Source organism: Amblyomma mixtum, chromosome 2, assembly GCF_055824585.1.
Source record: "Amblyomma mixtum isolate Tamu chromosome 2, ASM5582458v1, whole genome shotgun sequence".
Taxonomy (NCBI): Eukaryota; Metazoa; Arthropoda; class Arachnida; order Ixodida; family Ixodidae; genus Amblyomma; species Amblyomma mixtum.
The window spans coordinates 7,994,276-8,137,771 of NC_143013.1; the positions used below are offsets into that span (position 1 = coordinate 7,994,276).

Consider the following 143,496-nt stretch of genomic DNA (forward strand, 5'->3'; position numbering starts at 1 on the left):
TAAAATTCTATGTTTTGGGCATAGGAACGTTTCTTTCCGCTTGGTAAGCGGCTTTGGGCAGAGTTTCGTGAGAATAGTATGGCAACACTGGGATAGCAGACGGCGAGTACGTCTCACGAAACTCTGCCGCGGCTTTTGTGGAAACCCTCGCACATTGACTTACATTAGAGGAGTGAAGACTGTCACCAGCGCTGAAATCACATACACAGCCAGTTTAAACCACTAGAGTGGTTTATCACTGAAACAATGTTATTTATTTCTGTCACCAATATCGGCAACTGTTATTTTGCTGGTCCTGGACTAGGGTGACTCGTATCCCCATCGAGGCGCCCAGTTGTGGACGTGATGTCACTGCGTTGTTACCGTGGTGGCAGTCTTAACTTTAAAAAAAATATATCTAGAAAATCAGAGCTAAATATAACGATTTACTTGTAGTGGCAAACAAAAAAGTCAGTGGTGGGAATGATGCGGCGATTGCGCAAACTTGCGCCTTTATATTAAATCTGATACATGCTGCTACAAAGTGCCGAGGGGCTGCACATGCGCGGGAAGGCTTAGCGCGGTTTACGTGTCCGCTGTTTGGAACGCCTTTGTCGGTGACTGCTTTGCACCCGCCGCGGTGACTCAATTGTTAGGCGCTCGGCTACTGTGCCGCAGTACCTGGGTGCGAACCCGACCGCGGCGGCCGCGTCTCAATGGAGGCGAAATGCGGAAGGCGCCCGTATTCTGCGATGTTATTGCATGTTAAAAATCCTCAGGTGGTCGAAATTATTCCGGAGACCTCCACTGCGGCACCGCGGGTGCACAGTACCATGTAGTAACTGAGCTGACGTCGCATGAACAGAGGCTTCGGACGACGTAGGCGGGACTCGTCTCAGGATATTAGGGACGGAAACTACCTCGACCGGGTAGTTTTGCCGGTAGAAATCCGTCAATGCATTAGAGTCGGAGCGCTCCCTACCCAATGGGCATTGGAAGTCCCATGGATGTCCTGCGGATGTTTAGGATGTCTGCAGGACGTCCATGGGAGGTTCAGTGCCCATCGGGTAAGAATGTGCTGGTGGGTCGTCACGATGGATGGAGAGGGCCAAGGCGCAGCTCCTTAGAGAAAAATACTCGGGGGATGGAAGCACCGTGGAGTCTCCGCTGGGAGCATTTCCCGCCTCGGCAGTTACGCGAGCAGAGTTGGGATGGCTGAAGAGGATACTACAACGCTAGGAATTACTCAGGAAGGCGCCAGCACCATTCTTTGCGATTACAAGACGGTCCTCCGCAACATTGCGCGAGGGCGAATCTCCGCCACCGAGTACCACGATGCCAAAAGGCAGGAAAGTTATTGGCCTGGTTTGGGTCCCGGCTCATGAAGGGGCCGCTCACCAGTACGCTCGAGGTTTTATCAGCCGTGCTGGTGAGGAAGACTCCGACGCGGGGACCTTGCGAATTGAGACGCTGGACAGCTGCCAGGCCATTGCGAGTTATTACAGAGATCTTAGGGGCGAGTCTGCCTCCCCCGAATACGTCGCTGAGCCGAGATCAAGCCACCACGGGGAGGCGACTGCAGACACGGTCGCTGCCAAATTCATGGATCAGTGCGAATATATTTCTGATCTAGTAAATCCTTACTGCCAGCGTTGCGGTGAACTAGCAACGCTGGATCACATAATTTGGGATTGCGCGGAGGATCTGTCTCCAGCAGGCCTGGTTATAGCTCCCTCAAAAGCATGGGAAGCGTACAGTCCAAGGCCGTGGCAAGAGTGCAAGAGGTAGCCAGAAATATTTTTCGAGGGTGTCATTCGCCGCCGGTAGAAAAGTAAAAGAAAGCCTGCGCCCAAACAGTATCGTAGTCCATAGAGTTAAAATACTTTTAATTGCTTTCATAAAGCCGAAGGGTCCGTCGTTTCGTTCACTCTAATCTCTACATAAAATACTTGTGCACACAGGATTGCGTGAACTTGATTCGCAGAGAACATACGTAAAAAACGAAAAGTCGCGGCAGTTTCAACTATTTTCATGTGATTTACAACAACACAAGAGCTTCTGCTCAATAGCAAAGTCAGCAACTGCGAACGAATGGTATTTGTCAAAATTTATACTTCATGCATGTAAACCTGCGCCCGGCCGCAGAGGCGCTTAAAAAAAGCACTTTTTATTTTCGTAATAGTTTATGATCATTTGAGGACAACGCAAAGGATGAAAAAGTAGGCTGACGTGAAAAGGTATGTTTAATCGGGTGAACTGTGCCTACTGTTAAAAGGAGTGCCATACTTCGTGCGGTAGCGAAGAGGTGTGATTCTTCTCAGCAATAAGTTCCGCTTCCTATTCTAGAGCCACGACAACGTAGTACATACATCAATCTTTTCAGGAATAAACCAACACTCTTCTTATTTTTGCTTTTACATTTTAATATATCTCGATGCGGTGTGTAAATAGCATCGGCGAAATAAAAAGGCCGAAAGGTGTGTGAGAGAGAGGAGATGCGGCACTCAGAAAATTTCGGGGGGGAGGGGGGGGGAAGGGGTGCTCTGGCACTGACCCCGCAATGCGCAATATTCGCAACATTCGCAACATTCGCAACATTCGCAATATCCGCAATATTCGCAATGTGCTTTCCCTCACTGTTTATGCTCTAGTGATATAATGGTAACGTTCCAAGGCGCCCGTTCAAGTGAGCGCGGTTTCATCGATAACCTGCCTTATTCCGTTGCCGTCTCTCCTATCGGGGTGAATAGGTGACGTTGCACTTGCATGAAGCAGCCTGAAAAAAGTCAGTCGAGCGCGGTAGGGCGAGAGCCTAAAACTTAGGTGAAACAATGCGATCGCCGCCTAAAAAAAAAAAAAGAAACAAAGGTTTTTGCTGTAGCCTCAGATGGAACACGTGCGAAGTAAGGCAAAAGATAAGGTCACACCCGCTTGTTCTCGGCACGGCGGGCGAGAATTCGCGAGATTAGGCCTAAGTCTACCGGGCAGTAGCGATGCGGCGGCAGCATGGCCGCGCCTTTTCAGTGGTGCTCGGGTGTAATTATCTTAATTATTGGTGACGTTGTTGGAAACTGACCTTGACTGAGTGAACTAATGAAACCCTTCCTGCCTCGCTCATCGAACTGTGATGTCTCCTGAAGCCCTGCATTAATTGGGGCCTTGAAACTATTGTCAAGTTAGAGTCGGACCAGAATTGAAGAACCCAGCTATTACCGCGGCGCCTGACAACGTCGTGTTTGTGCCACCTGTTCGCCTGTCCATCGCTAAACACGGCGGATAACCTCTTCAATCACGAAACAACGAACTTCTGCAAAGGTACCACTGCTGCCAGCCTGTCAACGAAGTGCGGTGTTTTCGGCGTCGCCCCTTCAAAGGGGGAACTCGGCTTGCATGGACGATGCCTTCCCAAAGCTTCATCCGCGGCAGCAAGAACGGTAAGTGCGATTACAATCGGTCCGTTCTGCTACTCGCACTGCTGGATTCGCGAGTTTTGCAATACTCGAGCTTCTGTTAGCGTAGAAAATGCGCTGAACGCACTTACGAAGATAGCGTAACAACTTTTATCCGGAGTGATTTCTGGCGCCAGTCGCAGAAGCACAGCTAGCTGTAAGCAGGGATAGGCAACATGCGATCATGTGTAGCTGAGGGGTGATCGCGTGTCTGTTGTTGGTCTAGAAGTTAGGGCACAGCTGCAAGCAACGATAGGCAGCACGCAGTGATGTGTAGCTGAGAGGTGATCGCTGATCTAGAAGTCAAAGGCACGCCCTGATACGAGCGTCTCTTCTAGAAAGCTGGGAGGGAAGTAAGCACCGAAGTTGTCGCTCAGCGATTACTGCAGATTAAGGAATTAGAAGCACTGTTTTTCCCGGTACCGCAGGGATGGAACTTTCGTACCAGTGGGTTTAAGCATTCTCCTTTAGGAGAGAAAAGGAAATGTGGGGAGGTTAGCTGGAAGAGGACACCGGATCGATACCCTGCACTGGGGGAAATGGATGAGAGGATGTCAAGGTGCACGAGAAACGGTAAAGCGCTGTTCTCTAAAGAATGAAAGAGCCGTTCCACTTCGTAACACCTTAGAAGCCTTCATTTTTTAGGTGATAGAAAGGCACGAGATTGGCTAGCATCGGCCCGAATGCTCCGTCTTTTGCATCGATTGCACTGGCACGCATATATTGACGAGGGGGCCCGAAGTTTCGCCGAGACTTCAGCCCACTCAAGTTGCGCTACTATGAACTATGTCGAGGGCATTTTGTTGGCGCTGTGTGGAGGGGGGTGGGCATTTTGTTGAACTGCGTGGAGGGCATTGTGCTGCCGGCTGCCTGCCTCAGCTTGATGTGCCGCTCTGCGTTCGCACAACAGAGTACGCGGCCCTGTAATTAGCCACAATGTGTACGCAGAAGCAGAAAACCTTCGCAACGTTGTCGCAAAAAAGCCCTTGGCGTGAAATTCCTAACTATTCGGCTCCGGCATACATGATCGTATCGCACAGATCTTCATTAACTAGTCGCGTTCTTTTATTTTTGATACCTTTTGATCGGCCACAACAAGAAGTAGGACCAGATTCATGCCAAGCTGTCGCAGACACGATGCGCTGCCAAGTTCCAATGCTATCGGGATTTGTTCGCCTATCTACGTAGCGGTCTGTTGCGATTATCTTTACAGTCACCATTCAGGTTCATCACCGCCGACGCGCGGCCTTAGCAATCGTCTTTCGCCAGGACTCGCGTATGCGCGCCAGACGTGATTAGAAGGCTGGCGAAATATCGCAGTTTTGAAGCGAAAAGCTTCACTACCCGCACTACAGCCGCGCTTAGCGTGAGCCGTCGGAGCCAAGATTTGCCGCAGCTGCGCATGCGCGAAACCGAGCGACGTCACGCGCGGCGCAGGTGGCCGCAGCCGCCGCCGCGCCGACTCCGCCGCCTGACCGTTCGGCGCAGCCGCGCGCTACTGCGCATGTGCGCCGCCTCCTCACCGCCGCTTGTACTGCGCGCTCGCCTCCTCGACACCGTTTGACCTTTCGCTGCAGCCGCGTGTTTACCACAGTTACTACGTATGCGCAAGGAGGGCTATATAACGCGCTTGCCTACACCGTTATCGTGGTGCTCCCAGTGCATTGTGCGCGAACTGCGACAGCCATGACGTCAAGCAAAGCATAACTGCAGCTTTTCGCTTGTATATCCAGGCTTAACCAGAGCTAAGCCACTGCCATTTTTTTTCACTTATGATTTCGCAATGTTAGAAACTGTTCGCAGAGAAGTATGTATACGGGCTTTGCCAAAAACACCATATATGTTTCACCTAAGATGTTCAGCAATTTTTTAATATGGGCTTTTTCAGTTAGAAGAGTGCTTTTTATCTGCATAGCATTGTCAGCGGTATAGCTCATCAGAGTACTGCTAAAACATGCTAACTTGTAGGCTGGTTAACTAAACTTAGCAGTTGTTGCTCAGTTTTATTTAGTGAGATGCGTGAAATCCTTCGTGAGTAATATCCATGCCAGTTTTTAGAATTTCGAAAACGCATTTACTTTCGCCCCGCCACGGTGGCTCAGTGGTTACGGCGCTCGGCTGCTGACCCGAAAGACGCGGGTTCGATGCCGGCCGCGGAGGCCGAATTTCGATGAAGGCGAAATTCTAGAGGTCCGTGTGCTGTGCGATGTCAGTGCACGTTAAAGAACCCCAGGTGGTCGAAATTTCCGGAGCCCTTCACTAAGGCGTCCCTCATAGCCTAAGTTTCTTCGGGACGTTAAACCCCAATAAACCAAACCAAAAGCATTTACTTTCGGTGCCAACAATTTTGCCTACGTCGCGTCAAAATACACGCGCTCTCGAAAAGCTTGCAGGCGAAGCAACCCCTGCAGTGCTCGTCCAAATAGCCAAAATATGTTGGGCCATAGCGCGGAGAGCAGCTGCGTTTCAATTCTAAAAACTGATATTCATATTATTTGCGCTGGGCCACATGCCTATCAGTAAATAAGGAGACTAACAGTAATAATTAAAAGTTCACTATTTTATATCAGTTACCATCCTACTAGTTAGTAGTTCTTAAATGTATTCTGATGCGCTACACTGCGGACAGTGCTGTGCTGAAAAAGCGCTCGTGTAGCTCAAAAAGCCCATTTTCAAAACTCGCAGGTCTTCTTAAGTGAAAAACTCGGTATGTAGTACAGCCTGCCTAGTTCGAATTCGGGCCATGCACCGTGGCTCGCTTTGGCGGTCCAAATCTGTCGGCTGTGAGGCGAACTGTTGCTCACCTGTCCGGGACTTCCCAGAGTGCTATAGACAGCCCCAGTACATGACATATAAACAAACTTTTTTTGGCTGTTTTCCTACAGCGGTTGCATAGTCCAGCGCAACATGAAGGTTCACTGTCGCTTAGGCCGAAAGGCACCAACAACTTTTTACTGGTGTAAGGTTCGTTTACTCGCCAGCCAATAATAAAAATGGCGGTACAGTGTTGAGAAACCTAATGACTAGCTGTGCTGATGTGTGCTGTACTCAGCCTTCTTGAGGCATTGCACAGCGTTAGAGTACTTTATTTAAGGTGAATTAGGCCCGAAGTGATCGCCTGCAAATCGCCAGACTACGTATTATCGTGCTCAGCATGCAGTTCAGCGCCTGCATTCGACGTCGACCATGCAGCGGTATGCGCTACGCGGTCGCAAGGTTAGTTGGTGGAGCGTTGTCTAGGAAAAAGTAAATATAGCTGTAATTTAAACGTACACTGAATAGTAATCTGAACTCGTCTTTTTACCGCGGGAACTCGATCTACACGTTCTAGGAATTCTTAGTAATTTCGAATTATAGTCCTGTGCGACCGATTTCCTCAATTTAAATCGAATTAAACTTCCGTCTCCCGCCTTTTTTTGAACTCGCCGCAGACGGTAGGAGGAGTCAACCGATATTTCAACCAGTTCCGTGGCGGCTTGCCGCTCTGCCATCGGCGGAATGATACGTACCGGTCGGCGAAAGCAAAGAGTCCGCGCGTATTTTTATTTCTGTGGGCCTAATTTGCGGCTATGTAGCCTCTGGCTGGAGTAATTTATTCACGGCAACCTAAAAAACAAAATACAAGCGAAAGCGAAGCCGCCACACGACCGCCTGAAAGGCACTTCACGCGTTAGTTGACTCCTCCTACCGTCTGCGGCGAGTTCAAAAAAAGGTGGGAGCCGGGACGTTTAATCCGATTTAAATTACGGAAATCGGTCGCACAGGACAATAATTCGAAGTTTCCATGAATGCTCGGAACGTGTAGATCGAGTTCCCGCGCTAAAAAGACTAGCTTCGATTACTCTTCGGTGCACCTTTAACACACACCACACAGAAAGACTGACGGGACGGGACGGGCTCCGAACGACAGCGCCCGTCCTGTCCGCCTTTCTGTGTGCTGTGTGTTAAATTAGCCCTGTTTTTACCTTTTGTTAGATAGACACCGCTTGAATGTGTCGTGATGGACACTGCAGAAGACCATGCACTTTCTAGTACCAGCTGCGTGTATAACTTTCCGACACCGCCGGGCGACCGCTGCTTTGTGATTGGAGCTCCGCCTATAACTTGACTATTTCAAGACATAGTGAGCGCCATGGTGTCCGTTCATGGCGTCTGTGGCAACAGTGTTCAGAGTTTCGCTTGAACAGCGTGGGATCCCCACGACTGTATGGTACACGAGTCACTGTCGCTGCTATGTCGACTTTCTTTCGATGATCCCAGGCAAAAGTTAATTCACCCAAGAAATGGTTTGCTTTGGAAGTCACATTTACAGACCTGCCTGCATTTTGTAACCGTTACGTAACTCTATGCTGAGCCACGTTGCAAACTTTACTACGTTTTCTGGCGTGCAGGGGCTTGTCAGTTCTGGTGAATGACCGTGACGTTTTCTCTTTACCGCAAAGTCAGTTTTTTTTAGTGCTTCGGCAGTAGACGGATCAGTACCGAGGCACTTGATCGTCATTACCTATGGCGTCCTAAAAATCACCCTCAGTTCCCTCTGCCTGCCAGGTAGCACCGAAGCATTAGACCAATGTGACATTTTTCTTTTGGTCAAACGTTAAGTTTTCTTAATGACCTTTTTTAATAATTTCTTTACGTTACAGATGAACATCCTAGTAAACTTTTTCTAACATTAATTAAACATTATAACAACGTAAATGTAATATTGTCGAAAATAATGAAGCAACCCTGCACTAGTATGCAGGCCCACCATTGTGACAATTTAATCAACGCTTTGCAAGGACCAGCAACGAAGGCGACACTTCGTCTCCACAGTAGAGCACGACATGCGACTAGAATGTACTTACCTCCGAAAGCATGCAGTGGAGTCAAGCTTACACGCCCATTACTGAGAGGTGTCCCATGAGTGGTAGTAGCGAAAGGATAATAAGCAGTTTAACAAAATAATCTGCTTGAGCATGTTACCTATGGCGGGCACAATCTAAGAGATTTAGTTGCGCGAAGCACTGCTAGTTGAAAAACATGTTTACTGTAAAATTAGTGGAGAGTGTTCTGGGACTCGGTGCTAGAAATATATCTGCAGTGTTTTATAGTTATGATTCAAATATAATAATGTTTAATAAACAATAAGGAGACATTGCTGACTTGGAACGTTAAATATATGTTTATGCTGCAGCGTTTACCATCATTTGTTCATTTTTAACATTATAACAAGAGTTGAAAGCCAGGATTGGAATAATATTTATGTTCAGTGTTAAACTAATTTTTATGTGTAACATATAAACTTAAATATTAATTTCTAACAGTTAATGCAACGTTTCAATGTAACAATGTTACTGAACTTTCATAAATTTTTCATAAGATTGTTCTAATTTTCCGTGCTACCTGGGCGTGGCCAGCATATCGCCTTTGACACGTGTGGGGATGTGGGAGGGACAGCTTTATTTTAACAAAAAGGATCCTTTGTTCTTGACCAAGAGTCCAGGCGTCTGTGCTTCACTGAGAACTCTGTACACTTGCCATGATTGGCTAGCTGGTTGAGCAACTAGCAGAATGTCATTCCATGAGGAGGCGGACCGGTTGGGTATGGGGGACCTGCCATCGGTTGGGGGCATTCTCGCACCGTGTCCTGTGCGATGTCAGTGCGCGTTAAAGAACCCCAGGTGGTCGAAATTTCCGGAGCCCTCCACTACGGCGTCTCTCATAGCCTTAGTCGCTTTGGGACGTTAAACCCCCATAAAACGTCCCACAGGTTGTGTATGAGGGTGCCTTGGCCGCCCCACATGTTGAGCAGAGTAGGGAGGTCAAGGTGGGGTGGTGGCGATGAAGGAGGTGCGATGAATGTCTGCAGTTGCCGCCAGACTGCACTGTATTTTGAACTTCGTGTACGGTGAGGTGGTGGGAGGGTAAGCGCCTGTTTTTGTAATAAGTGGTTTTTTGATGGTATGTGAGAAGAGCCCGAGAGGATTCCTGCGTGGGTTTGGGTGTCCCATCTTCTTGGGGCCTGAAGGATAGTTCTCGAGTCAGCGTATGAACACGCTGGTTACCGGGGATCGATACTTACCCAGGAACCCACGTGAGGGTTATCTCTTGGGTAAGCGTATGTCCTGATGCGAGAATGCGTCGGGCGATTGACGTGATAACGCTTTGCTGAGTGACGGTACACAGCTTTGGAGACGGTGGAGATATCCGTGATGTTGGGATCTTGTGCATAGTGTATAAGCACCAAGCCCATGGCCGCGCCTTCAGCCTCCGTGGGGAAGGTGGCTGCGGCCCCGATAGTGCCATCCTCGATAGTAGGCGGGGACAGCGGCATAATAGCCCGGTAGGGTGCGTTGTGCCGCGTTTACATACATGTCGGGTCTGCCTCTGTAGTGCTTGTTGTAATACTAGGCTCGTGCCTGGCGTCTGGCCCCGTGTAGCTCGGGGCTCATATTTCTGGGTAGAGGTTTGATGCGCATTGGACCCTGGATGTCAGGTGCAATGATTTGATAGTTGGGGGCAAGTGAGCAGGTAGATTGGAGCCTGGCGAAGATGCCGTAAGAGATGTTGGCCGGTTTCTGTGCGGGTTAGTTGAAGTATCTGGTTGTCTCGTTTGGCTTCGTGGAGTTCCGAGATAGTTTTGTAGGTGCCCGTCGAGAGTAGTGATTTCTGCTAAGCGACTGTGGTAGGCGGAGCGTTGAGATTATTGCCTTTCTAATAAAAGCATCAGCTTTGTCTTGTGAGAAAGCGGTAAGGAACGTGAAAAGTCGTGTCTAGCAGGGAGGCAAAAGCAAATTGTACAAGAAATTGTTACAGAGCATTGAACAAATGCAGCTTACGTACATACATATGTTTAAAATTCATGCATGCAGCTATAAAAGCACTCCGAGATACATCTTCGTCAGATCTAAAATAGTCACAAATGCAAGTCTCAGAAGGGCATTTTGAGTGGTTAAAAGATATTGTAAGACAGGCCTTCGGCTCCCGAACCTTGGGCGGCTGGCGTAAGGAAGAAGAGGACGAAGACAACGGCGCCGATGCTCGTGCGTGTGCTCTGATCGCTGCCGCTGGGACTGATCGCTGCCTCAGGACTGAACCGAGGCGTACCGCTAGCCGTTCGCGACGCAGCGCCTTCGAAGACTACACTACACTACACTTGGTGGAGGTGCTGTCTGCTCTCCCCATCGGGATACGCCACGATGCCCAGGCTTCAAGGCTCTACCACGGTGCCCGACCCCCCGGCCCAACCTGCCCAGCCTGCTGGCCCTGCTGTCATCTGTTCTGGTGCCGTCCGTCAGCGCGACCCTACGATCTTCAGCGGCACGGATGACACCGATGTGGAGGACTGGTTGGCCTCCTATGAACGCGTAAGCGCTTATAACAAGTGGGACGACAGCGTCAAGCTTACCAACGTTATATTTTATTTGAGCGACGTTGCCAATCTATGGTTCCGCAACCACGAGGCGGACATCTCCAGCTGGGCGGATCTTAAAACTAGCCTCACGGAGGTCTTTGGCCGTCCCGCTGTGCGTAAGCTCCGTGCCGAGCAACGCTTGCGCAGCCGGGCACAACAAAGCGGCGAAAATTTTACAAGTTACATCGAAGATGTCGTCGACCTTTGTAAGCGCATCAACGCTTCCATGAGTGAGGCCGACAAGATAAAAAATATTATGAAAGGAATTGATGATGACGCCTTCCAGATGCTCGTGGCCAAAAATCCCCAATCTGTTTCCGACGTGATAGGCCACTGCCAAAGCTTCGATGAGCTGCGCAAACAGCGCCTTTCGACCCGCCGAGCCGGCTTTCAAGAGGCAAATATTTCCAGCTTGACTCTTCCCCAGGACGGTGCTCTGGACCATCAGTCGCTCCTCCAGCACATTAAGCAGTTCGTCCGTGAGGAAGTCGCCCGCCAGCTGTGCTTGTCGACCAGCCTACCTACTCCTGCGCCGCCGCTCACTCCCAACATCCAGCGTGTCATAAAGGAGCAGGTCGCCGAGGTACTGCCCTCTCCTCCTCCACCTCCTCAGCAGCCACTGATCACGGCTCCATTAACTTACGCGGATGCTGTGGCGCGACCGCGGCCTTCGCCTGCTGCGCCTGCCTACGGGCCTTCCCATCACCTGTTAGAGCCCCAGCGACGTGCACCAACCGCTTATCGTCCGGTTGCCCGCCCAAGACCACAGCCGCAGCCTCTCAACCCCTGGCGTACGCAAGACAACCGCCCTATTTGCTACGCCTGCGGAGTCGCTGGCCACGTGGCTCGCTTGTGCCGCAGTCGCGACTATCGTCCGTATATTTATAGGCGTGAGCCGACTTACGATCTATCCCAGACCTCCTCGCCTGTGTCACATGAGCCGCCTCCCGATCCGTCTTCGTCTAGCTACCGTTTCCGCTCTCACCGCTCGCCGTCCCCTGGCCGACGTTCCCGCTCTCCGATGCTCCGCCGCCCACCCGCTCCGCAAGCGGAAAACTAACGGCCGCAGTTCCGGAGGCAAGAACTGCGCCGCCAGCGACTCGCTCAAGACCTGTATCCGTGCCCGCCAACATCATCACCGTGTTCGTTGAGGGAGTCGCCGTCGAAGCACTTGTTGACACTGGCGCAGCCGTATCTGTTCTTAGCCACACCCTCTGTCGCAGACTCAAAAAAGTGACGACGCCTCTTCCTGCCGTTTCTCTCCGCACCGCCAGCGCTCAGGACATTCGACCATTAGCCGCTTGCACCGCCCGCCTGCTTATCGCGAACGTCCCCTATACAATCGAGTTCATCGTCCTCGCCCGCTCATCTCACGACGTCATCCTTGGTTGGGACTTCCTTTCCACACATCACGCTGTTATTGACTGCGCCCGTGCTCAAATTGAGTTATCGCCGTTCCGTGACGCTCCCTTAGACGTGCACGACGCTGCTGTCGCTACTGTGGTCGTCTCAGAGGACACTGACGTTCCGCCTTTTTCTTCAGTGCTCGTGCCTCTTTCTTGTGCTGCTCTCTCCGACGCAACTGTAACATATACGCCCTCTTTACGATGCGCTGACCAAAAATCTGTTTTGCTGCCTCATGCCGTGCTGACAATTATTTGTGGCTCAAGCGCTATTTATGTGTCCAACCCGTTCTCCTGTCCTACCACTTTGCTCCGGGGCCAATCGCTTGGCAGTGTTGCCGTGCTCGATCCCGCCTCAGCCTACCCCCTCGTCGATAGCACGGCCGGACTTCACGTGAGCGCCATTACGCCTGTTCCCATCGCCAATCCGTCCCCTCTCGATGTTTTTCACCGTTCCGTCGACGCCGCCCTGACGCCTACCCAACGGGCCCAACTTGTCGCCGTCCTGCACCGTTTTGCAGCTTCGTTTGACTACCAGAAAACTTCATTGGGCCGCGCAACCACAGTCTCCCACTGTATTGACACTGGCACCCATGCCCCTTTGCGCCAACGTCCGTACCGCGTGTCAGCCGCTGAGCGCCGCATCATTGACGAACAGGTGACCGACATGCTCAAGCACCACGTGATACAGCCGTCGCAAAGCCCGTGGGCATCGCCGGTGGTCCTTGTCAAGAAAAAAGACGGTTCCATCCGGTTCTGCGTCGACTACCGTCGTCTGAACAAGATTACACGCAAGGACGTTTACCCTCTCCCTCGTATCGACGACGCCCTCGACTGCCTGCAGGGCGCTGAGTTCTTCTCTTCATTGGACTTGCGCTCTGGTTACTGGCAGGTGCCGATGGCAGAGGCCGATCGCCCAAAAACTGCATTCGTTACACCTGACGGGCTCTATGAATTTAATGTCATGCCATTCGGCCTCTGCAATGCACCCGCCACATTCGAGCGCATGATGGACAACCTACTCCGCGGGCTTAAGTGGCACATATGCCTTTGTTACTTAGATGACGTTGTGATCTTTTCGCCGGATTTTTCGTCTCACCTCCAGCGCCTTGAGACTGTTCTTCGCTGCCTGACCGACGCTGGCCTCCAACTCAATTTAAAAAAGTGCCGCTTCGGAGCTCGGCAGCTCACCATTCTCGGACATGTCGTGTCCAAGGATGGCGTTCTCCCGGACCCGGCAAAGTTGCGGGCTGTAGCAGAATTTCCGAAACCGACTTCTGTAAAAGACCTCCGCAGCTTCGTGGGCCTCTGCTCCTATTTCCGCCGCTTTGTCCGCAACTTCGCCACTATCATCGACCCTCTGACGAAGCTCCTTTCCGGCCATGACCTTTCGGCCTGGTCGCCAGCCTGTGATGACGCTTTTCTGACACTCCGTCGCCTCTTGACCACTCCGCCAATTCTGCGTCATTTCGACCCTCGTTCTCCGACGGAACTCCACACCGATGCCAGCGGCGTCGGCCTCGGTGCAGTCCTCGCGCAGCGCAAGCCTGGCTTTGACGAATATGTTGTCGCTTACGCCAGCCGGACACTAACAAAAGCTGAAGCGAACTATTCTGTCACCGAGAAGGAGTGTTTAGCCATCCTGTGGGCGATCGTCAAATTCCGCCCTTACTTGTACGGGCGCCCTTTTGACGTTGTCACCGATCACCACGCCCTCTGCTGGCTGTCCTCTTTGAAAGATCCCTCTGGTCTACTGGCGCGCTGGGCTCTGCGACTTCAAGAGTACGACATCCGAGTTGTCTATCGTTCCGGCCGTAAACATTCCGATGCTGATGCCCTCTCACGTTCCCCTCTGCCGTCCGAGACAGCGCCTTCTATATCCGCCCTGCATTCTTTGACGCTCGACTCCGCTGACATGGCTTCTGAGCAACGCAGAGACCCGTGGATCGCTTGCCTCTTGGATTTCTTATCTGGCCAATCGTCTCGACCTCCTTCCCGTGCTCTGCGTCGTCAGTCCCACCATTTCGCCATCAGAGACGAGCTTCTTTACCGCCGGAACTACCTTCCGGATGGTCGCAAGTGGCTGCTTGTCATTCCGACCCATCTCCGCTCCTCCATTTGCTCTTCCTACCACGATGATCCCCAATGTGCCCATGCCGGCTTCTTGAAGACCTTCACCCGCCTACGACATCGGTACTACTGGCGTGGGATGTACCGTTATGTGCGCAAGTTCGTTCAGTCCTGCACCGCATGCCAGCGCCGAAAAAACCCACCTCGCCGACCCGCCGCTCCTTTGCAACCGCTGCCTTGCCCAGCACAGCCCTTCGAGCGTGTTGGCATCGACCTCTACGGCCCTCTCCCCAGCACATCGGCCGGCAACCGCTGGATCATCGTCGCCATCGATCATCTTACCCGCTACGCCGAAACGTCGCCTTTACCATCTGGTACCGCCCACGACATTGCATCTTTTATCCTCCATCGCATCATTCTTCGCCATGGTGCTCCCAAAGAGTTGCTGAGTGATAGAGGTCCGGCCTTTCTGTCTGAAGTTGTCGAAGCTCTCCTTCAGGAATGCAACATCGTTCACCGCACCACCTCTGCCTACCATCCGCAGACAAATGGCCTGGTTGAGCGTTTTAACCGCACTCTTGGCGACATGCTGGCCATGTATGTGGCTTCCGATCACTGCAACCGGGACCGCGTTCTACCCTTCGTCACCTATGCTTATAACTCCGCTGCTCAAGCCACCACCGGATTCTCTCCATACTTTCTCCTCTACGGCCGTGAGCCTTCTTGTACTATGGACACCATTTTCCCTTACCGCCCTGATGCTTCTGAATTTACGACTCTTTCTCAAGCCGCCACTTATGCCGAAGAATGCCGCCAGCTTGCCCGGTCTTTCACTTCACACGCCCAGCAGCTGCAGAAAAGCACCCGTGATCCCTCTGACCTTCTTCCAACTTATCTTCCTGACTCTTTGGTCTGGCTCTGGGTTCCTTCCTCAAGTCCCGGCCTTTCTTCCAAACTTCTCAGCAAGTACCAGGGCCCCTACCGCATTCTTAAGCAGACATCCCCCGTCAATTACCTCATCGAACCCCTTACACCGTCTACTGATCATCGTCGCCGAGGCCGTGAAATTGTCCACACCGACCGCCTCAAACCATACTACGACCCCGCCATCGTCACATCACCCTAGGCCGCCAGGATGGCGCCTTTTCGCCCGGGGGCAGTTGTAAGACAGGCCTTCGGCTCCCGAACCTTGGGCGGCTGGCGTAAGGAAGAAGAGGACGAAGACAACGGCGCCGATGCTCGTGCGTGTGCTCTGATCGCTGCCGCTGGGACTGATCGCTGCCTCAGGACTGAACCGAGGCGTACCGCTAGCCGTTCGCGGCGCAGCGCCTTCGAAGACTACACTACACTACAATATATATTGCTAATGATATTTCCCTCTTTGTCTCTTAGCGCATACATCTAGTATCTACCTATGAGTAGTTTTTTCTTCACTGCTTTTAGGCTACCTCCGTTCCACTCCTACCTTTATTCCTTCCTTTGCGGCGCTTTTCGGGTTGTCCACCGAGATGTGTGATGCAGTTACTGCATCATTTCCTTTCCTTAGAACCAATTCTCAAACTAATTTTGTTTTCTTAAGGGCTCGGCTTAAAACCTCGAAGTCCGTCTCAAATACAGGAAGCATCCAGTAGCAGCTGGCCTCAACACGATTGATTCCTTGTTGCGTGCTGCCCCTTTCCATGTTGATCGTATTATTAACTCTTCCTCAAAACACATTAAAAAAGTAATCAAATCAGTTCCAAAATACGATGCACAGAGCGATCTCCACAAAAGCGATTGGCTCTCCGAAGCGCGCGTCCCGCCCTACAACTTTGATAGGGCACACTACACTCTCTCTTAAAATTAAAAAGAAAACAAACTAAACTGACCCCGGAGTTGAGTTCTACACGGGTCTATCCGGCGCCTTCCTAGAACACATTCAATTATGACCTCCCGAGCGTTTCCCACGCTTAAGACGTTGCCGTAAACCGGAAGGGTCACTGTCGTGCGATCTCCCCTTCGGAGTGGGAGGGGGGGGGGGGGGGGGGGGGCGATTTGTAGTTGGCCGTTTGCGATCTGCTGTCGCTTGCCGTTCTGATCTTCTTTCTTAGAACTCTCCTATCTCCTACTCTCTTCTTGGTTTTTCCTTTTTTCCCGGCGGCGAGGGCTAACATTGTGTGGCGGACGACCCTGTTTCGCGCCATATTAGGTTACAGTGGTGGTGCGCAGTTGGCGTGCGTAGGGCTTTTTAAGGGCTCCTGTCCAGTCCCCATGTTGGGCTCCGCGGTGGGCGGCTGGCGCCTTTGTTGAACACCAAAACTTTTTTATGGCTTCTCATTTTTTAACGCCGATCTCCGCTGCAAAAAAAGGCGCACCGAGACAGCAAAATTCTTCCCAAATAACCAAAACAGCTTAGAACGGTTCCACGAAGTGCACTCTGAACACGCAGAGAAGAACGGCTAGATGCATTACACCATTTCTTGTCACCAGAACTTTCACAGATAGCATAGGCCAGGGCTATAAGATAAAAAAACCAGCAAACGGTGACCTCCTACTAGTAATCCTGTACAACCACCAGCACGAAAAGTAAGCAGAAGTCACCTCTTTTGGAGACACACCTGTGTTGGAGCGCTGGTGTTTTGTCCTTCTCTTGTGTCTCGTCTTTGATTGCGCTGTTTTTCCAATTCTTAAAACATGTACCAACCAGCCCGTATTTGCCCTCTTCTGTGACACTCAACCCACCCCGATCCTTGAACACAGTGCGAGGAGTTAACGCAGACGACGGCCTTAGGCATGTAACAGAAGTACTTCTTGAAGGACTAGAGGAACAAAACGTGACTAACGTGTAGAGAATAAAAATGAGGAGAGGCGACCAAGAAATAGCCACGAAACACATCATCCTGACTTTCGCATCAAGCATATACTCCCAGAATCCGTAGAAATCGGCTGTATGAAACTTCACTTCGGGCAGTACATACCAAACCCACGACGTTGCTTTCAGTGCCAACGGTATGGCGACAGCTCTCAGAGCTGCCGAAGCCAACTGACTTGCGCGAAGCATGCTTCACACGAACATGATTCTAATAACTGTACACTTGAACCACATCTGTGCGTAAATCGTGAGGGCAGCCATCCGACGTACTCATGTGCATGCCTAATAGCGATATGCGAAATACGCAGCGCCAACTCTCGCCGCTCCGAGAACCAAGTCCTCCGTGTTGGTTCCGTACAGAAAACGAAACCGCGGCCCAGCGTTTCGTTAAAACGGCTGCGCTTCGTTTGAAAAGTGAAATGCCGATGGGCTTTTACGCTACGGTGTCCACTATACAAAGAAACTACGATGCGTGCCAGAACCTGGTGTGTTCTAGCTTGTCGCTTTTCTATTTCTTTTACTCTGTCCCAACGTTCTCCAAATGCCATGCGATCGAGGTACAAACTTAGGCTCTAAGCACGAAAACATTCTAAAAAAACTATAATATCTTCCGCCGCAACCGAGAGCAGGTTAGCAGACGTTCGGATGGCGTTCCCATCATCGTTAAAAATGGAGTTGCATTTCGCGAACACAAGCTTAAAACTAGATTAGAAACTGTGGCAGCCATCCTACAAACATTTAAAACATTTACGGTATGCTACGTGTATCTGGAGCGACATGTTAATCTAAGCAATCATGAATTAAAAGACCTTTTGGAGCAGCACCCAGAGCCATATCTAATATCTGGAGATTTTAACGCGCACTCCAGCTTTCAGGGTACTGACAAAACTGACACTAGAGGACAATTCATTGAGGATGTTATACTGTGTAATGACCTCTATCTATTAAACACTGGAAAACCAACCTGTTGTTCTCCTAGCTCAGGACAAATGAGCTGTATAGATTTATCTTTTAGTTCGCCATCTATTTTTAGATACAAAATTTGATGACCTAGATAACCCACATCGAAGTGATCATCTGCCTATACTAATCAACATCTTCACTAGAAGTCACTCCATCAAAATCATGACGTTGGAAGCTGCATCTCGTCTACAGGGCACTGTTCCGAGAAAAGGCCAGCCTAGAAAAAAATAGTTACCGACAACCTCAGTTTTAGACAACCTTAACGAACTTTTCACGACGTGTACTATTACCGCTGCGCGCCTAGTCATCCCTCAGTCCTCTGGAGTAGTAAAACAGAGTAAAAAAGTATTGCATACAAGAACGTAGGGAAGCTAAAAAGATAGAAAAGAGTGCTTGGGGATTTTCCCGTAGGTATGCAACGCAGGATAATTGAACAAACTTTGGTTTGGTTTTTTTTATGGGGTTTAACGTCCCAAAGCGACTGAGGCTATGAGAGACGCCGTAGTGGAGGGCTCCGGAAATTGGGACCACCTGGGGTTCTTTAACGTGCACTGACATCGCACAGTACACGGGTCTGTTAAGAAGGCGAGAGCGAAAGACCGATGTATCCGTCACAGTGCCGCAAAAACTTCTCGGCAAAATTATGTGTCGTCATAAACAGCTCAACAACATTAAAACACATATGGGAGAAAGCTCTAAAGATAAATGGCAGCTATTCCCCATTCACAGTTCGCCTTCTGACAGCCCCTGCTGTACAGACAGATATAGAACAGGAAAGCATTTCGGGTGAATACTTTTCTGCAGTTTCCAGTTCGTCACAGTACACAGAAACAGTCCTAAAATACAAAAACACAGCTGAAAAACACACTGACAACAAGTGGCAGCACAAATGAACCTTGCAATAGTTCAATCACGCTTCAAGAAATCCATGAACTAATTTCCACTGATAAAAAGGCTGCACCCGACCCATATGAAGTACCGTCTTTGTCAAAAGAAACCAGGCTGGATGGTTTGCTTCTAGCTCGTGCAGTGGAGCCCTTACGGCTTCCCTGAAGCTGTAATGGTCGTTAAAGGTAAGGACTGGATGTCTTCTTACCTTCCAACCTCTTTTGATCTTTAGGAAAGCCCCATGGGCTCCACTATACAAGCTAGAAGCAAACCATGCAGCCTGGTTACTTTTGACAAAGACGGTACATTATCAAATGCTAGCCTATCTCTCCAGATATGTCGTAGATACACTTTGAAGACTTTTTTGTAACAAATTTTGGGCATTGGGGAAAGCACCCGAAGCCTGGAGAAAAACTATTATTGTGCAGTTTCTTAAACCAGGAAAGCCACCAACCTCTCCTAACAATTATAGACCCATAGCCCTTACCGGTTGCCTCTCAAAATACTTTGAAAGTGTCCTGAATATGAGATAAACTTTTGTCCTTCTATCCTCCGAACTTCTTGACATCCGTCAGTGTGGTTTTAAAAAGGGATGCTCCACTCCAGATCACCTAGTTCGTCTTGAAATGCTGTCCGGGAAGCTCTTGTACACAAACAACACTGCAGTCTCTTTTGATTTAGAGAAGGCATACGACACAACCTAGAGGTTCGGAATTATTCAAGACCTTGCCGAGCTTGGCATCCGAGGCAGAATGTTGACCTGCCTAAAAGACTTCTTATCTAACCGTTCATTCCATGTACGCCTAGGCTCAACCCTTTCGAGGAATTTCATTAAGTAAAATGGATTACCACAGGGGCGTATTTTAAGCGTAACACTTTTTGTTGTAAAGGAGAACTCTGTTATTAAAATAATTGCAAGGTGCATTATGTATTCACTCTATGTAGACGTTCTTCAGATGGGCTGCACATCGTCCAATGTGCCAACAAGTGAAATAAACTGACAACATGGACAGACAGAAATGGTTTCCGCTTTTCTTTAGAGAAAACAGTGCTCATTTTTTTTCTCTCTGAAACGAGGCTTAAAGGCAGATTCCACCCTGCACCTGAACGAAACTGAGCTACCCGTAAAAGATCGACATAAATTTCTAGGCATAACGTATGACATAAAGCTCCCTTGCCAGCCTCTCATAAACGCGCTGAATAAGAAAGCCTTCCGATCCTTGAGCATACACAAAGTACCTTCACGAAAACACTGGGGGGCAGATAGGACATGTCTTTTAGCAATATACCACTCTGTGGAACGCTCTGTCGTGGTTTGTGGATGTATATTGCATGGTCAGCGAGACCATCGTATCATAAACGAGTGGATCCATTACATAACTTTCCACTGGCGCCTACAGGTAGTTGCCCATAAATAGTCTTGATGTAGGAACTAACCAACCATCATTTACAGACAGAAGAACCATGCTTACGTGTTCATATATTCTAGAAATTCGTTCACAACCTAAACACGTCTGTCACCAAATAGTTACAATGTGCCCTTCTAGAATACTTTTTAACAATAAACCGCAAACTACCAGGCCACATGCTTTTGCGTTTTGAAGAGATGTGCCAAAACATCTTCGTAGAAGACACATTACCTGGCATTGATCGAAGACGAGATCCACTGCGGCCCTTGGTACAATTTTCGTGCAATCTGTGATTTCACTCTTGCAGAGTTCCGTAAAAAAACAAACCACAAAGCAACATGTAATAGAAGAACTTCTTGCGCTCGGGGAAAAGTACAGTACTTTCAGAGCTTTTTGTACAGATGGTTCAGAAACAGATGTTTACGTTGGAAGCACAGTGGCACAAGGGAATTTGAATGAAATAGTAAGGCTTCCGCAATGTGCTTCCATCTTCACTGCCGAATGTTACGCCATCTGTGCAGCCACTGAAAGAATACTAAACAAGAACCTCACAAATAGCATTATTTACACAGACTACATTAGCAGGGGGACGTAATTACGGCAGCTTTTAACACATACAGCCGTTCATTTAACAAAAAAAAAGAACGAAAAAGCAAGAGAATCGCAGGTTTTCAGGTATAATCGGAGTGCTTCCCTTCGAGTCGTGAACAATATTTCCGTGTATTCTCGTTCCATACATATAAATAGTAAATATAAATATAATGAACTCTTATCTCCACCCGCATAACCTAGTAGTAGTAGTAGTAGTACAAGACCTTTATTCGGCCAAAATTTACAGCCCGAGCATGTCGACCGCCTGGGCGACCAGGAGTCGCTGTTCTGCCTCCCCTTCAGCGCCAAGCCAGTCGAGCCAGGTGGTGATGGATAAAGAAGGTGGGGGGTAGGAACCCGACTGCTGAGCAGCCGGGCAATAGAAGGGCAATGAGCCAGGTCCACATAGATACAGGGGCAGTTGGGACAGGAAGGGTCTGATCGATAGCGATAGAGAAAGAGGCGAGACGGGGTGATAGCTGCATTCATTTGGATGTGCCGAAGAAGGCCAGCCTCCGGCACCGTGAGCGATGGATGAGGGGCCTCTCCCTTGTTCTGGCTCGTAATTCCGGGAAGCTATCTCATGAGACTAAAGATCTGATTAAGAAACGGCAAAGCATGAGGACGTCTAACTCCATAGATAGAATAGAACTAATAGAGCTGTCGAAGTTAATAAATAAGCGCAAGGTAGCCGACATCAGGAAGTTTAACATGGAGAAAATCGAGCATGCTCTGAAGAGCGGAGGTAGCCTAAAAGCAGTGAAGAGAAATTCTAGGCATAGGTAAAAACCAGATTTATGCGATAAGAGACAAAGAGGGCAATGTCATTAGCAATATGGATAAGATAGTTAAAGTAGCCAAACAGTTCTTCACAAATCTATACAGTAGCGATTGCAATCAGAATGTTACTGAGAGAGGCAGTAGAGCACACCAATGGGACATCCCATCAGTAATAAAGGAGGAAGTAGAAAGCCTTAGGAGCAATGCCAAGAGGAAAAGCAGCTGGTGAGGATCAGATAACAGCAGATTTGTTGAAGGATGGAGGAGAGATTGTGCTCGAAAAACTAGCCACCCAGTATACGCAATGCCTTGTGACTTCGAGCGTACCTAGAGCTTGGAAAAACGCTAACATTATCTTAATTAATAAGAAAGGAGACGTCAGGGACTTAAAGAATTACAGACCGATCTGCTTATTGTCGGTTGCCTGCAAGGTATTTACTAAGGTAATCGCTAATAGGGTCAGGACAACCTTAGTCTTCAATCAACCAAATGATCAGGCAGGCTTTCGTAAAGGATACTCGACAATAGACCATATTCACGCAATCAGTCAGGTGATAGATAAATGCGCAGAATATAATCAACCCTATATATAGCCTTCATTGATTAGGAGAAAGTATTCGACTCAGTAGAAACCTCAGTAATCATGCAGGCATTGTAGAATCAGGGTGTAGGAAAGTGTTGTGTGAAAATATTGGAAGATATTTATAACGATTGCACACCTACCATAGTTCTCCATAAGATCAGCAATGAAATTCTAATAAGGAAAGGTGTCAGGCAGCGAGATACGATCTCGCCAATGCTCTTCACTGCCTGCTTACAGGAGGTATTCCGGGGACTGGAATGAGAACAGTTGGGGAGAAGAGTTAATGGAGACTACCTGAGTAATCTGCGATTCACTGATGACATTGCCTTGCTCAGTCTCTCAAGAGATGAGCTGCAAAGCAGAACGGTAGGTCTTAAAATTAACATGCAGAAAACCAAAGTAATGTTCAACAGTCTGGCAAGGGAACAGCAGTTCGCAATTGGTAGCGAGGTGCTGGAAGTGGTAAGAGAATGGCTCTACTTAGGGCAGGTAGTGGCCGCTGATCCAGATCATGAGAGGGAAATAACTAGAAGAATAAGAATGGGGTGGAGCGCATATGGCACGTTCTCTCAGATCATGAATGGCAGTTTGCCGTTATCCCTCAAGAGAAATGTATATAACAGGTGTATCTTACCGGTACTCACCTATGGGGCAGAAACGTGGAGGCTAACAAAGAGACTTCAGCTTAAGTTAAGGACAACGCAGCGAGCTATGGAAAGAGAAATGATAGGTGTGACGTTAAGATAAGAGATTGGAAGCGGGCGCAGTGGGTGAGAGAAAAAACGGACCTTAATGATATCCTAGTTGCAATGAAGAGGAAGAAGTGGGCTTGGGAGGGCATGTAATGCGAAGGCAAGATAACCGCTGGTCCTTAAGGGTAACGGAGTGTATTCCAGGAGAAGACAAACGTAGCAGGGGGCGGCATAAAGTTAGGTGGGCGGGCATACGATGGCTGCAGCGGGCAAAGTACAGGGTTAATTGGAGAGACATGGGAGAGGCCTTTTCCCTGCAGTGGGCGCAGTCAGGCTGATGCTGATAGTGATGATAATGTCCCCGTGAATGTGTCCATAAAGTTGATTATTCATAGAAACGAATATCCGGGAAAAACAAGCCAATTTATTACGAAAAGAAGTTGGTGACGAGAGTTTGCCTCTGTGCATACCGAGGAGAGCATTATTATTCAATGCAGACAAAGCTGAGCTACGTGAAGGGCGTTCTCTCGGTCACCATTGTCCCAAAGATACTGAAGCGTTTTCTGTGGAGACCCAAGCCATGGCAGCACTCTTCGATGGCTAGATTTAATCCAAGTGTTTTTTGTTTTCTTCATAAGCGCACTAAATTCGCATGTGTACTCGCCACTCTTGCTCTTCATAGAAGCATTCAGTTCCATTCTTGATGACGACGATGAATTCTTATGGCGCAAGGCCATAAGAGGTCAAAGAGCGACACAGCACAAGGTTTTTTCGTTGCACAAGGTGGGGTCAAAGACCCATTTCCCAAGTATTTCACCCTAAAGAAGCCGAGCACCAGGCCAGGGGAATCTTGTGCCCATTGTATCGCCGGTGGGCATCCGGCGGCACTGGGGACATTCAGTTCCATTCTTCCGAACTTCATGCTGGCCATTGTAAGGCTTTCGACTGGCTTCGCATCGCCTTCACTAGACAGCTTCCAAAGAATTTTCTACATATTCATGAACAGCTTGCTTGGTTGAGATGTAGGATGTTCTGGCTGTTCAGAAAGAGTGGTAGCTAGTGTACTGACACCGTCGATGTGCATCAGTGGGTCGAAGTGCAACATCACAAGATAAGCTTACAATATTGTAAATAAACAAAAAAAAACGAAGTTGTGCAGCTTGGTCTAGGCGAGTGGTTGCGTTCCTTTTTCCTCCGAGGAATGCCGCAGGTTGTTTTTAGCGTTGGTGGCGTCAGAGTTCAACTCCCTGGACGAGTGTTCGCGCCCTGCTCGTTTCCGGTGTCCCCGTATGCCTCCCTATACTAGATGTGACCGTGGCCGGGGCACAAACAGGTGCTGAGTTTACGTAGCCACGAGCTCAGTGCCAAGAGATCATCGCCGCGCGCATTCGTACCGCCTTGTTGACTTCAAAAGTGTGCCATCGGCATTCTCAGTTGACCCAAGTAACGAGCCCATCAGCCTGTATTCTCAGGTTTGTTCACCATTGCTGTAAATTTTCTGCGTGGACACGTCGACCTACGGAATGCGCTGTACGCCGCTTTAGCAGGCCACGAGACGACGTAAAAGCTTGCTGCCTTTGAATACCCGCGCCTTGTGCATTCTTGCCTGCCCTCCGCTTGTTAGGGCGGTGACTGGAGAACAGAACAGTGGAGGGGCAACCCACAAGTAGGCGTGAAGTTATCAGCAGATCAGCTCAGGTCTCCTTGACGAACCGTTAAAGGTTTCAGAGCCGCGGCCGGGCTGCAGCGGGGTGCTTTGAGGGCTCCGGATCCGTGGACCGTGCGAGTAACCCGAGAGACGCTTAGACAGCCATGCTGCTCTGTTGATACTTATGACTTGGAGGCAAGTGCTGTCTCGCTTTTCGAAGAAATTACTGAGCGCTTCTCTCGAGTTCTGCATGTAGTAGAGGGCAAAGGCGTGGTCGTAGTTTCCTGCCTAGCCGAAGGCAAGGAAGCTGTAGGCGTTCATTCTCTCCCTTTTGCTTTTGGAAGAACCGCCGCACGGGAGACAGCAGCGAACGGATTGCTCATTTGGTCCAACCACGTGACAGCTATTGTTTTTTTTTTTCGAATATTTTATATTGGTTGTACGTAAACCTAAGTTCTTGGTCTCCAGTACCGTTCTGCCTCTATCTAGCAAGCTCCCTCCCTGGTGAGGAAATTCATCGGCCACAAATCACGTCAGCCTCCGGAAAATTAAGAGTAGGGGATCGAGAGAAAAAAAAATTTACTCGTGCGCTGCGACAAAGACGAGGTTACTGCTTTGCATTGGTCGAAATGCTTACTGAAACGCAGGAGAGAGAGAGAGAGAGAGAGAAACAACTTTATTGCCATAGCTTGAGTGGATGCTTGTAGCGCGACAAAAAACAGACAAGGGACAGAAGACGAACGGGACAAGCAGCCGCCGCGGTGGCTCAGTGGCTATGGTGCTCGGCTGCTGGCCCGAAAGACGCGGGTTCGATCCCGGCCGCGGCGGTTGAATTTCTTTGGAGGAGAAATTCGAAGCCCGTGTACTGTGCGATGTCAGTGCACGTTAAAGAACCCCAGGTGGTCGAAATTTCCGGAGCCCTCCACTACGGCGTCTCTCATAGCCTTAGTCGCTTTGGGACGTTGAACCCCATAAACCAACCAACCAACGAACGGGACAAGCGCTCCCGTTCTTGTCCCGTTAGCGCTTGTCCCGTTCGTCTTCTGTCCCTTGTCTGTTTTTGTCGCGCTACAAGCATCCACTCAAGCAAAATGAACCAACTCGCCCAGCAAAAAGTGTTATTGAACTTTATTGCCATAGAGTGGCGGGATTTAGGGCAGGTGGGCTTGGTGTGGCCCCCAGGTGGGGGCGACTTCCTGGGCCCACGAAATGAGTGCCAGTTGGATGCTCTTGTCTGGCCTTCTGAGGAGTTGGTTCCATCCTTCCTCGGAGGGAGCTGGCAGTAATGTTCTAGGGGGCGGATTTCGAGCGCAACCCCAGAGGATGTGCGCCTGGGTGGCGATTTCTCCCTGGTAACAATTTTGGCAGACGGGGTCGTATTCCCCGTCTGTGATGAGTGAAAGCCTAGAATGGCTAAGGATGGAGTGTGTCTGCAACCTGCGGAGCAAGGTGGCTTGCGCTCGATTCAAGTCGGGGTGTGGAGGCGGGAACTGGCGTCTCATCTCTCTGTGGAGGTTGGTAATTTCGGCAAAGGTCTGGGGAGCCTCGGCAAGAGCGTCTGGGTCCGTGGGGCCGGCCGCCCGGTTGGTTAGTCCTCGGGCTAGTCGGTCGACCCCTTCGTTTCCAGAGTTTCCCGCGTGGGCGGGTGCCCAGACCAGGTTGGTCTTATGGTCGGGAGTGCAGCCGCGAAGGTTGCGTGCAGCGGGGTGGCAGATAACACCTGCCGAGTAATTTTGTATTGCTCTTTTGGAGTCGCTGAGGACTGTGCGGGTACGTGGGTCAGCGATGGCCAGCACGATGGCGGTTTCTTCTGCCGCTGTCGGAGAGTGAGCTACTACTGTGGCGGCGGTGACGAGAGTAGATTGTGGCGTGGTTGCACAAGCCACGTATGTGTTTGCACTTTGCCGTGCAGCATCTACGTATATTGCGTGTTCGTCGGCAAGGTGTGTGGCATCTAGTGCTTGGGCTTTCAGCTGACGGCGCGTATCATGGCGGCCAGGTAGCATGTTTTTGGGGATTGGTTTTGTAACTAGGCGGCTATAGACCCCTATCAGAATGGGCGTCGTGGGGTGGACGTCGCCTATGGGGTTGATGTTGAGACGGTCAAGTATGAGCCGCCCGTGTTTAGTGCGGGAGAGGCGGTGGATTTGGGCGGTCTTGTGTGCCTCTATGAGTTCTGTGAGCGTGTTGTAGATGCCGAGTTGGAGGAGGTGCTGTGTGCTGGCGTACTGAGGTAGCCCCAGTGCCGCTTTGTACGCTGAACGTATAATGCTGTTCACAGCTTCCTCGTCCTTCAGGCGGAGGTGATAGTAGGGGTAGGAGTAGACTATCCTGCTAATGAGGAAAGCTTGCGTGAGCCGACAGAGGTCATCCTCCTTCATACCTCTGCGGCGGGTGCTGATGCGGCGGACAAGTACAGCGTTATGAACGCCGCTGTGAGGTTCTTAGCTTTGTTATTCCATTGCCCAAAGTTTGTTTTCATGCAAAGAAGACGTAAACACACTCAGAAAGTTAGGTCCTTGCGAAAATTCTCCACGTATACATAACGAAGTCCGTACTAGCGAGGTACGACTATATATAATTCCGAACCACGATGAGGGTGAAACGCCGTGCCATGTTTGATGAATACATAGTATAGCGTTGTGCTAAAATAGGCTAGTGGGAAAACAACTCAAATGAATAAAGAAGGAATGAAGGGACGGTCTAGCCAATACCATGCGACTGACATACACGTCGAATGCATAAGCTTTGACTGATTCGGTTGCTTCGTAAGCAGCGTCACTTTTTCCCGGACCATTTGCGTTGGGAACTATTATTTAGACGCTGAACAAATATATTCCAGCTGCTACATCACGAATAGTTCACCTACCACGTGTTTTTTTCGCCACATTTTGCATTGGGCTGATCATGGTGAAAAATTCGTGGTTGGTGTCGCACAAATCTATTCACTCAATTTATTCTTTTCATTCACAGTTAGTGAATCGAATCGATTACAAAGAGGCGTTATGGAGTGCATAGGCGCGCAGTTGTCCTCTCCTTTTTAATTTCTCCGGCACCAGTCCTGTTTTTAGTTTGCGATTCTCGTGGGCATGGCTTCGTCATCATTCTTTTCTTTCCCTTTCCTTCTATCATAGGACATAGGTTGGCGAGCTGTTTTCGTAAGGATCGGCAGCACACTACACTTTTCTTCAGGTGCTTTGCAGGGGCTTCAGATGCCTTGCAGAGAAGCGAGAGGTTTCGCTCAGGTGGACTTTGACGGGCGAGCCGATGTAAAAAACGCGCATTCCAACCTATGCGCCGTTGTGGCCTACCTGTTTTCACGAGTGTAATTTAAAGAAAGTGGACATTTGTGATAAATAATAAAAAATAACAGCCAAATATACAACGAAGCCGCTTACAAATACATATAAATGAATACAACTTGGTTCTGTCGTGCCTTAATGAGAGTTATTCCTGTCGCGTGTGTCCTGCAAAATTTGTATGTTTGCTCATGATTGTGTTTTTTATCAAACCGGTAATATAACACGTATCATCAAATATCCCTCAAAAGCGACCTTAAAAAGCGGTATTAGTTGTTGTCGACATAGAAGCCATACATAAACGCTCCGAGCTCTCATGCCAGAATACCGGCTTTTCTTCTTGCGTATACTTTGGATAGTGTATGCAATGTCGGGTGCAAAAAGTGGTACGCAACATTAGAGGTTGTATGGCTTGCTGCTTTTGCGGCCATTTTCGGCATTTAGGCCAAGCTGGAGCGCCACTCATCGAAACGAGCAAAATGACTTGCCTCTGGATCAAAACGGTCTCCTTCGATCACAGTACACCACATATCTAAGGAGCCGTATAGTTGTTACCAAGCTTCTCACATGATTCTCGGTCGATAGATTTTTATTTGCCTACTCAAATTTGTTCTATTTATTTTTGATTTTTTTGAAGCCGGTATCCGACCTTGAGGTCGCTAATGGAAACCTCAACCTCAGATGCTTAGAAACACTTCTAGAAAAGCTACCAGAGCCATATCTGTTAGTCGGAGAACTCCTCTTTCTGGGGAAGTGGAGAAACTAATCCCAGAGGTCGCATTTTAGAAGATTTTATTCTGTGCAGTAATGTGTGCCTACTGAATTCAGGAAAGCCCATGTACTGCTCCCTAAAAACTGCAAAAATTAGCAGTTTAGATTTATCGTTTAGTTCACCATCACCTTTTAATGATGTTAAATGAGATCTTCTGGACAACCCACGCGGAATGGATCATTTTCCACCCATTATTATACCTGAAGAGATAACTGTACAGCAGCTGTATCCCAGCAGTAGTCACATACGAGGCAGAAACGAGGAGGCTAACGAAAAGGGTTCTGCTTATGTTAAGGACGACACAGCGAGCACTCAGGACCAATGCCACTCCGCTAGCCCCGATTACACTGTGGAGGTCGACAGGACCAACACACCGAGGTATAGCCCGCAGGCAAATCGTTTATTTGGGGTGATTCCAAAATACGATAACCGCCCTCGGTAGCGCAGGCAGCAGGAAACGGGCACGGGGAAAGCTCGATGTCACCTGGAAAAGCCGCGTTTGTCTCATGGCTCCGTCCATCCCGTCCATCCCGTCACGCGTTGTCTCATGGCTCCTTCAACTCTCTCCCCGTGGTGGGCTGCCCGTGCGGCCACCGAATACACGAGGGGGAAAGGAGGGTCGCCCACGTGACGATGTGGATGCTGCTTCCCAGCTTTCTTCTCTGCCAACCCCGAGAGAGCCGGGAGGGTAAGGGTCGCTGTAGGCCACTTGAGAGAGTTCGGCAGGATATGCGCCGCCTAGGGCGGTCGAAGGGTAGACTGGATGCTCGCAACTGTTATCCCCAACCGTTCCCAATCTAGGTCTCCGAATACCTCCAGCAACTAGGCGGTGAATAGCATTGGAAATATAGTGCCTCCCTGTCTGACATCCTTCCGTACTGCAATTTTATTGCGGTGGTTATGGAGGACACCTGCGATCCTCTAGTCAAGTGCACCCTCGGAGGGCGAAGCCCTCCTCTAAAATAAGCAAATCACGGAACATGTGCTACTCTCGCTTGCACACACTTCCTTCTCTCGACCTCATCCCCTCCGTTACTCGCATCCCCATCCCCCGAAAAATTAATTTGGGCCCACTGCTCTCTGGAGTCCCGTTGTAGTTTTTTCGGGCGCGTTCCGACTCGTCCTATAGAAACTGCCCCCTTCCATACGCCGACCTAGGACAATGCCACTTCCATTGTCTTATCGCCCTCCCAATACCTATACTTCTCTCAAAATCCACCTAGCGTGCCTGGCTGGGATCGGCACAGCTGGCCGACTAAGTAGCCCTGGGCGCTCTCCCAATGTCGTGCTGCTCTACCCTCCACCATGCTTTTCCATCCGCCACCATGATTTTCATTACAATAATTCAGCAATATGATGGTTTCCAATATTCCCTTCATAAGCTGTTCTAGTGTGAAGACAATGGCATTCTTCGGCATTGAACCCCAGTCCTCCGGCTCAGTAGCCGAACACCCTTACCACAGGGCTAAGGCAAAATGCAACAGCAGCCATGGGCTGTGCACTGTCCGGGCGCGTTAAAACGTCGGGTGGTCCAGATTATTGTGAAGATCTTCACTGCGGTGTCTTTCATAGCTCATGAGCAGTTTGGGGACGTTAAACTGAGCACAGCATGTAGCACTGTCACCTTATAAAAGCTTAAGCTGATCCAGGGGTTGCCTGGATCTTTTCTTATCTTGCCCTTAATTCCCTTACTCCCCCCCCCCCCCCCCTGGTAACAAATTTGTGCAGGTCCGTGCTGTACCCGAGCGCGGGGCTGGATGACCGGAGGAACAGGAGAAGTTGTCCACGTTGCTGCGCCTGAAGCCTTGGGCGGCAGAGCTCACCGTCTCCGAGAACCTGCACACGGTGAGCACATCGCGCAATTCAGCCAAAGCTAAAATGCTGCGGAACCATCTAAATGCATAGTCCGCAGGAGCAGGACTAAGGAAAGCGAACTTTTTTTGGATGTCTAGAGTATATGAACTCCCCTTACAGTCACAGTTGTATTGTGGCCATGATGTTCATGAATTATAAAAGATCAGTTGCGTTTGGTATATTTGAAGGACTGGTCATGCTTGCAGTCTTGCTTTACATGTTGTTTGGCACCTGTGCACTGCTGCAAGCGCGCTATAGTAGAAGATATACGCGCAGTGCAAAAGCAAGGAGGTGACACATCAGGGAAAAAAAAAAGGCGAGGATCCGTGTGCGAAACTACATATACATGAACTACGCGGACGACTGGGTGCTGTGTGAGTATTTGGAACCCCGGGGCCTGCTGAACTAGTTGCAAGTGAAATTAGTGATGACACATTGGAATGATGCGTGAGTCACGGATACGCTGCGAAAATGCTGAGAATGATTGAGTAATTGGGTGCGATGTCAGGCGTCACTGCAATTCAGCAGTGACGCCGTATGGCTGCTATTTAGTAATTACTTCCTTATTATAAATTTACTTCACCGTGGGGGATTTCCCTAAACATCGCACTACTCCTGTCTTCTAAGGTCCCTATAGTGGCATGCTAATTGATCGCATGTATAAAAAGAGAAAAAAAATCCAGAAACAGAAAAGAACAAAGAAAATACCTGAAGAGAACCGTAGCAGGCACCGGGCTAACCGTGACGAAAGTTGACAATGGGCTACAGTTTCAAACCCCCATAACGAATTTGCGCAGGTCACGACTGTAGGCAGACACGTGGTTGGATGACTGGAGGTGCAGGACACGTTTTCTACGTACACGAGAATCTTTGGACGGCAGAGCTCACCGTCTCCGAGGACCGGCACACGGTGAGCACGTCACTTATTGCATTCCGTGCGACAATGCCGCAGCGTCAACGAGATGGTCTGTAGAAGCAGCAGGATTGTGGAAATTGCAAACTTGACTTGGCTGCACAAAGTACCTGCGCTCCCCACACTCCCACAGTTGTGTTGTAGCCAGGGTGTTTATAATATATCTCAAGGCAATGATGTCCATGGTAGAGAGAGGGTGCGGTAGATGGTCCTTGGCGATCACAAAATGAACAAGGGAGGGGAAACCTCAGTTTGCTAGAGCCAACGTTTCGACAAGGGGACTTGTCTTGATGTTCGGTATATGAACGGACCAATCATGCTCGTCAGTGGGAATTTCGAACTGCATTTTCTATGACTGCTCAACTGTGAGCATTATGGAGTAGTAGTATAAACTTCATTCCGCAAAATGGGACGGGGTTTAGGGGTTGGGGTCTTGAGCAGCAGGTGGTGTTCCTAGGTACAGGGTCCCATTGGTTCTTGCTGCCTCCTCGGCCCGCTCAACCAGCTCAAGCTGATCTTGCGGGTCGGAGCTGGACAGAAGCTCCTCCCGCTGCTCGACTGAAGGGTTTGTAATTTTGGGCTCTATCGGGCTCGCCCGACAGCCCAATGTGGAATGGTAGAGGGTGGCTATCTCTCCGCACCACACGCATTCTGGAGTGTATTGCGAAACACAAGGCGCCATGATGTGAGGAGAAAGAGGCCTAGCTTCTCTTTCGAGGGTGACAGCGCCCGAGCAGTTACTTTTGTGAGACAGGATGAACATCATAATCAGAGAGGGGGGGGTGGGGGGTGGAAAGGAACGCGGATTTCGCGCGGACTGTTGACGACGCGCAGAGACATTGCAGAATCGTTTGGAGATAGCGACGGCCCCACGGAAACGTTTTCCCTTACAATCAGGCTCATCCTTGCATTGATTCCGCGGAACAAGAATTCCTTGCTGCTGGAGGCTAAAAAAAAAATAATGTGGCTTGTAACCGCTTATGAAGTGAATGAACGTAATGGCCTCATTATACGCGGAAAGCTTACAAGAAGGTTAGGCCCTAGCGTCCAATGGTGGCCATCAGGGTGGTTCCTGGTATCGTGTTCTCCCCGCCTTTTCGGTCGGGTTTTGCACGTTGTTCGGCGGCTGCCGGCATGGTTCACTGGAACAAATTATTCGCTTGGTCGCTTTGGGGACCATAGACGAAGACACGTACAAACTGCGAAAACGAAGTGCCCACAGTAATTTTTAACTGGCTAGCGAAGCAGCACTTACCACCAATTCGCTCTGCACTGTTTAGTTCACACGCTTCTACTGCAAAATTACAAGACATCAACATGACGAAAGCCGGCGCTGTGGCCGCTGGGCCCAAAAGACGCTGGTTCGATCCCGCGGCGATCACGTTTCCACGGAGGCGACATGCTAGAGGCCCATGTGCTGTGCGATGTCAGTGCACGTTAAAGAACCTCAGGCGATTAAAACCTTCGGAGACATTAACTAAGGCATAGCCCATATCGTGAACATGAAGACAGGAGGGACTCCGACTTATAACTTTGTTTAATGAAGGTACAGTCGGGGACAAAAGTCTCCGGACCACGTGTTCCTCTAACGAAGCCGATAGCTTTGCTAATAGTCGGCGGCTGGGGACCACCCTTGTGGAGGCAAAAGTTAAATTTTTGTTCTTTCATCTCCACAAGTGCGGTCTCCAGCTGCTGTCTGATAGTAGAGCTATAAGCTTTGTTTGAGGAACACGTGGTCCGGAGACTTTTGTCCCCGACTGTACTTTTATATTTCTATATCGATCGGCACACTGCTGCAGGTACCGAGGAAGGCCACAGCAAGGACACGTGGACAAGACATGCGAAAGATACCACGCACGCTTTTTTTTTTTTACTGGACGTTTTGTTTCATAAACGTTCATGAAACAAAACGTCCAGTATAAAAAAAAAAGTCTGTGTGGTTGCTGCGGGCTTCTGCGGTACCTGCAGCAGCGTGCACCCTCCTCTTGCGCTTCGCTTTTTTTTTACCCAAACAACTTATATGGTTCCAAAATTTCCTTGGCCCACCTTTAGCTGCGCGATCAGGGGATTACTTTATTTTACTCTGGACCAGGACCTATACAAGCAGTTTCTATCATCGATAAGATTCCCATTTTCGGTCTATTCCTTCCTCTCTGTTTCCCTGAAGCCACCCGTAGTTGTTCAATGACCTCCTTAAATTCCTTATTGCGTCAGCCTCGTGGTTTCCTTTTCCTTCCCAGCGGTTTGTAACTTTGCTTGTTCCATTTCCATACTGCTGAGTAGTTCTAATTACAATCCCACTTTTCCATGGGGCGTTAATCTTATGCTTTCTCTACGCCTGCTGCTATTAGCGCTATTTGTTGGACGTTGAATTTTGCTTTCGTTTTTTTTTTGTGTTTTATACATTTCTCTTTTGATCAGGGCACGCATATGCAGAATAATACATCTATGATCACATCCTAGGCTATACTCTCCCTCCTCGTCTATTTACATTTTGGAAAGCTTGCTGTACAGGGTGTTTCACGTAACTTGAACCAGTGATTAAAAAAAGTGGTGAATCGGATTTGGGTGCAACCAAAGACATATTGTTTCCCGTCGTGTGGCGCTCCTCAGTGTATCTTTAAAATTCTGTTTAATTAGTTAAGCATCAAATTAAGCAAGTTTCCTAATACTCACTTTAGAGGCACGTGCGTTCTGTTAAGTGTGTAGAGGGGGTTTAGAACGAATCGATTCAGTTTTTTGTAGCCTGACTACGCCAACTGCTGGGCAAAGACCTCTCCCGTGTCTCTCTATCTAATAACCCTTTCTTTTTGCCAGCTGCGGCACCCGTATCCCTCCTTTTCAACATCGCCATGATGCACCTGCCCGGCCGACTGGCTCAGGTGGATGGCATAAAACACGCACTCTACGCAGACGACATTACAATCTGGACCACCGAGGGGAGCCTTGGGGAGATGGAGGACCGCCTTCAGCAGGCCGCCTCCATAGTCGAAGCATATGCTGCCGACTGTGGTCTCCAATGTGCTCCCGCCAAATCAGAGCTTCTACACGTCAGGACAAACCACAAGGACAACACGTCTCTACACATATCTCTGTCGGGCGGTCCCATCAGAGAAGTGGCGGAGCTCCGGATCCTGGGTCTGTTCATCAATAACAAACTTAGGCCGGACTCTACTATAGCGAAACTCAAGAGCATAGGTGAACAGGTAGGGCGCATGATCCGCCGTGTTTCCAACAAGCGGGGTGGTCTGCGGGGCAGGGACGCGCTACGGCTCGCCTATGCCTTCGTGACCAGCCGGATCCTCTACGCCGTGCCGTACCTACGCACCACCAAACAACAAGACGAGCGCATTGACGCCATCATCAGGAAGGCAACAAAGCGAGCACTGGACCTCCCGGTGGCTACCTCCAACGCCAAACTGAAGGCGTTGGGAGTGGTAAACTCCTATCAGGAGTTGCGGGAGGCCCACCTCGTGAACCAATATACGCGGCTATCGCAGACGGTGCCTGGGCGCCGCCTGCTAAACCGCTTACACATCCAACACACATGCATACCAGAGGGGACGGAGAACATCCCGGTGCTGTGGCGCCACATGCTCTTGGTCGCTCCGCTCCCGCGTAACATGGACATGGCTTCACATGAAGGCAGACGACAAGCGCGGGTTCGCACGCTTGAGAGGAAATATGGCTATAAAGAGGGCGTCTATTACGTTGACATCACAGGGCCGTCGCCCGCGGGATTCTTCACGGCTGCCGTAGTCCACCGGGGAATGAATGTCGATGGGCTATCTTTTCGGGCCCCAAATTCAACACGAGCGGAGGAAGTCGCAATAGCTCTCGCTGCCGCCGATCCAAAATCGAAAACGGTTATCACAGACTCTCGCCGGGCCTGTGAACATTATCTTGCAGGCGAAATATCACCTCTTGCCTCGCAAATTCTAAGACGCGCTCTCGCCGATCCAACTCGCACAAAAGTGATCTGGGCTCCTGGCCACCAGGGTCTACGAGGCAATGAGGCCGCTGATGCGGCCGCCCGAGTGCTCACACACCGGGCTCCTCATCCTAGCTCTCATGGCTCAGAAGCTCATAAACCGCTTCTGCGGTTCCGCGAAATCCTAATTTATTATTGCGACAGCCACCGTCTCTACCCGGCACCTGCCAAGGGGTTGAGTAAGGCGGAGGAGCGAACTCTGCGGCGCCTGCAGACAGGAACCCTTCTCTGTCCTGCAATAGTAAAACACTTCGATCCGAACACAGATGGGCGCTGCCCGCACTGTGGAGAGATCTGCGATATCTTTCACATGGTGTGGGCATGTACTCAGAATCCTCACCTTCCCCCCTCCCCCACCCCCACCCGAGAGGCATGGGAGACTGCCCTCCTCAACTGCTCCACATTGGAGTCCCAAAGGGCTCTGGTCAAGCGGGCGCGAGACGGGGCCTCGTCATGCGATGTCCCGGACTAAGGATACCGACCATGCAGCAGGTTTTTTTTTTTTTTAACCCTCAAGCTCTCTTTGATTAAAGTTTTTCACCACCACCGCAATCTTCTTAATCTCATCCTCTCACCCAACTTTATGCCCCCCCCCCCTCCCCCCCTACTACGTTTGCCTTCTCTTGGAATCCGCTCCGTTACCCTGAAAGATCAGTGGTTATCTTGCCTTCGCATTACATTCCCTGAAAATGAAAATTGGTTTTGAGGAAAGGAAATGACGCAGTAATTGTCGCACATATCTCGGTGGACACCCTAACCGCGCCGTAGGGAAAGGGATAAAGGAGGGAGTGAAAAAAGAAAGGGGGTGGTGGTGGTGAAAAGCATTTATTCGGCTATATTGTAAGCAATTTATTCGCCTTCGTCGTCGTCGCCTCTCTGGCTGCGACTTCATTCTCTTTCACCTGATGATTCCCATCGTCATCGCTTGAGGCTGTTCGCTTGGAAGACGTCTCTGGCGAAAGGGCTGGAATAAACGTCTTACGTGAAGTCTTCCCTTACAATATTTACAGAGAGGTGCTTGCCCCTGAGAGGCCCCTAGTGGGTCTCGCCCCTTGCAATACTTGGCGGACTCCCTCATTCCGGGATCTCGTTGGTCATGACCACTGCGCACGTCCTCCGAACCAGGCCCTGTTGGGCGGATAGTTCCTGGCACCCGGGCAGGGCCGCCCCCCAGTCCTCGCGGGTAGGGGAAGGGGTAATGGGGGGGAGAGAAGGATTTTTCATGCATGCCCAAACCATGTGGAAGGTGTCGGCCACCTCCTCACAAAATGAGCAGCGGCCTTCCAAAAAGGATTAAAGCGCTTGAGAACCGCCGGACACAGCAGGGTGTTTTTAATGTTTGTAAAGAGCCTGAGGAGAGTTCGTTCGCCAGCTTTGCCCAGTCCCTTCATAGGAACCGGGTAGCGCCGGCGTGCAGCACGTTAGTGCTCAGCAAAGTCTTGAGAAGAAATAAGAGGGCTGTGATCTGGGTTAAGGTCCTCCGAAGGAATGCCTGGTGCCCGGTGAGTGAGTGCGCGGGCTACCTCATGGGCGGCTTCGTTACATGGCATGCCTTGGTGGCCGGGGACCCATATGATTGAGCGATGAGTTGGATCGCCGTCGCGAGTACTATGGTGAAGAATTTGGTAGAAGAAAGGAAGAGGGGCCGTCGTGGCGGTGGCGAAAAACATTTATCAACAATTAAACAATTACAGAGATGTGATTGGGGTAGGGCCCTATTGGCACCTTCCCCTCACAATACTAGGTGAAGCCCCTATTCCGTAATCGCATTGGCAAGCAACGCCATCCTCGTCCGTTGAACCGAGACCTTTTTTGGGTCTTGAGGTCTTGACAGCCGAACAGGACCGCCTCCCAGTCCTCTCTGGTGGGGTTGAGGCGGGGGGGGGGGGGGGGGGGGGATAGATGGGCTCTCCCAAACCATGCGGGAGGTGTCAACCACCTCCCCACAGAGCTGGCACGCGCCGTCAAAGGATGTGTTGAAATACTTAAGCCCCGCCGGGCACAGTACAGTGTTAGAGTTTTGATGAGGAGGCGCTCGTCAGCGCGTCCAGTCTCTTATAAGGGGTCGGGTAGTGCCGGTGCTCCTCCTTGTAGTAATCGGTGATTTGTTTGAATGTAAGGGCCAGATTATCTGATTCGGAGTAGGCTTCCAAGGACAGGGAGATAGCCCGGGGAGAGAGTGCGCGAGCGGCCTGATCGACCTGTTCGTTTCCCTGGAGTCCCTGGTGACCGTATGCCCAAATCAGGTTGTGTGAAGCTGGATCTTCGCATCGGCAGCTAAATTGCAGTATGCGCCAGGCAAGGGAGGGCCACTGAGCCACCGCGGCTCCGCTTAGGCCCCATTTATTCCTCTTGATTTCATCTACGATGTCCTTTGCCAGTTGCGGCCACCGTATCCCCGCAAGCTTCTTAATCTCATCCGCCCACCTAACTTTCTGCCGCCCCCTGCTACGTTTGCCTTCTCTTGGAATCCACTCCGTTACCCTTAAAGGGCACCTTGTGTAACGAGGTGTTGGTGCTTGGCGCCACCACGGACCCTTAGTCCCCATACCGAAGCTGTCATCCGTACCGTGGCGATAGGTTGAAAGGTGGAGGGAAGAAACCTTGAACGGTGGCGGTCGAGGAAGTGGTCAATCCTCGGCCGATGGGCTCCTCGTCTGTCTACCAGGCGGGGAGTCCCGGGACCTTCCTCTGTGTATAAGGGTGAATCAGAGGCGACAAAGTATCAGGAACCCTTAGTTTATACATGCCGTATGGAAAAATCTGCAAAAAAATCTGATCGACCCCCGAAAAGGGGTCGCACCGATGTGAAGAAACTGAGTCCACAGAAGCCAGAAACGTTTGCGAAGTTTTTTATGCTGCACTCAAACACTAATGTACCGGTAGCCAACCTATCTGCATTTGTCATCGCCAACACCCTAAAAAGTTGTGTAGGCAAAGACTACAAAGCAAAAAAGCAACGAACCGGAGACCTCCTTGTAGAAATAAACACAAAAGAACAGAGCACCAAACTGATGTCATTACAGAATCTTGGAGAAATGAGCATACAGGTAACCCCGTACCGCACCCTGAACCACTCAAAGGGCGTCATATCTGAATATGAACTCCTACAGAGTACCGATGCGGAAATGGAAGAACTAGCCGAACAGGGAGTAATAGCAGCCCGACGAATAACCATCCGGAGAAACAATGCTGAAATCAAGACCAAACATATTGTACTAACTTTCAATAGCACAACTCTGCCTGACTCCATCCATGCCGCATACCTCCATTGTAAAGTCCGCCCATACATACCGAATCCGAGACGATGTTTCAAGTGCCAGCGCTTTGGACACAGCATGTTGGCCTGCCGAGGCAAACCCACTTGTGTCACATGCGCAGAAGACGCACATACAGAAGAAAGATGCGAACGCACACCAAAGTGTATCAACTGCAATGGCGCACATGGCGCGTACTCCAGGTCGTGCCCAGTCTGGAAAACAGAAAAACAAATCATAACTTTGAAGACCACAGAAAACCTGTCCTACCTTGAAGCAAAAAAACGCGTCTCTTTCCAACAGAAAGGGACATACTCTGAAGCGGTGACGCGGGGACCGCCGCCGCCTTCAGTTTCTGTCGGCACACAGGTCGATCCGAAGGACCTGGGGACGACAACCAAGTCCCCACCACAGAAGTCGGTGACACAGTCCACAGGGCTGAAAATTTCGCGGGAAGACCACGCGATCCTCGCCGGAGGCCCTCAGGCCCCACTTTCAGCAGCGGCATCCTCGGCGACAGACACCCAGAACAGCTCTGCTAAACTGGACCTGTTGCCCCACCCCTCTAAGAAGGCAACTGCTGACCCAAGAGACTCTGCCCCTGGAGCAGAGCATGATTCACTATTGCCAACAAAAAAGACGAATGCGAAGGCCACGGGCCATCGCAAACAAGAAACATCCTCCACGTCCACCGTGGAGGAGATGGATGTCAGCGAAAGTCCGCTGACATCTAAAACACACGTATCCGCGGATTCTCCGCGGAAATCCGGCGCCACGAAAGGGGCGATGGATACAACTCCTGGTTCGCCACCGCTGCAGCGGCGGCGAGACTCCCTAGAGAAAAAAGGGAAACCACGAATCACTGCCCCTGAGAAGAAGTAACTTTCCCCAATCCCCAACTTATCACAATGGCGTATCTAATACAATGGAACTGTAGAGGTCTACACAGAAACTACACAGACATAACCGATACGCTCAAAACAATGGCACCTACAGCTGTGTGCCTGCAAGAAACGAACCTTGGGCCACAGCACACAAACATCTTAAAAAGTATAATATTTTCCGGAGAGACCGAGTACAAGCTAGCCGACTCTCAGGAGGCGTCGCTATCATAACGCAAAGCGATGTCCCTGCAAGAGAGGTATCATTAAAGACGAACTTAGAAGCGGTCGCAGTAAACATCATTAGCCATAAAACAATAACAATATGCTCTGTGTACATACCACCACACAACACAATAGCCATGCATGACATAGAAGAACTTCTGGAACAGTTGCCAGAGCCATATGTAATAATAGGGGATTTTAACGCACACTCCTCATTCTGGGGAAGTGAGCATACTGATTCCAGGGGTCAGCTCATCGAGGATTTTATTCTTTCGAATAACATATGTTTAATGAATACGGGAAAAGCCACGTACTGCTGCCCCAGCTCTGGAAAAATGACCTGCCTCGATTTAGCATTTGCATCACCATCTGTTTTTAATGATTTTATTTGGGATGTTTTAGATGACTCCCGGGGAAGTGATCACTTACCTACGATTTTAAAACTAACATCAGCTACATTCGTCCTCCCTACGAAGCCACGGCGATGGAAAATTCACCTCGCCGATTGGGCACTTTTCAGAACGAAGGCCACACTAGAAAAAGAATATGCCGAAACCCTTACTATAGAAGAACTAAATGAAAAATTTGTCACATGCTTAATATCTGCAGCAATAGAAGCCATCCCACAAACATCTGAAATTTCACGAAAAACACATAAAGTTTGGTGGTCAATGAATGCTCAATGGCTAAAAAGCAGCAAAACAAGGCTTGGGGCAACCTTCGCAGATATCCCACTGCAGGAAACTTGCTCATCTTCAAAAGGGCTAGAGCCAAAGCACGATACATTAGACGCAGCGCAGAAAGGGCATCATGGCAAGAGTACATATCCTCCATAAACAGCTCAATATCATCAAAGAAAATGTGGGAGCAGGTGCGGAAATTCACAGGAAATATTACTCCGTTCACATTTCCAATGCTAAGAACACCCGGTACTCAAACAACATTAGAAGAGCAGGCCAACATATTGGGTGAGCATTTTTCCACAGTTTCAAGCACATCCAACTACACACACACATTTCAAAAGCACAAAACAATAGTAGAAAAACAAAGCCTGCCCTTTGGAACATATGCATACATGAAGACTACAATCAGCTTATTACCATGCAGGAACTAAACACAGTACTAACATCCGGTAAAATGACAGCACCAGGCCCAGACAATATACATTATGCCATGCTTGCTCACCTCTCTGAGGCTGCCATAGAGGCTCTCCTAAAATTTTTCAATAAAATATGGATGAGTGGAGAAATCCCCCAAGCATGGAAAGAAGCAATCATAGTACCCTTTCTAAAACCTGGCAAACCACAAACTAGTCCCACCAGTTACAGGCCAATAGCACTAACTAGCTGTATAGCAAAATCATTCGAAAGCATTCTAAACATCAGACTAACCTTCATACTTCAGTCCCCGCAACTTTTAGATATACACCAGTGCGGTTTTAAAAAGACATGTTCCACAACCGATCACCTTGTACGCTTTGAGAACACAGTCCGGGAAGCGTTCATCCACAGCCAACACTGTATCGGAGTCTTCTTTGATCTGGAGAAGGCTTACGATACCACGTGGAGGTTCGGTATCCTCCGTGACCTAGCGGACCTAGGTATCCGCGGCAGGATGCTGAGCTGTTTGAGCGACTTCCTGACCAATCGAACGTTCAGAGTCCGCCTAGGCGCAACCTTCTCCAAGACTTTTATCCAAGAAACAGGAGTGCCCCAAGGGTGCATCCTCAGCACGACCTTATTTGTCATCAAAATGAACTCCATAGGAAAAGTAATCCCAAAATCGATAATGTACTCAGTTTACGTAGACGACCTCCAAATAGCATGCACGTCTTCCAGCATACCTACCTGTGAGCGGCAAATACAAATAACAATAAATAAACTGGCTACCTGGGCAGATAGAAACGGATTTAGATTTTCCCCTCAGAAAACAGTAGCGGTTCTGTTCTCTTTGAGACGAGGCCTACAGGCCGACCCCACACTATATTTAAACCAAACCCCACTACCTGTCAAACAAGAGCATAAATTCCTACGGATAACTTTCGATAAAAAGCGCACTTTCTTGCCACATATAAACAGCTTAAAGAAAAAAGCTTCCCTGGCCCTCAATGTGCTGAAAATACTATCAAGAAAACGCTGGGGGTCTGATAGAGCTTCCCTGTTACATAATGCCACCTAGTATTGCCAGGTGGCGCATACGAAGTAGGGCGACGACGACGAAGTAGGGCTCGCGCCGTGTGGAGTCTGTCGCTGTTGTTGCCCCAGCTTGCCTGGCCTTCCCTTTCGTGCCTGCTAATAAAGCCCCCCTTCGTCAGCAAGTACGTTACAGTCTGGTGGAGGTGCGGGGCAAGATCCCTGTATATGTCTGATACTCCTCCGCACACCCAGGGCTCCAGTCCTTCGCTGGTGGACACCCCTGTGCACCGTGCTAGCCGGAGAAACCAAGGCCTACCTTCCGAACACGGGCTTCTGGAGTCTGCAAGAGCACCCACCCATCGACCTGTTATGCCAGCTGCAGCCTACTATACCTTGCAGAATCCGCGACTGCCCAAACCATTCCATGGCAGTCAGCTCGAAGACGTCGAAGACTGGCTGGTCGAGTTTGAACGCGTGGCCTCGTTCAACCAGTGGGACGACGCAGCCAAGCTTCGAAACGTCTTCTTTACCCTGGAGGATAGGGCACGTACGTGGTACGAGAACCGAGAAGATGCGCTAACATCATGACATGAGTTCCGCCGACGCCTGCTGGAGACCTACACCAGCACGGATCGCCGAGAACGGGCTGAACGGGCTTTGCAGTCTCGCATTCAAATGCCGAATGAGTCTGTAGCCATGTACGTGGAGGATATGACTCGGCTCTTCCGGCGAGCTGACCCGGCCATGCCCGAAGAGAAAAAGGTGCGCCAACTCATGCGCGGCGTCAAAGAACAGCTATTTGCAGGCCTCGTGCGCAGCCCACCAACGACCGTCGCTGCATTCCTTGCCGAGGCCGCGACGATGGAAAATGTTCTTCAACAACGTTCTGCGACTTATAACCGGCCCGTGCATGCTGCTGCAGTTACCGAATCGTTTGCCACCGCCGGGAGCCACCCTGACGATTTGCGCGAACTGATTCGCACCATCGTGCGTGAAGAGGTCCTCAAGTTTTGCAGTCCTTCGCAGTCTGCACTTGGTTCGCTTTCCGCTCTTGTTCGCGAGGAGGTGCAACAGGCGTTCAGGGGTCCTACCGTCGAAACACCACCTCTGCCGGGAGACTACAGCCGCCCCACCTATGCCGAAGTTGCGAGACGCCCGGCTGCAGCTTCGCCACCGCCGATTCCAGTAACGCCTCCTGCACCGCTGTCCCCAGTTCCACCAGTCCCGTATTTCCTTCCTTTCGGTTTGTGCTCCGCCCCGGCTACGTTCCAACGGATGATGGACACCGTCCTCACAGGCCTCAGGTGGCAAAGCTGTCTTGTTTACTTGGACGACGTCGTAGTTTTTTCGGAAACGTTTGACCAACATCTCCAGCGCCTGCGGGCTGTCCTCGAAGCCCTCCGCTCGGCAGACCTTACCCTGAAGCCCCAGAAGTGTCATTTCGGTTACGAAGAGCTGAAATTTCTGGGTCACGTTGTGAGCGCTGAGGGAGTGCGGCCGGACCCCGAAAAGACTGCCGCCGTCGCACGTTTTCCCGTTCCGACCGACAAGAAAGCTGTCCAGCGCTTCCTGGGTCTCTGTGCGTATTATCGGCGCTTTATTGCGGACTTTTCCACGATTGCTGAGCCGTTGACGCGCCTCACCAGGAATACCACCTCCTTTGTCTGGACCACTGAGCAACAGACCGCTTTCTCTACGCTCCGCCAGCGCCTTCAAACACCTCCCGTTCTTGCGCACTTCGACGAAGATGCCGATACCGAGGTCCACACCGACGCCAGTAACATCGGTCTTGGCGCGGTCCTTGTTCAACACCAAGAGGGCCTTGAGAGGGTTATCGCCTATGCTAGCCGTACTCTCTCCCGCGCCGAAAGCAATTACTCCACGTCTGAAAAAGAATGTCTTGCGGTCGTGTGGGCCACCATGAAGTTTCGCCCTTATCTTTACGGCCGCCCATTCAAAGTGGTCACCGATCACCACTGCCTATGCTGGCTGGCAAATTTGCGAGACCCATCTGGACGCCTGGCACGCTGGAGCTTACGGCTCCAGGAATTTGACATTACTATTGTTTACAAGTCCGGCCACAGACACGAAGACGCCGACACACTGTCGCGTGCACCAGTTGATCCTGCCGACGCAGCGCCCGATGACGACAGCGGCTTCCTTGGTACTCTCACCGCCTCCGACCTACTGACTCGGCAGAGGGCGGACTCGGACCTTCGCCCTCTCATTGACGCCCTTGAAGGTAGTGATACGGTTATACCTCGCCACTTCTCTCGACGTCTTGGCTCCTTCTGTTTGCGGCAAGGTCTCTTCTACAAGAAGAACTCGAGAGGCAACGATAGACCTTACCTTCTCGTCATTCCAGCCGACCTCCGATCTGACGTTCTTTTCGCCTGCCACGATGAGCCCACGTCTGGCCACTTGGGCTTTTCACGTACGCTCGCCAGAGTGCGGAACATGTATTACTGGCCTGGACTTTCTGCTGATGTCAAACGATACGTTGAAAGCTGCCGAGAATGCCAGCGCCGGAAAACGCCACCACTTAAGCCGGCGGGTTTTCTCAAGCCCGTTACTGCCCCTCGCGCTCCGTTCGACCAGATCGGCATGGACCTCCTCGGCCCTTTCCCCTTGTCGCAGGGCGGCAATAAGTGGATCATAGTTGCTACCGACTATTTGACTCGCTACGCCGAGACCAAGGCGATCCCTCGTGGCACAGCTTCAGAAGTCGCAGAGTTTTTCATGCACAACATCGTCCTGCGACATGGCGCTCCTTCGCACGTGATTACAGACAGAGGGACGGCGTTTACAGCGCAACTAATCGACCACATCTTTCAGCTGAGCTGCACAACACACCGCAAGACCACGGCCTACCATCCGCAGAGCAATGGCTTGACCGAACGATTAAACAGGACCCTTGCGGACATGTTGTCCATGTACGTAGATGTTCAACACAAAACTTGGGATGAGGTCCTGCCGTATGTCACCTTTGCCTACAACACCGCCCTGCAGGAAACTACGCGCTTCTCCCCGTTTCGCCTTGTGTACGGACGCGAAGTCCAGAGCATGCTTGATGCCATGCTCCCGTGCCCAGAGGATGACCAACTCGCCCCAGACGCCCAACAGTTTGCCCAACGTGCTGAAGAAGCCCGTCAGCTGGCCCGCGTGCACATCGGGCAACAGCAGAGCTCGGATGCGCGCCGTTACAACCTTCGCCACCGACAGGTTGACTACAAACCCGGTGACCAAGTCTGGGTGTGGACTCCTGTTCGTCGCCAAGGCTTGTGTGAGAAACTGCTCTCCCGCTATTTTGGCCCTTACAGAGTGGTACGGCGTGTGAGTGAGGTTAACTATGAAGTGGTTCCGGACGGTGCTGCGCAACCGCGACGCCGACAGCCCGACTCTGACATTGTGCACCTTGTGCGGCTTAAGCCGTACTATACACGGTGACGCAACCGTGCTGATGTTTTCGCGCGCTTCAGTTGCGGCAGTTTGCTTGTTTTTTTTTGTTTTTTTTTTTGTTTCACCCTTACGTCGACAGCGACAGCGCTCTTTTTTTTTTTTTCTTCATAAGGGGGGAATAATGCCACCTAGTATTGCCAGGTGGCGCATACGAAGTAGGGCGACGACGACGAAGTAGGGCTCGCGCCGTGTGGAGTCTGTCGCTGTTGTTGCCCCAGCTTGCCTGGCCTTCCCTTTCGTGCCTACTAATAAACCCCCCTTCGTCAGCAAGTACGTTACAATATATATCGTTCTCTGGTTCGCTCTAAGTTAGACTATGGGTCCATAGTATATGGCTCAGCAAGACCGTCCTACATAAAACGACTGGATCCTGTCCACAATTTTGGTTTAAGGTTGTCTTCCGGTGCTTACAGAACTTCACCAATAGCAAGTCTGTATGTGGAAACTAATGAACCTTCCTTAGAAGATCGAAGAACAGCACTAACTTGTACATACATCCTCAAAATCCTTTCTCAGCCCAAACATCTCTGTTACCCAATTGTCACGAAATGCCCATCCCGAATACTCTTCAACAACAAGCCCCATGCGATTAAGCCGTTGCTCTTGCGCTTCGAAGAAAAATGTCAAACTTTGAACATACTAAACGAAATCAAAAATATTGCCCCAAGACACGAAGCGCTACCACCGTGGTACACTCTCCCCACAGTGTGTGACGTCACACTAACACGCCTCAGGAAAACCTGTACACCACACGACCATATAATACAAGAATATCTAGCACTACAAGAAAAATACAGAAATTACACGTCATTTTATACTGACGGGTCAAAAACTCATGCTCATGTAAGAAGCGCAGTAATACAAGGAGAAAATAAAAATGCAGTACGACTGCCGTCTTGTGCTACAGTTTTCACCGCTGAGTGTTATGCCATTTGTGTTGCGGTACAGAAAATAACAAATGAAAACATCAAAAACAGCATCATTTATACAGATTCACTGAGCGTTCTTACAGCATTAAAATCCAAAAATGTCACGGAGTCACTGATAGGAAGCATCATACACAACATAGTAAAGATCACAACACAAAAACATGTTATAAAATTCTGCTGGTTTCCCAGTCACGTTGGCATTAGGGATAATGAGAGAGCCGACATGTGTGCTGCACAAGCCGGAACCATGGAAATAAAACATGTGATTTTGCCTCCTAGGGATTACATGAAGTTAGTACGTAGCAAACTAAGAGCCACATGGCAAGCCTCTTGGGAAAATGAAGGAAACAACAAGCTGCATACTGTAAAGCCCATTTTAAAAGAATGGAAATCATGCCGCCATAAAGAGCGTTTTATCGAAGTAATTTTATGTCGTTTACGCATAGGTCACACACACATCACCCATAACTTCTTATTAACAAAAAAAAGACAGACCTCTGTGTGAAATGTGTGGTGAGGAGCTCACAGTAAATCACATTTTAATTTCTTGTTCGCATCTCGAAGTACTTAGAAAAAAGTTTTTTACGGCATTTTACAATGAACACATTCCATTTCATCCCGCATTGCTTTTAGGCGAGCAATTACTTGTCGAGTTTTCACTTGTTTGTAAGTTTCTAAAGAAAGCCAATGTTTTAAATCTATTATAATGTAACCTCTGTACACTTGACATAACATCATCTAACCTTGTGTTTGGTGCATGATAGCCATAGTTGCTTATGCGCCATAAAACCCCATATAACGTAACGTAAGCTTAAAGGGCAGCTGCACCACTTTCTGAGAATTTCGCGATGTTCAAGGATTCAAATCTATATAGGCTGTAGGTAAAGCATGCCAAGTTTTTTTGCACTAGCATTTAAAATGGTCACGTAATCGACGATTGAATTTTGCGCTTCTCCTCAAAGCACCAAAGGAGTGCGGGGAAGTTTAGCGTGACGTCACAGAAGGTGTGATTTCAAGTTACCGCTGCCGTCAGCCACACACTAGCGTTCCTTGTTGAATGCTGCCTAACAACGTTCGGAGGGCATTGCCTTTGGCGACGTTGGTTTTTCCTTCAAATTGGGCGTGTATGCATTGAAAATGTACCGATACCTTCGATGACGTCATCATGCCCCCCCCCCCCCCCCCCCCCTTGGCGTTGTGCTCTGCGGAGAAGCCCGAAGGCCGTCGCGATTTTAATCGGCGATTACTTCACCATTTCAAATGCTAGCCCAAAAGGACTACGCATGCTTTACCTGCAAGTTTCACACATCCGACCCATTTAAGCTCATCGATTTCTGAAACCAATGCAGTTGCCCTTTAACGACAACCGGTTATTTTGCTTTCGTATTACATGCCGTGCCGAAGGCCATTTTCTCCTCTTGATTTCGACTGGGATGTCCTTAACCAGCGTTTGTTCTTTCACCCACTCCGCCCGCTTCCGATCTCTTAACGTTACACCTATGATTTTTCTTTCCATAGCTCGATTCGTCGTCCTTAGCTCAAGCTGAACCCTTTTCGTTAGCCTCCATGTTTCTGCCTCATAGGTGAGTACCTGTAATATACATCCGTTGTATACTTTTCTCTTGAGGGATATTGGTAAACTACCATTCATGATATCTGAGAGAGCCTGTCATATGCGGTCCACCCCATTCTTATTCTTTCAGTTAATTCATTTCATTTATTGTTTTCTTAAACGCCTGAAGGCATTACATAAGGGGGGACGTATTGTTGAAACGGCGTAAGGCGATGTGAACATGCATAACAAACAGGAAATCAAACGTGCACACTCACATGGCAAGGGCTCCAACCATGACAGGATTCGACAACAGGTGATACACCACTCTTGAAAGACAGATTAAACAATATTTGCTGCAAAGTGCGCTTATGCGACCAGGATCTGTATGAGATGAATATTTATTTTCTCCCGGAATGTTTTGTGATCAGTGCATGAAACGATGTCGTTAGGCTGTGAATTCGAGTGTTCTCGCGTTGGCAAAGAATGGGTTGTTGTAAGCATTCGTGCGGGCACCCTATGCGTGCTATCGGGTTTCCGTGACTGAGCCGTAAGGACGTTCGTAGTGACGTGGTTAATAGAGTGTGTCGTGTTCTCGTGCTATGACAAATGTATTGAGTAATCATAGGCGGGAAACGACAGGGCGTGACTCGGACGGACTGCTTGAGGGCGGCGACGCCGGTTTCTCTTGAGTAACATGAAGTAATGAACCGAGCTGCACGATTTTGGATCGATTCCAAATCGACGGTGAGATATGATTGCCATGGGTGCCAGATGGATGATGCACACTATAATTTTGGCCGTACAAATGTTTCGTACGCCAGCTGTTTTATGTTTGGGGATGCAGATTTCAGATTACTTCTCTGGCAGCCAAGTGTGAGTGAAGTATCGGAGCAAATAATTGTAATGTGGCTGACCCATGAAAATGATGGTGCGAGATGTACACCTAGGTGATTATAAGATATTGCAGCGGTGATCGGCACTGATGAGATACTGTTAGTGTGCACATTTGATATGGTGGGTTTGTGAGTGAAGGAAAATGATGTGCATTCAGATAGATGTAATGGCGCTCGCCATTTTTCGCACCATGATGCAATAACGTCAAGGTCCTGTTGCAAAACAAGGTTATCAGTCGGGATATTTATTGCATTATAAATGGCGAATCATGCGCGAAGACTCGTAATTTGCATTGAATGTTAGAGGGTAGGTCGTTAATGTATATTAAGAAAAGTAATGGTGATAGGCCGGCCCCTTGAGGGACACGTGATGTTACATCTCGTAAGGGTGACTACAGGTTTTCTTACTGAATTTGATCCTAGTGCCAGTGGAAATAATCTACGCGCTGACTGATATAATCTGCGTGCCATGAATTTAATCTGAGTGCAAAACATTTAATCCACGCGCCAGCATATTTAATCCAAGCGCCAACTCAAACAATGCGAGCGCCAACCAATTTAATCCCAATGCCAACGCAAATAATACGTGCGCCAGCTGTTTTAATCCAGGTGCCAACCAATTTAATCCACACTCGAAAAACGAATGCTGTAGAAGACTCCAAAGCATAGAACACGAATACCAGGAATAAAGATTAGATAATTTTTCAAACCATGCGATGCCTAAGCGAAGTGTCCACATATTGCATAGCTTTCATCAATATTATAACCAACACTACTTTGATACAAGTGTTTTAAAGCGCCGTTTAAAGCGCACAATATCAACATTAAAAAGCTGCACAGGGGCTCAGTGCTATGGCTTACTGGCTGTTTATTACGACCATAGAACGGAGGAAGGCACAAATGCACACACTGTTTATAATGTAACATTGAATCCACTGTCTTCAATAAAAGATGCGATTATTTTGTCAGATAGTCAAAGAAAGTGTTAATAAACCGTACTTTAGATTAGCCCTACGTAGTTTCGTGTGAAAAAAAGGTACACAGCCAATGATGGAAAGTTCCAAACCAAAAGGCAAGTTTTGCGCCTCCATTTCTTGTGGATTGTCGTCTGCTTTTGCAAAATATGCTAGGACAACAGAAAAAGACATAGATATGTGCACTCGTTATAGAAATCTGTGAACTTTCTTTTTCAAGAAATAAGATTTATTTCTCAGGCACGTAAAAAAGCATTGTTAAAAACACAGAAGAAAAGGAAGTTTCAAAGCAGACGGCTTTGTGTGTGCCGCATTGTGGCTACATTTGCACAACGGAGTAGAGCCGGACGGTGGTGGTACGCACTCGTATACTATAAGCAGGTGATAGTGTACCACTTTTCTTACATCTCGCATGGACATTAACGCGCAGTATTTTCTTCCATGGAAGCCGATGAGCCGTGCTCTTAGGTCCTAATTGGACACCGAAAACGAGGACCGCCATTCAAGCTCCCAGATGCACCAAGAAGAAAGAACAGCAAAGTCTCTGAACATGACAGGGCCAGAATTCTCGATGTTTCAAGGCGTGGAGGAGATGTGAAAAAAAAATGGCAGACACGCTGGGCATCAATTTAAAGACAGCAAGATCAATTGCAGCTACCGATAGAGAGGTGTTGAAGAAAGGCGGAACGTCGAAGAAATTCGGAAATGAGGTTGTAGCGGCTCTCAAAATTATTATGGACAACAACCCTGCTTTCACTCTAAAGCAAATAAAGCAGGCGGCGGAAGAAGAATTGCCCGGAATTGCCATCAGCACAAGTAGCATCGATCGCCTACTGGATGCGCACGGCTACTCTATGAAGTTGGTGACTCAGAGGCCGATCGACCGCAACAGAGATGACGTGAAACGCACCCGCAAAACATATGCGCAGTGGCTGCAGTGTGAAGGACCCCGCTTGTGCAGGTTTTACGTTGATGAGACCAACTATAACATATGGTGTTCAAGGAGCTTCGGCCGTGCGATTAAGGGGCAACCTGCGGTGCAGACGACGACTGGCACCAGAGGCGCAAACCTTAACATTATCGCCTGTATGTCAGCAAATGGTGTCATACATTGGACGGCTGTCGACAAGGTTCACTGGGTCGTGTTTAACGAATTTTTGAGCGATATATCAGCCCGTGTCGAAAGTGAAGAGCCTGGTTCAGATGCCGTTTTTATTTTTGATAATGCTCCCGCTCACAGCCAAGCGGGACAGGCAATCCTGGCCAGTCAGCTGCACTCAATCAAGAGGTTGCCTCCGTACAGCCCATTTTTTAACCCTATAGAGGAAGTGTTTTCGAAGTTCAAGTCTGAAGTCAAAGCTTTCCTCAGCGAGCGGAGAGACTTGGCGCTCACCACTCCGCCCGGACTGACTAAAAGGGAGCATCGGCGCAGTTTATTGCTCGACGCTGCTCCACACTGTATGCAGCAAGTACAGCGAGTAGAATGCGCTGCTTTCGACCGCCATAACTTTTCTTTTATACCAGCAGCTTTGCGTGAAGATGACATGTAAAATGTGAGATCACACTTTGCGCCACCTTATGTCCTACAGAAAATAAAACTGCATTTCAAAGACGGCCCCTTCTGTGCTTGTATAAACCTAGATTGTTAACACCGCTATAAGGCAGCCGCCAGTAGCTATTCTTGACCTAGGCTGTAAGCTCCGGTGTAGCTTCTCTCACTTTCCGTTCTAAAACTAAATAAACCTTGAAGTGAAGAACCGTTCCTCCGGTTCTGTGACTCGTCCCACCTAGAAGAACTCTGCATTACACTGCTACCTTTGTTTCTGCTAGTGGTGTTGAATCTTTATCACAGCCTCCCGAAAAAATTCTGCACCGGTTGCATGAAAACGGTATAAAGGCCGGAATTGTAACTAGCATGCAGATTCAGCGCATAAGACAACCCATAATCTGCAGTGCTTACCCAACTAATTAATACACGACAGTCACAAGCCTCAAGAGTTGCATAAAATACTGAGGTTTAACAGCTGCTAATGGCTCTTTGATGTTGCAAGGTATGCGAAGAAAACGAAATAGTGCATGAGAATGTGACTCACCGGCTTGCATGGTCTCAGAAATTATCTTAACTTCGCTTTATTTATTCTCTGTTCGCATTTATTCGCATGCGGATTAAATTGGTTGGCACCTGGATTAAAACAGCTGGCGCTTGTATTATTTGCGTTGGCACTGGGATTAAATTGGTTGGCGCTGGATTTGTTCAAGTTGGCGCTTAGATTAAATTACATAGCAGGCAGATTATATCTGTCGGCGCTCAGATTATTTCTGCTGGCACTAGGATTAAATTCAGTGGGAAAACCTGTAGATGTCATTTGCGGATTTGAACTTCGAGCGCTCTTTTAAAAAAATGTTCAAGCCAGCATAATTAGATTGGTAGGAATCCCGAGGCACGAAAGTTTCGCAAACAGACGATGATGAGATACGCATTCGAATGCCTTTGAAAAAGTCTAAAAAGATTGCATCTGTCTGGAGGTTATGGTCCATGTCCTTAAGTATGTGTTGGGTGAACACGGCCAGCTGTGTTTCACGTGAAAGCGATTTCCTGAAGCTATACTGATGCGGATAAAAGAGGTTAATTGAATCTAGGTGGGACATTGAGTTTGATGCTATAATGTTCCCTAGAAGTTTAGAATTTATGCTAGTAGGGGATATTATATGATAGCTGGGCATGCGCAATCACCTGTTTTGAAGATGGGAACAATTTGGGCTATCGTACGATCATCAGGAATACTTCCCGTGTGCAATGATGGGGTAGATACTAAACGTCTAATCTAATCTAATAAATCTAATCGAGCCGATTAGATTTATGTCTATAGGGTAGAGGATACACCAGAATTTGATGGGATTTGTTCTGAGAATAGATATAACAAGCCAGGAGAAAAAAATTTGTCTTCCCTTTCATGATCCGGAATAGCGGTCACTACGTGACCTAGGTAGACGTATTGCCTTACCAGAGTACACGTTTCTTCCCTCCTTTATTACTTCTATTTCGGCGAGGTTCGGGTGTCTATCGAGACGTCAGGAAGTTAGAGCGGCATTTCCGTTCCTCAAAAACGAATGTTTTTATGCTGCGGAAAAGGTAACACTGGAAACTAGGCAGTTTTTTCGTGTAAGCTGGCCCTTGAGTCCGTGAAGTGTGCTGGGAAATCCGCGAGCGGCAGAAGGCCGAGTGTGCACTTGAGCACAAATCCGCTAATGCCAATCAGCTTTCGCAGATTAATGCGCTAAGCCGGCAAGCTTAGCGCGAGGAACCTTTCAATCGAAAGCCTTACTAGCTCAATTACGATAAAAACGGGCGGCGTATATTTTTTTATTCAGTTCCGATACTCCCATGGCCCACAGGGCATTATTGATTTGAGCGATACATAGAAACAAAAAATTCATTGGTTACAGGAGGGCATAACGCATACAGCAAAAAAAAAAAAAAAACCACTACTGTGACACAATGAAAGATAATCAAGAGGAAGAAATGGGCTTGGGCAGGGCATGTAATGCGAAGGCAAGATAACCGCTGGTTCTTAAGGGTAACGGAGTGGATTCCAACAGAAAGCAAACGTAGCAGGGGACGGCAGAAAGTTAGGTGGGCGGATGAGACTAAGAAGTTTGCGGGGATACAGTGGCGCCAACTGACAAACGACAGGGTTAATTGGAGAGACATGGCAGAGGCCTTTGCCCTGCAGTGGGTGTAGTCAGGCTGATGATGAACTGGCGGAAATATGTCAGTCGATAAACCGAAGCACGAGAATGAAAATTCACACAAGGAGGCAAATTGATATGAGAAATATAATAACGCCATTTGTGCAAATGTTGAACACTCAGATGGGCACGTTATAGAAGGCTATAATGTAACAGAATGCATGGGTACAACCAAATGAAACGCAGAATAGAAAAATTCAAAAATGACTATGGTAAGCAATCATATACTGACATCTTCCTCTTGAACTCTTCAATCTCATTTCCGAGTAAAACTTGTGGTGGAAGGTGGTTCCACGCCGACGATGCATTTGGAATGAAAGAATTAATGCATATTGTTGTACAGCACCGGGGAACGCCAACTTTGCATGAGCGATCAATGTGGGGTGAACCATATGTGCGTCGTCAGTGCATCTCGAAGAATTCATCCTGTAAATTTTGAAGAAACAGACACATGAGTGATACTGCCCTGCTAAGGAAAAGAGGGGTTAGGGACAATTATTTTTTTTATTTCATTGACCCTCGACAGCCCGTCATAGTTACGGGTGATAAGACGGGCAGCTCGGCTCTGTACTGCTTCCAGGTCATCAATAACATCATCAGCCTGACTACGGCCACTGCAGGGAAAAGGCCTCTCCCATGTCTCTCCAATTAATTCAAATAATCATAAATTACTTAGGTATTCTCCATTAACTCTTATCCCCAACTGCTCCCACTTCAGGCCCCAGAATACCTCCTGTAAACAGGCAGTGAATAGCAAAGGCGAGATCATGTCTCCCTGCCGGACACCCTTCCGTATTGGAATTTTATTGCTGACTTTATGGAGGACTATGGTAGATGTGCAATCGTTATAATTATCTTCCAATGTTTTCACATAAAACTCTTCTCCACCCTTAATCCGCAATGCCTGAATGACAGCTGAGTTTTCTACCGAGTCGAATGCTTTCTCGTAATCGATGAACGCTATATATAGGGGCTGGTTATATTCTGCGCATTTCTCTATCACCTGATTGAGAGCGTGAATATGGTCTACCGTCCAGTATCCTTTACGAAAGCCTGCCTGATCATTTGGTTGATTGGCCCCGCCGCGGTGGCTCAGTGGTTACGGCGCTCGACTGCTGACCCGAAAGACGCTGGTTCGAATTTCGATGAAGGCGAAATTCTAGAGGCGCGTGTACCGTGCGATGTCACAGCACATTAAAGAACCCCAGGTGATCGAGATCTCCGGAGCCCTTCACTACGTTGTCCCTCATAGCCTGAGTCGCTTTGGGACGTCAAACCCCAATAAACCAAACCAACAATTTGGTTGATGTAAGTCTATGGTTGTCCTGACCCTATTAGCATAACAGAGTTAGCATATTCGAATTTAGCGCGGACACGTGACTTGTACACAAGAAGCTTGACAGGTGCCGGTGCTAAATAAAAATTAAATTTCAGATGTCCAAGCATGCGGTTAGAATGACGCCGAGATGTTTGTAAGATGTTAGGGGTGTCAGAATAGAAAAAGAAATAAAATAGGAAACGGAGCATGAATTTCTGCGACGCAAATGTGCATTACATTACACATAGCCGCGTTAAGCGTCATTTGCCATTGCGAACACCAATTAGAGATAGGTATTATCTTTGCCTGGAGTGATGGAACGTCGTCTGCAAAGAGTCCTATTGAAGATGTTACATTTTTAGGGAAGTCGGTAATGTATAGAAATGCATTAGTGTGTGTGCAGTGGCACATGGTACGAAAACTCCCAACAATGGCAAGAAGAATAGGGTAGCGTCAAAACAGAAGCTTGAAAGAACGCGAACATTAATTCATAAAAAAGGAGACGTCAAGGACTTGAAAAATTACAGGCTGGTCAGTTTACTGTCCGTTGCCTATAAGGTATTTACTGAAGTAATCGCTAATAGTAGGTATAACCTTAGATTTCAGTCAACTGAATGATCAAGCAGGCTTTTGAAAAGAACACTTCACACAGACCATATTCATACTATTGATCAGGTGATAGAGAAATGAGCAGAATATAACCAAACCCTATATATACCGGGTGTCCCAGCTAAATGTAACCACACTTTTAAAAAAGGCGAAGTGTCATAGTCTAGTGAAACCAACTGAGAGTTGTTCATAAGTCGCGTGGCCTAGTCTTGAGTATTTCTTCGCCCTTCAAAGTTAATTAATGAGATAAGTTTAATTAGCTAACTTTTGAATTATTGACTTCAAGAAGAAAGTGTCAATACAAAAGTTTTAGATCACCTCGAAAAACCGCTAGTAGTGCTGTTTCTGTCAAGTTACGATTTACGTAGATTCATTTATTGGCATTAAAAGAAAGTTGTCACGTGACCAGCTGCTCGCTCACTTCTCTGCCCCAATGTGCACCCAAAGTCTCATCGAGGAGAGGACTTCAGAAACAATGGATTTTATTCTTTAAGGCGCGTCTTGGGACGTTGAAGTGGCACAGTTGTCATGTGGAAGCTTTTCCTTATTGTGCGGGTTATGGTTAAAGGCTGGTAAAAAAACTGCTTTACGTAAATATTACTTTGCTGCAAATGTCTCAGTAAGCGGTTTCTCAAAGCGATCTAGAACTTCTCCATTGACACCGTGTTCCTCAAGTCAATAATTAAAAAGTTAGTTAATTAAGCTTAATTCGTCAACCTTGAAGAACGAAAAAATACTGCAGACTAGGTCACGCGACTATAAACAACCATCATTTGGTTTCAGACGGCTAGGCCACCGTGTGTTTTTTAAAAGCTTGGTTACATTTAGCTGGGACATCTGGTATATCAAGGGAGTAATTACTCATTGACGTCCACCCGAGCGCAACCATACGGCCACAAAGGAAAGCTATACAGCTTTCACAGAAACTTCGTAGTTAAAGAAAAATTCGTCCTGGTCCGGGGTTCGAACCCGGAACCACCGCTTCGAACCCCGGACCAGGACGAATTTTTCTTTAACTACGAAGTTTCTGTGAAAGCTGTATAGCTTTCCTTTGTGGCCGTATGGTTGCGCTCGGGTGGACGTCAATGAGTAATTACTCCCTTATTACAAATCTACTCCACCTTGGGGGATTCCCCTAAAATATTTGGTCAATCTGGTATATCGCGTTAATTGATTACGAGAAAGCGTTTGACTGAGTGGAAATCTCAGCTGTCGTGCAGCAATTGTGGATTAAGGGTGTAGAAGAGTGTTATGTGAAAATATTGGAAGATATCTATAACAACTGCACAGCTACCGCATTCCTCTATAAGGTCAGCAATAAAATTCCAATAAGGAAGTGTGTGAGGCAGGGAGACACGATTCCGCAAATGCTATTCACCGCCTGTTTGCACGAGGTATTCCGATGCCTGATTTGGGAACAGTTGGGGATAAGTCAGGGTTAATTTGAGGGACATGGCAGAGGCCTTTGCCTTGCAGTAGGCGTAGTCAGGTTGATGATGAGGATGTATGAGACCAAAAATGGCTCAGAATACGGTTCTGTGAGCAGGAAGTTAAAATTCGAGAATCGTAAGTCATAAGCATACATAAATCAGGCGGTCATTCCAGCCGAACTCAGTGTCAAGTAAGGCATCCGAACATTTAAAAGATGAGCCATACGGAACCAGCGAGCGAGTGCAACAGTAGTGGAAGAGTTAAACTTTTTTCAAATGATTGTGCAAAGAGATAAGCTGTTTTAGAGACGTTCACACTAACTGTATTTTGCATTTGGGAGCTTGCGACTGAGAAGCGGTAACCTTGAGTGGAGTGTATGCAAGTAGTATCCGATCCACTGCCTTCACTGCCTTCCTAAGTCACCCAGGAGATGAAGTGAAAAGCATGATCAATGAGTTAGACAGTCATTGTAGAACGGGTCATGAGTGGATAATAACTAGAAGAATAAGAATGGGGTGGAACACTTATGGCAGGTTTTCTCAGATTATGAATGGCTGTTTACGAATATCCCAATTGGTACAAGGCGCAAGGGTGGACAGGACGAACGAAGAACGAACACGGACAAAGGGGGGGGGATAAATGAAAAAAACTTTATTGTAAGAGAAATTCGGGGCACGCCCCAGGGTCCCCGCACGACACCACTGCACTCAAGTGTTATGATCCTAAGGTCGATAACACTGGCAGCCCAGCCGGGTCTCCCAGTCCTCCCATGTCTTGAGGTTCTCTAGGTCCCACGGGGGAGGGTCCGCCGGGCAGAGGCGAAGGGTTCTGAGCATAGGGAAGGAGTGAAGGGAGAGAGTGTGTAGTCTGTACCAGAGTGTTGCATGTTTGTTATCTAGGGAGGGTGTGGGGAGGGGGCAGAACTGGCGTGAGGCCCTGTAGGCCTACGTCAGCACGCTGAACGAGTGCATGCGCTTCTCCGTGAATCCCCGATCCGAGACCACCTGAGCCCGGTCTAAAGAACCTCGGGCTGAATGGTTGGCGGCCTCGTATCCGGGATTCCCGGAGTACGCAGGCACCCATATCAGCTCCATTTGGCGGGGTGGGGGTGCATCGGGCGAGTCCAGTATGCCAAAAGCAGGGACTTAGACTCGGTATCGAGCAAAATTTAGAATCGCAGTTTTCGAGTCACTTACAATGTACCGGGCTTCCGTGCGGGTGATATCAAGCGCAGTGGCGGCTTCCTCTGCAGCCTCTGGGGAAGTGTCTGGAGGGAGAGGTAGTGTGAGGAGGCCACCACACCCGCTGTCGCTTCATCATCCGTGCAGGCAGCGTCCACCCATACGGCGTCTGGCTCGGAGCCGTACGCTCGATGGAGTGTTTGAATATGATGATAGGAAATGCTATTGAATACCAGTGATGTATACATATGTAAATGTTTACCTCTGTGTTTGGCTGGAATCCATGATTTGCCGGGTGTCCCTGGTACGTTCATTTCACGGTCTGTTTCGCGGTTTTGGAAACACTCACGCAGGCGTAAGTTCCATGCGAACTTATCTGGATCCTGGTATAATTGGAACTGACTAAATTTCTCCCGTCATGGGGTAGAAGGTTAGACACGTAGAGAGGAACTCATTCCGATGATTTGAGTGCCAGGCTGGATACGTTCATCATGTTATCAGGTCTAATGGAAGACTCGCTATTAATAGTCGCGCAGTTCTTCTCAGGGCTGACGTGTTTCTAGTAGGAGGCAGGGAACGGGGCACTGTTGTGACACCAGCCTGCCTGGGTTTCCTAAGTACTTTCGTTCTTCGAATTTCTTTTCCTTAATTATTTCTGTCGCCGTGAGATCCGGTTAGCGACGGGTATGCTCCAATTCGATTGTTTTTCGTTGACTGTGCCGTATAAGTAGGTCTGCAATGCATACTGAACGGTTGCGTAGAATACCTCTCCACTCAGGCTTCTCGTCGGCATTAAGAGCGGGGTTAGTTGCAACCGCAAACCGTTTGGTACGTTTCCCTCTCATCATCATCATCGCTCAATCTTGTCTCCGGAGGCGTGGCCGCCATTCTTGCAGATTGTGAATAAGGGTATTTCACCTAAGACTCTGCACAGTTTTTAAGAATATGCTCTAAGCTAGAGGAGGGGTTCTACCCGACAGCACCTCGTGCCGGCAATAATTGGGGGTTGCATAAAAAAAAAGAAATCGTGTCATGCCAGCCGTTTGCCGCGGAATGTTCCGGATGGTGTCATAGGATTCAGCGCGTCGTGCAGCATAAACTCACTATTATTACTATCAGTATTGATCGATTAAGCAGTTGAAACAATTTTTAAAAAATGCAAAATCTGTTCAAAGGTGCCAAACTGACCAGAATGAAAAGCCTAACCAACTATACCGGGTGTTTTTTTTAGAAGGCCCAAAATTTAAAAAAAAGGTAAATTGCTTTAGATTTATTTTAGCACTGGGGCTATACTGGAGGCTACGGCGGGCGCCAGGCAAGAGGAAAACTGCTTTAATTAGTTCGCTGATTAACTAAATATGTTAATTAACATTTCTAATTTTTGTTTTAGGGGCTATGTTGTATTCGCAGAATTGGAGATCGTCCTCTGAACAGTCGAACCCAGAAAAAACAATTTCAATTAAAAATTTTACACGCACGATAAGAGGCGCGAAAAATTCAGCCTGGTAGGCATCTTCACACCGTAACGCAGCGGCGGGAGGGCCTCTGACGTAGTTCACTGCGCCCTGCGCTATCGCTGCTTATCTCGCTTCGCTCCGCGGCCTCTCGGAATGCCGCGCTGGAACAAAAACGCATTGGGCGCATTTGTTTTTCAGTCCCGGACTACTTGCGGACTCGAGTCCGGTATTTGTTTTTCTCGGGCAGCCCGAAAGCTCCGCCCACCTGCTTGCATCGCCATAGCAACGCGTTCGTTTTTAGCCTATGGCAGTCCGCGGGCTGCTTGGGGCTGCTGAGAAGGCAGCAGACGATAGCTGCGCGCCGCGCTGGCAGCCATATGAAGTTAGACTCCGTGTGCATTTTGAGTGCTTTTCGTGTCCCTGGAGGTCGATATCATGCGTTAAACCTTCACATGAGCTCCGTAGCTCCTCTCTGAGCCATCGCAAGACTTTTTGTTCTTGCATCTTCGTTTATTTTCTTGAAATCCACCGCACACGGACGCGCGTTCGGAGCTGCGAGCGCGTATTGTTTGCTCGTGTCGTCAAGAGGTTCTTGTTCGCTTGTTTTGCCACATGCTGTCTGTACGCTTACCTGAAAGCATCGCAGGTGAACCACTCGTATACTGGAGCAGCTATAGAGCTTGTTGTCAACATTTTTGCGGAGGCTTTCGTCTATCCGCCTTTCTTTCCGCAACGAGTTGGGCTACTTTGTGCGAACTTCGCCGCAAGCAGTAGCGGCGAGCATACCTCCGAAGCTGAGTTCTGTAATGCACCTACGCTAAGCTGACAGTACAGTCTTTAAATCGACTCAGTATCATGATCGAGCGCACGGCGCAGCTTCGGCGTTGCTTCGGCGTCGTAGTGGCCGTGGCTTGCATCGTCTACTAGCAGATGACAGCGTCCTTGTACGGTAACCGAGGGGGAGCCCGACTCTGGCGCCGTGGTCGAAAGCAGCCTATGGGAAGTAGGTCATGTGACCATGACGCTTTTCCTGTCCGAGCGGAAGCCGAGACCTGCCAGCAAGTAGTCCGGGACTGGAAAAACAAATGCGGCTATTGACACAAAGTGCAGGGCGGAGCGAGCTACGTCACAGGCGCTCACAGACGCTGTGTTACAGTGTGAAGCTGCCTACCAGGGTGACTTTTTCTCGCTTCGTTACGCGCGAAAAAAATTTTTGCATGAAAATCTTTTTTCTTGGCTGGACTGTTTGGAAGACGATCTACAATTCTGCTAATACAACATATCCCCTAAAATAAAAGTTAATTAGCGTATTCAGTTAATCAGCGAACTAATTAAAGTAGCTTGCCTCTTACCTGCTGTCCGCCGTAGCCCTCGGTATAGCCCCAGGGTTAAAATAAATCTAAAGGAATTTACCTTTCTTTAAAAATTTTGAACCTCTCAAAAAAAACACCCGGTATGCTATCGCGCCACCTTCAAGGTGGAGCTCAAGTGTCCTCTGCAATATTTTATTCGGAATCGGAGTGTTAGCTTTCAGTATCAACCAGCATGCTGCTGCAGGTACCGTAGAAGTCCGCAATAGCAACCAAACACTGACAAGAAATCCGAAAGGCACCACGAACACTTTTTTTTTTATTGGACGTTTTGTTTATCATGAACGTGCATGGAACGAAACGTCCAGTAAAAAAAAAAAGAGCGTGTGTACGTGGTGTCTCTCGGACGTCTCATCAGTGTGTGGTTGCTGTGGACTTCTGCGGTGCCTGCAGCAGCGTGCGCACTCCTCCCGCGAATGCGGAATGATGAGGAAAAAAAAAGAACCGTCCTCCCACGGGAACACCTCCGCTGGAGCAACGGGCATCCGCCCTCTGGATACCCGGGGGACAGCGAGAAGAAGAGCTGTGCTTTTAAGCACAGATCCTCCCCTTGTCCTCCACACACGGCGGCCGAGCTGTGACGCTGGTGGGACCACCAGGCACCGTTTTTTTTCTACAGCGATCTGCTGTGCCGGCGCTGGGAATCGAACCAACGTCGGTGGGGATATTCGCCCAAGCATTGCCAACTGGCGCGCTAACCACTCGGCTACCGTGCGGCTCTGGCTTTTGACGGCGTCGGCGAGTGCTGATAGAAGGGAAGCGAAGCAGGCCGAAACTGAGCATGCGGGGGGGGATGCGGTTATCTCGAGATCGGGCGTGCCAGCAGAAACATGCTACGCGTCGAACGTGGAGCGGCCGCACTAGTGTGGAAGTGCGATACCGCGTGGGGCACCAGCCCCGTCATGGTATTTCGTCCGTGCAGATGAAAGAGAGTTGGGAATGCGAAAGCCGCAACCTGAAACTCGATTGGTGCCATGTAAGCGTTGATGGGACCAACATGGCACGGAGTACATCGCTGTACACATTCAGCCAAAGTGTTGAAGCACTGTGTACTGTTTATTAAATATAATACAGATTTCTGGCCCTTGCAGCCGGACCGAAGCGGAAAAAATATCGCGAACAATGAACGCTCACAGGTAATCGTGGTGCGCTAACCTAAAGAGGCAACAAAACAGGAAAAGGGCAAATTGCCCTAAAGAGACCAGTTACACTGCCCAGTGTCAGAAATGGAAAATGAACAGTGTATACTGAACGAATGACACCAGTTACACAGTCTAGTACCTGAAATGGAAAATGAACAGTGTATACTGAACGAATGACACCAGTTACACAGTCTAGTGTCTGAAATGGAAAATGAACAGTGTATACTGAATACATGAAACCCATCAAACTGTCTAGTACCTGAAATGGAAAATGAACAGTGTATACGGAATATATGAAACCCATCAAACTGTCTAGTACCTCAAATGAAAAATGAACAGTGTATACTGAACGAAAGAGACCAGTTCCACAGTCTAGTGTCTTAAATGGAAAATGAACAGTGTATACTGAACGAAAGAGACCAGTTCCACAGTCTAGTGTCTGAAATGGAAAATGAACAGTGTATACTGAATACATGAAACCCATCAAACTGTCTAGTACCTCAAATGAAAAATGAACAGTGTATACTGAACGAAAGAGACCAGTTCCACAGTTCAGTGTCTGAAATGGAAAATGAACGGTGTATACTGAATACATGAAACCCATCACACTGTCTAGTACCTGAAATGAAAAATGAACAGTGTATACTGAACGAAAGAGACCAGTTACACAGTCTAGTGTCTGAAATGGAAAATGAACAGTGTATACTGAACGAAAGAGACCAGTTACACAGTCTAGTGTCTGAAATGTAAAATAAAGAGTGTATACTGAATACATGAAACCCATCAAACTGTCTAGTACCTGAAATGGAAAATGAACAGTGTATACTGAACGAATGACACCAGTTACACAGTCTAGTGTCTGAAATGGAAAATGAACAGTGTATACTGAACGAAAGAGACCAGTTCCACAGTCTAGTGTCTGAAATGGAAAATGAACAGTGTATACTGAATACATGAAACCCATCAAACTGTCTAGTACCTCAAATGAAAAATGAACAGTGTATACTGAACGAATGACACCAGTTACACAGTCTAGTGTCTGAAATGGAAAATGAACAGTGTATACTGAACGAAAGAGACCAGTTCCACAGTCTAGTGTCTGAAATGGAAAATGAACAGTGTATACTGAATACATGAAACCCATCAAACTGTCTAGTACCTCAAATGAAAAATGAACAGTGTATACTGAACGAAAGAGACCAGTTACACAGTCTAGTGTCTGAAATGGAAAATGAACAGTGTATACTGAACGAAAGAGACCAGTTACACAGTCTAGTGTCTGAAATGTAAAATAAAGAGTGTATACTGAATACATGAAACCCATCAAACTGTCTAGTACCTGAAATGGAAAATGAACAGTGTATACTGAACGAATGACACCAGTTACACAGTCTAGTGTCTGAAATGGAAAATGAACAGTGTATACTGAATACATGAAACCCATCACACTGTCTAGTACCTGAAATGAAAAGAACAGTGTATACTGAACGAAAGAGACCAGTTACACAGTCTAGTGTCTGAAATGGAAAATGAACAGTGTATACTGAACGAAAGAGACCAGTTCCACAGTCTAGTGTCTGAAATGGAAAATGAACAGTGTATACTGAACGAATGACACCAGTTACACAGTCTAGTGTCTGAAATGGAATATGAACAGTGTATACTGAACGAAAGAGACCAGTTACACAGTCTAGTGTCTGAAATGGAAAATGAACAGTGTATACTGAATACATGAAACCCATCACACTGTCTAGTACCTCAAATGAAAAATGAACAGTGTATACTGAACGAAAGAGACCAGTTACACAGTCTAGTGTCTGAAATGGAAAATGAACAGTGTATACTGAACGAAAGAGACCAGTTCCACAGTCTAGTGTCTGAAATGGAAAATGAACAGTGTATACTGAATACATGAAACCCATCAAACTGTCTAGTACCTCAAATGAAAAATGAACAGTGTATACTGAACGAAAGAGACCAGTTCCACAGTCTAGTGTCTGAAATGGAAAATGAACAGTGTATACTGAACGAAAGAGACCAGTTCCACAGTCTAGTGTCTGAAATGGAAAATGAACAGTGTATACTGAATACATGAAACCCATCAAACTGTCTAGTACCTCAAATGAAAAATGAACAGTGTATACTGAACGAAAGAGACCAGTTCCACAGTCTAGTGTCTGAAATGGAAAATGAACAGTGTATACTGAATACATGAAACCCATCAAACTGTCTAGTACCTCAAATGAAAAATGAACAGTGTATACTGAACGAAAGAGACCAGTTCCACAGTCTAGTGCCTGAAATGGAAAATGAACGGTGTATACTGAATACATGAAACCCATCAAACTGTCTAGTACCTGAAATGGAAAATGAACAGTGTATACTGAACGAATGACACCAGTTACACAGTCTAGTGTCTGAAATGGAAAATGAACAGTGTATACTGAACGAAAGAGACCAGTTCCACAGTCTAGTGTCTGAAATGGAAAATGAACAGTGTATACTGAACGAAAGAGACCAGTTCCACAGTATAGTGTCTGAAATGGAAAATGAACAGTGTATACTGAATAAATGAAACCCATCACACTGTCTAGTACCTGAAATGGAAAATGAACGGTGTATACTGAACGAATGACACCAGTTACACAGTCTAGTGTCTGAAATGGAAAATGAACAGTGTATACTGAATACATGAAACCCATCAAACTGTCTAGTACCTCAAATGAAAAATGAACAGTGTATACTGAACGAAAGAGACCAGTTCCACAGTCTAGTGTCTGAAATGGAAAATGAACAGTGTATACTGAATACATGAAACCCATCACACTGTCTAGTACCTCAAATGAAAAATGAACAGTGTATACTGAACGAAAGAGACCAGTTACACAGTCTAGTGTCTGAAATGGAAAATGAACAGTGTATACTGAATACATGAAACCCATCAAACTGTCTAGTACCTGAAATGGAAAATGAACAGTGTATACTGAATACATGAAACCCATCAAACTGTCTAGTACCTGAAATGGAAAATGAACAGTGTATACTGAACGAATGACACCAGTTACACAGTCTAGTGTCTGAAATGGAAAATGAACAGTGTATACTGAATACATGAAACCCATCAAACTGTCTAGTACCTGAAATGGAAAATGAACAGTGTATACTGAACGAATGACACCAGTTACACAGTCTAGTGTCTGAAATGGAAAATGAACAGTGTATACTGAATACATGAAACCCATCAAACTGTCTAGTACCTGAAATGGAAAATGAACAGTGTATACTGAACGAATGACACCAGTTACACAGTTCAGTGTCTGAAATGGAAAATGAACAGTGTATACTGAACGAATGACACCAGTTACACAGTCTAGTGTCTGAAATGGAAAATGAACAGTGTATACTGAACGAAAGAGACCAGTTCCACAGTTCAGTGTCTGAAATGGAAAATGAACAGTGTATACTGAACGAATGACACCAGTTACACAGTCTAGTGTCTGAAATGGAAAATGAACAGTGTATACTGAACGAATGACACCAGTTACACAGTCTAGTGTCTGAAATGGAAAATGAACAGTGTATACTGAACGAAAGAGACCAGTTCCACAGTTCAGTGTCTGAAATGGAAAATGAACAGTGTATACTGAACGAATGACACCAGTTACACAGTCTAGTGTCTGAAATGGAAAATGAACAGTGTATACTGAACGAAAGAGACCAGTTCCACAGTTCAGTGTCTGAAATGGAAAATGAACTGTGTTACTGAATACATGAAACCCATCAAACTGTCTTGTACCTGAAATGGAAAATGAACAGTGTATACTGAACGAATGACACCAGTTACACAGTCTAGTGTCTGAAATGGAAAATGAACAGTGTATACTGAATACATGAAACCCATCAAACTGTCTAGTACCTGAAATGGAAAATGAACAGTGTATACTGAACGAATGACACCAGTTACACAGTCTAGTGTCTGAAATGGAAAATGAACAGTGTATACTGAATACATGAAACCCATCAAACTGTCTAGTACCTGAAATGGAAAATGAACAGTGTATACTGAACGAATGACACCAGTTACACAGTCTAGTGTCTGAAATGGAAAATGAACAGTGTATACTGAATACATGAAACCCATCAAACTGACTAGTACCTGAAATGGAAAATGAACAGTGTATACTGAACGAAAGAGACCAGTTACACAGTTCAGTGTCTGAAATGGAAAATGAACAGTGTATACTGAACGAAAGAGACCAGTTACACAGTCTAGTGTCTGAAATGGAAAATAAAGAGTGTATACTGAATACATGAAACCCATCACACTGTCTAGTACCTGAAATGGAAAATGAACGGTGTATACTGAACGAATGACACCAGTTACACAGTCTAGTGTCTGAAATGGAAAATGAACAGTGTATACTGAATACATGAAACCCATCACACTGTCTAGTACCTGAAATGAAAAATGAACAGTGTATACTGAACGAATGACACCAGTTACACAGCCTAGTGTCTGAAATGGAAAATGAACAGTGTATACTGAATACATGAAACCCATCACACTGTCTAGTACCTGAAATGGAAAATGAACAGTGTATACTGAACGAATGACACCAGTTACACAGTCTAGTGTCTGAAATGGAAAATGAACAGTGTATACTGAACGAAAGAGACCAGTTCCACAGTCTAGTGTCTGAAATGAAAAATGAACAGTGTATACTGAATACATGAAACCCATCACACTGTCTAGTACCTCAAATGAAAAATGAACAGTGTATAATGAATAAATGAGACGCATCACACTCTGTCTAGCACCTGAAATCCTACGAACTCCTGCGAATTTGAAGTGGTCTCTCGCGATGGCACTGCCGTTGCAACCTTGTGTTTCTTGCAGTAACTTATATCCTGCTGTCCCTTCGTGCAGGTGTGAAAGAGCACTCCGCGCTGGGTAGTGGCCCCACCACGACCAATGTCCACGCACCTCCTTGTCCTCGGCCTGGGACTGAAATCTCCGCTCCTCCCATCCGTGCCACTGCCTACGAGGGAGGTGATTACATATGGTCGTTACAACTCCGGTGACGCATTCCTCATTCAATGCACGTGACACTGCCATTATTAGTACGGCAGCATCTCTGTGCGGTAGGCCACGCACATGCCAGAAAGTGTCTGCCATTCACGACTCATTAATTACCAGGAGGTTACATACGTTTCGCTCACAGAAACAACGCTCCTTTGCGCGCGCCATTACCGACAGGTCCCTTCCCGACCTGTCAATCTCACCGATACGGGGCACCAGGAATCCCAAATGTAACAACCCTCCAACGCTTTTGCGTGCTACTGTATACGTACGCTAAAGCATCCCACAAGTTTTTGGCTTGCGCTTCTACACCTACAACAAAGCCATACCCGTTCAAAAGGTTCCCGGCCATCTTGCCTCGCCGCGCGGCTACCTTTTTCACCGCCGAACAATCGCACCGATCGTGTTTCAAGTTGCGGCTTTGGCATTCCGACCTTTCTTTTATCTGCACGGACGAACCACCATGACGGGGCTGGTGCCCCACGCGCTATCGCACTTCCGCCCTAGTGCGGCCGCTCCACACCCGATGACGAGATAACCGCATCCCCGCGCATGCTCGCTTTCGGTCTTCTTCGCTTCCCTTCTAGCAGCACTCGCGGACGCCGACAAGAAACAGAGCCGCACGGTAGCCGAGTGGTTAGCGCGCCAGTTGGCAATGCTTGGGCGAATATCCCCACCGACCTTGGTTCGATTCCCAGCGCAGGCACAGCGGATCGCTGTCGAAAGAACTGCGGCTGGTGATCCCACCAGCGTCACAGCTCGGCCGCCGTGTGTGGAGGACAAGGGGAGGATCTGTGCTTTTTCGCACAGCTCTTCTTCTCGCTGTCCCCCGGGTATCCAGAGGGCGGATGCCCGTCGCTCCTGCGGAGGTGTCCCCAGGGGAGGAAGTTTCTTTTTTCTTTCCCATCGTTCCGAATTCGACGGAGGAGTGCGCACGGTGCTGCAGGCACCGCAGAAGTCCGCAGCAACCACACACTGACGAGACGTCCGAGAGACACCATGTACACACGCTCTTTTTTTTTTTTTACTGGACGTTTTGTTCCATGAACGTTCATGAAAAACAAAACGTCCAGCAAACAAAAAAAGAAGGGTACGTGATGCCTTTCGGATGTCTGGCCGGTGTTTGGTTGCTATTGCGGACTTCTACGGTACCTGCAGCAGCATGTTGATACTGAAATGCATCCGAAAACGCTACGTACGGTTTTTTTTTTAATGCACTCATATCCTGATGTTCAATAAAAAAAAAAGTGAAAAAGGGCGTACGCAGTGTGGCTCGCATTTCTGCCCAGTGTGTGCTTGCTGCGGTCTTTCAGGCACCTGCAGCAGCGTGCCCTTTCGTATCATAATATCTAGCACATTCATGAAAGTACGCACAATACAGCGGCTGCACTCCTCATTGTCTCTCTCTGCACTGTCAACATCTTCGTGTCTTGTATTGTTGCTGTATTAGCGCGCGCACTGCACAACGTAAAATTCACTAGCTCTAGTTATTGCTTTGCCAGCTGGTCCATATCGCCTTGCTACAACTGAGCAACGTAAGGTGCAGGCTGCAGACAATCATTGGAATTTACTCTCCTTGTGCGAATGGCTCACCACTTCCAATTATCACAGTCCGTTGCAACTGCCGAATTGATGGCCACTTGCCACAAAAGTCTGCGAGAATCCGGTAAGTGGAACCGTTAACACTTAGCGAGTCTTCTCTAATTACTGGCCTCCGTCTTGAATGCGCTACGTAGTTCTACATTGTGCAGTTCACGCGGTGCTACAGCAATATTGCATGTCACAAACATGGGGAAAGTGCAGAGAGAGTCGATGAGGACCGCAGCCACTGTAAACAATTTCCTTTTATGATGATCATTTTATATCGTTATACTAATAGGCATGCCGCTGCAAATACCATAATAGACCGCAGCGAGCACACATCAGAAAGACACTAGGCAGACCTTTTTTTTTTTTTTTACGGGACATCAGGATATGAGAGGATGCTAAAACAATTATCCAGGAACAAAAAACCAGACGCGTACGTCGCGTTTCCGGATGTCCGGTCGATGTACGCTCGCAGCTGTCCTCCACGGCACCTCCAGCACCGTGCCAATCAACGTCCTGCGGTCGCAATCAGTAGTTCCCCGCTGAATTCACTCATGCAGCGCAGTCGTCTCGCGTAAACCGTATCTTTGGTTTGGCCCGTGGAAACCCGTTTTTCTCGCGCCGACATTCCGCCGCTTCGATTTTGCACTTTCTGCATGTTTTAACCTTCATAGCAACTCCTTCGCTCTAGAGAAGCCTGCAGGCAGTGGTGCGCAGCTGCCGGGAAACTAGCAAAACGCGACCGCGAAGGATGTATATAGTGAGTGTTCAACTTCAGACTTTACACATCTTTTTTTCTTCTAAAATAGGCTTTCTGTGTTCGAAAAGCACTTTTTTCGCACTGTCGGCGGTGTAGTACATCAGAATGCAGCTACTACGTGCTATCTAGCAAGACGATAAACCAATATTCAATAGCTATCTTCTAAACTGTTACTGTTACGAACCTTGATTATTAAAGGTGCAGTGAAGAAAAATCTGAACACGTTCCGAGCATTGTTAGAAGCTGCGACTTATTGCCTTGTGTGGCCGATTTCTCTAATTCAATCGAATTAACGTCCGGCTCCCGCCATTATTTTTTGACTTCTCCCCCGTACGGTGGGCGTAGTCGACCAATGTGTGGAGTGCCTTCAGCCAGTCCCGTGGAAGCTTTGCTTTCGCTTTATTTTGTCTTTTTGGTTTCCGCGAATAAATAGTTTCATTCGCAGATAATATAGTCGCAAAATACGCGCGGACTATTTGCTACTATACTCCGTCTCACTACATGTTTGCAGCACTACGAAAGGTAGAGCTCTCTCGTCCAATCAGGATGGCGCGCACTACATTAGTGTGTTCCTACGCGCCTGTTGCTCGATCCACCTGGCTGGACATCAGGTGGCTCGTTCCATATAAAAGAAGGCGTACTGCTAATTAGCTTCTTTCTACATCTAGCAGGGGGCGCTTGATGTCTGTTTATTTCTGTACAGGCAGACGCCCGTTCCAGACGCACTGGCCCCACTTTTTCTTTTTTTTTTTCTGTCGCCACCTGTTTGTATCATTTCCTCTGTTGTCACGTCACAGTTATTTTCAATGTTCCTGCTATGTTTGAATGAATTTATTTATTCCAGCATGGCCACTACACTATTAAGCAAATGCAAGGGTCAAATGCAGGCCGGGGCAGCCGAATGTCGATGTTGGCGAAATGCAAAACCCCATGCGCTGCGTTAAAGTCAACGCACAAGCGGTCAAAATTAATCCGGAGCCGTCTGCTACGGTGTCTGCAATATCTCATGAGAGACGCTGCGAGGGTACTCCGACTTTCGCGCGTACGTTAGCACATTAATGGGGCTCATCACAACTCCACTCAACTCTGCTGGTTTGTGTCGTCGTCCAGGTTGACAACAACAGATGGTCCTTGGTCAACAGCATCGTCAATGACATGGTCCAGTTTCCTCATCCCATCTTCCTCACTAATAGCATGCTGCACGTAATTCTTCCATTTCTCAGTAGTCACTTGCATGATGCCTTGCCAAACCAGAGGCTCCACGTCTTAGAGCTTAAGCGTTTTGTTTTGACTGGCGACGAAGCCCTTGACATCGCTCCAAACAAACTCTATCGGGTTCGATTGGCAGTGGTAGGGTGGCAGGCGCACATCGAGACGGCCAGCAGCTTCGGCGCTGCAGTCCACACGGTATCGGTCCCCACCTGTGTTCACGTTGTTGCCAAGCTTCATGAGCTCGGCCTTCACCATGTCGCTACTCCACGCGACCCGTTTTCCAGGTCTATGTCTTTTTTTGAGGCTACTCATCCGCCGCACTTTATCCTGCTTCACAGAATGATGTGGCGCGTTGTCCATCGCTGTAACGCAGCCGGCTTCTTCAGGGACAACATTCGGCCCGCCTTCAACGTCTGCGTTGTCCACTGGTAAAGCGTTCGCTCGCTCACCTGAGTGAGTTTTACCCTCCTCTTGGTGAGCGCATTCGTACTTGAACTGCCCCCGTTCTCGACACGAAGCACTTCAAGAAGCCAACTGCGATGGTCTGCTTAGAAAAACAGCGCACTGTCGGTGTAGGGCACACTGACGACACAACCGACTCGGCCGGCGCCATGTTGGAAAATGGCGATGCATCACTACCTCGCAGCAAGCCTCCGCAGAGCTGTGTTCGTACGGGCTTTGTTAATTTTACCAGTGATTGAAGCACTCTATACCACCTAAATCTACCAGTCCACGTTATGGTTTGGTTTGGTTTATGGGGCTTAACGTCCCAAAGTGACTAAGGCTATGAGAGACGCCGTAGTGGAGGGCTCCGGAAATTTCGACCACCTGGGGTTCTTTAACGTGCACTGACATAGCACGGTACACGGGCCTCGAATTTCTCCTCCAAAGAAATTCAGCCGCCGCGGCCGGGATCGAACCCACGTCTTTCGGGCCAGCAGCCGAGCACCATAGCCACTGAGCCACCGCGGCGGCTTAGTCCACATTATGCTTTCAATTGCTGTGCTCATTGTTTGATTAATAGTCCTACACTGCTCAAATATTCCAGGGACTATTTTTTGTGTTCCTGCAGCCCTGATTGGACGAGAGTGCTCTGCCTTCCGTAGTGCTGCAAACATCTTGTGAGACGAAGCATACGTATTACTCCGCCGATGGCACAGCGGCAAGCCGCCACGGCACTGGGTGGCGCGTTGGTCGACTCCGCCCACCGTACGGGGAGAATTCAAAACAAAAAAAAAGGTGGGAGCCGGACGTTAATTTGATTTAATTAGGGAAATCGACCACACAGGGCACTAAATCGCAGTTTCTAAGAATGCGAGAAACGTGTAGATTGAGTTCCCGCGGCAAAAAGACGAGTTCAGATTTCGCTTCACTGCACCTTTAAGAGGCCTGCAACCCACAGTAGCATCCAAAGTTTTTACAATAATAACGGCTACCCTCAGCGCTGTGGCACAACAAGCGTTGTCTGTTTCGACGTCTTACATGCACTAGGGAGTTTGCTGTGCCTCCAAGCTTCTTGAAAGAGCGTGCATTTTGCCTCGATGTAGCCACGTAACTCGTCGAAATAGCCAAGATTTGTTGGCCCACACCGTCGAGGGTAAGCGTATTTTCGAAATTATAAAAACTGATGTAGAAATTACGATAGGCTACAGGGGTCTCAATAACTAAGCAGCCTACTAGTAATAGTTAAAAAGACAGCTAATGAGTATTTGTTAATCAGCCTGCTATTTAGAATGTGTTAGCTGTATTCTGATGTAATACTCAGCTGACAATTCTAAGCCGAAAAAAAGTGTTCTAACTCATTACTTTTATTTTTAAGAAATCCTGTACTGTTTTCGGGGACACACCCTAATGGCCTAGCCTTCTGAAACATTTTCTGCGTACGGTCGTCCACACACCTGCTGAGAGCACTTGCATCATTTAGCTCGGGCCTAGGACCGGAACCAGACCGGGGGAGGTTTCGCAATACATTCCGGCCTGTATGTCTGCGCAGCAGTCAATGCAAAAACTGTGCTCATTTCTTTTTCTTTTTTTATTACAATTATAACGTTCATCCTGCCTTCAACTTCGAATTGCTCACGCAAGGCAACCCTCGGAATACAACATCAGTCTCTCGTACTTTTCATAACACTCACTCTTCACCGAAAGCACACTTGTGCAGTTTTCGAGAATTCAGTTCGGAGCTGACACTTACACTCACCCGATTATTCGGGCCAGTTGCTATAGCATTTTCGAAATGTAAACGTTACCTTTGACAGAACGAGCACTCGGTTTCCATTACTTATTCTTCAGGCGGGAAAAGCATTTGTAGCATGGTGTTAGTAACAACTTTGCTTTCAAGCAAAAAATGAAGTGAAATCAGCTCTTTCCCGGTTGTTGGTTGGGTGGACGATTAGGTTTTCCGTGATTTGCTGAGGGTGTTGTCCAGAAGGGGGGGGGGGGGGGGGGGGGCTTGGGATGTATCTGCCTGTGTTTGTGGAGGATAGCCAGCAGTATACAACGGGCTTCAGACAGTTCTTGTAGAGTGTTACGGACCCACATGCGGAGGAGCCTGTTGGTTGAAGTCCCTTGAGGCGGATTTAGGCCCGATTTGTCATCAGCATCAGCCTGACTACGCCCACTGCAGGACAAAGGCCGCTCCCATGTCTCTCCAATTTACCCTGTCCTTTCCCAGCTGCGGCCACCGTATTACTACACATTTCTTGATCTCATCCTCCCACTTAACTTTCTGCAACCCCCTGCTGAGCTTGCCTTCTCTTAGAATCCACTCCGTTACCCATCAGGGCCAGCGGTTATCTTGCCTTCGCATTACATGCCCATTTCTGCCTCTTGATTTCGACTAGAATGTCATTAACCCGCGTTTGTTCCCTCGCCCGCTTCCGATTTGTTAACGTCACGCCTATTATTTTTCTTTGCATAGCTCGCTGCGTTGTCTTTAAGCTGAACCCTCTTTGTTACCCTCCACGCTTCTGCCCCATAGGTGAGTACCGGTAAGATACATTGGTTGTAGACTTCTCTCTTGAGGGGTATTGGTAAACTGCCATATGCGCTTCACCTCATTCTTATTCTTCTAGTTAGTTCCCTCTCATGATCATGATCAGCTGTAACTACCTGCCCTAAACAGCCATATTTTCTTCCTGGACGGTTGGGTATAACTCATTGATCATACTTTGCAGTTCATACTCTGATCGACTTAGCAAGGCAATATCATCAGCGAATCGCAGATTACTAAGGTATTCTCCGCTAAATCTTATCCCCATCTGTTCACATTCCGGGCCCCGGAATACCTCCTGTAAACATGCGGTTAATAGCATAGGCGAGATCGTCTCTCCCTGTCTTATTAGCACGTTTACGATGTGGGAATCCTGGCTTTCCGCCGTCGCCTTTGCGCGGCCTTGCCGGCCTCCCGCGTTGTTTCTCCTCTTTCCCTTGCTCCCGCCTCAGGCGGTGGAGAGGCGGCTGGGTGACTAATCACTGTCATTTAGCCACAGCTCCGCTCCGGCTCGCCAAGGGCCTTTGCCATTGGCGCCTTTTGGCGGGAATTCGGGAACCGCTTTGGGCGGCCGCGCGCCGCGCGACCGTCCGAGCGGGGCCGAGAGAGAGATCCCTCCGAGACAGCGAAAGGTGCGTACGTTACTGTTTCTCCCTGCCGGCCTTTGCCGCTCGGACCAGTGCTTACTCGAGCTCGCCCGCACGTGTCCTCTGACCTGCAGCGGCTCGAGCCTGTCCAGCGGGGTCCAGCGACCTCAGACAGGCGTACCTTGCGTTGATTGCCCACTCTCTCTCGCAACCGGCCCAACGGTCGACACGAGAGGGAGATCACAGCACTGCCGCGGGGACATTCTCCTGCAGCGGCGTGCTAGCGGCGCGCAGCGGAGCCTTGCTCCTCGCGCGCCCCCGGGACGGGGTGACTATTGGGTGTTTGTGTACCTGCTGAAGGAAGACGTGAATAAACGTCTCCTTTGTGAACTTGGAGGCCTATTTCTTTGCGGAGGTTGAGTTCGCCGCATCGGTGTCCCAGTGTGTGTGTGGTGACGGCTGATCGGGGCCCTTGGCTCGCGCGAAGCTCGAACCCGCGGTGGGTGGTGGCCTGTGTCCACTTAGAAACCCACAACTCTTTCCTCTTCTATCTTTGTGAGGTGGAATATAGGGCAGTGAGTATACCATTCTGCTAATCACGAATGCTTGTTTGGAATTTTTTTGATTAGCCTGATGCTTTGATGTGTCATGACCGTGTGTTTGGACAAACGTTCCCAGATGCGGAGTTTCTGTACCTCCGATACTGGGAGGCCGTCGACCGTCACTTGTATAGAGGGTTTTCCCTTTTTGTGACGGCCCGCAGTCGGGTGGAGCAGCAGGATTCGGTCAACGAGTGTTCAAGGCATATACAGGCCACGCAGTCCGTACCGCTTCCGCTTGGAGGCTTTCCTCCATTTCGCCGGCATTTTGCCGTGGTTTGTCTGTGTAGGAGTGGGATCCGCTCTAATTTTCGGCCCATGGGTATGGGAGTGGTGTCGAAGAGTAGTGGAGATAAAACTCAGCCTTGAGATGTGCCCCTGCTTTCTAGAGCTAACGAGGGGGATTGTGTGGACCCAAACCATATCTCCGCCGTCCTGTTACTCATAAAGGCGGTTAAATACGCGTGTGTTCTAGCCCCTACACCTCAGTAAGATAGTGCGTTTAGTTTGGTTTCGTGCGTCTGCCGTGTCTCAGGTGTAGAATTTCTTCTGAGTAGGGGTGTGCGAATATTCGAAATTTTCGAATATAATTCAAATATTATTTTTTTATTAATCGTGTTCGATTCGAAATCCACATATTCGTGTTGTTTCGATTATTCGACACGACGCGAATATTCGTATCTAGCCGAATATTCTACTGCGAGCACCGGCGTTCATTTCGGTCCGCAAGTTCTATCGACAGAGACATAACAACATGGCGGCGCCCAGAGCAATGCGTAACGTTGGGTTCTAGGCACTACAGTTGGGCCATGCAGTAGCTGACTGCACTGGTGAACTTTTTTGTGGCTATACCTGCGAAGCTGGTATAGTCAGAGCAGTGCACGAAATACCTCTCAATACGAGCCAGTTCAGTGCCAATTGAGAGGGCATTTTCTGTAGCTGGAGAAGTTGTTTCAGCTAGAAGGGAACTACTTCTGCCTGACCAAGTAGAGCAGCCGACAACCTTTTATGTTCATCCCAGCAACGCGCTTTTGTGCTTATGGCAAGCTAGCCTTGATCAATGCTGTGTCCTAGCCACAGATATTTTCACTCTTCTAAGAACAGTGCTCGAGACTGATACTTTTTGTGCAGCCACACGCACCTTTCGTGCTCATTTCATCACTGATAGTTGAACTGTGATGTTCTTGGGTGCTCAAATAAATGTTTTGTAGTGGTTAAATGTGTCTGTCCTTGATTATTCGTGTTCGAATCGTATTCGAAAAATTTGACATTCGCACACCCCTACTTCTGAGATTTGAAGCATCACGTCCTGCGTCGTGTACAGTTTGCTTCTAAATCCCAGCCTCGCATGGGGGAAGAGGCCGTGTTTTTGCATGTGGGTTTGGAAACGGCCGAGGATAGCGTGTTCGTACAGTTTTCCTAGGCACGAGGTGACCGACATGGAACGGAGGCTTGCCAATTGAACTGGTTTACCTGGTTTTAGAATAAAGGTGACCTTAGCGTAGGTCCATTCCGGGAGGGGGTGCCCCTCTCCAGTGTTCATCGAAAAGCTTGGTTACGGCTTGAACCAAATTTTCGTCCAGGTTCAGTAATGTTTTGTTGGTGATTTTATCCGCGCCCGGCGCCGACATGGTGCGCAGCTTGTGCATACCTACTCTCACTTCCCTTGTCGATATGTCTTCGTCAAACACGGGGTTCAGAGGGCTTGAGTATTTGAGGGGTAGGCTTCTAGCTGTGGTTGTGAGATACCCGTCTTTTAAGTTTTGGATCAAAGCGCTGTCTTCCACATTTAAATTCTTGGCGCTGCGATTTACTTTACGTTGTTGGGAGTCTTTAGTGTTTTATGCTTCTAAGAGGCAACGTAGAAGCTTCCACGTGTTTTTCAGTCCCAGATTTGCAACCGCATGGAAGCAAATCCAGATTTGCTTCCATGCAGTTGCAAATCTGGTCCCACTGTTGACGGGTTAGGTGTACTGCGTGTGCTTCAATCTTTTTCCTAAGGCTGCTATCCTTAGTTTAAGAGGCCGTGTTTGTTTTTCAGCCATCTTTTTTGCATACTGGAGTGTGCTTCCCACATGTGGACAAGTCTGCTGTCCACGATTTTCGTTTCCCGATTACTCGGGATGTGGCACTTCCGACGTCCTATGTGAGTGCATTCACCCAGTTTGCAAGCTTCTCTATCTCAGTAGTGGATTTCTTCCGGAGATTCCTGAATTTATCCCGGTCTGTGATTTTTAGTGTCCTTTTTCCAGAGGGAGAGATTGACTTCAGTGCGGAAGTTGTTTGAATGTTGTAGTCGTCGCTGCCTAGGGAGGTCTGCGTGTTGGTTCACAAACACTGTGCGATGTTTTTGGTGATCGTGGGATTGGGTTGGTGTTTAGCTGCGCGCTGTTGTGTATCGTTAACGGGTTAGGCCCTCATTTTGCAGTAATGTCCAGTGTTGCGATTCTTTTCTGCACTTTTGCTTGTAACCCCAGCTTACGTTTCTTGCGTTAAAATCTCCTCGAGTTCTTCGCGCGGTTGTTTAGCACTTTTGTAATAACCGCAAGCGGAGGGGGCGAACGGGGGGGGGGGCTCCGCTGCTTTTTGGCGCGCTGTACGTGTTGAGGATGAACAAGCTGGGGCTTCTTCTGCTTTGGGACGGAGGGGGAGATGCAACGGTTTGTCTGATGTTGCCATCAGACCTCGGGATGCATCGGGCGGTTGGTGTGTGTGTAGTGTTTTATGGCGCACAGGCAACTAAGGCCATCATGCGCCAAGCATACGGTGTTACGAAAATTTTTCCGCTGAATTTTATAGAAAAGTGAAGAATCATCGGTGGTGTAGGGGGCCTAAAACGTTAGTGCGACCTAGTGAACACATAGGAAAGAATTTCTAGAAATGGCTAATATTAAAACCTTTAAAGGGGGTTGGACACCTCAGCAGCTATCCTTGTTGTCTTGTTTTGTTAGCAGGAATTGGTCCGTAAGGTGTGTGTGGCCTATTCGGAGATGACAGAGAACCACTTGCTTGAAACGTTCCTGCTGCACACATGACTTCCATTCACCCTAAAGCTATCTTTACCAAGCGCAGTTTGCTATTTACTTCGTTTTTCCAAGGCGAATGCCCTTTTTTTTTCTTAATTTACGTTGTACTAAATTCGTGCAATCCTTAAATGGTATACATTGTTTATTTTGTCTTCCCACAAGCTTCAGCAGCGCACAAATCTGCTCTGTCGTTGCCTTTCATTCTGACATGACTGGGGACCCAGCATAATTTTGTCTTTTGCTATGTTGTGAATGGCGTCACCCAGTGACGGAGTGATTGCACTTCTAGAGTGAAGAGATGTCAGTACCATTAGGGGGCCTGTGTAAATAATACTGTTCGTGAGATTCTCGTTTACTATTTTTCCTGCAGCTGCACAAATGTCAGGACAGCGCCCGTCCTGTGTTTTTCGTGTTCCTTCTGTCCTCGTTCCGTAGCGCTGTTGTGAATCTATTTGTCAGGTAATGTGTCCTGTATATTGAGATTCTGGCATATCTCTTCGAATCGCAATACCAGTGGCCAGGTAGCTTGCGGTTTGTGGGTAAATAATATTCAACAACGACATTTCGCCACAACTGGATAGTATATATGTTTTGGTAGCGATTCTTTTGTATTCAAGGGAGGTTTCATTTATTTCTGCACAGAGGTTGACTATGGGAGTTGTTCTGTATGCGCCACATGAGAGCGCTAGGCCTCAGTTTTGTACTCGATCCAATTTTTACGGCATGACAGACCTGCCCAACCGTACAGTGAACCCATAATCTAATAAGGAACGTGCCAAACTGACAGTTGCAGGCGGAGTGCTCAGGCGGTCGCATTTATGATAAGGACATCAGCTTTATCTTGTTGTGTTTTGATGAGAAAGTGGTAGGAAAGGTGATAACTCAATCGGCTGGTGATTCGGGCGTCTGTCATGTTAAGGGTTCCCCTCTTCGACAGGCCGTGATTGCATATAGCAAATCTGCGAATTAAGCCTGCCGTTAATTTCGGTTTCCTTGTCTAGGAGTTCTATATGAGGGTGGCACCCAAAGTGTCTTGTATATATAGAGGCCAAGGATTCCGAGTCTGTTGGCCAGGGGTGTGTCGCAGTGTATGCGTAGAACCCGAGGAAGTTGTCTGATCACGTGGAGTGATCATTTGAATGGAACACACTTAAGGCCCATAAAGGTCAGTTTCGAAGTGATAATATCAATTGTATATTGTAAAGTATTTTATGCCTCTCCTATGGAGCCTTTTGTCGTCCATGAAGTGGTGTCGTAGGTGTATAGTGCCGCGCGGAGGTCAGGTATGATAGTGGGCTAACGCTATTTTCAGTAGGAGGGAGCAGAGAACTGCACCTTGTGGAGTGTCACCTTTATTAACCCTCCCAATCCAGAACACTCCACAAGGTGCAGTTCCTGGCTAAACAACTCACCAACATACCTGACCTGGATGGGGACGGATGGTATAGTGCTGGCTGGAAAACATGTTCAAACAGTTTTTTCACGCAACTGATGAGGGAGACAGGGCAAAGGTTTCGGAGGATGACTGCCTTGCTGGGTTTGGGGATAAAAGTGATGTGTGCATGTTTCCAGGTGGAGGGCAGCGCTCCATCAGTTCCTAAAGTGAGGTGTCGTCAAGGTTGCGGAGGACCTTGTGTGTCATGTGGTCTGGTCCGGGGGCTGTTGGGCGGCGTATGGTAATCAGTGATCGTTCGACTTCGTCAAGGGTGTTGTCCTTGTCGAGGTTCGGATTAGGCCGAGGGGGCCCAGGACAAGTGATTCCGTCCCAATCGATAGAATTGTTTTCGCAGTGCATATGTCTTGTAGAGTTCGGTTGATGTCAGTGCCCTTTTTGTAGATCAAGGTAGCGAGACGGTTCTCGCAATCACAAAGAGAACAAGGAAGAGGAAAGCCTCAGGGTGCTTGCCAGCGTTTCGGCAAGAAGACTTCGTATGGCCCAGGTGAACAGAAGCCCCCTTCCCCTTCCTTGTTCACTTTGTGTCTTTTGTAGATCAAATTGAATAATCTTCTTGACTCGTTTGCTGGGGGTGTGTAAAGCTTGCTCAATCCTACTCGCCCAGGGAGCTGGTTCTGGCGCAAGATGAGAGCCAAGTTTCTCTCGCTCTCAGAGGAGTTGAGTGCTTTGGGTTATTGGAGTTTAACGTGCCAAAGCGACTCAGGCTATGAGGGACGCCGTAGTGAAGGGCTCCGGAAATTTCGACCACCTGGGGTTCTTTAATGTGCACTGACATATCACGGAAGAGAAGAGTGGGGAAGAAATATTTTGGTTTTGAATGTATGGGTAGTGATAAAGATGGGGAGGTTGCTGCCGAGATAATCTGCTAAGACACCATGTGGCTTAACCAAGACGTACGGGCTTGCATATGTAAGCAAGGTCACCGAGGGCCCGCATGTAACACGTGCCGATTCTTGCGGGTGTGTTTAGGTTTGTGTCGGTGTACTGTTGATAACTGGTAAGGTTTAAGGAGTGAGGATGGCTGTGTGATGTGTGGGTGCTGTCACCGAATAACATTTAAATGGGTTATGACTGCGTTTTTCAGACTCATTTTGTTCGCTATGACTCTCGGAACAACTGGGAATGAGGTCATTTGGTGCAACGAGTAATTTGTAATTGAATTTTTAAAACTTGTGCTGTACCGTGTGGTAGTCAGGTAAGACTAACGCGCTCGCGATTCATGACGCCGTGAACCAACGCTCACGTGCTTTCTCTCAACTGAACGAGTGAACTGCGCACTCCTCGTAACGAGCGTAGGGGAGTGGGTGGCTCGCTGTTCGGGATAGGAGTGCTGAGGGTAAAGGGGGGAGTGACGGCAGGGGGACAAAGGCAACAGAGGTCCGTGTCCTTCCCTTTTCTGTCTACTGCCGATCTCGGCGGCTTAACTGTAATGTGTCAAGGTGATTTTGCATCGGTTTTCCACCAGACGGCGGCGCTGTCGGGGGAGGGGCTTAGAGTCAACTTCAAATTGCAATTTTTAGCTAAAATGCCCACGTAGAGCCCTGCTTCTTTTTTTAAGTATGCATAAGAACGGTCGTGGCTAGAACGCCACGATTTGTTGGGAGGTCATAAATGACCCCTTTAATGTACAGGTTGCTTGTTCCTGCGTAACTGCGTTTGGTGTGGAATTCTTCTGTCTGAATGTATTGTTCGACTCCTTGGTGAGTGGTATATGGTGTACGTGACGGTGGAGATGAGCCTGTTGGTTGTGAATGGCCTCTTGGGGGGGTTACGCTTTCTGGACGACGTATACCTTCGTGCGTGTCCTACTGACATGCACTGACGGATGACTATGTGAGCAGCCTATCCGTCAAGCTCACCAAGACAGCACAGGCATAACTGTGTGTGCCCACCCTCCGCCATTCCTAGAAAAGCTTTTCCCGCCAAAAAAATAAAACGGTTGAAAGTAATCGCTCGTTCTGTTTGTCGTCTCTCTGCTTCAGGCCTTCCTGTCAAGGTTATCGCTTCACTTCAAGAATCACACACAAGCATGATTGCTCTCTCAGTATACCAAAAACAGGTTTCCTTGTGATACTTCATAAATATCACGGCTGCAACACCGCTGTCGCTGTATGCATGAGGAGCACATACTATAGACATATAAAAAAACTGCGCTTTCCGCAGTCCTGTTGCTACTCGCCCCACTCTCAGAGTTTGTGCTTCGTCTACAGACCATTCAGTAAACTGTGCTGCATTCTTGCGCGGCCTGAAATGAATGATGTGCTCACCGTGTGCTTGTCTTCGGTGAGCTCTGCCATCCGAAGCTGCACTTGGAGCTACGTGGAGAACACGTCCAGCACCTCCAGGCATCCAACGCCGCGCTCGTAAACAGTCGTGTCCTGCGCAAATTCGTTACGGGGGCTTCAAACAGCAGCCCTGATGTCACACTTTTCCAGAGCACATGGTTAGCGCGGTGCGAGCAACGGCGAGCCCCTACTGCAGCTGCGTCGGCGCGTCTTTCCAGTAATGCAAGTTTGGATAGCTTCGTGGCTTGTATACTATAAGTAGCACTTGAGAGAAAACGCTCGTTCTGTCGTCGTCTCTCTGCCCCAGGTAGTTTTGTGAAAATTAGTCATTCCATTGCAAAAATCACACTGAAGAGCTTGATTGGTCCATCATTAATACACAAAAAATGGTTGCCTTGTGAAAGTTCATAAACATATGGTTACAACACAAGTGTGACAGTACGGGGAGCGCATACTAAACGCATCCAAGAAAAGATGTCAGGGTTTTAACTTGGTTAAACCTACTAGTGCGAAAGCTCTAGTTTTTGCCTATACCAAGTATTCTTTGGTCCCAATAGGCTAAGGTCAAATTTCGGGTGTGGCCCGGGTCATACTTTGGAAATGCCTCAATTCAAATTTGGAGGTCGCCATCGTGTTTGGCTTGGTCAATTATGGTTGGACAAAGATTTTGGTACAAAGTTGAGTGAAACCGTGGGCAGGGTGTGTGCCTCATGTAGGGCATTTTTGGTCAAAGAGAAATACGCTCTGTTTAGCGTTTGACCTTTCGCCACATCCGTGCGCAGTGCGCATTTGTAAGGAGGGGTACATAAGGCGCGCTTCCCCATAGAACAGGCGCAGACACTCGCCATAGAAGGAGAAGAAAAAGCAACAGTCGGACGGCGCAGAAACACCCTGGCCAATCCCCCCCCAATGGGTATGTGCCATTAAGCCTGAGGACATCGTCATCATCATCAACACCGATCCAGAAGTGGTAGCTTGGGAGTTGGCTGAAAAGCAGCGAGAGCTTTTCGCTTTGAGATATCCAGGCTTAACCTTAGCTAAGCCACAGCCAAATTTTTTAGTCGGTGTTTCGCACTAAAATTTCACTCTACGCTGTCCTGCTTTTACTCGTCCGACTGTACGTGCTCGTGCTTCGTCTACAGACCGTATAGCTGTGGGTGCGGCATTCTCGCGCGGGCTGAAATGAGTGAGCTGCTCACCGTGTGCCTGTCCTCGGCGACGGTGAGCTCTGTGCCGTCCGAAGCCGCACTTGGAGAACGCGTCCAGCACCTTCAGTCATCCAACGCCGCTTTTGCGTACAGTCGTGACCTGCGCAAGTTCATTAGGGGGGCTTGACACAGCAGCCTCTTGGCAGCCATGACGTCACACTTTTTCACAGCACGCGGTTAGCCCGGTGTCACCTACGGCGCGCCCCTGCTGCAGCTGCATCGATGCGTCCTTCAAGTAGCGGAAGCACGGATAGCACAGTCACCTGGTGTACTATATGGTAGCTGGCCACTTCAATCTGCTGCATTGCAATATGTAGTTCTGTGACCGGCGAAACAGGACGCAGGGGGTATTTGCTCGGATAAAAATTGTTGCAAAAGTTAATTAGAGTGTGCCTCCACCGTGTAACACATCGTGTGTGGCGCTGACGAGCTGTGATACCCTTTCGAAAGGATAGCAATCTCTAGAGGGCATGGGTCAGTGCGGCACAGCTATCTCGATCGACATAAGACACTTTCCGAAAACGACTTTCTTTGCTCGGACCATTTCGTCAACGTCGGCTGCAGGACAAGTCTCACACTGTTGAGGACCCTCGGAAAACATCATTGAAACGAGAGCACTTCAAACCTGATGCTGGGCCTTCCAATTTCTCAAGAATATTCGACTAGTTGTACGCTTCGGAAGAACAGATGGAAAGAAGTGCATGCTATTTCATCCATTAGTGGGGCACAAGCGAAAGCCCCGTGAACCAGCGTTGATTCCTCTCCCGCAGGGGACACTGCAGTGGCCGATCATTTATCATTGGACACGTCTCGGAATCCTCTCAATGTCCATCACACTTGGCTAGCAGCCTACTTCCTTGATAGGAAATGGTTTGCATACCATGCTAATGAAACTAAATAGGACGACCATTGGTCAGATGACTTCGCAACTCTTTGGCCACCGTGCACGATCACATATGTTCCATTCGCTAAATACGCAACATACCCCGGCTAAATATACATGTATGCTGTGAGGGCCTACTTTTGCGACAGTTTTGCGTTGGATGCAGTGCTTTAAATGCCCACAACGTGCTTTCGACGATTGACGCCTCTCGCGGCGATTGTTTTTAGCAGGATCACCACCTCGAAAAAGCGTTGGCGTATTCTGTTCGAGCTGAGAAAGGTAAATCCCAAATTTTTCTCCGTGTAAGCATGCCATGTGCAAATTCTATTTATTTTAAGCTGGAAGACAGGTTTGGAAGCGGCACCCGGCTTATTTCTCCTGGGCTGGCGGGGTTTGTAATCGCCTCTATGCAGGTGGCGGGAATGAATCGCCATTCGATGTTGCAAGCGTTCTTGAAAGGAAAAAAAAAATCACAAGTCACAAAATCACAAATCAATCTAGCGCTTGCGGGTCGATGGTCATGTCATTATGTATTGAAAAAAAAAACAGATAGCCCTAGAAAAAATTACTGGCTGTGCTCCAGGAAGAAGGGTGGCAAAGCGCTGAGGGGAAGTCGTGTTAGTTAACTCCTGCGATGCTTGCTCAAAACGAGGCTCAACAAGCGTTGAAAATCAGTGACGGCGTCAAGGGTACGCGACGGGCAGCGGCAAAAACAGTCACGCAGGCACCATGCCTACGTAAAAATTAATTCTCCGCTCCTCCCCAGTAAAAAATTTTCTGCCCGCGTTCCCAGTTAAGTATTATTAAGGAGAATATTTTTTACCTATTTGAGGACTTAAAAGCGTCGCAGTCCTGCTATCACGGAAATAGTTAGATAACGTGATCACATCAACGGAGCAGGACGCTGCTGATTGGTTTATGATTTGGTTTTATGGGGTTCAACGTCCCAAAGCGACTCAGGCTATGGGGGATGCCGTAGTGAAGGGCTCCGGAAATTGCGACCACCTGGGGTTCTTTAGCGTGCACTGACATCGCACAGCACACAGGCCTCTAGAATTTCGCCTCCATCGAAATTCAGCCGCCGCGGCCGGGATCGAACCCGCGTCATTCGGGCCAGCAGCTGAGCGCCGTAACCACTGAGCCACCGCGGTGGGGCAGGACGCTGCTGAGTACGCTCAGCATTTTGTGTGCAGTAAAATTTGTTCAAAGTGCTTACATTATACTGGTACTATAATTTGGAGAACACTACTGAGTACACGCTGTATTTGGTCTGCATAGTAATATTTGTTCATTGTGTCTAGAATACATTGCCACTATAATTTGGCTAAGATGTGTTGCCATAAAGGCTGCGACAGCAGTTCCAAGAATGTGGAGCTCTCGATCTAGAGTCGGCATATTTACTCTACGCAGGAGTACACTGGCTTCAGGACCCCTACCCCGCCTGCTGCCTGGACCCCGGACAACACGACTGCTGACTGTGATCCTCAGTGGAACATGGTTGACGAAGAGAAAGTGGAAAACCTGCTGGAGCATCTGGCGTTGCTGGTCTGAAAGCCTTCGTGGCTGGACGGTTCCGGAGGCTATTCCCTACATCGCGGAAATTCCAAGCTGCACAGGATGCGTCGAAGAATTCACTGCACAGCTAACTGACAGGGAAGGTTTGTTTATGTTTACTGAGGACTACCTAACAAATGTCATGGGTATGAGCTTAGGGATGGCTCTCAAGGTATGCAATGTGGTGAGGTCACTGATAGAAAACCCGGCATAGGTTTCGCGACTAGTTTAACATCATCTGCATGAAGACATGACCACCGACCTTATGGAGCAGGACATCAGCAATACTTCATGTGTGACCCATGGAGACTGGGATGCAGCAGGACATCAGCATGCCTTCATGTCTAATCTCGGAGATTGGAGGGCTACAAAATTCTCACCATTTGCACTGTGTCAGCGTTGCGCCTTGAGTGAATGTGTCTCATGCAGCGTGTCAGCTCTCGCTCCACCATTTTCGCCAAAATGAACAGGTTTGTTTTGCATTTGTCTCCTTTCTGGCACTGCTCGTCGATATTGGCTAGAATACCCATTCCCAGAGGAACTGGAACTCAGTCACCAGCTGCCATATCTGATAACGAAGCAGTGTTGGGAATAACGCAGGGTTACTGGCAATGGGTGCTTGGTACTAGGTCGCTGGATACTGGGAGGTAAGTGCAGCATTTATGAAACATCGAGGTCTGTGCTCATTAAAGAGACAGTATATTAATTACTGACTGAAACACGTGTCATGAGATTATATTCGAAAAAAAAGTACCATGATGTAAGAGTGGAGCAGTGCCATATCGGAGGAAACAAAAATATATAATTTTAATTTGGCATTGAAAAACGCCTAAGAGCGATGAAGCCTTTCCATTATTGGTGTACCCACCACGTGACCGTATCTCCGAGATGTGCACTGTTTGGACCGGTAACCACGGTCTTCTAGAACGTCAGTGTCCACACGACGGACCGGAGCACGGGAGAAAAGGTCACGTGAGTGATGTGCCGAGTGCGACAACACACCGAGGGAAGGAAAATTCTAGGAACTGCTGTCCTCTTCGCTCATCTCGCGCTGCCCTCTATTCGCGAGCAAACTCAGCGTAAGGGGGCACTGTGATGTCTGGCGGCTCACAACAACGTGACAGCCTGTTGAAAAGGGGTGTGAACGTGGACGCGATCATCGTCATAATAAATGTATTGCTACACTGGGCAAGATGATGTATTTGCAAAGGTCCGTACGTGGTCTGTGGATGTGTCCATGCATATAACTGGTCGCTTTGAAAATGTATTGCTGTTCCTGGCTTGCGATGAAATTCGCGCTGGTTTGTGGAAAGCGGTCACGTTTTTGACGGTGAGCGCTTAATTCTGACGTGCTCTAGAATCCCCATGGGCACTGAAGCCGAAGTTGTGACATTATTTGCGGGACAGATCCGCATATGAGATAGCGGTCTGACTGAGAGATGCATTTACGGAGTCAACAGTAGAGTAACCAAGGTGTTCCAGCTGTGTCCCCAATAGATGGAAGTACGTCAGGACGGTGTTCATTCATTCCCACAGATAAGGACCTCGGTGATTTTGCCATCAATGAGCATGAAAGCCAAGGCGCCGCGCTCGCCAGATGTTCTTTCACTCTTCGCGCTCTCTTATGTGCCGCGTTGTTGCCGCTAAATTTTTCGTTGCAATTAGCAGTAGAAAAAATTCTTCGAGTCGAATGCTAATTATGCTCTCAGTAGCGAATATGAAGCTACCTTTGGCGAAAAGGACAGCAAATAATTCAGGGGCACTTTGACTGTCTAAAGCATAGTGTCGAACCGGAACCGAACCTGAACCCGAAACAGGAACAGAACCCGAATTTTCACCCGAAACCGTAGCTGAACCGAACCCAAAGCCTTGCCATTACTGGTGTACCCACCACGTGATCGTATCTCCATGAAGGTGGGTCCAGACGTGCGGACCGAATCGCGGATGGTACGCGCGCGTCAGCGCGGTTATCGTGACACGTGCATCCGGGAGTCGGTCTGAACGTCGGGCATTCACACGAACGCAGCGGACAATCCGCGCATACTCTCGCCCACAGCGGGCTTGCGCTGTTAGCGTGGCTTCGAAAACTCAGCTGCCGAGAGTTTAAACATGAACGCCGAACGAAAACGTCGTCTCGCCGCACTGGTTGTCGCCATTAAAGCGTCTGAGGGCGAGAAGGAAGTTTTCGCGTCTAAAACGGTTATGTTGGACAAAGTCAAGGTTGGAAAAACAGTGTTTGGCCATGCAGGACCTGCTGTACGAGGACCTACTTGAATGCGACCCGGAGAGTACAAACGCTTGCTGCGGCTTAGTCCAGAGCAGTTTTACCAGATACTGGCTCACAGAGCTCCTTCTCTCCATATTCACTCAAATAAGCAGAAACAACAAAGCTAAGCGGGTATTTACGCACACGCTCAAATACACAGTACGACGCAGTGAGAGAAATACGAAAAGGAGGACACACAATGCTACACTCGAGCTGCAAATGCGGCGAAAAGCGCGCCAAAACGAAAGGCGCCAGCACGGAGCAAAGCCGACTTCATTCAGGATAGCTAGCCAGACGAGCGCACCTAGAAGCAAAAACAATCCCGGTCCGCCGACAAGCCCTCGGACTGAAAAAGGCTCTGGCCTTTTTCATTCGGTCCGCGGTCCGGGCCCAGAAAAGTGCACGCCGCCGGCTCAAGGTCGCTCAGAGCAGGGACGTTCACGTTACGTGGCACGCGGACAGCGCTGACGCGCCCGGACCATCCGCGATCCGGTCCGCTCGTGTGCGGATGCTGCGGATGCAGAGGGAGTTGGAACTGGTCCAGAACGTCAGGGCGATGCAGGAGCAATACGTCTACGCCGATCCCGGAGCTTCGAATGCGGAGCGAGTGGAAAGGATTGTCCGACAGAGCCACCCCACGTTTGCTCTCTATTTGCGGAAGAAGTCACTGCGGCGACTTGAACGAGCTAGCTGTGGCAGCGCGTCGGGTAGAAGCCGAAATCTCGGCAGCCTGCGCCGCCGCTCTACGCGCTCTATCACACCAAAAGAGTCCTAGATTTTTCGTGCAGGACTAACGCATTTAAAAATTCCTTTCCTTGCGCACTATTTGCGATTGGAATTGTTATCCGCCGATACGGTCAACTGTACAACGGTTTCGTGATTCCTCTGCGCCCTTGTGCCTCCCCCCATCAAAATGCATTCATGTTGTAAACAGTATCTTGTGTCTTTGTTCTGATTTATCATTCAACGTCCTGTATCTAATTGTTTGCTGTTTCTGAATTTGTTGATTTGTATTGTCCACTCCTGCCTAAGTCCTGTATCTTAGGCCTGTAAAATAAGTAAAAAAATTTTTACCAGCACTTCTGACAGATACTCTCGGCTTGTATGCTGACACGCGAGTTTACGGCTACTTTTTCGGTTTGTCAAGCAAGAGAAGCGGTATTTTCCGTAAAATAATATTTATATTGCATTTGAACATTTCCGAGATAACTCATTAGCAGTGTTTATACTCGGATAAGATTTTTGAATGCCTTGGTAGCGTTACCGTCATCGTGGCTTTTGTGAAATTAAGTGATTTAACTAAGTGATCTAACAGTCCTTGAATTTACGGTGCCTCACCATAATTGAAATGTGCTGTAAATGCGAAGCAAAAAAAAAAAAGACATGCGTGTAGCCTTTGGCAAATTTACAAATATGTGTAATTCTTTAGGTGCTTGGCTCAAATAGTACTTTGCACCTTTCTTTACAGAAGTCTTTTTGCAGCAATGCTGTCAGCTGCTTACTGCTGCATTTCACACCATCCGGTCATGTGGTGATATTGGTGTTTTTTGAGACTGAGATCTTCAAGAAGGGATTGTATATATTTGAGGTGTTTGGCAAGTGGTGGCCCCAAAATTAATGTGTACAGTTAATAAATCTCACAGAAGGGTCCAGGGATCTAGAAGCAGCTGCAGTTAGTGAAAAAAATGGTTCTAGGAAAAAGCTAAAATACTAATTGACCAAGATGATTGGACTACAATCAAAGAAACTGCTTGGATTTAACGTGGTGTTAGAGTGAAGGCCTTATGATGGTCAAGGCATTTCCAATTGTTTCCCATGCTTGGCCTTCCTTAGAATGGCCAATGGTTGGCCTGTCACCACATCTAAACACAAACTTTGATTGGTGTCCAGCATTTCGCCAGTTATGGAAGCGTTGGCCACTGATGATTTGCCCTGCTGAAAAAAGTTGTACGATGCAATAAGCTCATAGAGTTCGTCACACAAATATTATAGAATTATCATACAAATCATAGAAAATTATCATACAAATGTCATACATTTCTGTAAAGTCGTGCAATCATCAAAAAGATGTCACAGAATATTATACGAATTGTGTAATATTTTATGAGGAAGCCTCTATGAGGTTATTGCATCATAGATTTTTTTCAGCAGGGTGAAACCGCAGTTTCCAGCGCGGTGCACACAGCTACCGTTGCAACATTCCGAGCTGCTTTTCTTCTCTTTTGTCGATTTTCTGACGGGGATCCTGTCTGAGGCAAAGTGTTCGAAGGACTGAAGGGGCAATAAATGAAACGTGCTTTGTCTTGCTGCAACCTATACTTTCATTTCAGTGTCAGAGTTAGGTTTGGGGTTTGGAATAACGGAATAAAGTTTTTCTTTACAAATTAGGACTTTTTCAAATGTTTATAGTTTCCCTCTTTGCGCGCAATCTGGCGGTCCATTCGTTTTGGTGTGCAAGCCCTCGAGCAGCTGCTGGAAGACTCTATGAACCCAGCAACGGAAGAAGTAACAGTGCCTGCATTCGTGTAATAGTGTTTCCCTCTTGGCATGTGCACAAATAAATAGAAGTATGCGCTGCATATTGTCGTTGTCTTGATTAGTATACCAAAGCATTTCCCGCTGCCCAAGGCTGCAGGGCAGTAATACGTCAACTGTAAGTATTCAAGTTCCACTATTTCCCGATTCAGACAGTACAGCTGTAACGGAGGGTGCTTTGTTAAGCACGCATAGCTCGTAGTGACGCTTTGTACTTTCAGTTACTCTTTGTAGCAGGCAACGTCTTTTTCTGCGAGAATGTCTCCGAACCTAGCACCACACTGACACCTGATGATGAAATAAAACTCATTGGTTAATAGACTGCAAACAACAGAAATTGAAAAATGAGAAAAGAACTTCCTACTGCTGGCTGGAGACTGAGAAAGAAACTTCAGTAGCGTTTGTAATTTACTAAGACGACCATGTTCAGGAAATTAATAGAAGATGCCATTCATAGAATTCCTCATCAACGCATGTTGCGCTTACCAATAACAGAGCTCCTGTTGCGCATAAAACGTAGCATATTTTGCATTACGCCCGTGGACATCAGCTGGCTAGTTTCTGACTCCGTGCACTAGTATACGTTGTTTGTGCTTTCTACGTGACGTAGGGTGCCTATTTATATTCCTTTTCGTCGCGATTTAAACATCCACGGTTGTTCTCTGTGCGAACGGAGCGACCAACGAATGCCACGACGCCAATGCAGGAACTTGCTTTCAATTTCCCAATACAAGTTTTAGAGCTCGGTAAGTCCTTTTAATGCGTTATGCTCGCTTCAGCAGTTTTGGTCCAGCACGTCTACGTTGACGCACCTGTAGGGCATCTAGGGTTTTTTTTTCCAGAAACCCATAGCGCCAAAGGCATTATAGTGGGGCTACAGGAAACAAAAAAAAAGAGTGCAGCTTCACAAGAGTGACAAGAAAGCATTATTTCATGTAACCCACAACACATCTTGAACGCACCTCTGCCATACAAGTTTCTATGCTTTCTGTAACATTGAAAGCGATCTGACTATACTTAATCAGCAACTTCACTACCTAACCATTATCCCGTGACCAGATTAACGGACGGCCTAACCATATCAACGAATACACCAATTTCATAAACCTTTTTTTTTAATGCATCGGAAATTAATTTTGAGAAAAGAAATCACCGCTTCATTATGCTGACTTTCACATGACCGGTGCGACCTGGCTTTTATTACCGTGGTACACGTATTTCTTGCCGTTTATGAAGCATCGTGCGTGAGATTGACTTCTTCGACACTGATTCTCGCGAAACTCCCTACACTTTATTTTTCCTTGCGTACCCCTTCCCAAAAATCCTCTTAAATGCTAACTTTGCTTTCTTTTTGTTAATTAGCAATCCTTAAAATCTGCTTTTCAGCGTAGGAAGCTAAAATATTAATCGAATGACGATCTCTGCAAGATCTGGACTTGTCCAACCTACGAGCACTTTCATTTTTACCGATTCAACACACGTTTGATTTACACGTATAACTGCGACAGATATAACGAACGCTCGGCTATTAAGGCGATAGCCTTTAATGCCCCATACTGTTGTTAGCAGACGCGTCGGCAGCCGTGTCGACAGACGCGTCGGCAGGAATGTCGACAGACGCGTCGGCAGATTCGTCCGCCTTTCGGCGTCACTGCTTAATAGGCTCAAGGTTCCAGCATTAATAAAGGCGCATCTAGTGAATGCATGGGCTTTATAAATAAAATAAAAGGAGTAAAGTCAAGGAAATGAAAATAAAAACTAAAAATAAGATGTGAAAATAAAAATAAAAAACAATAAAATTAAGAATAGGAGCAAAAAATAAATAAAAAACAAGATATGAAAAATAAAAAAGTAAATAAAAACAAACAGTGGCCAGGAAACGCTTTCGCCTTGCAGCACTTTAGTGAGCCAAAGTGCCCCCTGATTTTTTCTGCATAATGCACTGAGCTAGAAGTGTTTGCCTAGTGCATCTGCTTGGTGCCGAAATGTACCGCCAGCAGTGATAACAAGAGGTAATGTACGTGCACTATGCCCTCGAAGTGCTTTTAGTGTACAGTACACTTTATGCGTATCTGCGTAAGAATTTACACAGGAGAGAAACGACTGCTAACTTTCCCGCTTGTATACATCGAGTACGCTTGCATTTGCTTTAGCTCGCTTAAAGTTCAAGTTGCCAACCGTAGAATTATAGCGAAACTTTTACAACGAATTATTTTCGTTCTCACGAGCTCTTCTGCAGTGTGCATCCTGCCCTGCTCTACGTTTGCTTTGTATTTCAACTGGTGTCTTTGAGATGGATTTCTGTGCAGCGCCTATAATACGCAGTGCGACCAAGAATTGAAATTCATCTATACCTAGTTATGAAATTGATGAAGATGACAATGGAGCATCTTTCGATCAGCAATCCGTTCTTTAAACTTACTAGGATTATTTACCTTCGGGTTTATATTTTATGTGCACTTTAGAGATATGGGAAAGAAGTCACTTCTATAGAGATTATCTACAACAGCCCTCACAGTAGCTGCCAATAGCAAGGTCTATCGCAGCGCGTTAGCTGTGTGCTGCATTAAAGCATGTTGGTTCTCTTCTATAGAATATGCATGACCCAGATAACAATATGAATTTTTCGACTAGCGCAACTCGAGAATCGGTTCTAATACCTCCCCACAATGGGTGGTGTGCGTGAATATCGCCGACCAACAGGAACGGCTCCGGAAGCTGGTAAATGAGTTTTTCAAGTTAGTCAATGGAAAGTTGATGATGTGGTGGTATGTATAGGCAACATACGGTTATTACTCTACTACATGTTAGTGCTCGTATTGCCACTGCCTCTAAATCTGAGAGGCAATTGAATTCTGAAAAACAACAGCAACGACACCTGATGAGGAGGTACTTCCTTGCCAGTCCTTCCGGTACACTACATATTTCTCCAGAAAGTTTCGTTGAGTTTACCGTAGGCAAACTATGTTTGGTTGATACTGCGCGAGTATTTCGATGCCAACCAGCTTCTTTGTAGCCCTCGGCAGTTCCAGTGCATAATGCTTTCGACAGCCATAGTTGTAAGCGAGGACGCGAAAACTAGCCGGAGTTATTCACATATAGCCGCATTTATTATCCTGCTAAATTGACAGATGTCTTCGGTTTGAGACGGTCTTGGAAAATCCGCCTCTATTTGGGGGACTCCTTCAGCGTCTCCGACGCTGAGAAGCCTGGTATTACCTCCACTGGAGACGCGGAAGCAGATGTGGATTCGTCAAGAGGGAGAGACTCTCTCTCGCGTGCCTGTATTTTCTCAGAGCTCTGTGAAAAGTTGACCTCTGGGACAGGGAATGTTGGCGATGGTGTATTGCGTGCCCAGACGGCGCCCGCCTCTGCACGCTGCGTCAGCGTAGGATCTTCCGGAGAGAAGCTAGAGCTTCGTCCGGGCTTCAGAAAACGTTCTTTTCTGTAACCTTTATCTGGATTACTTTTTTTTCTCTTTCTGGAACGCCTGACGTGTTCGTGAATGCGCAGCGTGTGTCCTGTGACAGTTGGGACATTCTGCTTGACCGGCACTGCAGTTATCAGTCAGGCGCTCATGGGCACCGCTCTTCGCATTGATGAGATTTCCACGGCATGTTTTGGATCCGTGTCCGTACTCTTCGTAGTTGAAAAATCTTCTCGGGTTTGGGATATAGGGACAGATTTTACAGTGGATGATTCCGATTTCACAGTATCTGGTAGACGGCACCGTTCAAATGTTAAGGCGATATCGGACGCCTCTTCCTCGTTTCGCCTCATAGTGATGCGGCGAAGGGCACCTTGATCTCGGAAGCATTTCAGGAGATCAGACCGCATTCTGATATACCACCTTGTACAGTGTTTAGATTCCGTTTGAGGGGTGACCAGATGGTGAGCAAACTGCTTTTGCTTGAGAGGATGTCAGAGTGATCTTCCTGCGAAACTTCAACCAGAAGGTCATCGGATGAAAGTGTTTTTGCTTTGTAATTTTTTCCTATCATTCTCTCAAGGGTTCTAGCAATAACAAAAACAGACACTGCAGGAACTTTGTCGTTATCTACTAGGGAGTGAGAATAACCGCATTTACAATGATTGCACCGGTATTGATAAAAACACTTATCTAAAGCAGCCGTATTACATTTCAGAGAGACTAGACAACACGAAAAAGATGAAGAGTTATCAATGCCGCATTAATGTATTTAAGTATTCGTTTTTCCTACCCCAATTCTGGACTGGAATAAGCTTCCGATTGATGTGGTTTGTTCACCTGGTTTCCAAAGTGCTGTTGAAATGATAACCTGATGTATTTCTTCCAGGTCTCATGCGTTTACCAGCGCTTTGCCGATGTGTTACCATTCATACTACTTGTGAACTCCTTTAGTCTTCTCTTAGTATGCTGTGCTATCCTTGCTGACATGTTTCCCAATATCTTCTGTGCATGTGTTATTGTATGTAGTAATATCCCCCCATAATGCCTCATGGGCGCTGTAGGTACTTGCAATAAGTAATTAAAAAATATCAGGAAACGAGGAAAGTAGTCACAGTGCGGTCGATTTCTAGTGGAGCCTTCTACGGTGCAGTTGCTTTTCAGGAATTCATCAGGCTTTTTGGAGGAAGAGGAACTCTTGCGATATAGGTATGCTGACGGTTCCTGAAATGTCGCCTGTGTTGCCCATTCTTATTTACAGAAAGGTCCCGGAGCCCCTGACTCGTAAACAGACGGGGAGCCCGTCGGCCGGAACTTGACCATGGCTCCAACCGCCGCCGTTCATGGTTTCTAACATTCACCTTAAAAACTATCGCCACGGTGCGGATGACAGCTTCCGTATAAGGGGGCTAAGGGTCCGTGGTGGCACCAAGCACCATCACCTTGAGACTCAAGGTGGCGTTGCGGTGATGGGAGCGAGATGCTAAAGCCCCGTGCACGTTAAAGAACAACAAACAAACAAAATAATGTATGTATGAGGCAAGATGAACAACTAGATGGGAACTTTCACTCGTAAAAGCGATTGGAAGCGGCAGCATAAAATACCGAGGAAGTAATTTGTGAGGGTAATGAAACAGAACGAAGTTACTCAAATTTAACTTGATTATGACCAAATGTTTCGGAGAATCCCCCAAGGTGGAGTAGATTTGTAATAAGGGAGTAATTACTCATTGAGGTCCAAGCTTGCCGTCCTGGTTAGCTCAATTGGTAGAGCGACTGCTCTGGTGTAGCGGTGGTCCTGGGTTCGTACCCCGGACCAGGACGAATTTTTCTTTAACTACGAAGTTTCTGAGAAAGCTGTATAGCTTTCCTTTGTATCCGCACGGCTGCGCTCGGGTGGACGTCAATGAGTAATTACTCCCTTATTAACTTGATTATGTTAGCTTATGTCGATTATATAAGCTGGATGATTGTCCTCTGCCGTTGGCGCATCTTCCTGACTGCCTTCAGGCTCGCCTAGCTCATTTCTGTCTCAAAACCTGCTTTGTACGAACTATTCAAAGCTATCCTCAACTTCCGATTGGGAAGATATAGATTTGGGCACCTCTGTTTTTTTCCACATCCATGCCGGTATCCCGAATTGGGTCTAAAAATTACAACGAGAAAGCCAAAGGAATGTTCAACACTCTAGCAAGGGAACAGCGGTTTGAAATTGGTGGCGAGGTGCTGGAAGTAGTAAGGGAATACGTCTACTTAGGGCAGGTAGTAACCGCAGATCGGGATCGTGAGAGAGAAATAACTAGAAGAATAAGAATGGGACAGAGCGCATATGGCAGGTTCTCTGTGGTCATGAATGGCAGTTTACAAATATCCCTCAAAAAAAAAGTATACAACACTTGTATCTTACCGGCACTCACCTACGGGGCAGAAACGCGGAGGCTAGCGAAAAGGGTTCAGTTCAAGTTAATGACAACGCAGTGAGCTACGGAAAGAATAATTATAGTGCAACGTTAAGAGGCCGGAAGTGGGCAGAGAGGGTGAGGGGATAAATGCGGGTTAATAACATCCTAGTCGAAATCGAGAGGAAGAAATGGGCTTGGGCAGGGCATGTTACGCAAATGGAACATAATCGCTGGTCCTTAAAGGTAACGGAGCGGATTCTAAGAGACGGCAAGCGTAGCAGTGGACGCAGTAAGTTAGGTGGGCGGATCAGATAAATAAGTTAGCGGGGATACGGTGGCCGCAGCTGGCAAAGGACAGGATTAACTGTAGAGACATAGCAGAGGCATTTGTCCTGAAGTGGGCGTAGTCAGGCTGATGATGATGATGATGATGCCGGTAGCACGCCTGAACGATATTCTTTCTCGTGACGTCTCACTTATCTAACTCGGCCACTCTGAAGACCCAGTACTTTCTTCTCCTCTGCCTGCACTGCCCCGGAGATCATAGAGCCAACGATCCATAAAAACCATAAGCAGACTGAATGAATCTATATGCAACGCATCAAAATGCGCAACCAGCACCAGACTCCACTTTATTGCAGCACACCCAGCAACGCAACGCCACCCGATTACCATCTAGAATAGCCATCGCAAACAGCGAAGACGCCGCAGTCTCAGAAGCACAGGACAAGCAGCCTAACGCACCACTGTCGTAGCCAATGGCATCGGCAAATGCTGCTGACATCCTGCAACGATGTGCCTCGAGTAAAGGCCCTGTGCGCAGCCTAGCATCTAGAAAAACTGACACAGCTACGCCGACTGGTAAGCCAAGCACTCCTTCTTCGATGTTACAACCACACACTACTACTACCATTTACGCAGCTCCACAATATCAACAACATATCCAACACATACCGTCAATGCTAGAATCTGATATGAACAAAACAGAGATCCCGTTAACGTGCTTTGAAAAGACTGAACAGACTTCACCGCCTGACTGACACTGCAAAGAAACTTGACTCAGCCAACGAACGCGACGAAACACGCCAGAGCATGCTTGAACGCCTTCTCCCAAATGAAAACTTTAGCTGCGAAAACATGGCGTACATTTCTCAGTCGCAAAAGAGGCAAGGAGAACACCTAGGAAACACGAAACATTTTCCGCACAAGCTCATACCGCTATAATGCTGGCACGCAGGACGTATTTCTCATACTACAAAGCACGCTTCTGCAGCCAAAGACAGCACAGACACAGGCACTTTTCGCAACAGACATAAAAAAGACCCTCGATAATGTTACACATGATCTCATACTCAAGTCCGTTCAAGACACACGATGCGGCCCCAACATGTACAATTACATACGCAGTTTTCTCAAAGGTAGGGTAGCCCTTTTCAAGGCAGCGCCGTCTCTCTCTCCTCCCCAGTCAACATTACCCGTGGACCACCTCAAGGATCCATTATATCTCCAACCCTCATTAATATATGCCTGAGAGCTCTATCCACGATCTGAAACCGTCATCCCACATTCTACGCCGTTACCTTGTGGAGCGAATCCGGATGTCCAGGGGACGTTGAAACGACCCTCCAGGAAAGCATACACACCATAGTGGATCACTTCCACGTAACCGGATTCAAACCGTCAGCAGAATAGTCGGAATTCCTCCTGATGAATCGAATGCAATACCAAAACAAAACCACCGCCCTGTTACAACTCACCCTACTCGGCAGACAGGTACCAAAGGTGACAGCGTGTAGAATACTCGGACTCCTAATACACGATTACGATAATACAAACTGCAACCTTGTACAATTTCAAAAAAGTTTTCCTATTCGTACCGCACAGTGCGTGAGCCACATGACTGAAGGAGCACGAAACATTAACAACAACGGTTTATGGGGTTTGAGGTCCCAAAGCGACTAAGGCTATGAGAGACGCCGTAGTGGAGGGCTCCGGAAATTTCGACCACCTGGGGTCACGGAAAACAAACCATACGGTGCGGTTGATGCAGCGCCCAAACGCACTTCTTCGAACTACTTCTTATGAAACGATACTCGAGCAATGAACTTCACAGGATGAGAACGCAAGACAGTTGAAGCCAGGGCTACTGCGCTGCGAACGGAAATTCAGTGACCGCGAGTGGCATCATGCCTATGCAGCTCCAGGCTAATGACTGGTTATCAGGAAGTGAAAGCCGCGGTCATTGTCTCACGCCTCGATGGACACCTCAACCACGCCGTAGGGGAAGGTGGGAGTGAAAAAAGTAAATTAGCTGTGGTTTAACTACTGCTCAACCTAGTTAGAGAGTGAAAGCTCTAGTGTATCGAGTAACTAGAAGCGGCTTGGCGTCAGTAACGCTGAGAACGTTCCGGACAACTACCAGCACGGGAGCTCGTCGAAGAGGCTGCGTCTTCGTTCCCTTCCACGTCAGCGCCGTCTGCGGCGAGATCAGTCCCGGTAGGCACCTTTTCAACGCGCAGAGTGACGTTATGCTAGGTCACGTGACTTGCACTCTGTTATAGGGTATATGACGTCATCCATTCACCCATTGTTATTCTTACATTCTGCTAAATTTTTCAAAATCAAGCAGAAGGTCACATCGTGTTTAGCACTTGTAGTTATCCACTGCTATAGAAACATATCAACTCATTAATTGTTGCAATTAAATTGTATAATTAATGTTAATTAGGCAAAACTTCATCTTTACAATGATGCATTACATGTGAACATTGTTTACTCCAATGTATTGTCATTACTATACTATGACGTCATCATGGTCAACCACAGTAACTAGTACACGCCTAGATGCAATAAGACTAGCGATCCTGCGGCGCTACTCCGCGGCCAAGCGCGGAGCTCGGCGCTGCGACCACCTGTTTCCAGACGCATATCCGTTGTCTAGGCACGCCGTTGCTAACCGCCTGCTACTCCTCTCGAGGCTCCGGCGCCGTTAAGCTTTTGTTATAAAAGACTGCCGAGATCTCACACACCTTATCCGACGGATCCTTAGCAAAAAAGTGTAAGACACCATAGCGTAGTGTGTTAGGCTTTCCACTCTGAGCAGTTTGACACGTTTAAACGCAGGGCAGTCTCCCATGCCTCTCAGGTGGGTGTGGGGGAAGGTGAGGATTCTGAGAACATGGCCACACCATGTCAAAGCTATCGTATATCTCCCCACAGTGCGGGCAGCGCCCATCTATGTACGGATCAAAGTGTTTGGCGATGGCAGAACAGAGAAGAGTTCCTGTCTGCACTGCAGGTGCCCTGGAGTTCGCTCCTCCGCTTTGCTCAGCCCCTTGGCAGGTGTTGGGTAGAGACGGTGGCTGTCGCAGTAATGAATTAAGATTTCGCGGGACCGCAGAAGCGGTTTATGAGCTACTCAGCCAGGACAGCTAGAATGAGGAGCCCGGTGTGTGATCGCTCGGGCGGCCGCATCAGCGGCCTCAATGCCTCGTAGACCCTGGTGGCCAGGAGCCCAGATTACATTTGAACGAGTTGGATCGGCGAGAGCCCGTCTTACAATTTGGGAGGCAAGAGGTGATATTTCCACTGCAAGGTAGCGTTCACAGGCCCGGCGAATGTCTGTGCTAACCGTTCTCGATTTTGGATCGGTGGCAGCGAGAGCTATTGCTATTTCCTCCGCTCGCGTTGAATTCGGGGCCCTAAACGATAGGCCATCGACATTCACTCCCCGGGGGACTACGACAGCCGTGCAGAATCCCGCGGCCGACGGCCCTGTGATGTCTGCGTAGTAGACGCCCTGTTTAGATCCATACTGCCTCTCAAGCTTGCGAACCCGGGCTTGTAGTCTGCCTTTATGTGAAGTCATGTCCATGTTACGCAGGAGCGGAGCGACACAGAGCATATGGCGCCACAGCATCGGCCTCTTTTGATGACGTCGACAATGCTGTCTCATGCCTTTAGTGCCAACTTCAATGTACACACTGTCGAGGCACAAGTGGATACTGTCCTCATTAGGGTCCACGGTAACGTGAAAGTTATCACCCTTAACATTAACCGCTAAGTCGGAATCGCGTAAAGGCCACGGCCACGAGATGCGAGGTGATGAACGCGTCCCTGTTAGCGAGGTAATGGACGTTAAATTTTTCCTTTCCGTTCTTTTGAAAAACAAAAAAGTGTATAAAAGTAGACGAGCCATGTGAATGAGCCCGGAATGCAAAAATGAGAAGGTAATGAAATAGCGCTCCGATGATCTGTGCTGCAGCGGCTACGTGGATGTTCACGGCCGCTAGAAATCATTACAGCGCCGGGCAGCATCGCCCTGGCCACTGTGTTCACTCGCGCAAAGCGCCGTAGCGCGGCGGCCGCAAGACATGGACGCAGCGGGCAAAGCGAACGCCGCACTAGGTGTTCACCAGTGTTGTAGGCGTTACCGAAAAAAAGTAACTAAATGCGTTACTCGTTACACTAACAAAAAACGAACGCGTTACTGCCCTACGTTACCTACAAAAAAGGTAACGCATTTCCTTTACCGTTACCGAAAAAAGGATCGCACGTTACTTTGCCGTTACTCCATGGCCATAAATTTTAATCAGTGGTTCCTCGCTGTAAGAACTCAAGATAACAATTTTATAAAGCTCATACTTCATATAATTCCAACTTCACAAAGAAAACATAGCTAAACTGAACAAATTTACAGTAATTCTGGTGTGCTTCTGCTTACGAAATTACGCGGAAATTGTGTAGCAATAACGAAATGCTTAAATGTCATAGTTCAGAAAAATATATTTGCGCACATAAACAATTTTTTTTTACTTGAACCTGCATAATTATTGCAAAAATGCTGAGTGTTTGCGTCAAGGTGTTCAAGGTCAGCTTCGCTCGCAAAACTTAGCCGCAGTTGCAGATAGAAACAAATGGTTGACTGCAATCCCCTTTTCTGTGCTGTATCATTGTACTCTTTCTATGGCTCTCTTGGGGCCAACTTGAAGTGAACTGGCGACATTCATGAGTTTGCTCACAAGAGGGAACTGCTTCTACCAAGAATGCGAGAGTGTCGCCTGGGAACGATACATTTTGGTTGAAAAACAAGCTTACGCAGAAACTCACTTAAAGATTTCTCCAAATGGTTCATTGGTGGCTTGGCATGCGTCCACTCTTTAGAGAGTTGTGTGTGTGGGTGGTTTGGGGGTGAATACAAGTGGGTGACTGCGTGTTCGTGCTTTCTTTTTTAGTTGAGCGCGTCGTCAAGGGCAGGTGTTTTCTGGCATGCATGCGAGCCGCAACAAGGGTCGTCGAGAGCACCGGTAGATTTTGTTTATTTGCACCATCATTTTCGGCGTTTTTTTTTTTTTAAAGAGGCGGAGGGGAACAATTGAAATAAAAAGTAACTAGTAACGTGACACGTCACGTTACCGAAAAATGTTAACGTAAGTACGTTGCCCGTTACAGGTCCGAAATGGCAACGAGTACGTTACTAAGTTACCGAAAAAAGTAACGCGTTACCGGTAACGCCGTTACTTGTAACGCGTTACCGACAACACTGGTGTTCACTGGTTACCGCTGACCACCCGAGGGCGAGCGGCATCGATTTCTCGCCCTCTATCCTCGGCGCAAGCGAGCGGCAGTATCCGCCGGAGCTGCTTGTGGCCCATTCAGAGCGGCCTGAAACATCCTTAAGTCCGTTCACTTGGACTGCATACGACCCGCATACCTTACGGCACGGTTCGGGTGTCCACCGAGATGTGAGAAAAGCACTGCGCCATTTCCTTTCCCGAAAAGCGAACCAACCAAGCGCATGCCACTGCATGGTCGCGACGCCGAATGCACGCGCCGAACACAATGTTGTACACAGTCCGAAGATGATTGCTCGAGGCCTAATCTAAAGTACTCTAACGCGGTTCAATATCGCAGGAAGACTGACCAATACGCGGGAGCTTAGCTAGACGCTGGACCATCACCCCACGGTCCGCACTATCCTGCAGCGCCATTTTTACTGAAGAGCTTAAGAGAACATGAAAGCAGAAAAAATTTGGTGCAGTTTGGCCTAAACGACAGCGAACCCTCATGTTTCGTTATACTGTACAGCCGACGCCGATGAATATCCAGCAGGAAAGGTGCGCTTCTAAGCCGAGTAGTGGACCCCCTGGCATTCCAGGAAAACCAGAAATTCGGGTAGACGAAGGCGAGATTCCTCCTTGCCCAAGAAAGATTTGGATTGCACGAGCGATCCATACTGCGTGGCAAGGAAGCAAACCCGTTGGGGTGTGCATTTTTGACAAAGGCTCTACACCTTCGCGAACAGTCCCGAAAAAAGCGTAATCACCTGCGAAGAACTGCGATACCTTGCCAGCCTCCTGGTTTCTTCTGGCGGGTGCATGAAAGGCGTGGCAGAATGACAACGCAAAGGCCGCACGTTGGCAGCGATGAATAGGAATGCCGAGGGTGAAGATAAACGCCACTAAGCTTCTCTGTAATCTTATGATTCCCAACAGCGTTGGCAGTCCATCGCATCTACGATAACATGCATGAATGCAGTTCTGCTTCTTGAGGCGACCGAACTCAAAAGGAATAAAAAAAAATTACGAGTCCAAAAATCTTTTCTAACGCGACGATTCAATGCCACCTTGCGCGACATAGGATACGGTCATGTGTGCAATCGCCAAACTCTTGGAAATTTCACGACAAGGACTTAACTGGGACAACGTCGCGAAGGCTCTCTGCGTGCGATACTAATTATTGGATGATAATTGCGATGCGTGCTCAGTGGCGTGCATCCCCCCTCCCCCACCCCCACCCCCACCCGAGAGGCATGGGAGACTGCCCTCCTCAACTGCTCCACACTGGAGTCCCAAAGGGCTCTGGTCAAGCGGGCGCGAGACGGGGCCTCGTCATGCGGTGTCCCGGACTAAGGATACCGACCATGCAGCAGGGTTATTTTTTTTTTTTAACCCTCAAGCTCTCTTTGATTAAAGTTTTTCACCACCACCACCAGTGGCGTGCACTTAGAATGAAACATCAGATTTAGGCAGGTAGTCAGCAGTAACATCAGTACGCTCAAGTCTCGGCGAAACAAAGACCCTGCTTCTCAACATATGCGCGCTATTGCGAGCGATATGCAAGAGTGAGTAACAGAACGCATGCAGATGCGACTCAAGCGAGCGCCGGTGGTTGAACTTAAAATTGAAGGCTTTTTCGATGTGGATGAAAATGGCTTTCGAAAACACAATCTTTTCTCCCTCAGTACCGGATAACAAAATGACTTCTTCACACAGTTAAAGCCTGTTTCACATGTATGCAAGCGAAAACGCTTGCGATTTCTGTCCCCGAAGCAGAAAAACGTGTTTCGAGCGGCCGCGACAGCTACAGGGGCCAATGTGACGATGTTCCGAGAAGTACAAAAGTTTTCGCGGCGTCGCGCCACTCATTCGCTTGAAACATCCTTAACCTTCCCGGTGTTAACACCGGCAAGAACAGTGCTTCTAAATTGAAAACCTGCAGTACTCGCTGAGTGAAGAACTACGGTGCTTACTTCCATCCGTGCTTTCTAGAAGAGGCGAGCCGTGATCGCGTCAAGGCCTGAGTTTCACTTCTACATCGGCCACAGCCACGCGACCACCCTCAGCGGCATATGACTGTATCTGTCACTTTCTTTCACCAGTGCTTCTGCGATTTGGGCAACAAATCTCACGGAGTAAATATAGGTCGTTACGGGTTCTTCGCGTGAGCACTAAAAGCACTTTCTACGCTAATAAAATTCTCGATTGTTGCAAGACTCGCGTATTCAGCAATGCCAATTACAGAACTGACCAGATGCCATCGCACTTACCACTCTTGCTGCTGAGGTTGAAGCTTTGGGGAAGGCTTAGTTCACGCAAACCGATCGTGTTCACACATTGAAGATATCACGCCAACAACACCGCACTTCGAAGACAAGCCGGCACTGGCACGTTGGCAAGAGTTCTTTCTTCCGCCGCAGAACAGAATATCCACCGTGAATGGCGACGGTCAGGCGAACAGCTCACACGAACACGACGTTGTCAGGCGCCGGTGGTAGCTGGAGCTTCAGAATTTTTCAAGCCATAACTTGACAGAAATGACAAACAGGGGCTGGGGTCACATTACGACGAGATGCATAAAGGGCGCATTAGTCCAATAATTAATGCTAGTTTCGAACTACGTCACAAGTAATTAACGAAATGACATCCGAACACCGCTGTAACGGCGAACCGCCGCCTTGTCTCGGCCAGTTAGGCTTAGGCCTAGTCTCGCTAATTCTCGTCCGCCGGGCGGGAACAAGCGGGAGGCCTGATAGCAGAGTTGATAGCGCGTGCTGCAGCTGAGGCCGCAGCGACTCTTTTGTTTTCGTGTTTTTTAGTTTTAAGACTGCACTGTTTTATCTAGGTTTGAAGCTCACGTTCAGTCACGCTCGACTGCTTTGCTTTTTAGCAGACGGGAGCATACCAGTGCCACGTAACCTTTCCGTCGCGATTGGAAAGACGGCAACAGAGCATGCTTGGCTGTCGCCGAAACTGCTAGTCCGCTTGACTGGGGATTCCGTAGCGTTACCATACTATCACGAGAACAGTGGCAGGAAGGTTGAAAAATATCCATTTCGACCTTTGGCAGACCTCTAGCGGTCGAACTACTATATTCTAGAGTGAAGATCACTTTCCTTAAACAGTGCAACGAAGGTTAGGGGCCAGCTATGCGCATATATTTTTCCGCTCTTCTTGCGGAAATGAATTGCGGCAGAGCATTTGAATATGTTAACCCCCCCCCCCCCCAAAAAAAAAAAAAAGGGAAAGAACATTACTGCCAGCAGCACAAAACCTTGAGTAAAGCGTGTGTAGACACGTGCGTGGAGGCCGCACTTTTTTTTTCGGGATTTTGACGGGGTGCTGTTCTTGCAAGAAAGCGTAATTTTTCTACTCATTTTTAGCGATTACAGTGTAGGCGAGATTATGCATGTGTATGTTTGTGCGGCCACCCTTGTTTTAAAACGATTCAGCGTGGGTCTGGGGGACCCTTTACGGAGAGAGCCCATTGAAATTATGGATTATGCGCGACGTCCAGCCAGAACTGCTTCCAATAAATTTACCAGACTGGTAGATCCCTTTATTGCCGAAGGTCGCGTCACCTCAAGTTGTTCTCACTTAGAATTAAAGCGAAGGCATATGCGTATAGTGGTGGGATTTGTCGTTGGACCATAATCACGGTTTGGCTGACGGTTCGAATCGGTGCTTCGCTCGTGGGACCCACGGCCGTAGGTGAGAGGAGGCTCTCATCTGGCCCTGTTTTCCGCTCGCTGATGAAGGAACTCAGGAAATATGGCATCTTCATCATATTATGAAGCGTGCGTTGTTTGTTGCTCCATGCGGAATGTGCTTGACGAGGAAAATCATACACAATGTCAGCGCTGTATGCCTGCTTTCTTTCAGTTGCCCGGGTGCCATTTTGGGGGGAACAGCATTTACACGCACGGCCCAAACGCGGCTGTATACCGTATTCTGCGCAATAGTCACGAAGCTGTAAACTTATAATCATCGTCTCTTGTTATCGGCGCTGTTCTGCATGCAGAGGCGACAATACTGCGTGTGCACTCTGAGCGCCCGCTTTCCACAACGTTCGTTGGGCAGATAGGTCCTGTATTCGCAAATATCTCATTAGCGTGAATTACGCGCCCCGAGATTCTAAGTAAGCAGCCTCCAAATGCAAGAACTACATTAGGAGAGAGACGGAGAAGAAAACTCGCACGATGGTATATTTTACGATATGTTGAGGTAGAGAATACGAGAGTGACTTCATATATCTGTATTGCTCCAGAGCGCTCTTTTATGTTTATTACGCATACTCCCTGTTCGACTAGCGGTCCTGTCCAGTCCGCCGCTATATAGGCGCTCGGCGTCACCAGTGACCTTCTCCTCAGGCGGCGCGTTTAGCCAACACCCTCTGAAGAATTTTGACAAGAGGGTGTTGGTTTAGCAGCAGGACCGTGCTACATTCATCCCCTCTCGCCACACTACCCTCTCTCCTTCTACGGTAACCATCCTTCTCCCCCTTCTTCCGGAGTAACTGCCTTCCAGGCGGTTCCCGTGGCAACCAGTCTCCGCTTGTGCCTTACGCCCACGCTTTTCCTTCCAAGGTTCTCATTCATCTTCGCGGCAAAAATGGCACGAGAGTTCCCAACTACGTTAACGGAGTGTGGCCACTGTTTATTCGATATGTGAAAATAAGGAGTTTCGCACTCAATGGTTTCAGCGGGCTGCCGGCAGTAACTGATTGTATTGCGTGCAGTGCACATGGGCATGCACCAGAGTAAGTTGGAAAGGATTACTGCGGGAAGCTAAGATATGAAAAGTTCACGACAACTGACGCAAACCACAGAAAAGGAGCCTGAAAGAAATCGAGTGCAGCGCATGGACGGCTGACATTTGCTAAGTGGGCTTGAACCCTGGTTCGTTTTTTTCGCTGGCGAAGCACGCGTGGAATATTCTCGATCTTCGTAGTTTCTTCAGGCATAGTCGGCACTAGCACGAGGTCGAAGCCACGGCTTATCTTTGAGCGCCCGGAACAGATTCGCCACTCGCACCGCGCGCGCCCGCTTGGAAGCGCGGCCCGAAGGTCAGTCTCCACTGTGCACCAATGCAAGCGCCCCCGCACAGGCGCTGCGAACGAAGTAATAACGCGAACGCCGCACTTACTGTCGTCCAGCCAGCGCGACTCAGACTTCCTCGCCCGCCCAAGAGCGCGGAAGTCTTTCACCCTCACGCTCCATACCCAGGTGCCAAGTGCGCGTGGGAGACGGGCGCCACCATCGGCTCAAGCAGCCGCTTCGCGGTGATGGGCTGCATATTTTTGAGAAATACTGTATGTATGTTGTCCATGAAGGCGTTTATGAAGAACTCTTCGGCCGGAAGGGACGCCACTGCTTTGCGACATTCCCTGCGAAACGGTGGTGGGCTGAAGCCTCGGGGTGAGAAATCGCCACCTTCCAGAAGCGCCACCCACCCACCCAACGGCGTGGGCCTGGGCGAAAAAGTGGTGCCGACGAGGACACCAACGACGAAGCCGGATTTTCTACAAAACAGGAGCGTTAGCGTTAAAAGTAAATGGAGCTCACCAACATCCGCCGGTGGGTGAGCGGTCAGAAAAACCTTCACCCACCAGAAGCTCACGCAGAAGCGGAACGAAAACGGAGGCGAAGTCAAGTTCAAAGACGCAATGTGAAGGCGGCAATGTAAAAATGAAATGTACAAACAATACTGCGAACGCCCATTTTCAGCGTCACATCGTATGATCGCCCGCGAGTTTTAAAATGCTTCGCTGGTAAAAAAATTCTCCTATTTTGAGATCGAACTGAAATCACCTGACCGGAACATTGCTATTGGCTGGAAGGAGGTGACGTCACAAGACGGGATCATGCCCATTGGCTGGAGGTAAGTGAAGTCGTCAGAAGGGAGCATTTCCATTGGCTACAGGGAACCGACGTGACAAGACGGGAGCATTTCCACTGACATTGGAGAGGCCTTTGCCCTGCAGTAGGCGTATTAAGGTTGATGATGATGAAGATTCTCACTGGCTGCAGAGAAGTGACTTCACAAGACCATAGCGTTTCCATTGGCTGGAGGGAAGTGGCGTCACCAGACGGGAGCATTCCCATTGGCTGGAGGGAACCGACTTCACCAGACGGCAGCATTCCAATTGGCTGGAAGGAACTGACGTCACCATAGGGGAGAGTCGCGTCAACAAGTATGAGGCCGTGATGAGGAAAACATGGACTGATTTAGTGGCAGTAGTGTCGCGGTTCAATGCGCTGTCTTGAGCCAGCAGGAACATACGCGAGGGTCCAGCGCGAGGAGGGAGCCCAGGCAGGATGCTGCTAGGTGTTGTCTTCATGGACGGCCGCTGCCACCGGTGCTGCGCGAGACCAGTGCTGCTTCTACAGCAGCATTCCTATTGGCTGGAGGAAACTGACTTCACAAGACGGGAACATTTCCACTGGACAGAAGTGACGTCCCCAGCCAGAAGTTACGTCACTTTCAGTAAACACGCCACCAGCTTTTAATGCTATCGCATTGCTAACCATGTAAATTGGTTAATAATAATAGGTAAATGTAATAGGTAAATAGGTCCACGGGCATTTTTTTTTTTCACCCTGGCTCCAGCAAGACCGCTTCCGGCGGTGACGCAGCCCTCGTCGACTTGATATAGTCGGACTGACACCGTCAGAAAGATCACATTACGCGAAAAGCCGTTACATTGAGATTACCCGCTATGGACTTAATTTAGCTTACCGTCACAGCACCAGCTGGAGCACTCCTTGTATCATATCAGATCGTAAATCGTGGCCTGCAAATCATCTGGGTGCTATGCATTGCCACGTACTTTTCCCATGCCATCTGCGTGCACTGACCCCTTTCCACCTTCGGGTATAAATAACTCCGATCAATAGATCAGGGCGTTCACTGTTTCTTGACAACCTGGCTGTTCACTTTTGTCGTTCCACTCAAGGACGATACATGGCGCCAGAAGTGGGATGCAATGGAGCAAGTAAGGCAGTCGGAACCCCTGCGTTTGACAACGGACGGAGGACGGAATTGGAAGCTATTTCGTCGGAAGTACGAATTTTTTCTTCGAGCCATGGCATGCGATGACAAACCAAGATCAGAGGCGTCAAAGACGGTCCTGCTGCTCAGCGTTGCGGGTGAGGAAGGCTTGGACGTTTTCAACAACTTCGTGTTCACACGAGAAGAAAGCGAGGAGGTAGTATTTACGTAGTTTTTTTACCGGCCTTTAACGGTGATTCGGACAATAAGAAAAAGCTTCCACGTGACAACGGTGCCACTAAACGTCCCAAGATGCGCCTTAGAGAATAAAAGCCTGTTTTTCCTGAAGTCCTCTCCTCGACGAGACTTCGGGTGCACATTGGGACAGAGATGCGAGCGAGCAGCTGGTCACGTGATAACTTTCTTTTAAGGCCAATAAATAAAGCTACGTAAATCGTACCGTGATAAAAACAGCACTACTAGCGGTTTTTCGAGGCGATCTAAAACATTCTCAACAACACTTTTTTCCTGAAGTAAATAATTAAAAAGTTAGCTAATTAAGCTTAACTAATTAATTGACTTTGAAGAATGCAAAAAATACTCGAGACTAGGCCATGCGACTCTGAACAACCTTCAGTTGGTATCACTGCACTAGGACACTTCGCCTTTTTTAAAAGGTTGGTTACATTTAGCTGGGACACCCGGTATATGCAGGTCACGGCAATGCGAGGTGTCCGTGACTTTGCTGCATATCCATAAGTGCAACAGGTATTGAGATATTCGCGATTGAATTTTCAGCCTTTTCGGATCGGATTCGAGAACTGAACGCTCAGAGTGCGCCGGAAATCCCGCCCACGATGTACGTAAGAGATTGACGAAATGATGACGACAACCGACGGCACCACGGCTGTTATAGCTGCGACTGCGGCAAGCAGGCGCTCGAGTATAGCGCATAGTCACTGTTTCCGTGAGCAGCACGCGCTATTTTTCCGTCATTGGCATTGAACTGGGAGGCACGTTTCCTGCCATCAGCGGCTTCGAAAAAGCAGCACGGTGATAACGCGCAAAATTTCCCTTTCCGCTCTGGCTCGGCTAAGAAAGGAACGGTGTGCAATTGTGCTTTATTATTTTTCATCCAAAGCAATTTCAAAAGACGTGAACTGATGACTTGCCCCGTCGTATCTCTGTGGCTCGGTTTTATGCATCAGTAATGCTCAAAGTGCTTGCCATCAACCGCCACGCATGCCATGAATCTCTCCTTCATGGACTGCAGTACTCGTTTCACAACCTGCGGGAGTATATTCACAAATACCTTGATGATTATTTGTTCGAGGTCGGCCACGTCTTCAGGTTCAGTTGCGTAGACTTCGTTCTTGACGTAACCCCAAATAAAGAAGTCTAATGGAGTTAGGTCCGGTGACCTAGGTGCCCAGAACATGATTCCACCGCGCCCGATACACTGACCGGGGAAGTTGCTGCCGAGTCAATCCCTTGCACGCGGTGTGAAGTGCGCAGGCGCCCCGTCGTGCTGAAACCACGAGCCGTGGACCCGGGATCTCGGACATGAAATCGCTGGCAGCACCACTTAGAGTGTTCGCTGTGTTGGACTTCGCTGTTAGATTTTCTTCCAGAAAGTACGGCCCCGCTACTCGATTTGAGTAAATGCCACACCAGACATTCAACTGACCACCGTACTTGGTGGTGGTGTTCCCGGAGCCAGTGCGGGTTATGATCAGACCAGTAGTGGGCGTTGTGTACAGTGACTTCCCCATTACGGCAAAAGTGGGCCTCGTCCGTCCACAGAACCTTCCTAAAAAAGTCTGAGTCTTCGTCACATTTGATCAACGCCCAGTTGCTGAATTCATACTGCTCTTTATAATCGTCTTCACTGAGATCCTGATGCAGCGATATGTGGTAAGGGTAAAAACTGATACAACGAACTCGACGATTTCACGGATGTTGGCTTGGGGGTATGCACGAACGTAGGCGAGAACATTTATCTTGAATTCTTCACTCAGGATAACTTCCTTTGCCTTCCTTGAATTAAGCACAGATCCTGTGGTCCGGAACAGTTAGTGCATTTTAGCGAACATCGTATGTGACGGAACCGGGTGGCCAGAGTTCTCCGAGGCGCAGTCTTGAGGCGAGGCGAGCATTGCCATTCGTTTTTACACAGGCGACAACCATCTGCACCTTCTCGGTCAACGAGTGCCGCGCTTGCAGCTGCCTTGCCATTCCAACGCGCATTCAGAGTTCATATGTATAGTATTGCAGCAGCCTTGCTCGTTGTATTAACAGAATCGACAGCCGGCCGCGGACCAGTGGAGATTCCGGTGAAAAATAATAAATCGAAAGCCTATAAACCACCGGTCCTTTCTCGTCCGAGCCAGAGCGGAAAGGGAAATCTTGCGCGTTATCACCGTGCTGCTTTTTCGGAGCCGCTGACGGCAGGAAACGTGCCTCTAAGTTGAATGGCAATGACGAAAAGAGCGCGCGCTGCTCACGGAGGCAGTGAGCAGTGACTACGTGCTCTTCTCGAGCGCCTGCCTGCCGCAGTCAGAGCTAGCCTTAGTGCCGTCGGTTGTCGTCCTCATTTCGTCAATCTCTTACGTAGTATCATGGGTGGGATTTTCGACGCACTCGGAGCGTTCAGTTCCCTAATCGGATCCGAAAAGGCTAAAAATTCAATCGCGAATATCTCTGCAAATTGTATTAGCCTTGAATCTTTGCAGCCGATTACAATATGCAGCATGAAGCAAAGATTTAAAAAGATAATTAACGAAAGTTGGCTAATTAATTAAATAAACTTGACCGCTACGTCCTTATCTTGTGTCCGCCGAGCCGAATATGCATTCCGTGAAGGCGGCATTCACGATACTATCAACGCCTTTTGTCTAAAAAAAATCGTAAACGGTTAAAAAAAGCACCCTGTATATATACCGGGTGTTTCAGCGAACACTTTCAAACATTTTCATAAATAGGCTTTTCGGACTAAAAATATGGCTTTTGCGGCATAGTATTACCAGTGTTGGCGGACACCAGAAAACCGGTGAACCGTACTAAGTATAAGCTGGTTAACTAATTTTTAATAATTAACTTTTTAACTGTTAGGCGCCTAGTTGCAAATAGAGATTTGTAGCCGGTCGTTAGTAATAGCCATATCAGTTTTTAGAATTTCGAAAACGCGATTATATTTGGCGCTGTGGCTCGACAAAATTTTGATTTTTCGACTAGTTATGTTCACTGAAGGGGTTGCTTTGCCTGCATGCTTTCGAAAGAAAGCGCATGTATTTTTCGCACGATGCAGCAAAATTTTGTCGAGCCACACCAACGAGGGTAATCGCGTTTTCGAAATTCTCGAAACTGATATGGCTATTACTAACGACCGGCTACAAATCTCTAATTTCAACTGGGCGCCTAACTAGTTAAAAAGTTAGTTATTAGAAATTAGTAAACCAGCTTGCTACTTAAGACGATTCGCCGGTTTTCTGGTGTCCGCCAACACTAGTTCATCTGACGCTGGTCTGTCTGCGTATCCTTTGTCCGTAGTAGCTGCAGTAAATAGCACAACGCTTAATATCAGAGCTCAAATTAAGTGCTCCAAATGTGCTTCGCCTGCGATTGCCGCAAAAGCCATATTTTTACCCCAAAAAAAAACAATTGGTCCAATTGGGCATACCAATTGGTTCCACTTGGAACCCGCTGTACACAATTGGTCCGCCAGTTAGCCTTATGAATCCAACTGGGTAGTCCATTTGGTTTCCCTAGTTCCAGTTGAACATTCCAATTGGTTCTGCATTTCCAATGGGGTTACCCAACAGGCTCGTGAGATTCTAATTGGTTTCGACACTCCCAGTTGCATCGTCCAACTGGAACCATTTGAAATCAATTGGAGCTCCCAGATGGAACCCTGAAAACCAATTGGAAGCTGATCTCCTAACTGGAAGCTTCAGTTGGTTCCAATTGGGCGAACAATTGTAAAATCTGAGTTGAAGTCAGTGGCGTCTACTGAGATCTGTATATATATATTGAGCTGGCTATAAAACAGAACAGTAGGCTAATTAGGTTCTTATAAAATAGATACTAACAGCTTAATTTCTGGAATTGTTTTCATCATCCACCCCAGCGGGCATTCTTAAATTAGATAACTTCGCTTAATGGTCAACCGCCACTAGCTCTAGCTGCAGTGCCCCATGAGTGCAGTATATAAGTGACTGCAAAAGTGTGTTCTGTGGATATATGTTGAGAATTTATGTTGGTATACAGTGTCTACTATAGTGTTCAATGCGTGTTTGTTGTTCTCGCTTGAATTTCATAACAGCATGTAACAATAATTTCAATTAACCCTTCCAAAAATGTTGGCAGAAGTCTCACAGAAATCATAGAAGAAAAGCCAATTGCTTCTAAATGAAATTATATTTTTTTTTACTGGCCACTTGAAACCATTTGAGTCTAACAGGTATGCCATATGAGTTCAATTGGTGAAGAGGTATGCCATATGAGTTCAATTGGTGGGGCATCTGGTCTGTTTGGATGACCAATTATTTCTAATTGGATGCACCAGCTGGGCTCAATTGGTCGAGCCCAATGGGTGGCGAAAACACAACTGGTTTTCGACCAATTGGTTTCAACTGAAAATTTCCCAACTGGACCCATCGTTTTTTTGTTTTTTTTTTTTACTGGGGTGTGTACAAGTGGGCTTATATGTGCCGGGCTTTTAAACGCAGTCACATGTGACTTCTTAAAAACAGTGTACTCATCTCGATATTTGTTGAATTGTGCCGTAGACTTGTTTGCAATTTATTTTCTTATCTAGATGCCAATTAGGAATATGCCTTTGCGTATTCATCCATTTTGCGCTGTTATTTTCTTGCTTTGTATTAAAGTTTAAAAAAAAAGAAAGCATGCAAATACAGCTCATGCGACCTAGGTAGAGTAGGGTAGCGACAATAATCTACAGTATTAGGAGAGAGAAGGGAAAAAAGAGAGCTCCCCGTCGGGGAATCGAACCCCGGTCTCCCGCGTGACAGGCGGGGATACTGACCACTATACTAACGAGGAGATGCAATAGGTGGCAGTTACTGAATTGAAAGCTCACTGACACCGAAAAGCACAAGATTTTAAGTACGCAGCTAGACAAGAGGAACGGTACCTGACCAGAAATATCGCGTGTTGCGGAAATAAACGCGCCCCGTAACATGCTTCTTTCAGCTAAACGGGCTCATTGTTCGAGCTCAAATTTCGCATAGAAATGGCATTTGGTCGGCAGAATTGTTTAATACACGTTTGCTTGGGGTACTTACCTGATTCGAACAGAATAAGTCGGATATTCACACCGTCTGCGGCGACGACGAAAGAAATTATAAGCTGCTGTCAGCTATCCAGTGATGCCAACCCAGGTCAACGTTTTCTCCCTAGATTGAACCCCCAAAAATCCCTAGATTGAAGAAAAATCCCTAGCCTATAATTGTTTAATTGTTAATGCGACCATTAGAGCTTTAACAAAGTCTCAGCGCAGTTCACTGCTTCGTCCATTGGTTACACAATTTGTCAGACATAAATAAAAGCGTGTTAGCCATAATTGCACCTTTTTTTGTAGATTTACCTTACATAGAGGGCCCACAGATGGCGCCAGCTTTTACAGAGACGTGTGGTCACTGGAGAGAAAGATGGTGAGCGACGACGCTCACGAGCAGACGACTCCCGTTTCACCGCACCGGCTTTTGAGCTGCTCCTTCAGCCGGCTTATCTTTACGCGCAAAGAACCTATGCAGCCCTTTGAAAAATAAATGCAGTTGATACCAAGTTGAAAGAGAACATTCAGAAGCGGTGAAATGGCTTATCTCACCACACAGTTATTTATTAATCACAGTCGCAATCAAAGACCGTCAAATAGTTTTGGAGCTACTAAGGATTGACGTCCCGAGAAACTGACATAACCAAAAATGTAATCTTGTTATAGTTACACAGCAATGATACAGATATAAGATTGGTAATTACAAAATCAGAAAGTAATTCCTCACAACTTTGAATGTGTGTTCTGGTTGAACAGCACGTTTAAATCAAGTGGTCTAGCATACGTGGAGAATGCGAACAATTATGGCACTTTTTGATAAAGGTAAGCGGTGAGCGTAAACGTAGCGCGTTGATCCAGGCACTAAAAGTCAAAATTCAACTTCCTCTTGTGTAGAGGAGCAGGCACTCGAAGCGCCAGAGATGGCACGCACGTTAAACAGTTCGAAATTCACATGGTTTCGTTTTTCCTCCCTGTGCAGTAGTCGATAATTTCGCGTTACAGAACTGCTTTCGCCCTCTCTCGGCTCGGCAGAATACTAAACATAAAAGAGTAGTAATTAGCATTTTTCATAGTTTTTTCTGTTCCAAGCGCAAAATAATCAGATACACCCGCCATTAAGCCGCTTAGAGTAGCAATTCTACGGCATCTCAAGATCCCTAGATTTCACAAAAAAGACGCTAGATCCCTAAAGCAAAGAAAAAACCCCTAGATCTAGGGATAAATCCCTAGGGTTGGCATCACTGCAGCTATCGCACCGGTGGCGCCATCCCGTTTGTTGGTCTGAAAACTTAGTTTTCAGCAAGTTAAATTTTTTATAGTTTTAAGTTATTTTAGGTTTATAAGTTTATAAGCTTTTTATAGTCATCGCAGCGGCTCGAGCGGCCAGAGCGATGAGGTTCCAACAAGTGGGAAATTTTTCGCCGCGACGTAGCCAGCGCAGCAAACTTTGATGGCGACGATGACCTATACCCTTTCTCTTCGTGTCAGCGCGGTTCTCATGGGTGCACTGTTTTCGACTCACACACACGGCTGGGTTTCGTGAGACGTACCCGCCGTCTGCTATCCCAGTGTTGCCATACTATAGTGTTGCCAGACTTGCGCGACTCCCAGTGTTGCCAGGCTATAAGGTTGCCAGATTGTGAACTAAAACCCAGTGTGGCCAGACTATTTGTTCCCTCTTCCTTTTACATTCTCCTCCGCCTACAGCTACGCTGTCGCACCGCAACCGCCCAGCTCGTTAGAGCAGCCTTGCCCGGAGTGGCCGCCGCCTGTTCGCCAAGCGAAAGAGCACGTCCGCGGCGGTTACGAAATTGTTTTTTTAGTGACTTGTCGAGCAGACGGGTACCACAGACGAAATCTGCCGATGCGTGGCCCCAGTGAGCGCATTAAGACGAGAGAAACGCGTGATTTTGTTGAAATAAGCGTGCTATGCTCAAATTCGCTTGTCGAGCAGACGGGTACGCCAGACGAAATCTGCCGATGCGTGGCCCCAGTGAGCGTATTAAGACGAGAGAAACGCGTGATTTTGTTGAAATAAGCGTGCTATGCTCAAATTCACTTGTCGAGCAGACGGGTACGCCAGACGAAATCTGCCGATGCGTGGCCCCAGTGAGCGTATTAAGACGAGAGAAACGCGTGATTTTGTTGAAATAAGCGTGCTATGCTCAAATTCACTTGTCGAGCAGACGGGTACAACAGACCAAATCTGCCGATGCGTGGCCCCAGTGAGCGTATTAAGACGAGAGAAACGCGTGATTTTGTTGAAATAAGCGTGCTATGCTCAAATTCGCTTGTCGAGCAGACGGGTACGACAGACGAAATCTGCCGCTGCGTGGTCCCGGGGAGCGTATTAAGACGAGAGAAACGCGTGATTTTGTTGAAATAAGCGTGCTATGCTCAAATTCGCTTGTCGAGCAGACGGGTACACCAGACGAAATCTGCCGATGCGTGGCCCCAGTGAGCGTATTAAGACGAGAGAAACGCGTGATTTTGTTGAAATAAGCGTGCTATGCTCAAATTCGCTTGTCGAGCAGACGGGTACACCAGACGAAATCTGCCGCTGCGTGGTCCCGGGGAGCGTATTAAGACGAGAGAAACGTGTGATTTTGTTGAAATAAGCGTGCTATGCTCAAATTCACTTGTCGAGCAGACGGGTACGACAGACGAAATCTGCCGATGCGTGGCCCCAGTGAGCGTATTAAGACGAGAGAAACGCGTGATTTTGGTGAAATAAGCGTGTTGACTTGAAGCACTGGTCATACTCATCCTGGTCACGGCACCAGTTAACTTGAAACTCTGATCCTCCTGGTCACGGCGCCAGTTAAGTTTCTCCTCTGGATCGTCGTCGGAATGGCCGGCTCGTCTATGCATGTGGTTAGCAGTTCAAAGGGCACTTCGCGCCAGTTGCGGTCCCAGAGATTGGTTTTAGGGGGGGCGGACGAACTTCCGTATAAAAAAAAAATAGACACATTTTTTTTTATCTACATTTTATTTTTACAACTTTTGCGCGTTTTTTTTTTGAAAATTAAATGATGAACGATATAAATGTTATACAATAACTCTTGCCTTGAATGTTAACGGCTACGTGAGAAATATTCATTTCGATGCCAGGGAGAAACAGGTCGTCGGATGAGACATCCCGCCACGGTGGGTCTAGCAAGGTCAATGCACCTGTCCGGGCATTTCACGAGTGCGATTGGCGGCCCTCATTACTCAGTTCGGGGAAGGAGCTTTGTTCCGCCCTTGGTCACCTCCGACAAGGCGGCTGGGCGGTGCGTCTTGTGAAGCCAACCGAAGGGACGATCCCCACGCTGGCGTCGCTGCGTCTCATTGTGGGATAGGTGGTAGCGGTTTATTTTAAAGAAAAAATTAAAAAAAGGCGAAGGAAAAGAATGTTGCCGGCCGCGTCAATTGCCATCTAGTATCGTAAGCACGCGAGCTGCAGCCGGCGGAGGTGGAAGGGAAAATATAGCGAGGAGAAGGACAGGGAAGAGCTTTGTATGCTATTTATAAAATACAAAACGTAATCAAGTTCGCGCCGCTCGCGCGCAAATGTCCGGGCTCTGTCCGAAAGCAAGAGCGCGCGAGCGGCCACTGTGCACAATCGTTTACAGAAAACGACAAATTGTACGTAGCGTCCTATCTCTAACTAATCGCGCGCGTGGCACACTGCACGAGCGGCCGGGGTGGGGCGCCCGGCCTCGTAGAGTCCGAGGTAACACCTAAGGAGCGTGCATGCCACGCGTGCACTACCTAGCGAAGAGCAAGCGGGAAGTCAAGCCCGCCTGCTCGCCCACGGTGGGATAAAGACATGAATGAGTGGCTCCACGTCGCCCCGACGAGGTTGCTGGCCACCGCAACCGCATATGTGAATGGCACCGCCGTCGTCGCCGCGCCGGCGCCAAGGCAAGACAACAGCGGGGCATGGCAGGGCCCCGATGCCTCGACAATAACTACGAATTTTAGAATTGTGTGGAATAAAACTGCCGCTAACACGTTGAACGTACAAGGTAGGGGACTACTGGACACATCACAGACGAAAAAGGTTTGCTGATTTACGTCAAAAATCACATCTCGCCCTGTGAGAGCCCGAAAACGTACGTTCGGGAAGATATGCAAAGGCTTTTGGGGAAGGGGGGGGGGGGGGGGGGGGGGAGCGCCCCCTCCGCCCTTCGGACCGCCACTGCTTCGCGCCTTAATTCGTCCACTCGTCCGGCGACACGTTGCCGGTTGGGGCAGCAACTCCAAACTTCTTGAGAAGCAAAACTAGTTTCTTGAAGACGGAAACAAAAATAAAGGCAACAGGAGAAAAAGGCGGTTAAAAAACAGGCGGTTTGAAAAAGGGCTGTAGAAAAGCGGCCGAGATTGGGACTCGGCGCGCTCCTCTTCTTTGTTTGCAGCTGGTTTTAATACCGTCGATAATTGGGCGGAGCTTTATTAAATCTGCTCTCGCGCAATTTCAATCAATACTGCTGGAGTGGCACTGTAGGTACAAGTGGGCGGCGGCCAGTGCTCGCCAGAACCCGACTCTAGAGGCGCCAGTAATGTCCGTTGCTTAGCTAGACAGCCGGGAACTTCAGAAGTCGCCGACCTTACTGACCCCCACCCACTTGAGAGCTAATCTCTTTTTAATAGGAAACGGTCGTCGGCCCCTTGGTCCCCGTTTCCCGCGGCCTTGGAGAGCGTCCGAAGCGCGCGACGCGCTGTCACCATTCCTAACCCCTCTAGACTTCCGATGGACACGGTAGTTACCGTCGAGAGGGGGAAGGAACCTACTGGCGCCGTAGGCGTCTAGCTTACAGGTACCAACGACGCGTGCTCAGATTCACGCAACATTGACACTTTTAATTGGGGTAGGCAGTGTTGAACTGAATAACTGATAACAACGAAATTGTAGTCTGTGCTTGGTGAGCTTCGAAAAAAGTGCGAAATTCGGGCGTCGTCAGAAGCAGCCTTGCAGAAATAATTACTTCATGTGCGCGCATCCTATTATTGCCCAGTCACTTCGTAGTGGCTAGATATTTTTTTCTTCTGGCAGTTAAGAATGCTCTGCAGCTCGTGCTGCGTTGAAAGCCGCATTCAGAACAGTAATTGTAGGAATGAAAACATCTTCGACCGAAGTCCGTCTTGATGGGTTTTTGAGATAGTTGAGAGGAAACTGACGCCAACCAATATTTTTACTTTTTTGCCCACCGTTTCGGGACCAACTTGGTCCCTTCTACAGGGGTGACTACAGTGTGCCAGCAGCAGCGGGGTGCTGCCTTCGCTCTGCCTTTGTTAGCCCGTGGCGCAGTGCACTAACGCACGACGAGGGAAGCGTTCCTGGAGTCCTATTCGTCGCCGCCTTTGTGAACCGGATGTGCCATGACTCCACATGTCGCCTCTTGAACGTTTTTTTTTTTCCCGCAGATTTTAAAGGTTTATTAAAACGAAATACAAATGAGTTGTAAGTTTCATAAAAAAGTTAGTACAGTAGGAGGTCCCAAAGTAAAAACTGTCTGGGGGACCTCCCATCAGGAATACATAAGAAAAGTGCACAAGTTTGGCAGGGGAGATGGAACAAAAGTATACAATTAAGTTAAAACCTATTAGTGTAATTTGCGCCAATGAATAAGTTATACAATAGTTAGCGGGCATAATTTAACAAAAATGGCATAAAACAGCAAAGCATAAGAGCAAGAGAAAGAACACAAAAAGACATCGGATAGCAATGGGCATTGAATAAATGCAGATATAAAACATAGGCGGAGGAAAAAAAAAAGAGGTTCCAGATGAGTAACAATATGACCGTTTGCTGTCAGAGTGGGGAACAGAAAATAAGATTAAGGCAAACTTAAGCATGGCATGAAGCTGAATGGGTTGATGAGAGATGTTTTTTTAGTAAAGTGTAGAAAGCGGACTGCGAACGTGCGGATTTGATTGCTAGTGGTAATGAATTCCAGGTTTTGATGGCGGAGAAAAAAGCAGTTTGTTTTCCATAATTTGTACTCACTTTTGGTAGAAGCATATTCTTTTGTTCAGATAATCTAGTGTTATTGCTATTAGCAAGGAAAGATGCGGAAAAACAGAGAAGTTGATTTCAACAAAATCACGCGTTTCTCTCGTCTTATACGCTCCCCGGGACCACGCAGCGGCAGATTTCGTCTGTCGTACCCGTCTGCTCGACAAGCGAATTTGAGCATAGCACGCCTATTTCAACAAAATCACGCGTTTCTCTCATCTTATACGCTCCCCGGGACCACGCAGCGGCAGATTTCGTCTGTCGTACCCGTCTGCTCGACAAGCGAATTTGAGCATAGCACGCCTATTTCAACAAAATCACGCGTTTCTCTCGTCTTATACGCTCCCCGGGACCACGCAGCGGCAGATTTCGTCTGTCGTACCCGTCTGCTCGACAAGTGAATTTGAGCATAGCACGCCTATTTCAACAAAATCACGCGTTTCTCTCGTCTTATACGCTCCCCGGGACCACGCAGCGGCAGATTTCGTCTGTCGTACCCGTTTGCTCGACAAGCGAATTTGAGCATAGCACGCCTATTTCAACAAAATCACGCGTTTCTCTAATGTCTTATACGCTCCCCGGGACCACGCAGCGGCAGATTTCGTCTGTCGTACCCGTCTGCTCGACAAGCGAATTTGAGCATAGCACGCCTATTTCAACAAAATCACGCGTTTCTCTCGTCTTATACGCTCCCCGGGACCACGCAGCGGCAGATTTCGTCTGTCGTACCCGTCTGCTCGACAAGCGAATTTGAGCATAGCACGCCTATTTCAACAAAATCACGCGTTTCTCTCGTCTTATACGCTCCCCGGGACCACGCAGCGGCAGATTTCGTCTGTCGTACCCGTTTGCTCGACAAGCGAATTTGAGCATAGCACGCCTATTTCAACAAAATCACGCGTTTCTCTAATGTCTTATACGCTCCCCGGGACCACGCAGCGGCAGATTTCGTCTGTCGTACCCGTCTGCTCGACAAGCGAATTTGAGCATAGCACGCCTATTTCAACAAAATCACGCGTTTCTCTCGTCTTATACGCTCCCCGGGACCACGCAGCGGCAGATTTCGTCTGTCGTACCCGTCTGCTCGACAAGCGAATTTGAGCATAGCACGCCTATTTCAACAAAATCACGCGTTTCTCTCGTCTTATACGCTCCCCGGGACCACGCAGCGGCAGATTTCGTCTGTCGTACCCGTTTGCTCGACAAGCGAATTTGAGCATAGCACGCCTATTTCAACAAAATCACGCGTTTCTCTCGTCTTATACGCTCCCCGGGACCACGCAGCGGCAGATTTCGTCTGTCGTACCCGTTTGCTTGACAAGCGAATTTGAGCATAGCACGCCTATTTCAACAAAATCACGCGTTTCTCTCGTCTTATACGCTCCCCGGGACCACGCAGCGGCAGATTTCGTCTGTCGTACCGTCTGCTCGACAAGTGAATTTGAGCATAGCACGCTTATTTCAACAAAATCACGCGTTTCTCTCGTCTTAATACGCTCCCCGGGACCACGCAGCGGCAGATTTCGTCTGTGGTACCCGTCTGCGCGACATCGGTCACTAAAAAACCAATTTCGCAATCGCCGCGGTCGTGCTTTTTCGCTTGGCGATCAGGCGACGGCCACTCCGGGCATGGCTGCTCTAACGAGCTGGGCGGTTCCGGCGCGAGAGCATAGCGGTAGGCGGAGGAGAATGTAAAAGAGAGAGGGTATGAATAGTCTGGCCACACTGGGTTTTAGTGCACAATCTGGCAACCTTATAGCCTGGCAACACTGGGAATAACGCAAGTCTGGCAACACTATAGTATGGCAACACTGGGATAGCAGACGGCGGGTACGTCTCACGAAATGCTACCCACACACTCACGTCTATGCGTGTGAGTAGAGTGTGTGCGAGTGAAGATTAACGTGAGTGAGTTGATGTCTTTAAGTGCGTGGATATGTGTGTGAAGAGTTTGAGTGGAGACGAGTTCAAGAGAGTGGTTACGTGTTTCGCGACGACGGTATCTACTTAGTTTCTGGGCTGTTGATAGCTGAGGGTAACATATATTCACTGCTGAAGGCGCTCGAGGGCGCGCGCAGCATTCCGGTGTCTTTGGAGAACCGTAGCAGAGGATTCCGCTGGCGCAGGAAAAGCAGCCTTTCGTTCCTCGGGCCCTTGATGAGATTTCGCTGTGCCAAGTCAGATAGAACTCAAGAACGAAGCAGCTTTTTCCCGTCTAAGGACCCCCTTCTAGCCAATGGTGCCGGCCGATTCTCATGAACCTGCCATTGTGAGAATGTATACAGAAAACGGGCATGACAATGCGGGGAGGGAGAGGACTAACCCCTTTCATCTGCATGAGTCGCGCATCATAGCCTTATTTGCTTTTGCGCCATTAAATTCCTTATACCCCTTTCATCTGCATGATTGGTGCATCATAGCCTTAGTTGCACAGGGCAATTAAAGTATAGACACTCACCACATATTCCGCATAAAAGCTTTGGCATTGTGGGATTCACCTTGGATGTTTTCATCATTTTCATGGTTTTTTTTGTTGCGGCAGTCTTGCACCTAAACATATATATATGTAAACACATGGAATGTTTTTCGAGAGCTGTCAACAAGTCAAGAATCCTTCCTTTGACGTGAGCTATCACGTCAAGTATAAATAAAGTGAATCCATCGTCACCTCTCAAACTGTATAGAAATGTAGTGAACAGCCATCCATACTTATTTACTTTGCTATTTAAAGCCCTGTTGTATGTTTAATTAGAATGTTGTCATCCTGGAAAACAGTGTAGCAGTTTGCAGAGACTGACCTGATTTTGTGCTTATTTACAGCTGCTTAAAGCAAAAGCTTAAACTACACATAGTGAAACCTTCATTTCACCATACTGAAAGAGCATAAAATTCAGTGGACCGTTACAACGATCTGCGGCCCCAAATATCACATACTACCAGAACTATGGCCTCAAGTAATATACTACAGGAAACATGGGTTATTATTACACTTTCCAGGCCTCATGAAGCATTTTATACCATTTGATTCATTGTATGTACATATTATTTAGCTATACACAGCAATGTTAAAACATTAGCATGAATGACTTTTAACACAGGTGAACTCCAGATTAAACACGACCATGTGGCATAATTTGCTTCTCTACATTAGTGATCAGCATCAAAAGCAAATTAGGAGGAATAAGAACAGAATAACAAAATTCCGCGATTCGTGAATATATTCCGCCGAAGAGAACACTATCTTACAGGCAGTCAAAGTGACAGGAACATTCAAGTCTGGAACAATCTACTCTGGCATGCGCGTACGCAGAGCCCGTTCACAGACCACCAGTGCTCGCTGAAATCGCAGCGTCCGGTTCCTATTCGACAATTTGCACTCAAACTTTGGAGCACAAGAATGTCACCGGTACCATGTAATTGCTTCTGTAAGTAAATCATGAGGCGATTCGCACACGTTGACGCTTCCAGTCATTTAATCGAAAATCTGCATTTATAACAGTCGTCAAGGTATACATACCAATCCTAAAAAAATGAATTTGTTGCCCAAAATTGGAAGATGGACCATGAATGAAGACAAAAGACAACAAAAAAAAAGTGCGTGCTCTCAGAAGTGCTAAGTGACGTTTTCTGAGGTGTTGGTCTGTATTACGTGAGACATCCAGCATAAGCAGTGCAAGTGTTAGTGACGTAGACAGTCTTGTTGAAATACAGTGAAATCTCGTTAATTCGAACTCGAAGGGGAGAGAGAATTTGTTCAAATTAAAGGACGCCTGACTGCTCTTTTCTTAATGCATGTGATGTTAATGGGATCCAATTGGCAATTCGAATAAGCCAGAAGTTCGAACTGAGCGAGTTCGAAATAGCTATATTCCGTTGTACTATCAAGCTTCACAGATATGCACTTCACTACTTAGATGCAAGACAAAACCAAGTGGAAGCACCTCAGAAAGGCTAATTTATTTCCGAGCTACAGCCTTTCTTAAGAGATCATGCAATAACTAAAGAAACCTTGCCGCGGCAAAGGCAGGCCCTCCTCTTGGCATGTTGCCAGCCTTCCTGAAGTACTTCCTCTTGCTTCAACCCCTACATCAAATTTGTGACACCCATCATTCAGCCCCACACCTTTACTTCAAATCACAGCAAATAAATAAAACGCTTCGTGTGACAGGATTTTATTCAGCACTGGACGTCTCCTTCATGCACAAGGCATTGAAGTCACAACCACGATGAATTATGGTCTCATTATCAGGCCACCTTGCGAGACATGCAAAACATCTCGATGCTGTTCATAACTGTGTTGCAGTGTAACAGACACCACATCATTATCGCGCATGCAATTACAGCCTTGCAAGTGTCACTCGCATTTGCTCACTACACGAAAAAAATGTGTGGACATCATTTGCCCACATTGCCGCTTGCCCGAAATCGCCGCACTTCACATCACTTGCATAATGGTTCTTGTTCGCAACAGCTCTTCAGCCAACCACAAATTTTGCGCTTGACCTTGTGCCATTAGCGATGGCCTTATGCAACATAGCTAAAATATATGTGAACGAATAGCCCCAGAAACTAACTGACAGTTTTCTTTTCATGTTCTACTCCCCAATTCAGACCCTGTCCAAAGATTATTTTGTTCAGTGCACGACCATACATGCAGCTAAGTATTGTTAATTGGTCAGACTTTCATATAGTGCATGCTTTCATAAACTTTTTTTTTTGTTCAAACTAAATTTGCTCCGCAGCGTATTTTGTTGTGCACTTTGTTGCTGTATGTCAGATGATGACCTGTAATTTCTGTAACGTTCCCTGAAGCAATCTTTCAACCTTTGGACTTGTAAGGAATTTGATTAAATAAACATATAAGTCGGCTGAATTTTCTCGCAAGTGTTCCAACATGCAAAAGCCATGCAGTGAAATGTATTATAAACACTCGGCAGTAATAAAAATAGGTTTTCTTGGAAGCAAAACTATAGACTTTCTTGTGTTGTGCTGTATGCCACGGGCGCGCCATATCAGAAGTCATCAGGAAGGCAGTTTCTTCAGAACATTTTGCTTCAGACACCGAGTCAGGCTTCAGTCTAAAATAATGCAGGGGCTTACATTTAAATCCTTATCAAGAGTAAAAAAAAAAAAGGAATACGGGCGCAGTTCTGAGGTACCTATTTGCCATATTACCGAACGATGACAGCGTTTAATTTTCCCGCCTACGAAGCACGTTGCTGCTGGAAGGCTACAACATACATATTGTCAATGTCGGTACTCTGCAAGGAAAGATGTCACAGCTGGCTACGTCTATCGCAAAACAAACAAGTGGCACATGTCTCGAAGGAGACCCTAGCACTAAAAGTGAAGAAATCTAGTTCGCACACTAGTGGCTAGTTAACGATTTTTCTACATCACTACAGCTGAGCAAATAGTTGAGTACGAGTTTTGTATTCGTTCGCACGGACGTCAGAAGATGGTTACGAACTACTATCGAAGTTCTACAGGTTTCACATGCTCTCTGCGATTAAGAACACTATCAAGCGATGAACAAACGCCCGCAACATCAGAACCGTTCATACACGCACGGCTCCTTACGGCCAGAATCCAGTACAGCAAACAACTACAGTAAATGAAGTCTCACAAATAATAGCAACCTTTCTGAGCTGCACTGCTCCGACAAAGAGAGGCAAATAAAACTTTTAGAATTGACACTGTGAACGATAATGTTGCTGCTGTGGTACTGAACTCTCTGTCAGAGCAAAAATGTAATTGTGGCTTTCAATGTGGAATAAGCTGTCAGCGCTGATGCTGTAGGACAAATTCATCTTCGGCTCATGAGGCAAGAATTCAAATTGTCCTGCGGTTTACGTCTTTGGCACGCACAATAATATACAACAACGCCTCATCACTGTCGAGCTGTTTGCTTCTCGCCACCTATCGATAGCTAATCGGTAAATTAATTTTTTAGCCGATCCCTACCAAGTAATGTTTGGTTTTCTCTGCTACTTGCAGCACACGCCCATAGCAATCCGGTTAACTGTACCGCTTAGAAATGGGATTGTGCACTCACTGTCGACTCTGGAAGGAACGGGTGACGTATGTTGACACGGCGACTCCATGCAAAGTTAATAATGCACCCACTTTGTGGCAACATTTGAATCTCTATAAGCCTACAAAGTGCTGCATGAACTGCTGCTCAAAGTATACACATCCCAAACAACCAGTTCCACATAAGAAAAATAAAAAAGCTGCAGAAAAGTTTGTCATTGTAAGTGTTTCAGCTATAAAATCAGTGCATCAATGGATACAAGTATGTGCAGCAGAGAAACGTGGCAGCCAAAACAACCCATACAAAAATGTGAACAGACATTCCACAGACTGTGTACAGGCTGTCTATGAACCGTCTAAAAAATTTTTGTAAGGGAAGGGCCAGCATAGGCAACTTCGGGAAGCATTTCATACGTGGGAAAAATAAGCACACATCTTCATAAATAGCATAAACTCCCAATTTCAATGACAAAGGAAAAACACGAAGAACGATGCATCTTGCCCTCATTTTATGATAGGCAGCACAGCGAACAGAACAGAATAGTTGTCGATCACTTTGCAAACACTCCTGAAAATGGTGTGGACACCACATAGGGATGGATGAACTGAGCCATTTCAGGAAACACCCACAACCAGGCCTGAAGTGTGTGTCCAAACTGGCACAAAATTTCGGCCGCACAGGTACACACACAAGACACAGTGCACAAGGCGGTGCTCTCCTCAGAGTACAAAAGGAAAAGAATGATTACCAGGTACGACGTCACGTGCGATTCACGTTCCAGCCAGAGATCACTATATACCCAACCGAGACCGCGGCAGAACTTCACGGTGCGGAGGAATCGGTGGTCATGGTGCTTGAAACATGACCGCAGTTCACAAACCTTAATCTGAACTTCATCATGGGACTTTGCATTACACAGCAGTGGCATCTTAAAGCAGCTGCACTGTATTTTTGCGAAGCTCTTTCACACTGCTTCACATGCGTTCGTCATTACGAAAGTATGCTGCTCTGCACACCTCGTACATAGACTTGCTCAGGGTGTAAATAAACTCTGTTGACTTTGTTCACGGGAAGGAAACTGGGAACCATAAGATTACATACGATGACTGCCACTGGTTCATACTCCATGCAGCAGCGAGTGGCAAGGAACGTTGGAATGCAGTTGCTGTGCCTGGAGCATACAGGAACCTGGCACTAACCTCAACTAAAAACAAAAACCAACAGCGGTGACCAGAGTACAAAAAAATAATGGCAAAGTTGAAGCGTGCAACTATGGCAAGCTCCAGGCAGTGCTGGAGCAGCCTAGCTGAAGAACTTTGCAAAAAGCAGGAGCATATATTCCTTTTAAAGAAATCGCTGCATACTAGCATTCCTAGGTATATAACAACGAAGTTCGGGCGAAGTATTGTGTTCCTCCATTTGCATGATTAGAACAGGACAGAATGAGAGAAAAAATAAAAGAACATGAGATTCCACTGGCTCTGATGCCACACAGCGGACAACTAGGGCTGGGGCATGAACAAATGCGAATTTAAGCAATGTGTTAGAAGCTTAGCTTTCTGTGTGAAAGGCAACAGCGGATCAAAGAGTGCGCACTGCTCAGGTCAAGTCAAATAAAATTTGTACCACGCAGTGCAGCCTGCAAGGTTTCTCACACAGTACAGTTTACACTAAAGTGCTTAATCAGAAACAAAGCTACAAGCTTTCGCTGTTTTTTTCTTTCTCTCTTGTGAACACTGTCTACTGTACTTCACAGAACCAATTATAAATGATTGGGGAAAAGGAGAAAATATGCCTCAAAACTTAGTTTTTCACTCTGACTGCTTGAATGCAAATTGATGTAACAAGCAACATTGAGGCCAGAAGAGCCACTGAGGAGCTGAACAACTTACAGAATGGATCGCTAATAAATAACGAAGAGAAACTGCAAACAGAAGCCAAACATAAAACGTAAGAAATCCTCTGCAATGATTATGCAGTTTTAACACACCTTCAATCACCGATACGCTAGAACCGAAATGGCAAGCCAAAGCAATGACCTCCCTGCAAAACCAACTTAGTGTTCATAAATGTCTCTGGAGTGTACACAAGGGTGTGATATATGAGCAGCATACTACTGTTGTGACTAGAAAAACTGATCACACAAGGGGCGAAAGCAACATTGAGGCCCGTGGCAGTAAATGATTATGTACACAACAAGCTTAACAAATAATTGGTTACATGATAATTAATTACATGAGCAAACAGGAAAACGTAGACATGATTTACAGCCATTCCTGTCAGCAACCAAGACTATGGCTAGCACAACCACCAGAAGAATACTAACTTCTTATCGAATTGTTGCACAGTTATTGTGCAACCTTTTTCACAACATAATTTTCCTGTCTTTAGGATATCAGCACTTAGGAGAACGAGTGTCTATGACTCGTTTTTGGCCTTTAGAAAAACCAGAGCAGCAAGTATGCATGTACACAAGGTACCTAATGTGAGCCGAACACAGCAATGATCAAATAGCATTTCTGTGCAGCACAGAAAATTCAGGAAAAAAGACATGTTCATGCGTGGCCATACTGTATTGCTGATGGGAATGTCCATGAAAACAAAAAGGCCTGACAGCGCATAAATGCGGTACAGCCCAACGTTTCCATCTGGATGTAGTTCCATCTATATTGACATGACCCTCATAACCAAAATGTAGATTTGGGTTACCAGGTGCTAACAAACTATTCACTAGGACATTAGCTACAAAAGTCAGCCCTGCTGTTTCATGTTCTTCAAAAAATACAACAGTCATGAATTCATGCTTTGCATGCCTTAAATGCCATACAAGCGGATGGAAATGGTATAGGTTGCTAACTGCTGTGAACCAGTAATAAAAACTGCCAGTGCGTACGCTCAGCTGTCATAAGCTGTTCCGGTCACAGTGCTTCATGTTTTGCACTGTACTGCAGTGACAAGGGTCCTCTCTGCTGTTCAGTACATTACAGTTTCCATATCATACGCAGCGAATATGACATTAACCTACAGTTTCTACCAAAGCCAATTTTGCATTACTCGATAGACTGCTGCATTATGTTAAAAAGAAAATGCAACATACACTCAAAACAGGAACGCACACATACCACAGCAAACAGCCGGCAATGGGCCCCTTCGTGCCTTTCTCAACATCCACTCTGCATGCTGAGCACAAAGCATCATCAGTGCTGCCCACCCCTGCACGACGGCGCCACACAGGCAGTGCGCTGCTCGAGGTCAGAGCGCAACCCCTGCAGTGAGTGCAGCAGCATGAGCCTGCGAAACTGCATCAACTCTTGGTGGAGCCGAATGCGCTGCTCACGTGAAGCCTGCTCCTCTACACGAGCTTCGTGCATCTTCTGCTGCACGAGGGCCCTCTGGGCTCGCAACCGCCGCACTTTGTCAGCCAGCGTCTCGGTCCTTTGTAGTTGAGAGGAGCACTCAGACAGGGGTGTCGTGGTGCAGCTTCCGGGGTCACAGGCCGAGTCGGTCTGTGGGGTGCCGGCGGCCTTCACCACCGTCACCACGTCGCTGCTGTCCTCCGACTGGAGGAAGTCCTCCGAGTAGGCCTCGTCGTCGCTGCTGGCGCTGCTATCGTTGTCGCTGATGCGGGTGCCGAACAGCGAACGGCCGCATGTCTGGCGACGCTGCAGTCTTGCCGACTCGGGTCGCCGCGTCGTCGCAGACGCCAAGCGCAGGTCGCTGGACCCGATGAGCGGCGACGGCCGCCGGTCCAGCGTCGACGAGGTGCGAGGCCGGAGCGGCGAGGCGCCGAGCAGCGAGGCCGCGTGGTGGCTGCTGCGCGCCGGCGGCAGGGATCCCAGCGAGGCCCAGTGGCCCCCGCGCCAGGAAGGCTCGTGCAAAAGCAGCGACGTCACGTCTCCGGGTTCGGAGCCCTCGGAGCCGGTGGAGGAGCGCGAGCCGGCCCAGCCGGAGTCGGCCGAGCTGCTTCCGCAGGGGCTTCGCGGAGACGCGATCCACGGGTTGGTCTTTATGCGACTGCGCTGGCGCGGCGAGTTGGCGTCGGCCGGCGACACGGGGGCCTGGTCCAGGAAGCTGGTGCGGATGTGCGCCACCGGAAGCTTGGTTAGGCTGCAGGCTTGCGGCTGGAGGGACACCGTCGCCGCGGCCTTCGCGTGAGGCTCGGGGCGGCCCGAGTCGCCGACACGCGAGCAGCTCTGCTCTCCGCTGTGTAGCCTCGGGGCCGCCGTCGAAGGTGAGGCTCGAGCGAGATTCTCAGACGGACCATCTCCGCAGCGGGGCGATCCTTGCTGCTTGGTGGGCGTCTTCTTTGCCTTCTTGCGCGACCGACCGATGTGCACCTCGACCCAACGGATGAGCTTCATGGTCGTCTTCCTCTGCGGACAAAGACATCACAGCACTGTATAAGTTCGAGCTGAATTTTTCGCACAGGGAGTGAGATCCCACCCCGTATCGTGTTGGACTGGCCTGCGTGAGGCATTTTCCCGCCGCGCGCAGCCGGTGCCAGGGCAGCCAAGTAGCTCCCCAGAAGCATTTATGACCCCGAAGGCGAGGAATGCCACGCACGTAACGAACAATGCGCACGTTTGCTCCAGTCTCCTCTCGGTGGTGCGGTGCATGCGGACATTTGCACTGTTTACATTGGAAAGTCAGAGCACGTGCTATTCAGACTGTTGCGCACACGCGCAGAACACTCGCACTGATTTGCATATCGTACGCGCATGGCCCCACACGCACACAGCAGCACGGCGAATAATACAACAAAGAGCGCCGGGAGGGGGCTTATGTGACCAAGTCAGACACTGGGACAATGGTGCTGCGTTCAGCTTCGCAGTGAGCGTGCCGACCGACCAACTGTGCATACGGCCGCACATGACTTAGCAGCCTTCCCGGAAGCCTTAAAGGGACCATGCAAAGAATTAAAAGCCGCTTGTAAATGTTAGAAGTGATGCTCAGAAGCATTGACACCAAGTATGAGTCTTCGGAACTCAGCGGGCAATTTATTATGAATGTTTAAATGCCGCGTTTTTTAAAATTCGCGGGCCGTTTGGTGTCTTCGTAGGGAGCCATTTTGAAACCAAAATCGGGAAAACAGACGTCACTAGCCCCATGACGTCGGCAGGCCACCACAAGCTGTCATTCGCTCGAGCCGCGGCAGCTACGACGTCACGGGCACACTTCCGGTAGCGGTGAAAATCGTCTGCTCGAGCCGCCGCGCAACCCCCTCGGGCAAGCGCGAGCCAGGGCATTGCCTTCACGCATGTGTTTTCAATTTACCTCTGCCGCCTCTTTCTGTCGCGAGTTGGGGAGCCAAGAAAGCGGAGAGACGCTGCTGACGCACGCTGCTCCCACTGATCTCCACTAGGTGGCTGGATGCCGCATTCCCGCTTTCCGAGACGAGCGCGAGTGAAGCCACCGGAAGTTGGACCGCTTGTCCCGGAAGTCGGGTGTCTGCTGTGTATTTCAATGCAAAAAGTCGTGTCTTTCGCCCTTTCGTTCTCAGTTTTTTGCGTTGTTTTCGTGTGATGTCTGCTGTTATATGAAAGGAAGAAGCAAGCTGAACGCGAGAAATGTGAGCATTGTGTGCAGAACCCTGTAATTTCTGCGAAAGCGAAGAAAACAGGCATGCAGGTCTCAACCTGCCTCGGCAAGGGGGTACGTGCATTAAACACTATGTTCTTGCCTGGTTCGTGTATTCCGAGCGTAAAGGAGAAGTATTGGAAAGACGATGAGGCTAGGTCACCTTAAAACCGAATTTTCGTGCAGTAAAGAAAAGGCAAGCGCGAGAGGAACGACTGACAAAAAAGGCGAATGGTGCAGTGCGCGTGAGAAGCGCTGTTAGAAGTCAACTGCACCAAGCACCACGAATTAAAGACCATTCAGGCTTAACTTGCTACAACACGAAACAGTACATGACACGCTCCGTCGAAAAAGCAGTACCATACCTTTTGGAGGCGTTAATGTGAACCAACCGAACACTGTCGACACCTCACAAGATAGTAGCCTAGCCCTCGCTCCGATTCGGTCTAAACTTAATTCGGTAAAATGGTCGCTGCAAAGTAAGCTGCCTGGTGAATGTTTGAACCTATTCTTTCTTATATTTATCCCCCATTGATAGCATAACTTGGGCTTGAGCGTGGGAACAAGCATCGCAGTAAAGAGCACAGTTGGCGAAGCTAGGCAAACGAGACGACACCGAGCCGAGTAGACGAGGCTCCATACTTGCTGTGCGTAGCGGCGTCCTGTCGTCTGCTAGTGTCACCCCATTGAAATGCAATGGGCCCTTATTTTTGAAACGTCCTTCCCGAAGACTTCGCTGGTCTCCTCGCTCAGTTGGCGGCGCAAAAGGTAGGCATTGTCATGGAAAAAGACGAGAACGGCGAAAAGACGAAATGCTAAGTGGGAAAACAAAACTGGAACTGAAAAACCGTGCTGAGCGCCGATTTCATGCACTGCCAAAGGCTGACTTCCGGGACAAGGCCGCTTACTTCCGGTGGCTTCACTTTCGGGCGCCCGATGTAGGGTGCCTCGATGCCAGCGCCGCCGTACGGCGGCGCTGGCATCGAGGCACCCTAGCCCGATGCGGCATCCAGCTCCCCTAGTGGAGATCAGTGGGCGCGTTAAGTTAAAGGACTCGAGCGCGCTCGAGTCGTCAGAGTGCGCTCCAAGTAAGCTAAACGACCACAACTGACTTCCGGTGTGTGTTTGCAGAGCGCGCTCTACGCGCTCCGCCCTCGACGACGGTGTGCGGGAGCGCGGGTCTGGTTTCGTCTGGCGACGTGACGTATTTCCGGGTACTATGGTGCTACTTCCTTTTTGGCGCCTTTCGCGGTTAACGGCAGTTATGGCTGCGCGGTCTGTGCTCGTCGTGAACACAAACACAGGTACGTACGTAAACTGTTGCTATAGTTCGTCGGTGACCTTGTTTTAATCGTTGGTGCATTTGCAGGGTTCGTACTTGATACGGCTGCTGCGACTGTAGGACCTGACTTACTTGAGCTTTGCGGAGATGCGGCGGGCACACGGTCGGATGTTTACGCGGAAACCGCTCAATGCGACGACTCAGGTGTGTATGAGTTTTTAATGCCTTGTTTCGTTCTTTGAGCCATCAAGAGTGTTCTGTTCGTTTCCAGAAAACGAGCAGTTACGAGCGACAACTGCGGGAATCTTGCGTTGAAAATCTAAATTCTTGCTTTTGCCTTGTGTTGCTGGCGTAGCGCAGCCAGCTTTATTGTAAAGCTGTAGCTAAGTTTATGGCACGTTGTCGAGCGCGATGTGTTGTACGTCGCCGCACTTAGCGAAAATAAGTACAAAGCGCGTTCGGAAATTCATGAAATCGGTACTTCCTTCAAACGTTGTACTTGGTGCAGGCAAACGCTCGTTCTTGCCAAAGTGCTTGCAACAGTAGGGTTCTTGAGAGAATATTATAATATATGAAATCTGTTTAAATTTCTTGAGTTGCATTTTCACTGATAGAAATTGTGACATGATATGAATTTTCACTTTTTGCCGGGTTAATTCTCCGCTGTACTCGCACACAGGCGGTTATTGGAGGTATTCACTGCCACTATTTTTGACGCACAGGGTGACGAAGACCTCTTTTTTTTGTCACTTTTTTAGCGTCAATTCTTAAATGAGTCCTGGTGTAGGCTGATGTACACCATGACTGAATGACTTTTACAGAGGACCAGTTTTCCCTCTGGACTGCTGAAAGTGATGACTACGACCATAACTACAACAGTTAGTAAAGCCTCTTTTCTTTGAATTGAAATGGTTTTCATGCTCTGTTACTAATCTCTTATGCGGGGGCTTAAGCTGTAGCTCTCCTTTATGCTGTAGGTCTCCCAAAAGGAAGTTCAAGTTGGGTACACGCCGAGGTACTTCTCCTGATTTCATCTTATGAGAATCATAAAGAAGACTTCAGTGATAGAAAGAGAAAGAGGAAAGACAATTGGAAACAAATTAGTGAAGAAATGTGCAAGCACGGGTACACGCGAACTGCTGCGGACTGTGAAACGAAGTTCAAAGGTCTCAAACGCACGTATGACAAGCACCGCCAGCACAAGAAGAAGAGTGGAAGAGAAAGAAAGGAGTGGCCATTTTTTCAGGTGATGGATGACTTGCTTGCAAATAACATAGACTACCAGGCTCCAGTGGCGTCAAGCCAGCTCCCACAGCCCTCCACCTCAGCTGCCTGCGCATTAGCTGTGGCCACCCCGGGCAGCATGAATGAACCACCGACAACAGAAGAAACTGTGCACTGCGAAAAGAACTCAAGAAATGATGGTGCTCCGGACCAGAAAAGCAAACCAAATGCGAAGCGTCGTCGAACACCGGCTGGTGTATTGGAGGGAATTCTGCTGAACTTGCACTCATGGCAGGATGAAGAAAGAAAAAGATACCAGCAGCAATTAAAGATGCAGAGGCTTAAACTGGGTATGCTAAAACGCCTCGCAGCACTGGATTAGCAGCAGTGAACTTTGTGGTGTTCTTTTTGTGTGTCATGTTGGGGCAAAAACTTTGTTCATTTTGTATGCGTTTGCTGTTTGTATACTGTGCAATTTCTCAGTTTATATTCTAGTCAGTGAATGTGGTACAGGCCTGTCCCGCCCAGTTTAGTTTTTATTCAGAGAAAACATCCAGACACTGTGTTTAACATTTTATTGCCAGTGAGAGTTCTTCTGGCCAAAAATGATCAACTCATGTACACAATAAATAATTTCACCGCATAGAGCTTGTGCGTGTGATGCATCTTGCATGCATAGTACTTCGGGACTGGAAGTACCCTACCTGTTGTAAACCTTAACACTACTTTCTGCACAGAAAGCGTGTTATTGAAACCCTCTTCATTGCAGCGTGGCTGTCCGCAGGCTCTGTGTCCTCATCATCAAGAGGTGGATCTTTATCACTCTCTTCCTCGATGGTGCTGTCGTCGTCACCGAATGTGTCTTTGCATTGAAGGATTATGTTGTGAACGAGGCACGATGCCACAATATAGTTGCTCATTCTCACAGTGGGTTTCATGTCAAGGTACTTAAGCCTTCGGAACTTTCCTTTCAGCTGAGCAAAAGCTCGCTCAATTACTGACCTTGCCGCCCCTAGCGTTTCATTGAACTTGACCTCCTGTGTTGTCAAGTGGCCATTGTTTCTGTACGGCCGCATGAGACCCATTGACAGGGGATAAGCTGAATCACCTGGAATATGAAAATTCTGCGGCAAGTTGCCTACTACCTCTTCAAGGCCAGATGTGGCGAAAACTCTGGCATCGTGCATCCGTCCTGGGCTGCCTGCGTGTACATTAGTGAATATCATATTGCTGTCGCAGCAACCCTGCAAGATGACTGAGTGGAATTCCTTCCTGTTGTAGTATGCATCTTGTTCGTTTTGTTCGTTTTGTTGTTCGTATGCATCTTGTTCGCATCTTGTTCGTGGACGGATGCAATGTGGCATCCGTCCACAGCTCCAACAACTCCTGGAAAGCGCCATTTTCGGGCAAATTCCCGAGCAACATCTTGCAGGTTTGCAGGCCAACGGATGAGTTCTTTTGCAGCACGTGCCCAGACCTCTATAATGCGATCTGTTAGATAAAACAGTAAGCCCTTGTTGATCCCAAATCTATCTGCCACTCCACGAAACGATTCCTGGTTGCCCAGCAACCACAATGTCATCAGGACTTTAGTTTGCAGAGGTATTCGAGGTGCCCTCTCCATGATGAGCCACTCTTGCGTGATTCTCAGCAGCACCTGCATGGCAACCACAAAGTTTTGAATGTCCAGTGGTTGCTGCTCCTGCTCAAGATATGAGCTTAGATATAATGAATTTCATCAGCAACAAAATGGGCCAGTGCATTTTAAGATACTAGCTCACTGCAGTTACAAAATGTATAGAAAGTGTTGCCCTTTTACCGTCATAAAGTAACTCACGAGCGTGTTTAGTGCTTGCTTGTGCTTAGGGAGCCACTGGGGCCGAATTATGGATCGCGCCCAGTCCAAAATAATCTCAAAACCGCTCTCGCTGCCCCGCTCCTATTGGTTGGCCGCGACGCCGGTCACCCAAATCATACAGCATTCTTAATAACACTCGTATTCGCCATGGTGGACAAACAAAATTGTAGCAAAACTGTCAGCTGGGCTTGTTGATTTATAGTTATTAAAAGCTGTTGCAGCGCTCAAGGACGGCACACAGTGAAGCACAGCACCATCCTGTGCTTCTCTGTGTGTCGTTCTTTAGCGCTGCACAACAAAATTGATCGCGTCGTTTACCTCGAAGGTGCTTCGGGTCATCCGGAAATGCTCCTTGAACTGCATGTCTGTGTACCGAGGTACTACGTTGAGTACGTATCCTTCAATGCCACGGATGCTCCTCTCGGCGATTCTGTGGTCTTCATACGAAGAGAGCAAAGTTAATATTCTGTAATGCGATAAAGCAGTGGAATCTTACCTTGAATGGCAACACGGGCAGCTTGCAGCATGAAGGTAAACCGCTGCTGCTGCCTGCGCCTACGGGCGTCAAGTTCGTCGAGTTCGTCGTCGTCTAGCAAGAATTGAAGTAACTTGCGCTTGACTGCTGCCATGGTCAAAATGCGCGCGAAATATTGCCCGGAAACGGAAATGGTGGAAACGTCAGGTGGCGCGCTCATGCGTGCACGGGAATCAAATGGCCGTTAAGTTGCGCTCCGACTGAGCTCCTAGGTGTCGCGCTCGAGTACTCCGCCTCGGAGCTCGGAGCAGGCTAACTTAACGCGCCCAGTGGCTGCTCCTCGGGAGTGCGACAACCGGAAGTCGTAAACCGAACGTCAGGGAATGACGTATACATGGGCGGAACACAGTCCCGGAGCTGTTTTCTTTTTTTTTATGGTGCCCCGCGCGTACGAGTTGAGGGGGGAGAGGAGGAGCGTGATTTTTAATCGCCTATAACTTCGCTGTTATTGATGCTAGCTCAAAAATTCTTGCGCTGGGGTGACGAGTGATGGATTGCCTATCTTTACGTAATCTCAATTAATTTATTGCACAGTCTTTAATTCGCGGGCCAACTGCGCGGTTACAGCGTGTGGAAAAATTTCCCATTCCGTCGCTCCTGTGCTGTGTGAGAGCTAGCCACGTTAATTATAGTAGGTGCAGGCTCGAGAGCAACACTCCTCATCACCATCGTCTACGCCAGATCCAGAGATTGTAGGCATCATCGCCGCAACAAGGCAACGAAACCACATCAACCCCTTTGTCATTAGGAGATGTCGCGCTCACTCCGGTTACGGGCGTACGGATTCATTCTGAACCTACACACTTTGTCGGCGGGTCGAGCAATCCTTGGCAGCGTCCCTTGTGCACCACAAAGTGAGGATCGACGACATCAATGTGGCTTCAAGTGTAAGCCAGGTGGGTGCGGGGAGTGCGCCGCGCGGCGTCGCGAACAAGTGCAGTTACGCATGCCGGCGTACCGAAAATTCGGCGGCACCTTACAAAAATTTATTAACAGTTCATACACTCTTGTCAATAAAACATATTGACTTTCTAAGGAAAATCATGCATAGACTAGGCTATATACAATACAAATCCTGTAGACAGTCCACTGACAGTCTATAGATTTATGGTCATACACTTTTACTGGACGTACATCTGTAGACTATGAATAGACAAAAGGAAATATCTATAGGAAGGCAGTATCGAGTCTATAAGAAGTCTACAGTAATTCTACCGAGTATGAAGCAAGGGAAAGCGCTTCGCGCGGAACGATGGGCGCCGACGCGTCATGTCAGTGCCCAAGATAGCGGCCTACACGCTCGCGTTGAAGAGCCAGATCATGCCGCCTCCGAACAGCTAAACGGGCTGCGATGGGCTGCTAATCCTAGTAACGTTCAAACAGCGTAACGGGGCCAAGCAGGCCCCTTCAAAGCATAACGTGCCTTCTCGAGGCTTGATCCCGCATTCAAATCGCTCAAGTTCATCGTCACCAGACAGCGCCAACCGCGCTTCCCGTTCCGCTGCGGTTGAAATACCCTCTCGACTAAGACTGCTTTTTTTTTTTTTTGCTGCTGATAGGAGATTAGTTAGGCTCCGGTAGGCCTGGCAAGACCTGCTAGCAATGAGAGTAAGTGCACTGTGCTAATTTAAACGCCTTGCAAACGTCTGCAGCGGCCTTCTAAAGGGCACTCCGCAAAAGATCCTGGTCTTAACGACCTGAAGCCATGATTGGGACTTATGCAGTGTTGAGACCGCTCAGGTGTTACACGCGCGGGTCGTTTTGCACCGCTTGATGCGCCCGAGCGGATGCGCGAAGCTCCGACACACGACGCCTCTTAGGTGGCGCAGTTAAACGCCTCAGTGCCTGTGACGCTTCAATGATACGGCCTGCCGCGCACATCCAAACACACCCAGCCTTCTGTATACAATGGAAGCCCTACGCCTGGATGCACGTCGGGCTGCTCACCTTTAGAATGGCCGAAGCAAGGACGCAAACGCAGTCAAGCACATGCTCGAGTCCGTCGTCGTGCCGTCACCGTTCCGAAGTCCACTAGGGAAAAGAAAGAAAAGGAAACCGGCGTCCATGCAAATACTGCGACTACTCGCGCGGATACAGGCTGTGTCAGAGTAGATAGCATTGTGTCGACTCTTTTTCCGCTGCCGCTATATGACCGCGCGGGTTAAGTTCTTGTCGCTGCTTGCATCGCGAAAGTGCAAGATTTCTATCCTCCTGCTCTGATGCAAGATATGGACACGTGATTTCGAAGTATGCATGTATGCCGATGTTCGCGACATTTCCTCGCAAGCGGCGAGAGCGGCCAATTGAGATGAACAGATATAATATAAACAAGGGTTGACCGCCAGTCGCAACAATTATGTTTTCATAACCGTCCACTGTGGACGCCAGTTTCGTTGTCCGCTCTGTTTCTTCTTCTCTTGCGTACTACGTTCGCACGATAAACAATCTGCTTTCTTAAGCGTACACCACACATTCACCGGCCCGGTGCCTTCATTAGAGGACGAACAACATTCTCACTACAGCGACAAACTTGATCGAGTGGTCATTTCGGCGCAGCCTTTCTATAGGAACCCTTCTATGAGCCGCAGCCGTTCTATAGGAACCCTTCTATGGGCCTGCGCACCAGAACACAAAGTAAAAAATTCTCTGCCTCTCCCGTAACCGAGAGTAGAGTAAGCATGAAATGTTTACGGGCATAACACATTGCTTGTAGATGGTGCTATCTTGAAATGGGTCGAGTGTTCAACACACCACTACCACATGTCACACAAACTGTGCACTGGTCCATGTGGACGCATTCGTTTCCTCTGAGTGTCTGGGGAACCTCTTCCGCCCTGCCTCGTCAGCTGTATCCGGTTTCTGTTTGCCTTTCATCTTTGTAATCGTTGTTTTCGTTCCTCGGTTATTTGTACCACTTTGCCTATGTGACACTGGTGACGTCACCACTGGATTACGTCACATATAATTGATGACCAATAAAAATTACTAATTAGTGACTAATTACTGATTAATGACCAAATACTAATTAACAGCTAACTAATGACGCTGAAGCTTCGCCTTTAGGAGTGGAATGCGACAGCGTGTTGTAGCGCTGCCAGGCAGTCCACGGAACGCCACCACCCGTTCGGCGCGATGCCGTGCCCTTTGAACGCAAGGCTTTTTGAGGAAAGGAAATGGCGCAGTAATTCTCTGTCATCTCGATGTACACCCGAACCGCACCGTACAGGAAGGGAGGAACGCCACCACCCGTTCGACGCGAAGCTACCGGTGCTTGTATACCGGTCCTGTAGGAGGGCTTAGAGAGTCTCGTTAAATTTCGTACGGTGCCCGGATGTTGGCTCTCGGTCTCGGCGTGACGTCACCAGACTGCCGACAACGGGAGCTAAAAGCATTTCATGCTTAAAAACACTTGCATGCTAGTCGAGGCTTACGAAGCGTCTGTCAGTAACCGCGTAGTAACCGCGTAGCAACCGCGCAGGCGCAACACTGACCACAAGTGTGCGACGTTAAGGCCGTACAATATACGGCTTATTCTTCATGCGAGTGATGTGCTGCCCACTTATGCTGCAAATCATGTAAATCTCATACATGCTATACGTAAATATCGCTAGGAGCTGAAAACGTTCACGGTATACCATTCCTGGAGACAAAGCCAACCGATCTTTTTCTCTCTCTCTCTCTCTCACACACACACACACACTTAATTACACCGTGACACACGCAACACAGGTGGAATTAAGTCTCGCTAGATGCGACCGGAGAGGAAAATAAAAGGCGGAATAAGCCCGAGGAAGACGTACTCTTCAGTGTTCACGCGGGAGAGTCATTCGGATTCCTGCTGACTTCGTTCGCCTCGTCCTGGCGGCGGCATCCGGGTAGGAGGCATATTCTGGAAATGAAACGTGAAACAAATTTACAACTATATCCCGCTAGCACCGAGAAACAGACAAATAAAGTCTTAGAGAAATGTCATTTTGACTGACGACAAATCGAAGTTCGCCAGTGTACCACGTTCTAATCAGAGACCATTCTCACCGAAAACAGAGCTTTTAGAAGATAGAACAATAATAAAATACAGGTGTATCCCACACCAGCCGATTTCGGAAGCAAAATATGTGCCTCGACACCGATTTTTTTTTTTCGCAAATCCCTGAGTATATGCAACACCTCCGTTCACTTCAAAACGGTGGCAACCTGTCCTTTTCGGTAACGACGGCATTATAGCTTGAATCAACTGGTAGGAAGATTTTTAAATGCAATTTTTCTTGGCGATAACTGCGCCTTTTGTTGCCAGGAAAACATCAAAGTAGCGAGAAGGAGCCAGATAATTCATTTTTACTAACAACAATAATTGGACGAAGTAGTTTGTACTGTCACCCATGCTGCTCTCTTTCTGTCTTTCAACTTTGCCCTCATCGTTTCCCTTCGCCAGCGGTCCCTTTTTCACAAGAAGTGGCGCCCTCTGGGGAATGGAGAAAATTCCTCTCCTACTGGTTGAAAACAAAACGCACGTGGGAGACGCAGGCGCGATACGAGGAGCCATCTGCGCCTGGGAAGTGGCAAGTGCGTGTCTGACAGCTGCCGCCATCTGTCGCATGCGCCTGTCACTAACATGAACTGCGCAGCTCGATCCAGGTGGCCGTGAACTGCGCATGCGCAGTAGGAGCTGGCGGTTTTGAACCACTGGAGCTAGAGGAGAAGCGCGCATGCGCATAGCGGCCATGTGAAAAAGACAATAGAACGCGCTTCAATCTCTCCTTTTGATGTCCACTCGCGGCGCAAAGACACTTGCACGAGGCGGTTCTTGAGCCCTTTCTCGCAAAGGTCGCAGTTTCCTCGTCAAAGCGCAACGACCCTCGAGGGCGCTCTCATCGGTCGCGCCTCTCCGTTGCCCCAAGCTGCGTGCAAAACGGAAACTGCCAGCATGGTCGCAAAAACGGTAAACAATGCAGAGGCACAGCACAGAGCCTGCCGAACGGCTGCAGTGCCGCAGGGAGGAAATAACCGTGCACAGGGTCCGAGGCAATTTAGATAAGCTGCCTATCTTCCTAGCAAGCGGGATCGCTCACCGGTGCTCCACAAAAGGAGTCCATGCACCCGCTTCTTTCTCGCTCGGCCCTTGGAAACTGCAAAACACGAAAAAAAAATGACTTCGGTAAATCATAGCTCGGTCGAATCGACTCCTCCCAGCTGTGTCGCCCGTTCCGCGGTAGCACACGTACATTATCTACCTAAATCTAGATCGGAACGAGAGGCAGCGCCGAAAGCGACGACAAAGTCTCTTCATGCCATTTCTCGTGGGCGCTTTTGTGTTGGAGAATTAGCGCCATCTAGTTACATCCCAATGAGCATTGAAACTCCCTTAGACGTCCTGTGGACGTTTAAGACCTCTATGAGATGTCCAAGAGAGTACCAGTGCCCATTGGGATGTTGGCTTGTGCGGCCGGCCGCAGCTGCGTTTGACTAAGCAGGAGCCGTTCAGGGCCAAGCTCACAGTCATGCATGCTTTATAAACTCCTGTGCTGTCTGACGTTCGTCTTTTGCTATTCTAAAACGCGCGACTGTACCGACGAACCTTTCAGGAAGAACATGGCGTCGGACGCTGTCGTCGCCGGAAGAGTAGACACTGCTTGGGTTTAGGCGCCAGGCCGCATGGTATCATGCGGATTAGGGAGTAGATTTTTCTAGGGACTTAACTTCACACCAGGGAAGCGGCAGCCTGCCAAGCGTCGTTTGCTGACAAACGGAACTTTGTTTTTGCCCGCAGACAGATTTCCGAGCGGAGAGGACGGCGCCGCAACGGCCGCACAGGAAACGGCAAACGGGCGACTTCAGAGAGGCGGCTGACACGAGCATGGATGAGGTACCACTATCGCCGGCATCGCACGAAAAAAAAAGAATTTACCGAATAAAAAAAAATGCTGGATAAGGCAACGTTAGAATTACCCTGCATGAAAGCTGGAATAATAAAAAAAATCTTTATGGACAATTCCAGCGAGGGTACTTTTTTTGTGAGGCCAGGGTAGGGAACTTGAAGCCGAAATGCTGTTCAAACAAACGGTCGACGAAGTAGACAAGCTGTTGCTGCATCGTGCAAGACGGGGTAACGATGGCCGATAATAGTGCAATACATATCGTCCGGTAGCAAACAGCGGCAACGCGGAAATCTAAGAGCTTTAAGCTTTATAAGCTGCCAAGGCGTAGTAGTCACGTTACTAAAGTGTGTGCAAAGTAGAGGTTAGACAGGTGGGTGCATGGACGACGAAAAAGTTCCCAATTTTCAGCCCTCCGTCGAGGCAAAGCAACAGCAACAGAAGCACCACTCTGCATGCCCTTGTGTGACAGTGCATGATGCTTCATGCTTCAACCGGAAATTCGCTTAGTCCATCCACTTTTTCCCTGCGGCAGTTCAGAAAATGCTTGATTATTTGTCTGCGTTACTCTGCATCAAGATACGAGCATGAACTCGTATCTCGATAGTGGCTTTTACAACTCAGGCTAGTTGTTACAACTCAGGCTAGACTACCATATTTAATCCCTAATTGGTCGATCCGTCCTCTAGGTCGACAACCCAAGATAGACTTGAGGCTAGAATATCGTACGGGTCGCCCAAGGAAAGCGCTGAGCCGCCAACATGCAATTTTAAGGTGACCGGCACAGCGTAGCGCGTGTCGCCGCGGTGGCTCAGTGGTTATGGTGCTCGGCTGCTGACCTGAAAGACGCGTGTTCGATCCCGGCCGCGGTGGTTGAATTTCTTTGGAGGAGAAATTCTAGAGGCCCGTGTGTTGTGCGATGTCAGTGCACGTTAAAGAACCCCAGGTGGTCGAAATTTCCGCAGCCCTCCACTACGGCGTCTCTCATAGCCTTAGTCGGTTTGGGATGTTAAACCCCATAAACCCCCCCCCCCCCCCCCAAAAAAAAAAAAAAAAAAAAACACCGTAGCGCGTATCGCTGACGCCGCAAAGCCATGAGAAACACGTCACCCGAGGCAGAGCTACATTTGCACCCAATGCAAAAAGCGCGAGAGATGACGCGCGAGGGAGGAATCTTCTTTTCGTTTTATTAATGCTCATCGCAGCGTCACTGATGTACGTACATTAACGGAACTAAGTTACCGAGCCACATTTTAATATCTTAAGCCGCTAACAATTCCCTCAATTCCCTGCTAATTCTTTCATGCGTAGT

General features: G+C 48.2%; 5 protein-coding genes, 1 long non-coding RNA gene and 1 other non-coding gene across 9 annotated transcripts in view; 4 read left to right on the plus strand and 3 right to left on the minus strand.

Annotated features, from left to right (window-relative positions):
- Window positions 1-3,103: 3,103 nt before the first annotated feature.
- LOC149358329 (uncharacterized) lies at window positions 3,104-67,041 on the plus strand. 2 transcript variants are annotated; one of them, XM_089570384.1, is made up of 4 exons: window positions 3,104-3,413; window positions 30,502-30,618; window positions 31,425-31,537; window positions 67,025-67,041. In XM_089570384.1, exons 1-4 carry the CDS (start codon window positions 3,377-3,379, stop codon window positions 67,028-67,030), a joined length of 273 nt encoding a protein of 90 aa, XP_089426510.1. In that variant the 5' UTR covers window positions 3,104-3,376; the 3' UTR covers window positions 67,031-67,041. The 2 variants fall into 2 exon arrangements, with proteins under 2 accessions (XP_089426510.1, XP_089426509.1); XM_089570383.1 differs by lacking the exon at window positions 67,025-67,041 and having other exon boundaries at window positions 31,425-31,690.
- LOC149358330 (uncharacterized) lies at window positions 10,575-12,061 on the plus strand. Its single transcript, XM_089575274.1, has 2 exons — window positions 10,575-11,615; window positions 12,048-12,061. Exons 1-2 carry the CDS (start codon window positions 10,610-10,612, stop codon window positions 12,059-12,061), a joined length of 1,020 nt encoding a protein of 339 aa, XP_089431400.1. The 5' UTR covers window positions 10,575-10,609.
- Window positions 67,042-113,493: 46,452 nt separating the features above from the next.
- Window positions 113,494-113,565, minus strand: TRNAD-GUC (transfer RNA aspartic acid (anticodon GUC)). Its single transcript has one exon. It is a non-coding gene; the product is annotated as a tRNA-Asp (tRNA).
- Window positions 113,566-121,653: 8,088 nt separating this feature from the next.
- The window catches only part of LOC149358332 (uncharacterized), a 65,162-nt gene continuing 43,319 nt past the window's right edge, over window positions 121,654-143,496 (plus strand). Inside the window, exons 1-2 of the long non-coding RNA XR_016288663.1 lie at window positions 121,654-121,705; window positions 142,079-142,174. This is a non-coding gene — a long non-coding RNA (uncharacterized LOC149358332). The remainder of the gene's footprint in view (window positions 121,706-142,078; window positions 142,175-143,496) is intronic.
- The window catches only part of LOC149358333 (uncharacterized), a 33,519-nt gene continuing 13,980 nt past the window's right edge, over window positions 123,958-143,496 (minus strand). Inside the window, exons 3-6 of one of the 2 annotated variants that reach the window (XM_089570386.1) lie at window positions 141,381-141,437; window positions 140,112-140,200; window positions 138,259-138,342; window positions 123,958-130,208 (exon numbers count right to left, since the gene is read on the minus strand). In XM_089570386.1, the coding sequence (XP_089426512.1) occupies window positions 129,033-130,196 (1,164 nt within the window). In that variant the 5' untranslated portion in view covers window positions 130,197-130,208; window positions 138,259-138,342; window positions 140,112-140,200; window positions 141,381-141,437 and the 3' untranslated portion in view covers window positions 123,958-129,032. The remainder of the gene's footprint in view (window positions 130,209-138,258; window positions 138,343-140,111; window positions 140,201-141,380; window positions 141,438-143,496) is intronic. The other variant, XM_089570387.1, reaches the window with a different exon arrangement.
- On the plus strand, window positions 132,677-135,004 carry LOC149358334 (uncharacterized). Its single transcript, XM_089575275.1, has 4 exons — window positions 132,677-132,716; window positions 132,782-132,898; window positions 133,516-133,572; window positions 133,672-135,004. Exons 1-4 carry the CDS (start codon window positions 132,677-132,679, stop codon window positions 134,298-134,300), a joined length of 843 nt encoding a protein of 280 aa, XP_089431401.1. The 3' UTR covers window positions 134,301-135,004.
- Window positions 134,317-136,576, minus strand: LOC149358335 (uncharacterized). The gene is made up of 4 exons (XM_089568817.1): window positions 136,273-136,576; window positions 136,095-136,213; window positions 135,254-135,575; window positions 134,317-135,218 (listed from the first exon to the last, which is right to left on the minus strand). Exons 1-4 carry the CDS (start codon window positions 136,469-136,471, stop codon window positions 134,641-134,643), a joined length of 1,218 nt encoding a protein of 405 aa, XP_089424943.1. The 5' UTR covers window positions 136,472-136,576; the 3' UTR covers window positions 134,317-134,640.

Excerpts from the sequence above, each read along its gene's own strand:
- LOC149358329 (XM_089570383.1), top strand. The coding sequence starts at position 3,377 with ATGCCTTCCCAAAGCTTCATCCGCGGCAGCAAGAACG. Across the intron at positions 3,414-30,501 it reads CATCCGCGGCAGCAAGAACG|GTCCGTGCTGTACCCGAGCG; the intron begins GTAAGTGCGATT and ends AAATTTGTGCAG. Across the intron at positions 30,619-31,424 it reads TCTCCGAGAACCTGCACACG|GTCACGACTGTAGGCAGACA; the intron begins GTGAGCACATCG and ends GAATTTGCGCAG.
- LOC149358330 (XM_089575274.1), top strand. The coding sequence starts at position 10,610 with ATGCCCAGGCTTCAAGGCTCTACCACGGTGCCCGACCCCCCGGCCCAA.
- LOC149358334 (XM_089575275.1), top strand. The coding sequence starts at position 132,677 with ATGGCTGCGCGGTCTGTGCTCGTCGTGAACACAAACACAG. Across the intron at positions 132,899-133,515 it reads CGCTCAATGCGACGACTCAG|AGGACCAGTTTTCCCTCTGG; the intron begins GTGTGTATGAGT and ends TGACTTTTACAG. Across the intron at positions 133,573-133,671 it reads CTACGACCATAACTACAACA|GTCTCCCAAAAGGAAGTTCA; the intron begins GTTAGTAAAGCC and ends TTTATGCTGTAG.
- LOC149358335 (XM_089568817.1), bottom strand. The coding sequence starts at position 136,471 with ATGAGCGCGCCACCTGACGTTTCCACCATTTCCGTTTCCGGGCAATAT. Across the intron at positions 136,214-136,272 it reads TGCCCGTGTTGCCATTCAAG|ACCACAGAATCGCCGAGAGG; the intron begins GTAAGATTCCAC and ends CTTCGTATGAAG. Across the intron at positions 135,219-135,253 it reads TGCATCCGTCCACGAACAAG|AAAACGAACAAGATGCATAC; the intron begins ATGCGAACAAGA and ends AACAAAACGAAC.